The sequence below is a fragment of the Protopterus annectens genome, chromosome 10.part0 (assembly GCF_019279795.1).
Source record: "Protopterus annectens isolate FY-2018-M chromosome 10.part0, PAN1.0, whole genome shotgun sequence".
Lineage (NCBI taxonomy): Eukaryota > Metazoa > Chordata > Ceratodontiformes > Protopteridae > Protopterus > Protopterus annectens.
The window spans coordinates 1,715,974,983-1,716,107,798 of record NC_056744.1 but is presented as its reverse complement, the minus strand read 5'-3'; the positions used below and the strand labels follow the sequence as shown (position 1 = coordinate 1,716,107,798).

Sequence of the window (132,816 nt, the reverse complement as noted above, 5' to 3'; positions counted from 1 at the left end):
GAGGGCACTAAATTGCCAATTTCACATGCTAAAGTACCAGCAATTTCTTATCTCTCAGTTAAAACAAAGAATGAGCACTCTCCCTCAACAGTCTGAATTGAAAGAAATGCAGGATCTGTTGCATGCAACTGAACAGGTGGGCAAACATACTTTACAATGTGGGTTTGATTCTTTGGAGGCTTCCTGCAGAGCAGCTGTCACCGGGTCTGTTATACGTAGGCATGCTTGGTTAAAGGAACAAACTTTGCCTGATCATGTTAAAGCAAAGCTTCTAGATGCTCCCTTACAGCTGGATGTTCTTTTCTGAATTAAAGCAGAAGAAGTCTTAAAGAAAATGGAGGATAAGGCAAAATCTATGCAGACAGTCAAAGATTTCCTGCAGGTACAGCCCCCTCGCTTCAGCAGAAATTGGCCAACAAAAAATTGGTCCTTTCTAGCTACTGACAGACCACAGAAGGGTAAATACATATGCCCAAGAGGCAGAGGACAACCACAAGCCCAGTACAAACCTCATCAAGGGGGCACTGCAACACAGAAGGGAGGAGAAGACAGGTCCCAATCTACCAGAAGGCAAACTCAATGACTTGCACCTCATCTGGCCAAGCAACACTCTCTTGGCAGCCCCCTAGGGAGGAAAACTCACACTTTTTTCATACAACTGGCACATTGTCACAAAGGACAAATGGGTCCTAGACATAATTTTACGAGGATACAGATTCCACTTTCACACCTTGCCAATGAAAAGAGGAATGCCAAACCTGCCACAAAATCAATGGGCAGAGGCACACAAACAAATTACAGCTCTCATGGACATGAGAGCCATTCAACTGTTACCTATTCGAGAGCAAGGCCAAGGATTTTACTCAAGACTCTTTCTAGTGCCCAGAAAGGACAATGCCTGGAGACCAATTCTGGACCTTTCAATTCTAAACACCTTCTTACAAGTACCCAAATTCAAGATGCTAACACTACAGCAGCTTCTTCCCATGTTGGGCAAGGAAGCATTGCTACTAACTTTGGGCCTCAAGGAGGCATACCTGCATGTCCCTATCAGACAAAGTTGCAGAAGATACCTCCGTTTCATTGCAGGTTCAACCCATTACCAATTCTCTGCACTGCCCTTTGGCTTATCTACTGTGCCCAGAGTCTTCACAAAATGCCTGGCACCAGTAATTGCATACTGCAGACAAAGAGGAATTCAAATATACCCATACCTGGACGATTGCCTCATCCAAGCAGAAAGCAAGGATATTCTCTTACAACATCTGGCTTTTGTAAAACATCTCCTAAGTTGCCTGGGGTACACAGTAAACGAAAAGAAGTCAAAACTAGTACCCTCACAAAATATGACATTCCTGGGTGCCAGCTTGAAAACAATTGCCCAGAAGGCTTATCTGACGCCAGACAAACAACTACAACTGACTCAATATTTCAAAACAATGGCAACAAAGACCCAACCAACTGCAAGAAAAATTCTGCAGGCCTTGGGCTTCATGGCATCTTGCATACTACTAATACCATTTGCAAAGCTGCATATGAGGAACTTACAGTGGTACCTAAAAAGCGTATCGTCTCAACACAGCCACAGCTTGGACACAATGATATCGCTCATTCCCTGCCTACAACAGGAGTTTTTATGGTGGTCACAGGCATGTCACTTCAACAAGGGTCAGCCTTTCACCTTGCCCCCAGCCAGGCAAACTATGACAACGGATGCATCAGACTACGCCTGGGGGGCTCACATGGCAGGACAGTGCGTTCAAGGCATATGGACTGCAGATCAAAGGAATCTGAACATCAATCAAAAAGAGATGCTAGCTGTACAGAATGCTCTGACAGCCTTCAAGAGTCTATTACATCCAGGACAACTCACAATAAAGACGGACAACACCACAGTAATGTGGTACATAAACAAACAAGGGGGTACACACTCCTACCCTCTATGCAGGCAAGCAATGACCTTGTGGAACACAGCTCTGGCTTACCAAGTTCAGTTACAAGCTCAATTCCTGCCAGAAAAGAAGAACACACTGGCAGATGACCTCAGCAAAAACATCATGGATCCCCACGAGTGGAAACTGGATCCACAAGTATTTGCAATGATAACTCAAAAATGGGGCCTTCCACACATAGACCTGTTTGCCAGTCCTCAAAACTATCAACTAACAAAATTTTGTACAAGGACATTTCACCAACAAGCTTGGAAAGTGGACGCACTATCATTCAGTTGGAAAAACCTGACAGTATATGCCTTCCCTCCATTGCCTCTGCTCACAAAGGTGCTTCTGAAAGTCAGAAAAGAGAGACCACGACTGATACTCATAGCCCCAGACTGGCCATGCCAGCACTGGTACCCACTATTGAGGAATATGGCCCAGGGCCCACCTTGGATTTTACCACAAGTTACCCATTTGCTCACACAGCAAAACAATCAGATTCTTCACAGCCAGCTCAAAACCTTAAATCTGGCTGCATGGCAAATCACATAAACATCCAGCCAGCTCCTCTTTCCCAAGCAGTTATGGATGTTATTCTGGAAGCTAGGAGGCCAAGCACCAGGAAGGCTTATTCAGACAAATGGAAAAGGTTTTGTGCCTGGAACCAAGCTAAAGGCCAAAACATAATTCAGCCTCACATGCCTCAGATTCTACAGTATTTAACTGAGATGTTGCACAAAGGACTTTCTTTTTCTTCCATTAAAATCCATGCTTCAGCTATTTCAGCCCACTACAACACGGATCCACCCTTGTTTTCACATTCACTGCTAAGGCAGTTCCTCAAAGGGGCAAAAAAACATTAGGGCCCCCCAGGAGAGTTCCTACACCTACATGGGACCTCAATTTTGTTCTGGAAAAACTTATGCTACCTCCCTTTGAACCAGCTTTCTCTGCAGAACTACAGTTCCTATCATGGAAAACTGCCCTGCTGCTAGCAATAACTTCAGCTAGAAGAGTCTCGGAGCTGCAGGCACTAATGGCAGTGGAACCTTTCCTCATCTTCCATCAAGACAGAGTTTTTCTACGAACTAATCCTTCAGTCATGCCTAAGGTGGTTTCCAGTGTGGCTTTAAATCAAACCATCCACTTACCCACCTTCTTCCCTAATCCACAGAACAAAGGAGAGAGACTCCTGCATTCCTTGGACATTCACAGGCAACTTCGTTACTACTTGGATAAAACTAAGGCTTTCAGAAAATCTGACCAGCTCTTTGTATCCTGTGCTACAGCTTCACAAGGGAAGGCTATATCAAAACAAACCATTTCCAAATGGATAGGACATTGTATTCATTTCTGCTATACCCATCATGGAAAACCAGTTCCTGCTACCATTAGGCCCCACTCTACCAGGGCAACAGCTACATCTACAGCCTTACTCAGGGGGGTTCCAACCAAGGAGATTTTGGAAGCTGCAACTTAGAGTTCAGTACACACCTTTACCAAACGCTATCACTTACCACTTTACTCTAAGACTAGGGCGGGCTTTGCCACTGTAGTTCTGCAGGGCCTTCTTGCCTCCACTAACCCTCTATGACTCCTCCACCCATCCTTAACTTTGGGATTCTACCCAAGTGTGATGACTGCAGCAGGGTAACATGATGAACATAGTACAGTTTTGTACCTACCATAAATGTAGATGTTCGAGTGTTCACCCTGCTGCAGTCCAGGTTACCCTCCCTCCATCCCCCCTGCTCTAACTGGATAAATCTCTACAATACCTTCCTGATGTATTTGCTTATAGCTGGAGGGATTTTGTGTTTGTGCAAAATTAATTCAATTTGGTACTAATTTCTGTCCACCTTTTTGGGGGCACCTGACATCTGGGGCAAGAAAAACTGAAGAAAATGGCTTCGGATGCATTATATATACTGCTGGCGCAGTGACGTCAGGGAAGAAGCGACAGCAACCGACGCCGGACCAAGACTTTGGAATTCCGTCTGACTGCGGGACCGCCTGACGGCAGGATAACCCAAGTGTGATGACTGCAGCAGGGTGAACACTCAAACATCTACATTTATGGTAGGTACAAAACTGTACTTTCCTTGGTAATGCCTGCTGTTATGTTGTTCTCCATGTCTAGATGCTTGTGTTTGTGCATCATATGTGACTGATTCAGTGTGTCAGGACTGTTTCCTTACCTTTGTAATTGTGAGATTGTGTAGTTACTATATTTACGTTAGGGAGTGTGGGGGGCAAAACCCACCAAATGTGAGGTGCAGGAGGTCTTGCCCCCCTGAAAAAGGGCTTTTGGAAATATGTTTAATATATGTGACATTTTTAGTGAAATGAGTTTCAAACTGTACCTCAAAACCTCTGTAGTGTTAGAAACCTTGACAAAGCCTAAAGTAATAGAGGAACAAAGGCAGAAAAATAGGGACATGTTTATATATTGCTGTTATAAACTTTAAAGTTTCTAGAATAACATGATTTCTGTTAACATCCATTTTCTGTAGGACATAAAGTCTGAAAATCAAATGAATGTCATTTAGTGACTTCAATCCTCATGGATTTGGCAGAAAACCACAAAGTTTATAAGGAACAGAAAAAAAATATGAGGCAAAAATCTGGACAGTTGAGTTGATAGGTATGGTATCAGTGTTGTATGGTTTCAATTATGTTTTTTAGATCAAAATGCCACTGTTTTTCCCTCTATTAAATGTTTTTTGCATATTAAAACTTGAAAAGAGACCACAACTCTGTCTCTTGTGAGTCAGGCAGAAATTAGAACAGGTCAATTAAAGACTCACACATAAGATAGAAGAGGTCAGTTAAGGTTAATCATCTGTGAACTGAGGTGGTGGAGCTAGGAACTAAACCTTCAATTTAAGGGGTAAAATAAAACATTTCCGAGCTTTACTAGAAAGGCTCACCCAGATTCTGCTACACTTTGCTGTGAGGGAAAGGTTAGTTTGCTTCTTATTTGTTGTATTTTGTATTACTTTATTGCCTTTTTCTATTTTGAATACTGTGATTTGTTTTCTTACCTTGTGTTTTACTTGTATTCTGCTTTTAACTGCATATTAACTTGAAAAGAGACCACAACTCTGTCTCTTGTGAGTCAGGCAGAAATAATTTTTCCTACCCTCCCACCCAGTTACTGCTGTGTTCTTAAACACCACTGTCTTTCTAGTTGCCTGCACTTTATGTTAATTTGACCATACATCTTATTTCCTCTCTGCTTTTACTGGCTTGTGTGAGCAAGCACAAAATTATCATTTTGAAAAATCCCTCCCCTTCAACTATTTAAATTTATTGGCCATCCTACTGTATTCCATAGTACCAGAATACAAAAGTGACCTTTCCCTTTCAATTTATCTTCCTGTTTTACAAATAGTGACTCTCCACTAAAACTTAACTTTTTAGACAGGTAAAACATAAGTTACCTATTTTCACATCTAATTCCTCTAGTGCACACTGCAGTGTTTAGGATAAACCATTTTTTTTCATCTTACCTTTAAGCATCTTTTGCAAGACCGCCAGTTATTGGAGAGCCCACATTCTGCCTCTCAGTAGTCATCTTGGGATTAGTGCTTCTGTTTTCTCCTGGTGAGAGAAGGAGTGCAGTTACATTATTTCCTGGAAACTGCTGATAATCAGAAAGCTTAATAACTGCTTTATAGGTGACAGTTTGGAATATGTGCTTATATTATGATCCTGGTGAGAGTAGGAGCAGAGTGCATTGATTCCTGACTCTTTCTGGTTGGTGTCCCTGTGACTAGCACTTGCTCTAAAGCCTGCTGAAAGGCACTAGGAAGCCTTAAACTGATACACTCAACTCTCCTTGTTAATAAGGAGAAATTAATCGTAGGCACTAAACATCTTATAATTGCAAAGTACCTTGCCAAGGTAAGGGGAAAGAAAGCACCTAACCAGGCATGTCCAAGGGTCACCTTCTGGTGATTTCTCCTGTCCACCTGGTGAATCTGGACATACTCTAGCAATGCAGCAATTTCCTCATGTACACAGACAACCCTCTCCTCCTACCACCCAACACTACAACCTGCGGGAGATCCACTTACATAGCCAAACTGGAAGCAAAGCTCTGTCCAGCCAAGATTGTGCTAGACAATCAAAAAAAGGTTAACACCTGCACTTTACCTCAAGCAACACATAGCCCTTCAAAACCCTCACCAACACCCAAACACAGCAACACTAAACCCACATGCAGAAGCCCTTTTATATTAACCTGCCCAAGCCACAAGGACCGAAGCTGAAACACAAACAAACACCAATCACAACTAAAGTATCACATAGCTCACAACACCAGTGTGCCACCCAACAACAGCCCCTAAGGCAAGACAACGTACCCAACACTTTAGTTATAGGTGACTCTATAGTCAGGCACACTGATGTCCCACCCACCAGGCTGAACAAGGAGAAAATTATAGTCAGCTGCCCGTCAGGTGCCAGGACCCGCTACATAATGCATGCACTCAACTTACTCCACAACAAGTACAAATATGACTCTGTCATTGTCCATGATGGAGTGAATGACTTGAGACATACCTCCCTGGACTACCTAGCCCTGAGTAGCATCCTGCCTTCACCTACAATGATACCACAGTATAAGGACAAAATGATTGACTTCAACAATTGGCTAAGCTTCTGGTGTCATTCAAAGGGGATCCAGTATCTGTCTGCCTGGGATGACATGATCAACAAACCACGATGCTTTGACAGTGATGGTCTGCACCTGGCGGCCCTGGGATTCAGGTTACTGGCTAAGGCTCAAAGGACAAAACCAACACTGTAACAAGTACAAGTATGAAAAATCTGAAGGTAATGCTACTCAATGCTAGAAGTCTAAACCTCAAAATGCACTCTCTTGAGGCACTCCTAAAAATGGAGAACATCGATATCTGTAGAGTAACTGAGACCTGGTTCAAGGCTCCAGAGAGCACCCCTGCAATACCAGGCTACAACTCTTACCACATTTTTCAGCCACTAAACCAGGACTGAAACACTAAAGGTGGAGGAGTGTCCATATTCACCAAGGATATTCACACCTCCAGGCTAGTTGCCCAACACAATGCATCCAAAATTCTCCAGGTGCAACTAACACTAGCTAAGACTGCAATCCAAATTGTAGCTTTCTGCAGTTTCCCCACCAAGCCCCAAGATTCTCACTACACCTTTCTAAACATACTGGAAAATATTAAAATACAACCAAACACCCTAATACTGAGTGATTTCGACTACCCTGCCATTAACTGGGAAAACTACTCATGTGCCAACAACTTTGCCCAACGGTTCTTGGAATTCATAAATTCCAGTGCCCTGGATCAACTAATCCATAGTCCCACTGGGGTCTCCAATATCCTGGACCTGGTCATTACCAACATAGGAAATCGATGCACCACACCAGTGATCACCCCCTCGTTGGTTACGTCTGACCATAAGCTAATCGCCTTTGACATCAACATCCCACCCCCAAACCCCAGTAAGGAAACATACGTAAAAAACTTCTCCAAGGCCAACTTCATGCTACTCAAGTCAGAAGTGACAAACTTCATGACACCCTGCAGACAGGAACTGAAAGTTTGACTGCCAAATCCTACACTAAAGCACTGTATGAGCACATCCACTCGTGCTTGAATCGTGCCATCCCAAATAGAACCAAGATGCTCTCCTCCAATAAAAGGAAGCCAATCTGGTGGTCCCCTGTCATAAACAAACTATACAACAGAAGGAAGAAATTGTTGCAGAAAAGAGGAAAATCCCAGGATGCAAAAAACTCCCTTACCAGCCACTGTAAGAAACTGAGATCTCTCATAAAATCCTCCAAAGCTAGTTACTAAAATAAAATTGCCAAATATTCCAAAGACAACCACAAGGCATTCTACAGCTATGTCAAGAATCTAAATGGCAATGCTCAGATCTGCTCTGAGCTACAACAGAATGCCATTAAATATACTGATCCCAAGGACATTGCCAATATCCTGGCAGATCGATTCAGTGCCAACTTCACCCCCCTCTCACCCCCTAAAGGGCCCATCTCAATACTGAAAAATTGCCAAATCCAGGAAATCACAGCCACACAGGTAAAAACTGCACTCTCCAAAGCTAAGAATACAGCTTCCATGGGACCAGACAACATCCTGGGATGTGTACTACATGAACTACAAAATGAACTGGCACCTCACCTAAGTGTCATGTTTAATCACAGCCTCACCTCAGGCTTTGTGTCCACTGAGTGGTGCACAGCTAAGCTATAGTTATCCCACTCTACAAGGGGGGATCCACCTTGGATCCTGGGAACTACTGTCTCATCAGTCTGACAGGCCTGATCTGCAAGGCCATGGAACGTATTATCATGGAACTTATAAACAAAGACATTGGCAACCTTCAAACACTGGACCCCACCCAGTTTGGATTCGTGAAGGGCCAATCGTGTCTCCTGAACCTGATTGACTTCTTTGAATGAGTCTCCAGTGCCGTGGACAAGGGTAAGGCTGTCCACACAGCCTATCTGGACCTTGCCAAGGCCTTCGACACCATCCCCCACTATGGAATCATAGATAAACTTACTAAGCTGGGCATAAGTCCCTACATCACTTGATGGGTTGCCAACTGGCTTACTGACAGAACCCACACTGTAAAAGTAGCCAACTCCAAATCCAGCTCCAAGCATGTGACAAGTGGAGTACCTCAGAGTTCAGTCCTGGGACCACTCTTGTTTGGCATCTACTTCTCTGAAGCACAGGCCAACACTAAGGGACTCTGGCTAACATAGTTCGCAGATGACTGCAAACTGGGAGCCATTACTGAATCCCCAAATGATGTGGATATTCTACAAAAGGGCCTTACAGAAACAGATGCTTGGTGCCAGAGCCATGGCCTCAAGCTCAATGCCAAGAAGTGTATAGTCATCCCCTTTGGGAAAAACTATATACCCATGAATTACCACATGGGTGGCAGTACATTAAACACTAAAAGTGTGATAAGATACTTAGGAACATAGGTGCACATTGGTCTTACCTTCGATAACCACATCACCACAACAGTCAGGAAATCCTCCTATGTGGCACACCTCATCACTAAGGGCTTTTCATCCAGAAAAAAGAAGGTCATTGTCCCACTGTACTCATCCCTCATTAGTCCCATCATAGAGTACAACACCCCATTTGGTATGTACCTCACAAGACATCTGCAACAACTCGAAAGGCCGCAGAAACACCTCACTAAAAGAATCACAGGCCTAAAGCAGATGCCCTATGCTGACCGACTAAAAAAACTCCAGTTATACTCTGTCGCATATCGTCTACTCAAAGATGATCTCTGCTTAACATACAAGGCCATGTCAAACCCAGAGCTGTTGGACATGCTACACTTAAAGAAATCCCAATCCATCAGAGCCACATGCTCCGGAGACCTAAATCTTGTCATCACAGTGAACAAAACATGCTGGAGGGATAGGTTCCTGACCCAGAGACTCCCCATACTCTGGAATAGACTGCCCATACATGTCAAGCAGAGCGCCTCCTTGGCCCTCTTCAAAAGGAACTTTGACGACTGGATGGGAGATAGGAAATATACTCCAGGGATCATGTCATTCGCCCTGCTAGACATTGGTCCAGGGAAGTAAATATAGTGTGAAGAAATAGCCAGTGAATTGTTATGGCTAGGCTTGTACAGGCCTAGGGCCGATAGCCTAGTACAAACCTATGAACCTATGAACATCAAATTAGAAATAATCATTGTGTGTGTATATATATATATATATATATATATATATATATATATATATATATATATATATATACACATATAAAGAAAAATCCCAATGAGGCAAGCTAATAAAATCTCAACGGCAATCAAAATGAAAAATCCCAACCTGAAAGGTAAACGCTGGCAGCAACTGATGTAAAAAGTCTTTTATTGCAAAATAGAACCAGAAGTAACCGCTTTCACGGTCAAACAAACCGCTTCATCAAACACAGTTACAATAAAAAACAGAGCATCCTTATATACATGCTCCCCAACAGCCAATTAATCAATACAATTCCCTCCAAAAACACAATTAATAATCCAATTAGTAAAAAGCAGGTTAAAGCAACAGCTACTAACATACAACATAAAAATTTCCACAGATATATGGCTATACATTGTTTAACCTTGTCATTTAAGTTTCTTCATCCTTAAAGCTGATTTAATAGGGACTGAATCATTAAGCCCCATATATATATATATATATATGGCCCAAGTCTCAGGATCCACTCTAGTTCAATGTTTTCAGTATTATGACTAATGGGTCCTAGTCTGCCACTGTAATGTATAACAGATAAAACTTGAAATAAAAAAGTGTTCCCTTCCTAACTGTAGAGTGTGCTTTGCAAGTGCACTGAATAATTCACCTCTCCTAGTGCAATAGTCATGGTCCCGAATCCTGTCTCTTAGTCTCCTATTAGTCTTGTCAACATAAAAATTAAAACATTTGACACAATGTGCAACATAAACCAAATTAGCCATGTTGCAGTTAGCCAACGGTCATAACTCCCAAAGTTTTCCAGTGACAGGATGCTTAAAAAATCTTGATGTGTTTAGTGCGACCTTGGAGTTAGTATATATAAGTAAGGGGGGGGGGGGTGCAGGGGGGTCTGCTTATAGGTAGGGTAGATGTGTTTGTATGTTATATTGTGTTTGTGTGTGTTGTTTTGTTTGTTTTAGTGTACTTAGATAGGTGTGTGTGTGTGTGTGTGTGTATGGTCGCGATTGTGGTTTTCGCAGTTGTGAGTTTTCAAGTATGTGGAATTTCGACTATTAAGTCTCGAAATACTGAAATGTGTGTGTGTGTGTGTGTGTGTGTGTGTGTGTGTGTATGTATAAATATATATATATATATATATATATATATATATATATATATATATAAAATGTACGTATATATGTAGTGCATCTCTGTAAAAGTTACTTGTGCCAATAACCCAGGCCAAATCTGTGAAACTGTTTTTTTGTTACCAGCCTATTCAGTAAACAAATGTATGAATAAATAAACAATAGGTAAGGGATAAACACACTGGGAAGGATTGCAGAAAAAAAGAAACCTCTGGAAAAGTCTGGGTTGTATATAAATTTGTTTACCTGTCATTATATACCTGAATTTCCTTAAAATGTTCACTTTAGTTGACCTGTTATTCAAAATGTGCTGAAGAAGCCTTATCTGAGTAAAAGATACAGCGTCTCATCTGAGAGAACGGAGTAAGTTCTTTAGTCACATACTTGTGCACTAGCCCTTTAAAAGGAGGTGGTCACTTCTTCGTGGATTTTACTTCCTGTGTTCTGGTAATTAGATTAGAAAAAAACTATTACTGTTAGCATGGCTTACAGTGCAGTATGTTACCTGGTAATTACACACAAACCTTTGTTTACTGTATTGTCCTGAAACTTCAGTGATTCTGGATTGTGGGCACCAGTTCTACAGACTCTGTATTATCATGATTTCATAGAGAACATTGAACCTTCCCATCAAGAAGTCCAGCCTGAATTGAAAGCTGATAGCTCAGGTTCAGAAATCTTTGGGATCAAAAGTGTAACAGAATACAGGAAACTGACTGCAGGGAGAAGGACGAAATGCATAATCTGTGTGCTAAAAGTAGGAAAACAGAGCAGTGCTGTGGGCAACACAGACGGAAACTGGAGTTGTTCTGTTTAGATGATGAGGTCTTTATGTGTGTCCTGTGTGTTCCCAGACATTCCTGTCACAGTTTTGTGTTCTTGCATGAAGCAGTTGATATGTATAAGGTAAGGGACACTGTCTTATTGAATAACATCAATTAACCGGTTTCCTTATAGGATGTGCCGACACATGAACTTTATTTTCTGCCTAAGAAGCTGTTATTTCTCAGTTAATTGTTGCTACTGAGTAGTGTAGCGAATGCTTGCATGGAATCTAGTATTTTCAGACACCAGCTAGAAGATGAGAGTGCGACATTAACTCCTGTAGGTTAGGAAGTCACTGTGTTGTGAGGGTCATAAGTTGAATCGCTGTCAGTCTGAGTACAGAGCGCACGCCTGCAGATTGCATTGTGGGTAATATTTTTTGTTTTGATTGTGATGCCCTTTCATACTCATTATGACTTTCAAACAATATTTATTGCTGCTTACTCTTAGATAAACAAATAAGGTTATCCACAGGCCCCTTTTGTCATTTAATAGTGTTTACAGTTCCCCACTAGAGATTGCACTTTCACATTTTTGTACTATATATGCATCAGTTTGTGATTGCTCTGCACTGAATTTAAGCTGCAGTGTTTAAAGATCACTTCTCTAACCTTGCAAGCTAACTTTTTATCTTTTCTGCTCGTGTATCAATCAGTTAAGCTACATGAATGCAAACATTTCACCATAGAAGACCCCCATATCTGTTTATATTGAAATGGAGTACCCCTCCCAAGATGCACCATAGCAGACCCTGCCTATTCCTGTACCCCTTTAACAAAGCATACACCCCCACAAACAGTTATTTGATAGCAAACAAAAAACGGTGGTTATATAATTGCAGGAGATGTGAAAGTTACCCTTATACCCTGACTTAATGTAGCCTCTAGTCATTTCAGTATGCCAAGTAAGCAGCCATTGTTGTAATGTATCTAAGGGAGGCAGCAACCCCACCTTTTTATAAAATATTTGTGAAAAATAATATGTTCTACAAGCTTCAAAGTAGTAACATTAAGCATTCAGTTGATATCTGTCTGTTTTGTTTGTAATAATGGCAACAATTAACAGTAATATAAGGGTCAAAACAGTAACTACAAGTCTGAATAATATTTGATTTGTTTGTAATGTTTTCTGCTGCTTATTGATATTATCAATCTTCTTTAAAATCATTGTTGTCCAATACTGTAAAGTGATTTTCTGATACTGACCATAGATTATAAATCTCTGTATGTGTGTTTAATTATTAATTTCAGTAGATCTGTCTCAATTATCACATTAATTGTACTGTTTTTCTCAATCGTTTAGAATGTCCTGTTATTTTTATTGGAGCTTTTCTCCCAGAGCCTGTGTTGACAGGGGGTCTTTCTTGGGTGATATTTCAGTTTAGGATGCACCATCTTATTAACTGGATTACATTATGTCATCCTACCCTTCTGTAACCCTTAGGCCATGATGTCTCTGCCTACTTACTAACTGATAACTACTGTTATTTCTTTAATACTTCAGGAAACCCAAACATTTCTCAAACAAAATGTATTTATTTTAATGTGCACTAAAATCCAATCATATAAACCATCCAGGCATAATTATTTCACACTGCACTATAACTGTTTTACTGAAATCTGTCTATTCCAAATAATTTATTACATTTACATCGTATGGCATTTCTGACTAATCTAATCTACAGACATGTCACATTATAAAGCATATAATTAAATCATAGTGTTGTCTAATTGATCATATTTGGTGTTTTGCCAAAAATGTTACCTTTAAAATGTGTGAATTTAACGTTCAGTCATTTCAACAATTACAGAGTTGACATTTCTTTTCAGGGTTAGCCATCCTTGACAGCATATATCAATGTCACTCAAAATTGCACTCAAATTAAATTGTCCTGCCACTCAGCTGACCCCCCCCCCCCCCCCCAGTGCCTGTGTAGCCAGGGAATGGTGCATCCTAAACTGAAATATTTCCCTTTTTTGGCCCAATCAGAGTATTTCAGTTAACAAATGGAAATAACTAAGAAATAAAATAAATAAATGCTGCTGATGTAATTATTCACGTATTCAGGAAATATTTCCCTTCTCTGCTCTGTTTATTCAAAGGTATGTGTTCAGCTCTTTTTATCTTTCCATATTATTTCCTGCATTACTAATCCATGCCCTTAGAAAGTATTTTTTTATAAAAAAGATGAAGGGCAATGTGTTGGCATCCCCCATTATATGCATTACAACAGTAGTGCGTGGTTAGTTATATCCTGTAATGTTATAAGTGGGTGGATGGTGTTGATCTAAGGCCACCCACTACTGTATGTGACTTGGTGAGGGAGCCCCCAAACCTGCATGAACTGTAGTGGGGGATGGAATAATATACTTCAGTATAACTAAAGTCTTCTGTATAGACCATGAGATTCCCATCTGGAAGGATATGCTCAGTTCTGGAAACCTCATCTTTCAAAGGACACCGACTTACTTTGACTATAACAAAATGGTGAGTGGTCTACACCAGAAGTCATATAAACAGAGAAACGGAAAGCCCTTTGTATCCTTAAATAAACAAGGCAGAGAAGGGATGTGTTTCTTAAATGATCGAGGCAGGGAAAGGGACAATAGTACAAACTTTAAATTCACCTCATAAGCATTAATATAGCCCTTGTATGTAGCATATTAAAAAACAAAGAGAGAGAGAGAGGGAGGTGTAAGAGAATAAGAGGATACCATTTGAAGAGATGTATAATAGCTCAGGAGGTATGAAGAAGTATTATTTCACAGAAAAGATGGTGAATGTTTGGTACAGCCAAAATTTTAAAAAATCTACTGAAAAAAAACAGAAGCAGACTAATGTATAAAATGAATGAAGGTATTTCTTGTGAGGCGTGTGATTAATAATGTAAAAAAGCTGTCCTGTAGGATCTTCAGTTTATGAAGTTGATATGTAAATGGAGAGATCATGGAATAGGCTGTGCTGTTTGAGAATAAACCTGATCTCTTTTTCCTCAGGCTGTAACAGATTTGTGAGATGCACTTATGCCTCACAAAACTTGCAGAAGTAAAACTGTGAAGTATATGATTAACCTGTGTGTTTTTCAGTAACACGAAGACTGAAAACGTGAACTTTTTCTATACAATAGATGATGGTATGTGAAGTTTGTAACCGCATTATGCTGAGAACTGCAACAGTTACACATTGTGATGATGTGAAGTGCTTAGTAAAGATGCTAAAGTGATGGCAAGATATGTGACTATTCCTAGGCAATGAAGCTAAAAATTGTAAACACACAATAGAAAATGCTTAAGGGGATACCTTGCGTAGAGAAGGAAAACTGCAAACCATGCCTGACAGCATCTGTAGTCACTGTATAGGAAGAGCTTAAGATGAATGAACAGTCCGTGGAAAGAGCTACTCGTGATTTTGTGGGCACTAATCTGTGAGTTTATTTTCTACACTAATGTCTTTGCCTATGACATAATCTGGAAATTCTTCTGGTGTAGTTTAGGGCTTGATAATTCTTTTAATTAAGAGGGCTAGGCACCCTAGCCACCTGACAGTGTAAACCTTGGCTCTAGATGTTTGTCACTGTTGAAGTGACACTCCAACCCCATGTGCAAAAATGGGAAAAAAGGCTTATGGATGGATGAATAGTTAGGAGAAGACTAAACTGTACAGAAGTGATTTTAATTTATTTCTTGTAATCTTTTTGCTCTGTGCAAGTCTGTAGTTCTCTGCATATTTAACCTTTAACTGTACTGAACTCATTCTTTCTTGAGTAATTGTTGTCCATAGTGAACGTTCACCCCAAAGGTGGGACTACACAGGTGTGGGCATTCCTTTCCTGATTGACAACAGTGAGGATATGGCTATGTACATGTTCTCATTGTTGTTAAATATGCAAATTCAGCAAAGACATTGCATATATATATATTAGAATTTACCTCATTTGTGGTCTGTTCTTTATAAAAATGAGTGGTTTTCTGGCAAATCACTGAGGACTGAAGTCACTAAATAATGATAGGCATTTGAATTTCACATCCTTCAGAAAATGCATGCTAACACAAATTTTGTTATTCTAGCAACTTTCTAAGTTTATATAAGAGAAATATGTAAAATGTGTCCCTATTTTTGGTCCTTTGTCCCTCATTATTTTAGGCTTTATTGTTTTCATTGCACCTCCTAGCTATCAGAACTGTTATTGAAAATATGTGCAGGTAAGTGTACACATATGTCTGGGACTTGCAAACATTCATACAGTACAGTCTTTAATGGTACCTTTTGTTTCTCCAAATAAATGAACGCTGTACTGTTACATTAACAAATATATTCTTGACATACCTCTCAATCTCTTAGTTCAAGAAATCTGGACAAAGCCATCCCTGAACTAACATATTCAACAATGATGAGACGATGTGGCCACATTCATCACTACAGCTGAGAATTCTATTCCTGAGATGCAAAGAGAGCAAGGCCAAATTGAAAAATGTAAAAGCAACACCAGTTGAAAAGGAAAATGTTGACATTTAACGAAGATACATGAGTATGAGAGACAGGAAAGGAAAACACCAGATATCAAGGTCAGGGCAAAATTACTTCCACAGTATAAAGCAGAAAAAGAGGAGATGGCTTGAATACAGCAATTCAGTTATTTTAAAGGTGTGCAATCTGCATCAATCTGACCATTGGCAGGGAGTAGGGTTTCTAACTCCTATGCATATGGGTAAGGCAAGATATCTAAAAATTAACAGATATAGATTTTGATAAAGTTAAGCAATGTTTATTTGAATGTTTTAAAACTGACTCCTGAATCATAAAGAACAAAATTTGGAAAACATAGAAGAAAGGCAGATGGCATTTGGTGATTATATTGCAGAAATAATCCCATGCTTTCATAGGTGATTGAGTGGATATAATTCATTGCATTTGAAAGATTAGCAGACTTTCTGGTGATGGACCAAACATGAGAACATAAGAAGCTGGCTGGTAGATCAGAAATGCAACCATGCTGAAGAGGTAGTGTTTAAGGGAGTCTTTCATCTAGCTAACAGGTCATAATGGCACAAGAAGATGTTCCCAGAACTACATGTTGTTGTTGTTGTTTGTTTTTCAGCTTTTTCCCTGTAAGGGGTCGCCACAGCGGAATTCCAGTCCGCTAATGATTGGCAGTAGATTTTTACGAAACGCCGAGGTGCCAGCTCGATGCCCAACCTTCAATGAAGGCACGCCCATTTACACATATTGGTGAAAAAAGACCTATGGGGCAGTTTACATTTTCACAGTGGGCTTCACAAACAGTTGGGACACTTCCAGTGCTAGTACATTCACTTGGTTTTGGACTCAGGTGTTTTCAGGGTATTTTTCAGTATCAGTGTCGACTGAGACAAGGTAGGACAAAAGTCATGGGTGATAGCACTATGACAGAGTTGGTTTGACTGGAAATGATCATTGCAATAAACTACCTTAAGGGTCTGTACATTTTGGTGCTGGTGGGGGATGATGCTGCCACCAAGATGGGCATCATATCTTACATAACTATTGTTATGTCTACAGCAATTAAAAAGGGAGTAGTACCTGCCCGAGCCATTCACTCCAGTTAGAGCCTTGAGTGGGGCACCTTTTCAAATACTGTTGGCAAACTTTACATTTGGAAAGGGGAAAGGAAAGAATTAGTTGGCAGTGTTTCTTGATACACCAGCTGATGTTTTAATAAGAAATAATTTTGATAATGCAGTACTTTATGTACATGTGTTTACACTTTACCACATATGAAGGCAAGCAGAGAGGGAAGGTAGTGTGGGTGAGCCAGCTAGTGTTCACAACTCCAACTAAGGCTGTTGATGTGGCTATTTGGGGGAGAGCTGTTTTGTATCAAGAAGCCTAAATATGAGCCACAAATGTTGAAAGGTACTGGTCTTCCTTTTGAAGTGGGCTACTTCAGAGTGAGAGTTAGGTGGTAGTAGCAAGCTTGACTTTGAGGTATCACTGTCAGAAGACACCATACTTCATTGTCATGGGGAGCTAGAGAGAGAGTCACAAAGAAAGAGTTGAGATCAGCTGAGCTCTCCAATCATATTTTACAGAACTTGAGGGGGTAGGCAAGGAGGTTTCTGTTCCTCAGTGCAGTGGGTGTATGTTTGTTATGACAAAGGGTTAGTGTGCAGAGACTGGACTCCTAAATGACAGCTAGAAAGATAGGTGATATAGGAGCTGGAAGTACCAAGGCCTACTAATGGTCAGTTCTAGCCATAGCCCTCAATATTTCCTTTGAAGGGCAAATGGACATAAAGCGTACAAAAAGATTTATATAGAATTGTTGGCCAGATATTGCAAAAAATTTGGCGGGGTACTATAGGACACGTGAGCAATGCCAGAAGGTTGACAAGGCAGGAGTTAAAGCTACAGTTGCTGTAATGCATTTGCCTATAATGGAGAAACCATTTCAGGGAAGAGCTTTGAGATGGTCAGAACTTTTAGTACATGATCAGCACAGGTAAGAGGTATATCGCGGTAGTAAAAGACCACGTTACTGCAGACCCTGAGGTGGTAGCTCTGTCCTCTGTTGAGACAGAGAAGGCAGCAAATGCTGTGTTTGAAATTTTCAGCAGGGTAGGTTTTCCAAGAGAAGTAGTAACTGATAGCAGTGGCAGTTTTATGTCAGACTTGTTGACCTGTTTGTGAAAGCAATGTGGGTAGAGCAAATAAATTCTAACCCTACCATCCACAGACTAATGGTCTAGTGGAGGGGTTTAATTCTAGGGTAAAAACCATGTTGATAGTATTTACTGTACAGCTCAAGTGAGAATGGCAGTGGAACTTGCCCCCAACTCCTCTTTGAATACAGAGAGGTATCTCAGAATTCTACAAGATTTTCATCCTAAAACAAACAAATACAACAGTATATTAGAGATGTATCAGTACTATGAATTTGAAATCCATTCTCTCATGTAACCAAAAAACAGGTATCAAACAGGTTGTCAGCGCACACACTTCACCTCTTGCACATAACAAGCTCACAACACAAACCCACATATGTGGAGGTACTCGCTAGAAGCCTACCTAAAGATCAGAGACCTCCCAAGCAAAAACCTACTGCACACACTGCAGACTCAACAGGATCCACTACACACAATAGTACACACAACCGTGTCTCAGTTAATAGGTCCCTAAGGCAAAACACCTCAAAATCAAATGTCTTGGTCATAGGCTACTCCATAGTGAGACACACAGATGTCCCCCTCACTAGGCTGGACAAGGAGAAAGGCACGGCCAGCTGCCTGTCAGGTGCCAGGATTCATCAGATCACGCTCGCACTCAAGTCTCTCAACAACAAACTTTGTCATAGTCTATGTTGAAGTGAATGACTTGAGACGTACCTCATTGTACTATATGAAGAGAGGCACGACAGCTCTCAGATTACATGTCGCAGACAGGTATGTCACAAGCCTTAAGCAGCATTCCACCTTCACTCAGGATGATGCCTCAATATAAACAAAAAATGAGACTTCAACAATTGACTTGCCTTCTGCTGTCAGTCCAGAGGGATCCAGTATCTGTCAGCCTGGGAAGATATGGTCAACAGACCATGATGCTTTGCCAGAGATGGTCTTCACCTGTCACCTCTTGGCTTTCAGTTACTGGCAAAGGTACTTGCCTTCCCCATAATACCTTTTTTAGGCAATGTCATAGCAACAAAATTCCCGATGTGAAAAAATCCACTAGAGACAAACTGTGGGTTACGCAGCTTAATGCTAGGAGAACAAATCAGAACCTGCACTCACTGGAAGCACTCCTCACCTTGGAAGATGCTGATGTCTGTGAAGTCACAGAGACATGTTTCAAGGCCACAGAGAGCAACCTAAGCATGCAAGGCTACAATCCTGCCACACCTTCAGACCTCAAAATAAGCTTGAAAGAACCAAAGGTGAAGGTGTAGCCATCTTCATTAAAGATAAATACACGTCCTCAAGACTGGTCAAACAGTATGACTCCCTAGAGCTACTCCAAGTCCAACTAACTGCAGGTAAAACCCCCTTCCATATCATTATTAACTATTGGCCCCCCACCAAGAACCACGAGAACCACTGTACTTATCTGGACCTACTTGAGTCACTCACTATACAGCCAAATACTTTGATCAGGGGTGATTTCAACTATCCTTCATCAATTAGGAGTCATATATGAGCACAAACACACTTGCCGTAATGTTCCTGGATTTTGTTAATACAACTGCTCTGGAACAGATAGTCTGCACCCCCACAGGGGGCTTATATGTCCTAGACTTAGTACCCACATACATGGGGGTGTCTGAACCTACCCTCCTATGTGTTGCCCTCTCTGGTAAGGTCTGATCATAAATCAGTCTGGTTCGAAGTAACAATCATAACTGCCCCCCCCCCAGAGCAAAAAGGATGAAAAATTTCTCCAAAGCAAACTATAGCCTCCTAAGCAATGGCATTAATAGATGCAAACCCCCTGCTACCACTGTCAACAATGACTACTATACAGAGGTGTACACAAGTGCCCTTATAAACACCTATACAAATGTATATACTCAGCTGCACCTGAATGGATCAAAACAAGTCCCCCCCCCACACAAAAAAAAGTCACCCTGGTAGACATCAAGCATAAATGGGTTATACAACAAGAGGAAGAATCTAATTTTTAAGAACAACAAGGAACTGACTCAGCAGAGGAAATACACCCTCCCCAACTTGAACAAGCAAATTAGATATCTTGTAAAATCCTCTAAAGCCAATTGTGAAGCTAAACAAGCATACCTAGCTAAGGATAATCAGAAGGCATTCTTTAGCTACATCATAAATCTAAAAGGCAAGGCCCAGCTTTGTGCCAAACTAATACTGGATGGTACCACTTATACTTAACCCTGAAGACATCCCAGGCTGCCTAAATGGCCTAAAACAGGACCTAGCAGAACCACTTGGAACTGTCTCTTCAACCACAGTCTAAGTACTGGCTTTGTCCCAGCAGAGTGGAAACAGCAACAGCAATTCCTTTGCACAAAGGGGGTCCATCAACCAACCCTGGGAACTATAGACCCATAAGCTTAACCAGCCGTATCTACAAGACCATGGGGAGAATCATCATGGGCCTTATCAACAAGGACACAGGTGATGTTCAGACTCTTGACTCAACCCAATTTGGCTTTGTTAAGGTAGGTCATGCTTATTAAACCTGGTGGACTTCTTTGAGAATGTCACCAAAGCCCTGGATGAAGGAGAAACAGTTCGTAGAGACTATCTTAACTTTGCCAAGACTTTTGACACAATCCCCCACTCAGCCAACATTGAGAAAATCACCTAGCTGGGAATTAACCCATATGTCACTAGATGGGTAGCTAACTGGCTCATGCATGCAGCCAAAGTTGGGGATTCCACCTCTACCAGCAGACCAGTTACCAGTGGTGTACCACAAGGGTCTGTGCTAGGCTCCCTACTGTTTGGAATTTATTTTTCAGACGTCCAGGTGAAAATAGATGGCCTGTGGCTTACCAAGTTCACTGATGACTGCAAATTGGGTGCAGTCATTGAGTACCCCAACGATGTTGACATACTACAAAATGGGTTTACACAGACAAATGATTTGTGCCAAAGCCACAGACTTAAACTAAACTGCCATTGTCAATTGGATATTTCAGATTAAACCAGTCCTGGCAAACAGTGTGCACAACATGATGGTTAAGGTGTTTCGATATACTGAAAATGGTGCAGTAAGCCATTCTGGCCAATATGTATTACATAGGAATGGCAGAAGTCTTATCTGGATCATGGAGTGGGTGAATTTTAAATTTGTCCTGAGCCCACCAAGGTAGAGGACATTTAGACATGGCTTGTACTTGATATTAAGAAGCAGGTAAAGGCATTCCTAGAGACAGTTACTATGTGAGGTTTGTGTCCCACTGTAGTATGGTAGTCATTCCCTCAACAGACCTTAACTAGAAAAGATGAACCATTTAAGGTTGTCTAGACTGCAGCCCTTAAGTGGGCATTACAAATTGTAAACTGGTCTTGACTGACATTAGACTTGGCTACACGAGGGATACCCTCAAGAATTTATTATGCAGGTGGATGCTTCAAACTAGGGAGTGATGGCTATACTTAGCCAGGTTTCCTTTAAGGGCAAAACTGCAATCCAAATTGTAGCTTGCTACAGATCCCCCCACCATGCAACAGGATTCCCACTCCTCTTTTCTTGATATACTGGAAAATATTAGGGTTCAACCAAACACCCTAATAATGGGCGATTTCAACTACCCCACCATTAACTGGGAAAACTACACGTACCAACTCCTTCGCTCAACGCTTTCTGGAATTCATAAATTCCAATGCCCTGGATCAACTTATCCACACCCCCACCAGGGGCAACAATATCCTAGACCTAGTCATTACCAACATCAGTGACTGGTGTGGCACACCTGGAAGTCCACTCCTCGTTGGTCAGATCTAACCATAAGCTAATCACCCTAGATATCCACATCCCGTCCCCACCCACCATTAAGGAAACCATGGTAAAAAATTTCTCCAAAGCCAACTTCATGCTTCTTAAGACAGAAGTGGTGAACTTCATGACACCCATGCAGATGGACAATACAGTTATGACTGCTGAATCCTACACAAATGCACTCTATAAAAACTTACATGAGTGCATGGATCGTGCTTTCCCAAACAGAACCAAAACGCTATCCTCCAAAAAAAGGAAGCCAATCTGGTGGTCCCCTGCCATAAACAAACTCTACAACAGAAGGAAGAAACTGTTGCAAAAGAGAGCAAAATCCCATGAGTGGAGGAGCTCTGTGGTCAGCCTCAGTAAGAAGCTGAGATCCCTTATAAGATCCTCCAAAGCTAGCTACGAAAACAAAATTGCCACTGATTCTAAGGGCAACCACAAAGCATTCTATAGCTATGTCAAGAATCTCAATGGCAACACCCAGATCTGCTGTGAGTTACAGCACAACGGCATGAAAATTACAGAACCAACTGATATTGCCAACATCCTAGCAGATAGGTTCAGTGCTAACTTTACCCCCTCTCTCACCACCTAAAGGGCCCATATCTATACAGGAGGAATGCAGAGTCCCTGTAATCACATCTATGCAGGTAAAAGCTGCACGCTCTAAAACCAAAAACACAGCATCCATGGGACTGGACAACATCCCAGGCTGCGTTTTACATGAACTTCAGAACGAACTGGCTCCCCACCTAAGCACCATGTTCAATCATAGTCTTACATCAGGCTTTGTACCCACTGAATGGTGCACAGCAACAGTTATCCCACTCCCAAGGGGGAGCCACCACTGATCCTGGGAACTATAACCCTATTAGACTGACGAGCCTGGTCTGCAAGGCCATGGAACGTATCATCATGGAACTCATAAACAAAGACATTGGTAACTTCCAAACTCTGGACCCCACCCAGTTTAGGTTTTTGAAAGGCAGATCATGCCTTCTGAACCTAATTGACTTATTTGAAGCAGTCACCGAAGCCATAGACAAGGGCAAGGTGGTTCACACAGCCTATCTTAACCTCACCAAGGCTTTCAACACCATCCCCCAATGTGGAATTATAGCTAAACTCACTAAACTAGGTATAAATCCCTACGTCACAAGATGGGTTGCCAACTGGCTCACTGGCAGAACCTACACTGTAAAAGTTGCAGACTCCAAATCTGACTTCAAACCAGTGACAAGTGGAGTACCACAGGGTTCAGTGATGGGACCTCTCCTGTTTGGTATCTACTTCTCTGAAGTATAGGCTAACACAGAAGGCCTCTAGCTAATGAAGTTCACAGATGACTGCAAACTAGGAGCCATAGTTGAGTCCCCAAATGATGTGCACATCCTACATAAGGGTCTCGCTGAGACAGATGCCTGGTGTCGGAGGCATGGCCTCAAGCTGAATGCCAAAATGTGCATTGTCATCCCCTTTGGTAAAAACTCTGTACCCATGAACTACCACATACTTAACACCGAATGTGTGATAAGAGACCTTGGGACCCAAGTGGACAGTAGTCTTTCCTTTGATAATCACATTGCACAGTAGTCAGGAAATCCTTCTATGTGGTACATCTCATCACAAAAGGGTTCTCATCCAGGAAAAAAGAGGTCATTGCTCCCCTCTACTCAGTACTCATTAGACCCATTATAGAGTACAATGCCCCTTTTGGAATATACCTCAAAAGACATCTGCAGCAGTTGGAAAGGCCATAGAATTACCTCACAAAAAGGATTACCGGCCACAAACAGATGCCCTACACTGACTCTCTCAAAAAACTCCAGCTTTACTCTGTAGCATATTGCCTACTCCAAGAAGATCTCTGCCTAACATATAAAGCTATGTTAAACCCAGAGCTGTTGGACATGCTACATCTAATGAAATCCCAATCCCTCCGAGCTACATGCTGTAGGGACCTAAACCTTTTCACCACAATAAACAGAACATGCTGGAGGGATAGATTCCTGTTCCAGAGACTTCCTATACTCTGGAACAAGCTACCCATCTATGTCAAGCAAAGTTCCTCATTAGGACTCTTCAAGAAATATCTTGATGAGTGGGTGGGAAATAGGAAATACACTTCAGGGATCACTTCTGTGGCTCTGCTCGACAGGGGCACAGGAAACTAACTTTCTTTAGTAGCGTAAGCCAGGGAATCTTGTTGGCTAGACTTACTTAGGCCCTTGGGCCAATAGCCTAGTACTTACCTATGAACTTTGCTAGGGTCATACCTGCCTGGGCCACATGATCCTCGGATCATGTGGCCCAGGCAGGTATGACCCTAGCCCTGAGTAGCATCCTGCCTTCGCCCAGAATGATACCACAATATAAGGATAAAATGATTGACTTCAACAATTGGCTAAGCTTATGGTGTCATTCAAAGGGGATCCAGTATCTGTCTGCCTGGGATGACATGATTGACAGACCATGATGCTTTGCCAGAGATGGTCTGCACCTGTCGCCCCTGGGATTCAGGTTACTGGCTAAGGCTCTTGCCACCCCTATAGTGCCTTTTTTAGGCAAACTTCAAAGGACAAAACCACCACTGTAACAGGTACAAGCATGCAAAATCTGAAGGTAATGCTACTCAATGCTAGAAGTCTAAACCTCAAAATGCACTCTCTCGAGGCACTCCTAAAAATGGAGAACATCGATATCTGTGCAGTAACTGAGACCTGGTTCAAGGCTCCAGAGAGCACACCTGCAATACCAGGCTACAACTCTTACCACACTTTTCGGCCACCAAACCAGGACCGAAACACTAAAGGTGGAGGAGTGTCAATATTCACCAAGGATATTCACACCACCAGGCTAGTTGGCCAACACAATGTGTCTGAAATTCTCCAAGTGCAACTAACACTAGGTAAGACTGCAATCCAAATTGTAGCTTGCTACAGATCCCCCACCATACCCCAAGATTCTCACTGCACCTTTTTAAACATACTGGAAAATATTAAGATAGAACCAAACACCCTAATACTGGGTGATTTTAACTACCCTGCCATTAACTGGGAAAACTACTCATGTCCCAACACCTTTGCGCAACGGTTCTTAGAATTCATAAATTCCAACGCCCTGGATCAACTAATCCATAGTCCCACCAGGGCTCCAATATCCTAGACCTGGTAATTACCAACATGGCAAATCAATGCTCCATACCTATGGTCACCCCCTCGTTAGTCAGGTCTGACCATAAGCTGATCACCCTTAACATCCACATCCCACCCCCACCCCCAGTAAAGAAACCACCATAAAAACTTCTCCAAAGCCAACTTCATGCTACTCAAGTCAGAAGTGACAAACTTCATGACACCCATGCAGATGGGAACTGAAAGTTCAACTGCTGAATCCTACACTAAGGCACTGTACGAGCACATCCACTCATGCATGAATCGTGCCATCCCAAATAGAACCAAAATGCTCTCATCCAAAAAAAGGAAGCCAATCTGGTGGTCTCCTGCCATAAACAAACTTTACAACAAAAGGAAGAAACTTTTGCAGAAAAGAGGAAAATCCCATGATGCAAAAAACTCCCTTACTAGCCTCAGTAAGAAACTGAGATGCCTCATAAAATCCTCCAAAGCTAGTTATGAAAATAAAATTGCCAAAGATTCCAAAGACAACCACAAAGCATTCTATAACTATGTCAAGAATCTAAATGGCAATGCTCAGATCTGCTCTGAGCTAAAACAGAATGACAATAAATATACTGATCGAAAGGATATTGCCAATATCCTGGCAGATCGATTCAGTGCCAACTTCACCCCCTCTCACCCCCTAAATGGCCCATCTCAATACCGGAAGATTGCCAAATTCCAGTAATAACGGCCACACAGGTACTAAACGCACTCTCTAAAGCCAAGAATACAGCATCCATGGGACCAGATGACATCCCGGGCTGTGTACTACATGAACTACAATATGAACTGGCACCTCACCTAAGTGTCATGTTTAATCATAGCCTCACCTCAGGTTTCATGCCCACTGAGTGGCGCAGAGCTACAGTTATCCCAATCCACAAGGGGGGATCCACCTTGGATCCCGGAAACTACCGTCCCATCAGTCTTACAAGCCTTATCTGCAAGGCCATGGAGCGTATTATCATGGAACTTATAAACCAAGACATTGGCAACCTTCAAACACTGGACCCCACCCAGTTTGGGTTTGTGAAGGGCCGATCTTGTCTCCTGAACCTGATTGACTTCTTTGAATCAGTCTCCAGAGCCATGGACAAGGGTAAGGTGGTCCACACAGCCTATCTAGACCTTGCCAAGGCCTTTGACACCATCCCCCACTCTGGAATCATAGATAAACTTACTAAGTTGGGTATTAATCCCTATGTCACCCAATGGGTTGCTAAATGGCTTACTGATAGAACCCACACTGTAAAAGTAGCCGACTCCAAATCCATCTCCAGACAAGTGACAAGTGGAGTACCTCAGGGTTCAGTCCTGGGGCGCTCTTGTTTGGCATCTACTTCTCTGAAGTACAGGTCAACACTAAGGGACTCTGGCTAACAAAGTTTGCAGATGACTGCAAACTGGGAGCCATTATTGAATCCCCAAATGATGTGGATACTCTACAAAAGGGCCTTACAGAAACAGATGCTTGGTGCCAGAGCCATGGGCTCAAGCTCAATGCCAAGAAATGTATTGTTATCCCTTTGGGAAAAACATGTATCCATGAATTACCATATAGGTGGCAGTACACTAAACACAGAAAGTGTGATAAGAGACTTAGGGACACAGGTGGACAGTGGTCTCACCTTCGATAACCACATCGCCACAACAGTCAGGAAATCTTTCTATGTGGCACACCTCATCACGAAGGGCTTTTCATTCAGAAAAAAGGAGGTCATTGTCCCACTGTACTCATCCCTCTTTAGACCCATTATAGAATACAACGCCCCATTTGGTATGTACCCCTCAAGACATCTGCAACAACTGGAAAGGCCTCAGAAATACCTCACTAAAAGAATCACAGGCCTAAAGCAGATGCCCTATGCTGACCGCCTTAAAAAACTCCAGCTATACTCTGTCGCATATCGTCTACTCAGAGGCGATCTCTGCTTAACATACAAGGCCATGTCAAACCCAGAGCTGTTGGACATGCTACACTTAAAGAAATCCCAATCCCTCAGAGCTACACGCCCAGGGATCTAAACCTTGTCATCACAATAAACAAAACATGCTGGAGGGATAGGTTTCTGACCCAGAGACTCCCCAGACTCTGGAATAGATTGCCCATACATGTCAAGCAGAGTGCCTCTTTGGACCTCTTCAAGAGGAACCTTGACGATTGGATGGGAGAAAGGAAATTCACCCCAGGGATCACGTCAGTCGCCCTGCTAGACAGGGGTCCAGGAAAGTAAATAATGTGGGAAGAAATAGCCAGGGAATTGTTATGGCTAGGCTTGTATAGGCCCTAGGGCTGATAGCCTAGTACCAACCTATGAACCTATGAGAACACTCCACTTTATGTCTTGTCTGCCGACTTCATCCCAAGGAGGAATTATATGCAACTGTGGAAAAGGAGTTATCTGGTTATAGTTTGAGGTGTATAAAAACTTCAACCCCTACTGTATGGCATAAAGTTTACCATTGTTACAGATGGTCACTGTTTAAAGTAGTTACACAGGTTGAGTGGACATAATGTAAAGCTTTTTAGATTAAGTTTAGCCTTGCAGGCCTATATCATGGCTATCCAGCAGAGACGCGGTACTGCTAAAGCTAATGCACATGGTCTGTCAAGAAAGGGAGCAGAGTTATTTACCAAACTAGAGCATGTTCATCTCAAGCTTCAGTTTTAAAACGAGTCTGAAGAAAACTTGTTCGAGATCTAGCTGAGGGAAGAGGATGTAATGTTTGACAGTAAACCTGAGGCTTTTCTGAGTCAGAATATAAACCTGCAGCAGGTGTATGATTGAGTCTGCAGTGTTTGTTTTTCAGAGACATGAAAAGGTGTGAAAACGGTTTCTGTGCAATGTGAGAAAAAGCATGTGTAACTGCATTCTGCTGCGAAATACACTAATTATACTTAAGGAATGAAATCAGACATCATCATCTCCTTTCGGCTTATCCCAGTTAGGGGTCGCCACAGCAGAACAATGGTCCACAGAATGATTGGCAGTGGAGTTTTGTATGGTGTTGAGTTGCCAGCCCGGTGCCCAACCTTCCACAGAAGGTACACACACGCACACCTAGGGCCAATCTAGAGTGTCCAATCCACCTACAGCATGTCTTTGGGATGTTTGAGGGAACTGGCGCACCCGGAGGAAACCCACACAACCACAGGGAAGGCATGCAAACTCTGCACAGAAGGCACCTCAGCCAAGAATCTACCCAAATCTGTTATTGTTCTATCTGTACAGAATCTATTATTGATCTATTTACAATTACAGGATTTGTGACTATTCCTATGCCAGGAAGCTAAAAGCTGTAGAAGCAAAGTTGAATGTGCTATAAGGAGATGGTTATCTAAGAGCAGGTAGACAAACTCATTAGCAGGTAAACTTAAAAATCTGCTTAATAACTGTATCTGTAATTTGTATATGATAAAGGCACAAGTCAAATAACTGAATGAACATTTGCTGAGAAGACCTGTATCTTTGTCTGTGCTGTCTTCTGGAAAGTAGTCCAGTGCTATTTATGACTCAAGAATTCTAGAGTTTAGTTTCTCAGCTAATAAAATAAGTTCTGCAGACTTTAATCAGCAGATATAGTTTGCAAAATTGCAATGGGCTGGACATCCAAACTTGTAAGGATTTTATGCATGCTAAGCTCGTACCCTCATTAGAGGCATACAATAAGAGTAAATTAAAAATCTTGGATTTTGTCTCCACTACTAGTAATAGCTCACCCAAGAACACTTCATACGTACTGTATCTGTTATTTATAAAATTCTCAAATCATTTTAGCAAAACAGATGTTTCTTTTTGTAATTATTAAAGTGAAGTTCCTATACAAGCATTCTCAGAAAAAGATAAACTTTGTTTAAAGCCGGATTTTAGAGTGGAGAATTAAACAAAACAAAAAAAAAATAACCATGTTCATGGGGGGCTTCGGTACTTGCTCTCTTAACATAACTGCACGGTTTCAACTTGGAGAAAAAGGGTACTGTTTTGTTTTCTACCACTTGTGGGCGCTATAGGTAAACAGTTTCTTCTTCACATATGTGGCATGAATTGTTACAGCATTCAAATCCTACAAGTTGGCTATAGAAGATATTCTGCCATCAGAGTCAAATAACTAGACAGTCCTTTAATAAGTCTTAAGTGGGGAAATGACCTTTTCAGCCCTCAGACCTGCCACCCCAGACCCACTTCCTTAAGATACCTCTTCTACACTCCAAATCTTAATGCTTTAAATGTAAATACATTTTCATTTGAAGGAACACATTTTAATGCAGATGTTTTAGGCATTACTGGAATTTGTATCAAAACATCAACCTATCCAAGGTTTCTCTGTCTCAGTCTCTGAATACTGACACTTTATATCTTTTAAGTCTTAATCTTAAGTAATTTTTGGTTCTACTCATAAACCATTACAAATTTGCTTTCATTTCTGTCACTGTATCCTGTACTGAGCCCTTCTGTTGAATTACTCAATAGACCTCCAGGAATAAATGTAACATTGTAACATATCTCTTTAACTAAGGCCCTTGACACAAATGAGTAGTCCAGCATTGTCATAGTTCACCAGTGTAGTATGCATGTAGACATCTTGTGCAAAAAGTTTAGTGGGGCTCCAAGGGGATAAATATTGTTAACCAGAGTCACGGCCACCATCCTCCCTTTATACGAAACTCAAGTCATTGCATATCTTAGTTGCTGAATTAATGGATACATGATTCCTGAACAGAATCACATGCATGTCTATATGCAATGGGCTGCTGATGGAAATGTACAGTGTATTCTGCATCGGTTCAGTACACAACTTATTTCAGCAGATCACAAAATTCTGCCATTTGTTCAGTGGCACTGTGAATAAGAAGGGCTGGAATCTCTGGGCAGGGTGACAACATGGGAATCTGTGTGCACTGCATATACATCAAACCTTGAACACAGTGGCAGGATTGACGCTATGGCCAGAATGCACATCACAGCAATCTCTGCATTCTACATGTGCAAATATCTCGAGTCCTCAGGCAAAAGGTGATTAGTATGGCAGTGGCACTCTGTATATCCAGCCTACCCTGAAGGTACATCACACTTTAAATGATTGGGCAAAGGGATGTAGTAAGGGTGCACAGAAGCATTGTTTTGTGGACACTGTAAAAGTAAAGGACCAAAACTTAGGAGTCTGGGTTCCATTGCAATATACTAGTGGCGTTAGTGCTAAGGAAATAGGACCCACTAAGCATGGAAACACAGTAGACAGCTTGTATGTCCTGTCTGTAGGACCACACAGTGGGAGAACGTTAACGTTTTGAAAATCCATATGTAGGTAGGAAGGAAATATACAGAACATTTGTTTAGTTAGTTACACACACAAAGGCATTCACCCAGCTGTATATGCATGTGTGTGCAGATGCATACATGATGCATGTGTATTTGTGTTTATGCATGTATGTTTGCATATGTGTGCACATGCATGTGTGATTTTTTTGTTTGCCTGTGTGCATATTCAAAACATTGTGCAATAGTAGTGTTAACATTATGGAAACAGAACACAGTAGGAAAGGAAATGAACTCTGTGCCCATCCTTACTTATGTATTACCCCAGCCCTATCTATAGATGCCCATCCTTACTTGTGTATTACCCCAGCCCTATCTATAGATGCCCATCCTTACTTATGTATTAACCCCAGCCCTATCTGTAGATGCCCATCCTTTCTTGTGTATTAACCCCAGCCCTATCTATAGATGCCCATCCTTACTTGTGTATTAACCCCAGTCCTAGCTATAGATGCCCATCCTTACTTGTGTATTAACCCAGCCCTATCTATAGATGCCCATCCTTACTTGTGTATTAACCCCAGCCCTATCTATAGATGCCCATCCTTACTTGTGTATTAACCCCAGCCCTATCTATAGATGCCCATCCTTACTTATGTATTAACTCCAGCCCTATCTATAGATGCCCATCCTTACTTATGTATTAACCCCAGCCCTATCTATAGATGCCCATCCTTTCTTGTGTATTAACCCCAGTCCTATCTGTAGATGCCCATCCTTACTTGTGTATTAACCCCAGTCCTATCTGTAGATGCCCATCCTTACTTGTGTATTAACCCCAGCCCTATCTATAGATGCCCATCCTTGCTTGTCTATTAACCCCAGCCCTATCTATAGATGCCCATCCTTATTTGTGTATTAACCCCAGCCCTATATATAGATGCCCATCCTTACTTGTGTATTAACCCCAGCCCTATCTGTAGATGCCCTTCCTTACTTGTGTATTAACCCCAGCCCTATCTATAGATGCCCATCCTTACTTGTGTATTATCCCAGCCCTATCTATAGATGCCCATCCTTACTTGTGTATTAACCCCAGCCCTATCTACAGATGCCCATCCTTACTTGTGTATTTACCCCAGTCCTATCTATAGAGTGCAAATGTTTTTTTTTGTTTGTTTGTTTTTATTACTTTTTGTTATATGAGAAAGAACTGAAGAAAAACATTGTGCTAGATCAGGATGGTGCAGTTTGAACCTGTAATGGTGAAAGCTCAGACAAAATATAATGTGTGGGTTACTTTTACATTTGAGTACCTTTGAAAGAAGAAAATAGAGGATTTTAGAATGTATATGTCAACCATAACCATAGGAAATATTTATTATATAATGTAGAATGTCATTCTGCTAGCATCTGTAGATTAACCTGTTGGATGAGGAAGTGGACAAGGCAGTGGTCATGAGGTCCTCAGGCATTGACTAATTTGATTTCTGATTCAGACACAGAAGAACTGTGTCTACAGTTTTGCTTCTCAATGCCCCCCCCCCCCCCCCCCAATTTGGTCTTGTGTAAGAGGGCCCTGTCATTATCAGGCTTTCTACCTGCACTGCATGTTAAACTTCAGATTAAAGGATGAGCTTACTTTCTACTTCATGTAATACAAGAGGCTACTGGAGGAAATATAATATTGGGCTATTAGGGTCTGCAGCCTGTCCAGTAGGTAGTGAAATAGGAAGATCAGTGGTCAAGAAGTCCTCTTCTCTTGCATAATTTTGTTCAGGCCAGAAGACAGAGGAGAAATGTGTCTGTGGTTATGCTTCCCATTGTTTGTCCTCTCTGTCCTTGTATGAGAAAGGTCACTCACATTCTTAAGCTTGGTGTATATGTTTTCTCTGTTTTTGCACATTAGAGGTAAGTCCTGTTCTCAGCACGTATCCCTCTGCTGTCCTTAAAACCTAGGGTTGTTTATCCTGTACCATGTAATATGGTCCATAGAAATACATGCGTTTATGCGGTCCACACATCGCTGTCTGCATGGATGTCCATTTAGCTCTTCTTTCTGAATAAAAGCAGTAACTTTAGAAGACACCTTAGCATTTTGTACTTCATGTATATAGAGCAATTGTAATAGTTTTGCAGATCATATTCGTATTGTTTTTTCTTCTTTTTTATCCATAGGATAAGCTAACATCAAACTTGTCATGCCTACAGTTAAAACTGAAGGATTTTAAAGATTTGCAGAACAGCAGTAATAAGGAAATCCTTGGCATACAGGTAAGTAAACTCAGTTGTTCTGGATGTCAAGAATGGAAGTAGTTAATAAAAAGATGTAAGAGTATTTGATTTGCCTTGCCTTGTATTTCATCCTGTTATTATTTTCAAATTAACTATATGGCATGTACCTTTTACTGGTGGTCAGACAGTAGAGTTTTATGATACCTACTGGCTTTGCTACAGTACGTTTGTATGATTCTTGGGCAATGATAAAAGAAAAAGTGACCCATTTTGCAATTCTAAGGAGTCCTGTAGCTATATTGTCAGACAGCAAGTCGACACACTGATTATGGTTCTTCTTTTAGTCCTTTTCTATACCTGATCGTGTATATGAGTGTTAACATGATTTGAACAAAGCAGTTAATAAAATAATTAAGGCATTTATATTGTTTAAATAGTGTCAACATTTAAGTAGACTGAGTGAGTTCATTACTAAGGTGTGGTAATACATAAAACAGTTGTGTTACACAGTAGTAATTTTACATAAGTCTCCACATCCACGTCTGATATACAGACCGATGAGTGGTACAGTGGCATGGATATTAGTGGTACTATCTCATGGTACTCAGTTCTCTAATTTTATTTCCAGTTGTCTGCCTTCTTCTTAAGAGTTTACATGTCCTCGTTGGTTCTGGCCAGGTTTTTGCCGGGTACTTGAGTTTCCTTCCGTCTTCTAAATATATGTGATTGAGTTACCCTCCAGAATGTCAGTAGATGTGTGTATGGTGTGCATGTGTGTGCATTCTGCAATGGGCTGGCGTCTCATCCAGGAACTGTTCTCTACTTTTATACCTACTGTTTGTAGGTACAGAGTGCTGAATAGGATGAAGTGTATAGCAGAAGATATGGTGATTGAAGCCAGACTGTAGAAAAAGCATAACTGTATCAGTTTTTATTAAGGGTCTATTGTTGCCTCACAGCAAGAGGTTCTCCTGTTTGATTCTTGGCTGGTTTACGGGGAGTGCCTTCTGTGTGGAGTCTGCATGTCCTCCCCATGGGTCGAGTGGCATTCCGAAAGACATGTGTGACTGAGAGTGCCTTCGTTGAATGTTGGGCGTCGAGCTGGCAACTCAGCACCGTAAAATTTTACTGCCAATCATTAGCGGACCGGAGTTCCACTGTGGCAACCCCTAACCCGGAAAAAGCCGAAAGACAAACAAACAAACAAACATCATAAGATCGACATTTGAAAATGTCGGAGCACCTTTTGTCAATATGAAAATGTTGAACTGCAAGTTTGTCGAAAGGCCAAATCCAAGGGAAAGAAATCGGAAGGCCAACAAGCAACGCCACATAAAAACAAACATATTTAAGTGGGGGGCTTCACCCCAACATCCCCCACACCCCCCTAATGAAATATTCTAACTTCAAGACCACACTACAGTCAAGGAAAGGGCAGGTGTAACAGAACAGCCAACCCATTTCTTTCCCTTGGAAAGAAATCAGTGATTTGGCCGTTTGACAAACTTGGAGTTTGACATTTTCATGTCGACAAAAGGTGCTTCGACATTTTCAGATGTCAATCTTATGATATAGACCCTTTATTAAAGGAATATGTAGTCAGTATAATAATTTATAACTTCTGGGTATACCTGTCTTGTCAATTATCCATTCACAAGTGGCTTCTTCAAATAATCCCACACATGTATTTTACCAACACATACCAACAAAACATGTCTCCACAACAAAACACTTCAAATAAAGGTTCAGCTATCTTCCACCTACATAGACTAGGTATCAGTCATAAGTGCACTTGCTCCATTTGTACACTAACCAAGCAAAATATTATTTTTATAGGTATGCATATATGTATGTAAATATAAAATATAAATTATATTTTTATATCTAGCTAATGTGTGTGTGTGTGTGTGTGTGTGTGTGTGTGTGTGTGTGTGTGTGTGTGTGTGTGTGTGTGTATGTATGTATATATATATATATATATATATATATATATATATATATATATGTGTGTGTGTGTGTGTGTGTGTGTAAAAAACAGTGTTTTGTTTTTTTAAAAATAAGATTTTGCATGCACTGAGGCTGTTTCTCTGTGCACATGTACTGACATGCCAGTGTTGTTTTTTTTTTTAATCTTATCAGGCCGATTTTTTTCAGTCAGCATTGTTTGTGCACATATATTTAGTGTGTGTGTGTGTGTGTGTGTGTGTGTGTGTGTGTGTGTGTGTGTGTGTGTGTGTGTGTGTGTGTGTGTGTGTGAGTGTGTGTGTGTGTGTGTGTGTGTGTGTGTGTGTGTGTGTGTGTGTGTGTGTGTGTCTGTGTTAGTATCTGTCTATAGATATATTGGTGTACTTCACTGTGTTGAGTCAAAACTGAAGTGCTTGGGAAATTCATCAAAAGCACTCTACTGAGTACTGGGGAATATTGAAATGAGAAAGATCAAGTACTTGTGGTTAAGGTAAGTGTGGGTTTGGGTTTTAAATGCTGACATTTTTGGAAGTACTGACAGTTTTGGCATTAGGGGTGGGAGTGTTTGCTGGTTAGGTTTACAGTGAGGGCTAAAAAAAGTGATAGATTTAGTGTTTGTATGTGTGGTACGTGTGTGATGCGTGTCTGAGTATCATGTTTAGTGGTAGTGTTATGGATAGGGTTTTTTCCTAAAGCAATGTTTAGGCTGAATTAGAGGCAGGAAGCAGGGTTAGGGATTGCACACACTAGTAAGGTGGTACAAGAGAGAAGAACACACTGTGTAGCACTGCCGTAAGTGCCATCAATTCATACCCTCTACCCCCAGAGAAGCAACAAGGAGATGTTTCTTGCCTCTCTCAGTACTCGGAGAATGACAGTAGTTAAAAGTATTTAGACGGAGGTTGCACATCCTGAATACAAGTTCATCACTGAGATGGCATTCTGGTCCCCTATCATAGTGAAGGGTCAGCTACCTGTACCCCAGGTGACAGTACAAATCACTGTTTGACCAGTAGAAATATGCTAGCATCCTGCCTGATCTAGGGAACAGGTGCATAGTTCACCTGGCTGATGGCCTCTGGTAGCACTGAAGACTAATAGGTCTTCTTCCAGCATCCTTCACCAAGGTTGAATAGTCCTAGGTTGGAAATGTCCTGCATATCTTTCCACACAGTGGGCTGCATTTTAGGGGCTAGTATTCAGGCAGATACTTGACATCTAGTGGAATCCATTTATGTGAGCAGAGGAATGCACTCTTAGAAAGCATGGCCAGCTGCCAAAACTGGACTCAATGTAGGTCTTCATATCCTCTTGTCAGCTTTAGCAAACATATCCTCAGACACTGACTTCCTGTTTTTCAGCTCCTTGTACATCCTTGAGGCACTTTAGATTATTTATATATAAGCACATCTGTTCAGGATTGGAAGGCTCCAACCTGACCTTTCCTGTGATGAATTTGAGAATGTAGAGAGCATAAAAAGACATTGAGTCTACCCTCTTCTGCAGCTCCCCAATAGATAATGTCTTCTCTGAAGAGACCTTAAGGTATATTGGGCCTACTAGGTATTGATGCTGAGTACCATTCCTTAGTCCACAGAAGGACCTTAATGAATATCTCTGAGTGAAATAGAAAGGTAGAACTTTGAGTCCTCCCTTTGTGGAGCTCACAGTTATGAATCTAGTATATGCAGCCCTAAAACTCCCAAGATTCTGCTTCTGTAACTCCAAATAAGGTGGGTAACCTATGTAAGCCTGCGGCTAAATGGAGTAAGATACTGAGCATATCTGTTGCTTGGACTTTGTGATCTGCTTGCCCCAGCAAAGACCCCAGATACCAAAAAATGTTGCTACCTTGTATTCAGACAAAAATCCTCGATCATTGGATATGGTTAGCAAGAAACATTTTTCTTTTGACATACAGTGAGTGCAATCAACCAACTATTTGTATGACCTGTCTTACAATGGAAAAACTCTCCTTCCCAAGACTAAGCTCAAAGGTGAGCAGGTCAGTGAACTGTCTATATAGCATTTTCAGAAATTCTCACATTAATTTTAATTATGCTTGTACTGTGGCTAGTGCAGTAGTTTCAGTAATGTGCAGGGGCAGGAAGACTTAGCTCCCTAAGGCAGAGCTTGGTCTGCTCATCCTAGATCCCAGATTAAACAGATGGGTATTATTTAACCAACTTTCATGACTTGGGTGATGACATAATTAAGAGAAAGAAGACCCTCACCATCATGGAAGACCTTTATGAATCATTCAGCCATGTCCACTTCTTCCAGACAAAGCCAACACTCAGGGCAAGCTCTGTCCCATACTGTTGATGATTCTTCAAGGGTTGGGCCATCTTGTGTCCTCTGACAATGCCAAGCAAGTTAGCAAACTGAATAACTTTGACAGCCCACCAGATACATTTCTTGCATGTAGAGCAGGGAGAAATCATGTTCCAAGTGTAGCTTAGTTTGGAAAAGAGTCACAAAGGACTAGTACATTCTTGATGTAGATGTGGAAGGTCATTTCTTAGAGCTCTTGGATTCTTCTCCAGAAAGTACTCCATTAAGAGACCAGTGTATCTTTTGCAGAACTCTTGGGATATCTTCAAGCCATACTCTTCCATGGAACAGTAAATAACAGCTTTGTCTCCTTGCATACAAAGCTATATGTTCTCCCACTACTCACTAGTTATGAAGGAGATGGAAGGCTTATGGTGGCTTGGACCTTAGTGACATCAACAGTTCTGTCCCATACATCAAACTCTGGATGAGTATGTCAACACAGTCATGCCCTCTACATTTGTAGGGTGCATGAATGTTCTCATCGTACATGATGGACACCTTCTGCTGTATCAACATCTAGATTCTGCACAGAAGACTCCTTCAGTTATCTTCTCTGTAAAGTGCTGCTGCTATTTGGACTTTCCTCTTCACAAAGCTTTGGCTGTGGTAGCTGAGGCCTTGTAGAAGGAACAGTATGTCTTGTATTACCAGATATCATGGAACTGCAGCAGTGTGTACTTCTATAAAACCTGACATGACATTAGCTGGGAGACCATCTCTAGTCCCGACTTAGACTAGTGACTTTAGTTGTATGAAAGTAAATAAATTTGACACTCCCCAATGTTGGCCATTTTTGCCCATGGAGAGAGCCTAATAACTTTTCTGCCAGTATGAAAGTGCGGTAAAGTGTCTAGGCCCGGACCCTCCTGTTCTTTCTTGGCTGCATGTATGACTGGATCTTCACAGTGCAATTTACCTGAGGATATTAATGTTGTAGTGGACACGGAGTGGCTCGTGGCTGCAGATTCATTCTGTACTCACAGATCTTGTCTTGGTGTCATTGTTCTCCTGCCAGGCCCTAGATTGGCGGACAGTCTTGACAAATCTTTTTAAAGGCATACCAATTCTGAGTAGTGTGACAGATGCTTACTTGGCAGGGTGTGGAGTTTATCTTAGGTATGCCACAGAACATGAAAAGTTCTCCAGCATGATATAATCTGAAAAAACAAGGAGATATCTAGTCTTACCCAATTTTCAGAGATGAAACACTAACAAATGTCTCAATATTTGAAATCAGAAGAAAAACTTAAACTAAAAACTCAAAAAAATGCCATTCTTCCTGGAAAATTTTTAATATTAATTGTGTTTGTCTAAAATGCAGTAGACTTCTTCATATAAGACACTTAGATCACATGACATTGTGTGTAAACCAATAAATATCACTTAATAACATTACAGTTACGTAAAAAAAAACTGCAGACAGAAATAGAATGTTATGTGGGTAAGATTAAAAAAAAAAAAAACAAAGACAGAATTTAATTTATTGTATTAAGAAAAGGAATCCCACTAGTGTGTTAGCCAAGCATGCCGATCAATGTGAGAATTGCAACAAATTAATATATTTTCCTTTTATTTTGGAAAAAGTTGAAACATGAGAGAGGGGAGAATTGGGTAAACTTTTTGCTGAATCATGAACTGCATTGGCAGGTATACAGCACCAGGCATTAATGAATGTGTTTCTGTCAGTAGTGTTTTATGTAATGTTAAGTGATGTTTATTGGTTTATGTAATGTCATGTGATCTTAGTGTTTGATATTTATTCAGTTTGTGGTTAGAGTCTTGCTGTTCTGATGAAGTCTATTGCATTTTAGATGAAAGTGCTTAAGGATGTTAAACAATTTTTCAGGAAGAGTGGCAGGGTTGTTTTTTTATTTTTTATTTTTCAGAGATGGGATGATAATCTGTTGACAGATGCAGCAGTTTCTTTGCAGCTCACATCATATGAAAAGTGAATATGATGGTCGAGTCCTTGAGCAAACCATCCAACCTTTTCCTGGAGCTGCTGATCCTGAAGCCAGGTTTGGCTTGAATGTTCCAGTTATGAGAGATGTTAATGATTGATATGTGTTATACCCTAATTTAGTAGGCTGCATGCACTCTGGATGGGAGGATAATGGGAGCTCATGGAGGATGTGTTCTCCATCCTGTTTCATGAGACATTCCTGTACGTATTCCCATCATTCCATCTGATTCTGTGCCACATTTGTAGAATTCAAAGAAAAAAGACCAAACTAAGCCTCTTCGACCTCATGGTTACAGATAAACATGAGGCTTCAAACTCTTGTGTTTCTGGCAGTGCAGTAAACCCTCCTGGTTCTAGCTGTAGTATACCATTCATTGTTACAACTGCAACAACTGTGCCTCAGAGCCTGGCTATTGCTGTAGACCCACTTATCTTCTGGTATTAAATGGCCCGGTGTCACAAGTGACCTAACTGTCAAAAAACCTTGCACCGAACAATCATATTAAACTAAACTGACAATGTTCTTCATTTCTACCTGCCTCCTTTCAGTTATTGAGCTACATAGTAGGATTAAGACCACTTTATTCTTTGGAGCTAGGGTCTTCTTTTTTTCTTTTCTTAGAAACATGGCCTGTTGCCCTTCATATGTGTCTTAGGAGACCTTATTTTCATCAGCTATTTCTTGGGTCCATAAGAGAGATTAGTTTGGCAGAGGACCAGATGTCAGACAGCTCAGGACTTACCCTGCCTTCTTTCATATTTACTTCCTCCTGTCTTCTCTTTACATAACTGAATATACAGGTATGACCCCCTCCTGTATGCTAAGGGGCACTTTTGCCCTGGGTATTTATTTCCACTCTCCTACATAGCTTCATGTCAGTCATACTGCTGGGCTCAGTATTGGTCCCAGGTCACCAGTGCTGTGGACAGATGTCCTACCGCTGTGGTAGTAGACTGACCTACACTTGTCTTTTTATGTAAAGAAGATGCATGGACACATTTGATACTGCCACGGATAGCTGTTCATCTTGATTATTTCTATCTTTCTTGTTTTCCAGAAATGTGCCTGCAGTTTAGAACAATACATTACGCAACAGTTTGTAAAACTGCACCAGTTTCTCCATGAAAAGGAACAAAAACTCCTTCAGCAGCTTAAGAATGAGGAAACAGTTCTGAAAGAGACAAAAGAAAACCTTGAATGCATTAAAATTAATGTTATGAATAGCCAAGTATCTGATGCCAACTTGGAATTCAGGAATGAAAAACTGAACACACTATCAGAAATGGAAGAAAATTCTGAAAACATTAAAAATTATGCTCTAGTAAACGAGAAGCCAGAATCTGATGATGATGATCATCGTATAAAGCTTAGAAAACGGGAAACAATTGGATTTTTAGCAGTAAGCATGCTTTTTCTTTTGTTCTTTTTGCATGACGCTTGTGTTGGAAATGAAAGGTTAGGGATGCAGTTGGCATGGGTCAAACAATGGGATAAAAATGTGGTCTAATTGATGTAAAATAGTATGCTTAATTTTGAATTGCTGTTTTTTTATCCTGTGTTGAAAGTGTAAGTGAACCTATCTCTGTTTAACCTACCACAGTTCTAATGGATGATTGACAATAGTAAATTACAACTATTCCATAGGAATAATATTTTGTTTTCTGTTGTAGAATTGTATTTGTTGAGGATGTGCTACATAATGTTGAACACCAGATAGTACATAACACACTGAGATGCAAATCAAAATTGTGATATGACATAGCAAATTTAAAAACAGATTCATTTTAAGATAAACAATGTAAGTGACAACAAAAAGGCAAAGTCCTATAGGCTCCATTAATGGGAGGCACAGAGCTCTATAGTCACTGAAACTTAATAAAACAGTTATTGGCTTTAGTTCATCAGGTAAAATTCTGTGTGTGCATGCTCAGAGCAGTAAGGCAGAGAGCTTTGATGTTCTGTTGACACTGTTTATACCACATCACGTCACCTGGATGTGCTTTCAAATAGTCCTGATTTTGAGTTTCCAACTTTCCTAAAACTACTTTTATACCATTTAGTTACAGGAGCACAGTGCTTGCGTGTCTTATTATATGTGCAATTACTGCTGACTTATGGGTAAGAAATGGCTTTGTTGCAAATTTAACAACTAAATATTGAAACTTGCTAAAATATGAAATGTGCATTAGGCAGAGTAGATGCTAGTTCTCTTCTTTCAGATGTTCTGTGTCTTTTTGGCTTGGATTACTTTTTTGATGGTGTTGATAATAGAAACATATCCTTGTGTGATTGAATATCCATGGTTCCCTTGAGCATGATACAGGTACAATGCATTAAAGAGCAGGGGATGCTTAAATAAAAAGCTTACAAGTATTAGCACATACTTTAACCGGTTTTCACAAATCTATGTGGGCATAAAACTGCATTTAAGGCTTATAAATAATTCACCTTTTTTCATCCTCGCATAAATCCTTGCCAGGAGTTTATTTCTACTTGGTCTCAAAAGATTTGCTAAATGGTATTCAAGAAATTACAATTGAACCACTTTTTTTCTCAAATCATTATGATATGTACTTACTGTTTGAATTTAAGAAAAGTTTTCAGAAAAATAGGTTTGGCGGGAATTGTCTGGAACTCAGCACTGCTGTTCATAGGTTCATAGGAGATTACTAGACTACTGGCTTAGGAACCCTTGAAAGCCTAGCCAATATAACCCACTTTTACCCAGTGTATGGCCCCTAGGGGCAGGAGAATGGCATGGATGTGTGCCTGTGCATTGAGTGTCTTACAGATTGCCCCTGTCCATAAGGGACACAGGCACTATCCCAGGTGTGAATTTGTGATTCCCCATCCACTTATCCAAATTACATTTGAAGGGGGCCAGGGAAGGGCTCCACTTAATGTGAATAGGAAGACTATTCCAAAGAAGGGATAATCTGTGAGACACATGTCTGTTTCTCCAATGTGTTTTGGTTGAGTTGCTGACTAAATTTAAATCCCTGGAATGGGTGACTGTCATGCTGTTTGACTTGTGAATGTGTAGCAGTTCCATCAGGGCTGGATTTGTGAGTGCCATGTAGGACAGGCATAGGTAACCTCTTAATACTCGGTTGGGGACAGAGTAAAAGGTTAGGGCTTTTAGTCTATCCACATAGTTCATGTTGTTTACACCCTGTATTTACTTTTTGAGAAACCTCTGAGGTTGCTGTATTTAGTTTTTGAGAAACCTCTGAAGTCGCTCCAGCTGCTGTAAGTGCCTAGTCAAGTACATGCCAAATGACACTCTGTATTCGGTTATTGGTCTGAGTACAACAGGGCAATAATTTCCTTGGATCTGGATGGCATACCTTTCGTTCTAAGTTGTGCCACATAAAATTATTTTCTCACAACTGTGGACACATGGTGGTCAAAGTTTAGGCTATCTATCTGTGTACCTAAATATCTCACCTCTGAGTCTACTCTAGAGGGTGTGCTACTGACATAAATTGAAGGATTATTTGGCTTTCCAAAGGGTATGATAATGCATTTTTTGCATTTAGTTTTAGGCCATGGTTCTGGCACCAGTCATTTGTCTGATCTAAATCCTCCTGAAGGATAAATTCATAGCTGGGGTTTTCAATGATTGCCCCCATTTTGCAGTCATCAGCAAATTTTGTCATCCCCGAGTCCTTCCACATTAGCCTTGACTTCAGCGAAGTATATTCCAAACAGGAGTGGTCTCAGTCCTGAGTCCTGTGGCCCACCATTAGTGGCTGGATCTGGATTCCCCCACTTTAACCACGTGTCATGTCCATGAGGTAATTGGCTATCCATCTGGGCACATATGGATCTATGCCTAGTTTTATAAGTTTATTTATAATACCTTAGTGTGGAATTATGTCAAATGCCTTTACCAGGTCGTGGTAGGCGGTATGTACTGTTTTATCCTCATCCATGGTCTTAGTGACTTTCTCAAAGAAATCCAACAGATTCAGTAAGTATGACCTGCCCTTGACAAAGCTGAATTGGGTCGGGTCCAGTGTTTGGAAGTCTTCTATGTCATTATTTATCGGGTCAATGAATATTCTTTCCATGGTCTTACATATAAGACTAGTCAAACTTATCGGTCTCTAATTTCCTGGGTCAGTGGATGGTCCCCCTTTATGCAGAGGGATGACTGTTGTTGTCTTCTATTCTATCAGGACAAAGCCAATCAGAAGGCTGTGAGTAAATACAGATCATAATGGGCCTGATTAAGCACTGATTTAAGCTGCTTAAGAGAAAACCTGGTATATTGTCAGGCCCCATTGAAGTTTTGTTTTTATCTTTAGCGAGTGCAGTGACAACCTGTTCTTTGGTGATAATTGGCAGTGGAGTGGTGGAGGGTATTTCTTGGGGGAGAACTGGAGGTGATGGGGAGGTGAAATTTGACATAAAATTGTCAACCAGATTTGCTATGTCTTCTTGCTGAATATAGCTGATGCCATCTACAAGTAATTCTGCACATTACTGGGTGTTGCCCTTAAGATTGCAGACAACAGAAGAATGCCTTATGGTTATCCTTAGCATTGGAAGCTAACTTTAGCTCAAAGTCTGCTTTCAGAGACTTGACTAGTTCCCTGATTTGCTTGTTTAGACTAATGAGGGACTTGTTACTCTGTTGTGCACATTCCCTCTTTTCGAGAGGATTTTCTTTCTTTTGTTGTATAGCCTATTAATAACAGGTCCACCAGGGTGTCATATTTTTGGGGTTTGACCCGGGTTTATTTTGGTGTGGTACTGCCATGTCTATGCAATTGTTTATATGGTAATACAGTGCTTTTGTGGATGCCTCTGCATAGGTTTCTGTGTTTTCTGGATTTAGGGGAGCTTAGAAACTAGCTATCTCATCCCTTACTAGGGGTTAATTTATCTTAGAAAAGTTCTTAAAGTTTTTGGGGGATTAGTTTTATATTTATTTAAAGGGAGACTACTTTGTGATCTGATCTTACCAGTGAAGAAGTAACAGTACAGCACTCTCCCATATTTGAGAGTATCAGATCTAGGATATTTGTTCCACTAGTGGGAGTGCAGACTAGCTGCTCAAGGGAATTTGAATTTACAAAGTCAAGAAGTCTTTGGGCCTGCATGTTAATGGTTGTGTATGCCTTCCAATTAATGGAGGGTAGTTAAAATCACCCATGAGTATGGCACTGGGCTGGATAGTAGGTGATCCTAGTAACTTTAGGTATGATGTATGGGTTTCCTGGTTCATACTGGGGCACCTGTAGCTAGTACGAATATGATAATGCATTCCCATGGTTAGTGGACATGGAGTAGCACCAGCATGTCATACTATTTGACCAGCCTTGAGGTGTGTTTATCCTTTATGTATGTAGATACACTTTCTGCCCTTTGCTCTTTCATGTCCAGTGGGTGGTCAGAAAATATGAAATGCATTATAGCCATGCACTGCTGGAGTGCATTCCATGGCTTTGAACCATGTTTCAGTAAGTATGCTTCCAGGGAGTGGAGTTTCCTGTTGATGCTGCTAGTATTGAGCAGTAAAAACCTTAGCATGTCCCAAGTAGTTTTGTTACGTTTGAAGGTTGTCTGTTTGGCAATGCCTAAAAGGCACTATAAGGGTAGATAATGTTTTGTAAAAGAACTATTTTACCGTTTGTTGGTGTTCTGGCCTTTATCTGACTACCTGACTTCATTTGTTTGGATAATGGTTTGGCCAATATCCAAAAGCCTAGAGGCGACAGGTGAAGGTTATTCCTGGCAAAGCAGCATGGCTTATCAACCATATTCCTCCCAGGCTGACAAGTATTAGACCCCTTTGCAATGACAGCAATATCTAAGCCAATTGTTAAAGTCGATAATTTTCTACAGGTATTGTGGTATTCTCCTTGAAGATGGTCGAATGCTGCTCAGTGCTAGGCTCATACCTACCTGTGACACATATTCTGAGATGTCAATCATGTCTGTCTTCATATAGTCCCAGGAGGTACGTCTCAGGTCAGTCATGCACACATGCCATAGTGGTACTTAGGGGTAAGTGACCTGAGTGTTTGCATGAGTTGTCAAATCCTGATTGACAGGCAACTAACTGTAACCTTCCCCTTTATCCAGTCTGATAAGATGGACATCAGTGTGTCTCACAATGAAGTCTCCTATGACCAAAGTCTTGGGTCTTGGAGTGTTTTACCTTATGGACTTGGTAGCTGAGGCACAATGAGATGTGGTTTTATGTGTTCTGATGGGAATTGTATTGTTTATGTATATGCAGAGTTTATGAGGACTGCACCTGAGAGCCTTTGAGGTTTGTGTAAGTTACATGTGAACACCTCCGCATGTGTGGATCTATTTGCATGGTCCTTTGTGGGTGTGGTGAGTGATGTGGGCCATTAACAACCTGTTGTTGCTTTTTGTGTCTATATGTGAGAGTCTAACCTCTAGTGTTAATGTGTAACTACATCTCTCACATACTGTATTTGTCTATTTGAGAATTAAGTGGTTCTCAGGGTGAATAAGGCAATTGTTACATTATCTCAGGTTACCCATGTCACCAAGCTGGATACAGAGATAGCAGGAAAGTGTCCATCCATGGTTGCAGGTCCTAATGTATACTTGAAAGGATAGGAGTGGAGGGTTTTTTTAACCAGACGAGGGAAGGGTGCTTAGATGGTGTAATCTGCAGCTAACCTAACCAGCATTACTGAATGTGATGATGTGGAGTGTTGCCATATGTGCCAGGGAGAGTAGGGCAGTATGTGTGGGGCATGTGCCAGCATGGTTGGCTGGAGTTTTGTGGATGATTTTGTGTCTTTTGACTATCACACTGACTTGTACAAATGCTGATGTTAAACATGTACCAACAGTGTTGTTATAACTGATTAAATGTTTATGTTTAAACAAAGAATTCTGGAAGGGAAGAGTAGAAGTTTCTGAAATTATTCTATAATTTTCAAATACTGGAACAGATCTTAGAAAAACTCTTATTGTGTACTGCACTAGAGTCAGGTGATCAAATGTGATGTTATTCTATAACCAACACTGAAAGGATGGAACTCACACTGTGACATGTTTTGTTTACTTTGGAACCTGATATAAAAATCTGTGACAGTTATCACAGTCAGTAGTTAGTTGAGTTTGGTTCAGTAGTTGGAAACTCATTACCATACCTAGTGAAAGTAAGCATCTTACCTTGCCTTGCTGAATTAAGTTATCTACAGAACAGTTATCACTTAGACAGTCAGGAAATACAGTGAAATTAGTTAAGTAGTGTTTTTCTGCATCTGTTTGAATCTGTCCAACTGTGTTATTTTTATGTCTCCTTTTTTTTTCAAATCATTTTTTATTTATTTAAATACAAATATGAAAACATGAACAGTATTCGAAAACATTATATCACACACAAAAATGTACAATATATACAATAAAATAAAATGAATCAAAACTAAGCAAACATAAACTTATCTAAATTGCAGATGAAGAAAACCTGAAGTAAAGTTAAGGCAAAGAATCAAATTAACTTGAAAATATTATCAAATCCAATTAACTAAATATAAAGGAAAGAAAGAGCTGCCAGCTAGAATGTATATAACACTTGCAACAAGGAGAGATGAGGGTTGTACGTATACTAGCTTATCACACCAAAAGGCTAAGGGTGCATATCCCCATTTTGTATAGATAACAAAGGAGATAGCCTAAATATTATTGTATACAATAGATTAAGTCAAAAAGGCATTTCCAGATTTTCCCATAAAGAGCTTTTTTCCATTGATTTTTTGTGATAATTTTTTGTGCTGCAATATATGCAGTGGCCATCTCCTTGAATTCGTTCCAGTTAAGTTTTGTGCGATCTAACCAGTTTTTAGTGATACATAACTTGATCAGGGAGCACAAAATGATTATGACATGTTTTTCTAGTCTCGAGAGTTTGATAGTAGGTATATGAAGAATTGCTAGTTCCCAGGAGAGTGTGGACTTGTGGTAGCCCATTTTTTCTAGACGAACGTTTAATGATGTCCAGAGTCTATGGGAATATTTGCAGGACCAAAGTACATGTAGAAGATCAGCTCTTGGATAAGAGCAGCAGGTACAGGAGGAGGAATTTTTAGAATCAAAACTGTTCAACCTTGTGGGTGTATAATAGGTATTGTTGAATACCATTAATTGTGTGTATATAAGTTTTTTAAGTGGAGAGAAATCTAAAGTGTTTTTAATCGCAGATAGTTTTTGTTCCTCTGTAAATGAAGTTCCACAATTATTCCAGTAGTTGGAGAAAAGGCATCCTGAATTGTGTATAATAGGGTCTATTAGTTTATAGGCCTTGGAGAGCATTTTAACTGGGCTTAACAAAACTTGTATAATTTCATACGTTTTGCCAATAGCCTGTTCATTGACCGAGATATGGGTAAAGTTTGATGTAACTAATTCCCTTAGTTGGCGTAAAATGATCGTATATTTCTTATTAGTTTTGAGGATTGATCTTAGATCCAAAAGTTTTATATCCTTATGCTGTAGTAAGTCCCATACCGTAATATCTTTGATTATTGGGAAGTCTGCAAGAGTGATCATTCTATTATTGATCTTGATGTTGGGATTTAAATGTAGAGGTTGAATTAAAGGGAGAATTTTGTCAAGCTTAAGGAGTTTTATTAAAGACTGGAAAACCTTAATGTTATGTTTTAATGTAGTGCAAAATTTATAGTTCCTGAGAACTTCTGGAGTTAGAAAGGGAAGAGCATTAGGATTAAATTTATATGTTAAAACATACTGGAACCATAATTTCATCCAAGAGGGAGAGGAAATGTAATTATTCTGAGTTAGTTTTGAGATTAACAGAGTTCTGTTTGCACAGATGGTCATATAGTAAAGCTGAAAATTAGGTAATCCCAAACCACCTCTGTCTTTAGAATAAACTAGCCTTTGATAGGAAATCCTGACTGATTAAGGAAACCAAATAAATTTGGCTAATTCCTTATCAAACTTAGAGAAGAGAGCTTTTGAAATCATAGGATTTGCAGCTCTGAACTGGTAAAGTAGTCTGGGAAGTATGTTCATCTTCTTGGAAAGAAACAATAAGTTCATTAGTTCCCATCTACGGAGGTCTTGTATTATAATAGACCATGTTTTGAGAAGATTTTTTTTGTGTCATGGAAGTTTGGTTATGATCAAAATGAATACCAAGATAATAAATGTTAAAGGATGTCCAAAAAGGAGAATCCGGAAAGTAGTATGGTTTATGTCCCACCGTATTAATAGGAAAGATTTGTGATTTTTTTATGATTTACTTTATACCCTGAGGCCTTCGAAAAATTATCTATAGTAGTGATTATTTTACTTAGGTCTGTATTAGGATATTGAAAGTATAGGTTAAGGTCGTCAGAGAATGCTGAAAACACCAACTTAGTATTCAAAACTTTTGGAATCGAGTGATGGGTATTTTGTATTAAGTAGAGAAAAAAAGGTTCAATGAACAAATTGAAGAGGAAGGGGGATAGCGGGCATCCTTGTCTTGTGCCATTTATAATTTTAATAGGATCCGACAAAATTTTGTTAATATAAAGATAGGCAGAGGAATTTCTGTAAAGAATTTTAATCATATCAGAGAAACTACTAGGGATATTGAAACGGTCCAAGGTTAGAAATAAAAAGTCCCAGTTAACTCTATCAAATGCTTTTGAAGCATCCAAAGTTAAGGCATATATTGGGTTTTTATCTTTCTTCATCAACTGAATCATGGAATCAAGGGTTAGTGTATTGTCCCAGGTGTGTCTTTGCGATGTGAATCCAGCTTGTTCAGGAGAGATTAAAAAGGGCATGATTTTTTTAAGCCTGTTAGCCAAAATCGTTGAAAAAATCTTTATATCAACATTAATTAAAGAAATAGGTCTGTAATTATTAGGGTCTGTTTTATCATGTTTGTTTTTCAGAATTAGAATGGTTTTTGAGGTGTTCCAGTATAGGTCAGTAATACCAAATTTTATGATGTGATTAAAAATTTTTAGCAGAAGAGGGGAGATCATTATATTAAAGGCTCTATAAAAGTCTGGAGTGAAGCCGTCCAGGCCAGGGGACTTTCCTAATTTAAGATTTGCGATAACTTCTTGGATTTTTTGAAGAGTTAAAGGGGCAGAGAGCGCGGCATATTGATTATCATCCAGTGTAGGGAACTTTAAAGAGTTCAGAAAGTTCTCCATATATGAGTCCTGAGGTGAGATCACTTTCCTGCCATAGATATCTGAGAATAAGGAAGAGAATTGTTTTATTATTTCTGAGTTGGATTTATATAATTTATTTTGGTATTGGATGATGGAAATCCTTGGATTAGTTTGGTTAGATTTTATGATTCTGGACAGAGTTTTGGAGGGAATTTGTGCCCATTCTGCATAAGTTGCAATACATTTTTGTTCATGCACAGATAAATTTTGCTGGTGAAGTACCAATAAGTCTTTTTGAGTGTTACTTATCATTTTATCTAATATTGCACCCGGGCACATTATTTGTTTCTTCCCTAAATCAAGAAGTTTCAAGGACAAACTTAGTTCCATAGATTTATATAGTTTCTTGTAGTAAGAAGCTTTGCTAATCAGTCTACCTCTCAAGTTGGCTTTGCATGCAGCCCATTGAATGTCCAATTTTATTTGCGAAAGTTTTAGGTTATTGCTGAACTCTGTTAGAATCTCGTTTATCTCTAGGATTATATCTTTGTTGTTAAGTAAGTTGTTATTTAAGGTCCAGTTAGCATGATTATATATTAAAGATTTTTTTGATATGTAGGACAGTTTAACAGAGATTCTTGCATGGTCTGATAAAAACCTAGGTTCCATAGAGAAATTAATTATATGTGAGGCTAAGGAATCAGAAATTAGGAAAAAGTCCAAGCGCGACCATGAGTTGTAACATTTTGAAAAGTACGTGTATAACATGTCTTTGGAGGAAACGTCAATAAATGAAATAGGATCTATAAGATTAAAATCCATTATGAGTTCCTCTAGTGCCTGGGAGGCATGAAAGTTATACGAGGAGGATCTACTAGTGCGATCGCTGTTAGGATCTATAACAGTGTTCCAGTCACCACCTACGATAATATGATGATCATTAAAGGTGGAAAGTATGCTGTGGATTTTTAAAATGAAGAGATGCTGTTGTGCACAAGGGCCATACAAGTTAAGAAAAATAATAGGTTTATTAACATTAGGTATTTGAGAGATAAAATAGCACCATCTGCCATTATTATCAGACTTAACCTCTGTTATTACCCCTTGAAATCCCCTTTTTATTATTATAGCAACTCCCTTTGAATTCGAGCTATCTCCTGCAGCAATTATAGACCTTACCCACTTTCTTTTACTTTCTTTTGACCAATCTTCCTTGAGCATGTGTGTTTCCTGTAAAAAAGAAATACTCGCCTGTGACTTGAATATTAAGTGCATTAAAAGGGATTTTTTTTATTTATTTTGTAAGCCTCTTATAGTCCACGAGTCAATAGACCACGCCATATGTGTTTATCTTATTCACATAGAAATGTAAGGTAAGTACCCTCTTACTCCTGTAATATTCCTTAGCCACTGTGATAAAGTTATCATGTAGACTTAGGGGAACAAGTATCTTGGAGACACGCACCACTCTTGTATTTGTTAGAATTAGACTTTTGACTACTAAGGCAGCATAATAGTTCTTCCATAAGTTAAACCCGGTGCCTAGCCACCCCAACTCCCAAAGAGAAGAAGTACTAAAATGCGAATAAAAGTAAGAAATAAAATAAAAGCAGTTACGACTTTTAGCATTCCTTAGGAATAAATCAGCAACAATTAGCCAACATAATAAACAATAAATAAATTGCAAATTAAAGAGCAACTTTTTACATATATACAAATCTATTTCTTTCCAAGCCAGTAGCATACTAACACACTAACAATCCGCATCTGGAGCCTCCGTATGAGTAGTAGAAGGCTCTATATAGGGGAAGATATGCTTATAATAATATTAGTATATGAGAAAAGCATAAACAATAATATAGTTTACACAAGATAACATTAACCCAAACTAAAAATGTGACCCTTAATACCCAGAGGATTGCCATAGCAAAGGTTACATCCTCATAACAATTTACATTGCCTTTGTATGAAAGACCCCTTTATTATAATATATCATAATATAAAGGAATAGCAACCTAAGTGTAATATCAACAGGTATATCAATATAATAATAGTTGAATAAACTTGTTTGTGAATGTCTATCTATAGCATTTGGTGTACTTATATGCATCAGAGAAAAATAGCTACTTAACAATGCAAGTAAACATTTTAAAACGGGGTGCCAATGTAGCAAATCTATTTGTGTGAACTATAATTTTGATTAAGATCAAACCCTCCTTGACTACCTGTATCTGAACTAATGAGTGCGTATAGTTTTAATACACATCTCCGTGGTTGAATACCATCTGTCAGCCAATATAAAGTAATAGTGTATTTTCATTGAGTTCCAATAATGTACATTCCATCATACCATTCCATAAATCGTATTATGTTGTATCTAAACATCAATTGTAAACAAACTATAAACAATAAGATAGAATACTACACCCGCTCAGCGCTTACCATAAGCTCATAACGCATCTACTTAAAATACGAACATTTACTAGTAACCTCTAATCCTAGGGATAAAATCCTAATAAAACAACATCAAGGTAGACCAGTAACCACGTTTACAGAAACATTAAGGCAATGAGATACTAATGTGGATGGTTAGTTAAAACCCCTAATCTATAACTTTTAAACAGACATCTGAAATGGTACACAAAACTAGGAGATGATGCATTGTTGTGTATTTCGTGTTACCATAAAGCTGCACTTCAAGAAATTATGCTGAGATATCTGTTAAACTGTCATTTACAATCAGCTGTTATGTGTCCGCTTCCTTTTGTAACTTAGTATGCATAATTGCTAACTAGTATTTAATGACTGTATGAATCTTAATTAAGCAAGAGATGGTCTGTCCAAGCAGGCATGTGTTATGGCAAATGAGCGACAATCACTATCCACCTGTAGAATCGGTGCTGTTTATCTCGGCGAAACATCTCAAACATAACTGAAGAATCCTTGAGTATTTCATTAAGACAGACCATATTTGAGACCTGAGGAATAATGAGAAATGGTACTACAACGATATATTGGAAGGAGGTTGAGATTATATAAGAACCAAACGGAAGTCTCTTGAACCTAATAGTTCTATGGAAACAAATAACCACAAGCCAAAGGTTCCGACCTGCCTAGAAGCAACCATCTACTAATAACAGTCATAGAGAAAAGAGATTTACTCTGCATACAAACTTTCTAGTAGTTACAAAAGGACTTCTCCATTTAACCAGATGTACTATTTTTCTTCCGGTGAATTAAAGAAAAGGGAGAAGATCCATTTTTTATAATAATCATTGATTTGACTTAGGATCTATACTGTAGCATCTTACAAATCAAATGTAGCCTTAAACGCTTTCAAGAAAGCCTCTCTCGCTTCTTTTGTGTTTGTAGCTGAGTACTTTATGTCATTATAGGTAAAAGATAGTGTGTTTGGATATCGCATTTGAAACTTGATGTTTTTTTTATGAGTTCCGCACAAAATGGCACTAGACGTTGTCTGGATGTTTTAACAGTTATGGGCAAACCCTGTGAAAAAAACAGCCTGTGATTGTTCCAAGTAAAGGATTTTTGTTTTTTTGCTGCCAATAGGATTTTTTGAGTGTCCTGATAGTTCAATAGCTTTGTGTAAATTTGCCGTGGAGCCAGGGAATCTTGCCTCTTATGCAAGGCTCTATGCAGTCTTTCAACAATTATATCGGCCGATGCGCCTTCTGAGCGCGCAAGAGCCTCAAATATTTGTTTAGCTATGGATAACAGTGTATGGTTTTCATAGGATTCAGGAAGCCCTCTAATTAAAACATTATTGCGACGACTTCTTGCCTCTAAGTCTGTCAGTTTGTCTTTAAGTTCTTTTAGAGTTGTATCTTTAGATTGTAGATCCTCGGAGACGGATAGTATGGCAAGTTCGTTGGCTTGCGTCTTGTTCTCCAATGAGTCAACAAGCTGTACTATGTGGTTTATAGTGTTGCCAAACTTAGTTAGTTGATCGGAGAAATCTTGAATTGCCAGCTGTATGGGTTGGAGGGCTAGCTTAAGATCATCCAAATGAAAGTTCTGATCAGTTTTACTTTTCACGGTTGTTTTACTGAGCTCCGGTGTAGCTTTACCAGTTTTCTGCCTCTTAGAAGCTGTTTCTTTTTCTGGAGAAAAGATTATGGAGCTTTTCGCTTTAGTAGATTGTGCATCCATGGCTTCTGAGTTATTCGCCATACTTGGAGTTTTAGATAAAGCAGACCGACAAGCTGGATATTCCAGAAATGCCTTAGGGCCCCTTTGGATACATGAGGCCTTTGTAATTTATCCACCGGAGGAATAAATGAGCTGTTTTATCCTCAAAGATATGTATTTAAGGACTCTAATCTGAGCTGAGCAGTTAAGGTAGATTTATACTTTCCAATAAGATTGAATATTATTATTTAATGGCTGGGAAACACAGATCTATTATAATTTAGTTGAGGAGCTCCGTGCAGAGAGTGCGCTCTAGGCAGCCACCATCTTGAAATGGAATCTATTGTATGTGTTATTTTTATGTCTCCTGTGTTTGAAACTCTGATGTTTATTGTACTTAGCTATTTAATATTCTCATATTTTATACCTTTCATTGTGGCTGGTCTTTTAGAGATTACTTTTAACATCTTGAGAGTAATTCTGCTTATTTTAGTGATGCCATGGCCACTCCAAAAAGTCTTGCTGCTTGGGTTAAACTCTACCATTTATATTAGCATTGATTTTACTCAGTAAAATTGGATTCCCTTGTAAGAGCCTGATAGTGACGTGGCTGGTTGCAACACAGTGACCTTATTGTCTAGACAGAAAGGGAGATGGCTAGTAAATCTGTGCCAGCTTTTCCCAGGAGTGTGTGTGTGTGTGTGTGTGTGTGTGTGTGTGTGTGTGTGTGTGTGTGTGTGTGTGTGTGTGTGTGTGTGTGTGTGTGTGTGTGTGTGTGTGTGTGTGTGTGTGTGTGTGTGTGTGTGTGTGTGTAAATCAAATACCCAGGTGTGGGTGTGTTAGTTACTTGGAAGTGGGACACAATGCACCAAAGTGAGTCTTGTGTGGGATCTGGAGAGACAGGCAGTCCATTTCCAGGTCTGGAGAGTATTCCCAGTGTGCTTTTGTGGGAAATTGTACTTGATGCAGAGAGCTGCAATTGAAAATACTGTGTAAATCCATTCCTGTTTTAGTGATAGTCTTTCACCAGTGTCAGTGGTGAGGATTGAGGCTCCTTGATTACTGGCCCTGGGGTAAAGAGAGGCCATCACACTGCCCAGCGCAAAATCAGATGCTCTCTGAGCAGCAGTAGTCCTGGGTGCTTTAATAAGGTAACTATCACAGTGATGAAATAAGCAATGTATCTAAATGTTTGCATCTGTATAGGGCAGTGGCACAGTTGCAAATGTGCCAAATGTATACCAGCCCTGTAAATACAGAAAACTGAATGTGCTATCTGGCCAATACAATGACTATACTTAGAGCCCTGTTGTGTGCTTTCCAAATCTGACAGACCAGTTAAATCTCTACTGCCACTATATGAATAATCTCAGTTCTCCTAATGTAAAAGCACAGTAAAGTCCTGTCTGGAGTGAAATGCTACTACAAACAAACTTAAAGATAGAGATACAGCAATGTAGTTTAAACATCTTATAAATGTGTCATGATTCAGTAAAAGTACTTAGGTTTATAGGAATGAGGCAAGAGCCACTTAATTGTACAAAATTAGTAAAGGCACTAAAAACAAGATAAGCTGACTAATAAGCCTGCCATCCAAAAAAAAAAAACTACATACAGGAATCTGTAGAGTGTTTCCCAACCTATACAGACCAGGATACCTCCCAGTGCCACTAGATGGAAAATCCACTGATCTCTTGATGTAAAAACACAGAAAAGTGATTGTTAGAGTGTAAAAATACTTTACTTTATCCAACAGCTAGCTAGATAATGAATTCAAAGCAAGTAAATCAGTCGAACAGACACAGGGAGGCAGAATGCACTTTTTTTTTCAAAATAAGCACAAGGAAATTAAATAAATAATTCAAGATATAAACAGCAGTGTAGAAAGGAAGGAGCTTATAAAGCTCAGTTTATAGTAAGGATGGGCAGCTTAAAAATCACCAAGTTTAAAAAGCAGATCAAGGAATAGGAGCATGACTGGGGAAAATAATTAGGAGGGAGTCACCAACAGTGACTGTAGTTTACGCAGGCTTGAGTATTAGCAGAACAGACAAAGACCCAGAAATTTCATGTGTATTTAAGTATCAAAGTAAAAAAAAAACAGAGCCAGTGCAATTTGGTGTGGAAAAAAATATATTGTATTATAAATAATACACGGTGTATTAAAAAAATACACCTGCCCAACAATAACATCAGACTGGTTTCAGCATTACTGCCTTCCTCAGTGAGCAAAAAACAAATGACAGAAATTCCCTCCAACAAAGCTATGTATACACATAGCATTCAATTATCAATTACACAATTATTAAATAAACAGGGTTTTTTTCAAAAAACTGTTTTTTTTTTAAAGTCCGACAGACTAGCAGAGGAGATATTAAAAACATTGCAAAAAGTTACACCTGAGCCATGACCCTCATCATTCCTGATAAATCGGGTGGAACCCTTATGCTTCCTCCGCCCTCATCTGGACTTAGACATAAAGGGTGGGCCAAACTGTCTTCTGAATTATTCCTTTTGGACCTCGGTGACCTATCCATGTGGGCCTCCTCCCCCTCAGTATTGGAAGAGGTATCCTCAGCTGAGGTAATGTTTTCCCTGTTCCTTTTCTTTAGAATAGATTTGGATCTCTTAGGTCTGAAATTTCCTGATTTAATATTGGGGGTAGCAAATTTAACATTCTTGCGTATTTCAAAGGGTCTCCCCCTATCAAAATCATCAACATCTCTTTGGAATTTCTTCATTTTTTTTCTCTCTTAAAACATTTTCCAACTCTAACAAATCTTTACTTAGTTGATTCAAACTAGCATCATAACATTAAATAGTCTGAAATTCTTGTACCCCTTTACTTAACTCATCCAAACACGAGACCTGTTGTTGTATAGTTCTCTCGTAATAGGAGACTAAAGCATTAACAAAGCCCATTGAGGCTTATTGTTGTATTGCAAGCCAATCATCTAGTAATAACTGATCAACTTGAGGAACAAGTGGCTGAATTTTAAGATATCTGTTTCTGTTGATATGCCTTGAAAAAGTGCAAATTCCACACATTGCTTCTCAGACTCCTCATTTCCTTATTAAGTTTGGAAAATGCCAACTTATGTCGATTGGCCAAATCATCAGTCCCCCCACCAAGTTGACCACCCGTATTTGTTGAACCCAGACCGAAACCCCCCAAATCGTCAGTATCGGAGGACAATCCCTTTATAATGGATGCTAGGTCCATGGCATATCAATCCGACCTGAGCAAAAGATGGGGACCCAACCAAAAATAAATTTAAAAAAAATTTGAATTCCAAAAAACGTAAACCACCATGAAATGTGCAGCCTAGATAATTTAAGTGTCTATCTCCCACATAGAACAAAAACACCAGGACAAGCAGATTTCTTAAAACATAAAACAAAATGGAGCAAGTAAAACAGAAAGAAGCTCTTTCAGTTTAAGCAACTCACAGATAAAACAATATCCATGTACTTTCCTCATCCAACAGGGAGTCACTAACAATCCTTGTAGTTTATGCAGGCTTTGATTCTTTTTCAGAATAGTCAAATAATGAGAAATTCCCTGTGTATTTAAGTGTCACTCAAGAAACAAATTAACAAATTAACCAATGGAAAAATGTGAAATGTGCAGCTTAGATCATTTATTGCATTGATTAATGCACTCAATTCTTCCCAACACAAATTATATGTTTGGTGGGCTCCAGTTAAGGCTGAGATGATAGGGCTCCTCATTAACTGGGTGTTGTTACCTTAAGATAGAAATAAATACTAAAGGAAACTTAAGAATTGATTTAAAACGCAAGATCAACAATTAGTAATTAAATCTGATAATCATACCAACATTCAAATTGTTGAATTATAGATAGAATTAAATGCATAGCTCTCCTCCTTTCATTTTTGTTCTGAAGATGAAATAATACCCACCAGTTCAATGAGGTCAGAAAGTTTCCAAACTGTTCAATATTATTCCATGTTAGATCCTCTCAAAAAACGCTGTCCAAGATTGCAATGGGTAATGTTCCAGAATCATAGCTCTAGTTTATTAAAAGAATTAGAACTTGATCAGAAGAGTATGATGATCGGTATAGAAATCTATTTTTTTGTTTGTTTGTTTTTATAAAAGATGCAATGACGGCGGCATTATTGAGAAATCAAGATCTAAGTTATAACACTTTTCTAGACAGGCTGTTGTTGTACCAGGAAAATATAGTACCAAATCAGAATGAGTGTTCCACTGGGTTTATCACTACTGTTTTCTTAGTGGCAGATAGGGTACATGGACATTTTTTTAATAGGTTCTCCACATTTCTCAAATTCTGAATGAAATTTCTATTAAAGCGCCTATTTTAAGAGGAGTATAATACGTGTAATTCATTAGTTTTAAGATGAGGTTATCAAATAAGAAATTAGAGCCAGCCTCCACTGATATCCACATAGTTTTCTACAAGGTAACACACTGATGTATGGATTTTAGTAAATTATTCTCTATGAGTTGTAGGTTTATTATGTGGAGAATGATGTTCTATAATAGACAAAGCCATACCTCACAACTGTCCAGACTTTTGCAGAATATCCTTGTTCTAAGTCATGTTTTTGTCATGTAGTTCCCCCCCCCCCGTTATTTTTCAGCTTTAATGGTTAGCCTGTTTTTTACATACCAAGTTCCAAACAGAATTAAAATCAGTTCGTGGATACAAGTTAGACTGATTAGGTTTCAGTAGCACTGAGACATCAGAGAACAATATGCAATCTGTGTTGGCTAGCTGTGATGGAAAGTCAATAATAAAAAGTGAGAGCAGCAGTGATCTGAGTACAGATCCCTGTGGTACACCTTGTAGACATTGATCTACAAAAGGTATTCTGCTTCATAGACTTCCTCCCCAACACAAAGTTCCAGTGCAGTCATTCATTCCACTCATGCACCATAAACCATTTTGCACATGTATACTCCAGAACCCCAGTGACATGTATTAGACATTTTGTATTACAGATGCATGTATCCCAGGCCTATACATCCAGGTAAACTGCTGTGTAGCACCAGTCTGTTCCCAGACTGTTCAGATTCGGGAATCATTCTGTGTCATAGACCAGTTTGTCCCACAGACTGTGCAGATCTAGGTGCCATTCTGTACCACAGACATGTTTGACAACAGCATTAACCCAAATAATCCATTCTGTAGGTAATTATTTTCTTCAACCATGCAGGTTCATAACAGCTGTTCTGTTGTAGAAATATTTAATTCATCCCTAATAATTTATAGAAACTATTCAGAATCATAGATCCATTCCCACCCATAAAGGACCACTTGATCCATTCTCTGGCATAGATGTATTGCTCCTGCTACAGGCCCACACTTGTCATTTTACATCACATATCTACACTCTTATTTCAGACATAAACCTAAAACTGGCGTACACCCAAATTTGCATTTGCTAGCGCCCTTCTGTTAGAAGTGTTTAAAAGGTGTGGTTAATTGAGTGACAGCCAAGCCAATTCATTACTTTTACATGGCGTTTTTCTCATTGTAGAGGTGAGAGTTGCATTCAGTGGTTATTCAGTTATCTTCTTTGAAAATATATTGTGTACACTAGCAGAGTCTGACTGGTAAGGCTTTCCCGTGCTGCTGTAACTCAGGTGTAGGCCAAAACCACTATGACTTCTTAAAGCTTCCCTTCAGATAATGATCTTTGCAGTTGGACTCGGCTCACTTTGTGGCTTGCACGTAATGACCTTCTACTCTAAGAAGTATGGCCTGGAGCATGTGATAATTGTGTCCTGAGAGACCATATTTTCATCAGGGGTATGTAGGTATCATAAAAGAGGTTGGTTTGGAAGAGGATTAGATTCATGGGTCAGTCAAGCAGTTGCCTGTTTTGTTTCAGACTTCCTTCCTCCTAGCCTTAGCATTACATAACCAAATGTACAACAGTCACATATAATGACTATTGTTGCATGCTATTGTATACCTTTCCTGGGCAAGTGCCTCCACTCTCTGCTGATTATTGTCTCCTAGGTGGCTGTCTGTCTTGTTCCTGTCAGTTGTACTGTTGGACTCAGTCTTAGTTTCAGGTCACAGGTATTATAGACAGAAGTCCTGCCTCTGTAATGACAGTCTGGCCTTTTCTCTCTTTTTTTGTAAAGAAGATGCGAGCACGTAACTGATATTGTAATGTACTAATGTTCATCTTGACTGTTTCTATGTTTCATACTCACCAGGAACATACCAACAGTTTGAAACAATACATCACACTACAGTCTGCAAAACTACACCAGTTTCTTCGTGACAAAGAAGAAAAATTCAGTCAGGAGCTTAAGAATGAAGAGGCAAAAGTTCCGAAAGACCTGGGAGAAAATTGTGAATTCATTAAAATTAATGAGCTTGACACCCACATGGCAGTGTCTGAAGCCATCTTGGAGCCCAAGAATGAAGAAGTGGGGACTCGGACAGAGATGCAAGAAAACTCTGAAGATAGTTATGCTGTGGTAACTCGGGACACAGAAACTAATGATAATATGGAGTTTAGGAAACAGGAAACCACCGGCTTGTTAACAGTAAGCATGCTTTTATTTTCCTTTCTTTTTACATTTACAAAACTGAATACTGAAGCTGCAGTTGGCATGAAAAAACCAGTGAGAGACAAACACTTAAGCAGCAGTCTAATTATGCGAATGCTTGATTTTGAATAGTCGTTCTTTTTATCCTGTGTTAAAAACATTGCTTGTATAAGTTAATCTGCTTGTGTTTTACATACATGAATTCTAATGGATGGTTGAAAATGGTACATTAGCACAGTGTCACAGTGATAGTATTTTTGTTTTGTGTTGCAGAAGTGTATTTGTTGAGGTTTTTGTTTTACATCATTTTTAACACTACTTACAGGTCCATATTAGTTCATAGGTTAGGTTCATAGGTTCATACTAGGCTATCTGCCCTGGGGCAATTATAAGCCTAGCCCGATTCTGTATGGCTTATGCCACCCCTTGATTTGAGTATACTGTGCCCTTTTTAAGGTTTAGTTTACTGTGCCTCTGTCTAATAGTGACATGGGAGTAATCCCTGGGACAAACCTACGATCCCCCATCCACTTATCGAGATTCTTCTTGAAGAGATTCAGTGAGGTGCTCTGCCTCACATGAACTGGAATTCTATTCCAGAGCAAAGGGAGCCTCTGGGTTATGAACCTGTCCCTCCAGCAAGTTCTATTTATTTCTGTGCTGAGGTTCAAGTCCCTTGAGCGTGTGGCTCTAAGGGATTTAGATTTACTGAGGTGGAGCATGTCCATTAATTCTGGATTTGACATAGCTTTGTATGTCAGGCATAGATCGCCTCAAGCAGGCGGTATGCAACTGAGTAGAACTGGAGTTTTTTTAACTGAGCAGTATATGGCATCTGTTTGAGACCCTTGATCCTCTTAGTGAGATACTTTTGGGGTCTTTCTAATTGCTGCAGGTGTCGGGTAAGGTACATCCCAATAGGGGCATTGTATTCTATGATGGGCCTGATGAGGGATGAATAAAGGGGCACGATTACCTCTCTTGATCTAGATGTGAAACCCTTCGTGATGAGGTGGGCTGTGTAGAAGGTCTTTCTAACCACTTTGGCAATGTGGTTTTCAAAGGAGAGATTGCTATCAACTTGGGTCCCCAGGTCCCTAATAACTTTCTCTGTACTTAATGGGTTTCCGCCTATGTGGTAATTTGTGGGCACATTGTTTTTGCCAAAGGGTGTGACTGTACATTGTTTGGCATTTAGCTTTAAACCATGGTGCTGGCACCAGTTATCTGTCTCTGTGAGACCTTTTTGAAGGATGTTTGTGTCAGCTGGAGAGTTGATTATGGTGCCCAGTTTGCAGTCGTCTGCGAACTTGGTGAGCCATAGTCCTCCCACGTTTGCCTGTACCTCGGAAAAGTATATACCGAACAAGAGTGGTCCCAGGACAGAACCCTGTGGGATGCCACTTGTGACTGGTTTCGAGTCTGACATGGCTCCAGCAACTCTCACTCTGTGGGTTCTGTCTTTGAGCCAGTTTGCAACCCATCTTGTGACATAGGGGTTTATATTTAAGCTGGATAGCTTATCTATGATGCCCGAGTGGGGTATTGTGTCAAATGCCTTTGCAAGGTCCAGATAGGCTGTGTGGACTACCTTCCCTTCATCTATGGCTTTGGTGACTGTTTCAAAGAAGTCAACCAGTTTCAAAAGGCAGGATCTGCCCTTGACAAAGCCGAACTGGGTAGGATCTAGTGTCTGTAGGTCCCCAATGTCTTTGTTTATGAGCTCCATGATGATCCTCTCCATAGCCTTGCAGACTAAGCTAGTCAGGCTTATGGGGCAATAGTTTCCAGGGTCCGTAGAGGCTCCACCTTTGTGGAGTGGGACCACTGTTGCTGTACGCCATTCTTTGGGCACATATCCTGTAGTGAGGCTGAGATTGTACAGCAGTTTTATTTGAGGGATTAGTTCCTCTTGTAGTTCATGTAGGACACAACCAGGGACACCATCTGGTCCCATGGAAGCAGTGTTTTTTGCTTTGGAAAGGGCAGCCTTCACCTGAGCATCTGAGATGTTTGGGAGGCAGCACTCTGCCGGGATAGATACTTGCTCTTTTGGGGGGGAGGGGTGATGAAGTTTGCACTGAACCTGTCTGCCAGGATATTGGCGATGTCTGTGGGTTCAGTGTATTTTTTGTCGTTTAGAATCAACTCAGAACAAGTCTGGGAGTTGCATCCCAGGTTTCTAGCATAACTGAAAAAAGCCTTATGATTGTCTTTGGTGTCCTGTGCAATTTTTCTCTCGAAGCTGGCCTTGGAGGATTTTATGAGGGATCGTAATTTTTTGCTAGTACTGATCAGAGATGCCTTCCCTATTAGGGATTTTGCTCTATCATGTAGTAGCTTCCTCCTTCTGTTGTACAGTTTATTTATGGCAGGGGTCCACCAGACTGGACGCCTGCCTTTGGATGATTGGGTCTTGGTTTTGTTTGGGATAGCATGATCCATGCATTCCTGGAGATGTCCGTAGAATGCATTTATATAGGATTCTGCAGTTGGGCTGTAGTTTCCACTGGCCCTGGGGCCTTGAAGGATTCCACTTCGGTTTTGAGAAGTGAGAAGTTCGCTTTGAGAAGTTTTTCACTATGGTTTTCTGGGCTGGGGGTGGGGTCGGGATGTGGACATCCAGTGAAATTAATTTATGGTCTGATCTTACCAATGAGGGATATACTTCTGGTGTGGAGCATAGAGTCCCCATGTTGGTAATGATCAGGTCTAGTATGTTGTCCCCTCTTGTGGGAGTGGTGACTAGTTGTTCCATAGCATTTGAGTTTATAATTTCCAGGAATCTTTGGGCTAAGGTGCTGGGGCTTGAGTAGTGCTCCCAGTCAATGTTTGGGTAGTTGAAGTCGCCCAATATAATGGTGTTTGGAGAGATCTTCATGTTCTCCAATGTTTTCAGGAAGGCCGAATGGGATTCCTGACTCTGAGAGGGTGGTCTGTAGGATGCTATAAACTGAAAAGCAGTCTTGTCCACTGTTAGTTGTACATGGATGGTCTCCGATACTTTGTGCAATGCCACTAACCTGGAGGTGTGGATATCTTTGATAAATATGGAAACTCCCCCTCCTTTTGTGGTTCGGTCCGGGTTTTGGGGCCGAAAAGCATGATATGAGGTATAGCCTGGTAGTGCTGGGGTGCTCTCTGGAGCCTTGAACCAGGTTTCTGTCACTGCACAGATATCAATGTTCTCCATACTGAAGAGAGCTTCGAGTGCGTGCATCTTGAGGTTAAGACTTCTGGCGTTTATCAGCATTACCCTTAGTTTCTTATTCCTTGTGCTGTCTATGGGGGTGGGTTTGACTTTTGTGCCTTGCCTAAAAAAGGCACTATGGGGGTGGCAAGAGCCTTTGCCAATATCCGAAAGCCCAGTGGTGACAGGTGCAAGCCGTCCTAGCGAAACGTGGCTTGTCGAGCATGTCATCCCAGGCTGACAGACACTGGATCCCCTTTGAATGACACCAAAATTTTAGCCAATTGTTAAAATCGATCATTTTGTCTTTGCACTGTGGCATCATTCTAGGTGAGGGTAAGATGCTGCTCAAAGTCAGGGTCATACCAGCCTGGGCTACATGATCAGAGAGCTCCTCTATGTCTCTTTTCATGTAGTCCAGGGAGGAACGTCTCAGGTCATTCACATCAGCATGTACAATGACTGGGTCATATTTGTATTTGCTTTGGAGTGACCTGAGTGCTTGCATTATGTGTTGGATCCTAGCTCCCGACAGGCAGCTCACTGTGACCTTCTCTTTATTCAGCCTGGTGAGCGGGACGTCAGTGTGTCTGACAATAGAGTCACCTATAACAAGAGTATCAGGTGTGTTATTCAGCCTTAAGGACTGTGGCTGCTTGGCACACTGACTTTGTGGGTTATGTGTTGTGTGTGTTTTGTTTTGCGGTAGCGTTTGCTTGGATGTCTGCTTTGGAGGTCTCTGTTGCTTAGGTAGATTTTTATTTAGAGCCTCCGGGTATGTTTTTGTGTATTTATGTGTTTGGTTCGCTGATGTGGTGGGACTATGTGATATTGGAATTGTGTTGTGTGAGGTTACCTTCTCCTCCTGACTGGTTACACCAGTTTTGAGATGAGAGAGCTCAGCCTCCAGTTTGGCTAAATAGTTGCATCTCTCACATATATTTGAACCTGTTTGGAGGAGGAGGGGGTTGTCAGTGTACATGAGACAGTTGTAACATTGCCTCAAAATTCCCAGATTCACCAGCTGGACTGGAGAGGAAACCATTGACTGACCTTTGGACATGCTAGAGTAATAGGGAAACTGAATTTAAGATGGACCAATAGAGGACAGGGTAATCATAGAGAGTATAAGAGTAAGTAGTGCTTATGGTTTAATAGTGCTAACTTGTAGGATTACTTAATTGGACCAGTGAAGGGCCTTAGAATGAGAATATGGTGTTTAAATTGAGAGATAGAGCAGTTCTAAGGGAAAAGGTGAAGAGCAGACTTTGTGGAGCCAGGAATAGTTTAAACCCAATTAGGTGGCGCTGCCCGCTGTTGCGCTATGCTCAAAACTGCGCAAAACCGTGCAAAAGAGGGTTTTAAGAGAGGAAGATGAAGGAGTTTTGGAATTGACCCAAAATGGCCAATAAAACTACAGTTTCAAGTCAGTAACCACTCCCACAGGGGAAGGCAGGCTGCTCAATGTTTTTCACTGCCACTGATCAACAGAGAGACTTTCCTTTAGCCCAAGCAAAAAATGGCATCACAGAAACTTACAAACAGTTCAAGAACAGCAAGCCTGTAACTGAACTTTTTTAAATCTCAGAAAAGAGGGGGAAAAAGCAAGATTTTTTTTTTTTTGTTTTTTCAGAGATAGCAGAGGTTAACAAGTATCAACAAGTTATAACAGTGCAGTAAATGACCCCACACAAGCGTGCTAGGCCAAAGACAGATAAAATGCAAGTTTTGAGAAAATAACTATTTTAAAAATAAGTGCAAACAGGAAATTCAGTAAACAGCTCTAGGTTGTGCTCTAAATACAGTTACTAATGCAGAAATCAAATTTAACAAGCCAGAAAATGCTCAAAATAGGCGGCTATGCAGAAAAACTTAGCAAATAAACAGAGGAAAAATACTTAAAGTCTCAAAAGTGGCTCCTTTCTTCTCTCAGCGTTTTCTCCTCTTGGTGGGTGCTTCACCAACAGCCAACAAGCCTGAAAAGACGCCAAAACCATCAAAGAGTTCATTCTATGACTAGCTATTCACCGACAATATACCATTGAACGTCCATTTCAGCAAACATGTACATCAGCGAATGTAAAACCATCGAATAGCTATGGTTGGCCAACATCACAAACATGGAATTATTCTTCTTCTTTCGGCTTTTCCTGGTTAGGGGGTCACCACAGTGGATCACCTGTCCACTCATGATTGGCAGTGGAGTTTTACAGTGTCAAGTTGCCAGCCCGGCGCCCAACCTTCCACAGAAGGCAAACAAACACATACACCTAGGGCCAATTTAGAATATCCAATCCACCTACAGCATGTCTTTTAGATGTGGGAGGAAACCCACATGACCACAGGGAGGACATGCAGACTCCACACAGAAGGCCCCCCAGCTGAGGATTGAACCAGAGAACCTCTTGCTGTGAGGTGGCAACGCTAACTGCTGCACCACTGTGGCCACCACATCGCAAACATGGAATAATCCTGTGAAATATAACTGAAAAGAACACCCTACGTGAATACCATTCATCCTCTACACAATACATATATAAATGTATACAGAATGCCTCTTAACATAAAGAGCTAATGACATTATATTGACAACATATTATTCCATGTTTGCAGTGTTGGCCACCTATGACTATTTGATGGTTTTACATTCACTGATATGAATGTCTACCAAAATAAACATTCAGTGTTATGTTGTCGATGAATAGCTATTCACAGAATGAACTCTTCGATGAATTAATATAGACCCAAGTAATACACACCACACTGAGACACAACTCAGAACTGTAATATGACAAAACACGTGAAAACTTACTAATTTCAAGATAGACAAAATAGAAGTGCTAACAAGCTTCATTCATGGGAGGCAGTTATCCGTGTCTTCCCTTTATTTGAATTTAATAAAAGATGTTTTTACTTTAGTTCCACAGTGAATGTTATATATATTTGCATACAGAGACTAGTACGGCATATAGCTTTGATGTACTGTTCTCATGGTGTATACCACATGACTTTCCCCAGAAGTGCTTTTGAAATATGCTACATTTGAGCTTTTAACTTTGATAAAATTTCTTTTGTACCATTTTATTTCAGGAGAGCACAATGCTACAACTGTTTTTATTATATCTTAACTACAGTCAAAATAAGGGTTAAGAAGTGATTTGGTTCTGAAGATAACAACTACACACTAAAACTTGTCAAACTATAAAGCCTGCATTTGGCAGGGAACATGCTAGTTACCTTCTTTCAGACATACTGGACATTTTGGGCTTATATTCTTTTTCTGACTATGTTAATAATGAAAACGTAATCTTGGATGAGAGTCCATGGTATCCCTAATCCTCTGGCCATGATACAGGTACAGTGCAATAAATAGCAAGAATTGCTTAAACAAAAGGTTTACACAATAATTGGTGCATCATTTACCAATTTTCAATAATTTATGTGGAAAAAAAACAAAGTTTAATGCTTGTACATGCATTAGAGCTTGATAATTAATTGGTCATTTATTTTTCAGTATTATTTATCTGCGTGGTAGTCATAGGAATCCTAGGAAAATACAAGATAGCAAAGTCTTGTGACCATTATACATTGCCAGTACCCAACCAGGGACGGCACTGCCTCCCAGTCATGCCTGGGATAAAATTTGTGAATGACCATCAAATCATCCAGGTCCAATTTGATGGAAGGTAGTGTAAAACTCTTTTCAGTGAGGTCTGATCCAGGGGGGGGGGGTGCTGCATAGAGACCAGTCAGACTCTTTGCAATTTATAGCTGGCAGGGTCTTGTCTGCACTTTCTAAAAATTATTTTTTTACTGCATTGGGCTTACAAACTCGCTGATCAAGCTTTTTCTTTAATTTGTGTGTGTGTGTGTGTGTAGATATTATATATATATATATATATATATATATATATATATATATATACATACACACACTTGTGTGTGTGTGTGTGTGTGTGTGTGTGTGTGTGTGTGTGTGTGTGTGTGTATCTCTCTCTCTCTCTCCGTCCCTCGCTCATATATGGATCTTTTATAACAAATCCAACAAGTGCAACGTCAACATCCAGAATATCACCATAAAAATGTTGAAACATAGAACATCAAGAAGTAGTGCAAGTACTCTGATAATTAACTATTAGTAGGCTAAACCAACAAGTGTTTTTGCAGAGGGGCAAGTCCCCCTGCACCTCCCACATCCCCCTGCTGATTTTATATATATATATATATATATATATATATATATATATATATATATATATATATATATATATATATATAAATTTCAAAAACAAAAACAGCACTGAGAAGTGTTGAAAAACAATATTATGCGGTAGTGGTTCTGTGTAGAGAGGGGTGTGTCATCTACATATATATGTAGTCCTTTTGTTTAGAGGCAGAGTTAAATGGAGAGCACACACATCTTGCTCTACTGTAATTCAGCTTATGTTTAACATATAAGATTTTGTTCCACAATGACATCTCTGTTATAATTATCTTTGGACTATTCAACCTAACACCCCAAGAAGAGGTCCAAAAGATCAGCTTCTTTATTTCGAAGCACCATACAAGTCCCTCCAGCGTATATTCTTGCTTCCAACAAAACTGATTCACACACAAACTAAAGGTATCTGCTCCCATAATCCTTACACTAAGCCTAACACTTACAACCCCACTTACTTAAACACATGCATTGCTGTCAGAATGACACACTTGTTGATGCAAAATTCAGCAGTGTAGACATTCGTCTTGAAATGCACCCACTGCACTGTGTCGGCAATGTAATCCTTCTACAAAGTGTGCGGAAACTATATGCATGGACAGACAGACAGACATTCATACACGCACAGGCACACCACACACACACACACACACACACACACACACACACACACACACACACACACACACACACACACACACAGGCACACTTTATTATATTTGTAATTGTTGAAAATACTTACAGTGAAATCTTTGCATCACCACAAGCACATCAGTAACCTAAAAGGCTGATCTGACATTGCCCACATTACTAAATTTAACCAAACGGAGTCATTCTGCAGTTACTGTCACAAAGAATAAGGAAATTAAAAAGAAAGAGACAGACTGTGTGCTGAGAGCGATACCTTTAAGAAAAGCTTGTTTTGTACTGTAATGTGTACGGTTGGAGTTAGGGGGCAGGGATAGAGTCAGGACTGAGTTAGCACACAGGATTAAGTGTAGCCTTCTGTTCTCATGTCAGTCACTTCTCTTCCACTTTCCAGTGCTTTGTACAGATTCAGTCACCTGTAGCTTAACCCTGTTTTCCTTACCCCGCTTGTCTCCCAATCCCGACTGTACTGCAGGGGCTCAGTATTCAGATCAAATGGCTTCTCTACAAGTCGGACACCCTTGTCTCACACTCTCCAGTATATTACACCTATATTACACAGACTCATTGACCTGTAGCTAGCCCTCTTATCTCATCCCACCGACTTCTCGCTCGCTCTTTCACTTCCTGTATCTTAGCTGCCTGATCTTGTCACACTTGTGTCCAACTCTGCAGTGCATCACATGGGCTCACTGACCTGTACCACACTCCTCTAATTTTATCCATCTCTTGTCTCTCTCACTCCTTCGTGCATCACATGGATTCAGTCATATGTACCTTTACAGTCTAACCTCACCCCCCACACTTCCATTCTAGCCTTGATTCACTGCATAGCACAGTGAATTGTACATTAACTCACTTACCAAACCTCACTCATGTCCTACTATGTTCATATAGGTTCATAGATTATAGGTTCATAGGTTCATAGATTAGTATTAGTAGTGGCCATCACATGGAGAAAGCCAGGGTACCTTTTTGGCAAGGCTTATATAGGCCGTAAGGTCAAAAGCCTACATTGACTTGTAGCCTAATTCACTGATGTACTCTCCTTTACTTCTCTCCCACTCTGTTTACATCACATATGCTCTTTGACCCTTACCCCCTGATATTTCCTCATCACTACTCTTCCTCTTCTGCTGCATTACATGAACTCAGTGACTTGTAACGTAACCTTCTGATCTCACTTTTGTCATTTCCTTCCCACTCTGGCAGCATCCCATTAATTGAATGACTTGTAGACTAGCCCTCTGATGTACTGTAGTCCTTTCTCCCCTACTCCCGTTGCACTACACCGGCTTATTGAATTGTACTTTAGCTCTATGATCTTTCCCAGCTCACTTCTCTCCAACTCCCATTGCATTGTATTAATTGCTGAATTATCGTTTACCCTTTTTAATTCATCCCTCTCATTCTTGCTACACCCGTGGTCTGAGTGAATTGTAGCTCAGCCATCTGGTCTCATCCTGTTCATGTCTCCTCTGCTGCTGGTGCATCATATGGAGCCACAGTCTGTAGTTTTCCCAGTGCAGAGCAAACTTACAAGCAAAAAAAAATTGTATCTCTTGCATAGATACTCTGCTGTTCTGTACTCATTACACCCCCCTTACTTTCAGTGGTGACAGTTTACTCTTTTAGTTAGACATTTTTTTATGTTTGACTCCCCCTCAAGTAGCAAGGCAATATTATACTGCAATTCTTCATTTCCTTCTGAATTTATTTTACGAGGGATTTGAGAGATTTCCTTGTACGTACCCTCCCAGAACTGATGGAATCATGTCAGATGAATTAGGGTGAAAAAGAGGGGGCTAGTTTTATGTCTGCAGCATTTTAATTACATTGACAGATAGTATAACAACCCATCATACACTGAATTCATGACACTTGATTCACAAACACCATTATAATTGTAATATTATGTTTCTTATGTAAGAGATGATATTTTGGGGCTGCCATTAATTTCTCAGTCATGCATGTTACCTTTCTCGGTGTGGAGCTACCTTTGAGTGAAGTTGAAAAACACTTTTGAATTTTGTCCCTATTCCATTTGGAAATTGTGTCATTGCTGTCTGGTATTGGGGAGCCAGGTAGACACGCATTCACAGTGCCATTGACAAATATTAGTGGTTTTGGTTGATAAACTACATATGCCTCACTGCATGCAGTAAAAGAAAGACTGATGTTCCTTGTATATTCTTTTCAGGTGCCAGAAACATTTGAGGATGTTGCAGTCATATTTTCTGAAGAAGAGTGGAAGATGTTAAGAAAACAGGACAAGGAGCTTCACAGGGAAGTGATGGTACAAAATTATGACAGCCTACTTTCATTGGGTAAGTATAGTCCTAGCTTAAAAAGTGAGACCTTTTTTCCTGAGTTATGACTGTCATGTTAAAGTAATGTACAAAGACGTTTTAAGTATTTGTGTTTTTGTTTGATAGTCCACAGTGAACCCTTTCCATCTATGATCCAGGCCACAAAGACAATATTAAATGAAAAACATATTTACAATCTAAATTACCCACTTCATCCTGTTTGTTTTTGAGATGCAGAAACAAACTGGGATAGGGAAATGTCATAGGGAGACAATGTACTACACTCCTCATTGTGATGGCAGATCAAGACTAAACCCTGGATGTTGGAGCTTTGAGGCTGAAAAATTAGGTACACTTCATAAATATGTGCTTTGTACTTGGAAAAAATGTGTCCCCCCTTTCTTATTTTCATTTGGCTATAGCACAAATAATAGCTCACCATAATGTGCCCATATCATCTAAGTAACCTACTCTGACTCCTTTATGACTGATTATAACCATTTGCCACTTGTGTAAAAGCTGTTTTTGTTTGTTTGTTTGTTTGTTTGCATATGCTTACCACTTTTTAAATGATGGTCTATTTTCATGTTTTTAAAGTCCTATTTTACTTGCTAGTTTTTGCCATCTATTCTTCTTTCATGGCAGACCTTGGTATCAGCAACACCTTGGCCTATATTTCCTCTATAATTTAATATGTAATACCCTTTCCTACATTAGTCTGAATTTGTCTTTCTCTGACAGTACAGAGGACTAAATCTCCAACTTGTTAATGAGTTGCTTCCTTTGGCAAGGGTGCAAAGTCTGAATCTCTCCACCTTCATTTACTTTGTGGAATTGAGTGAGTCAGTGCTTTGGAAGAAATGGGAACTGGAAAGTAGGGCTAGCCCTCTTAATGGCTGTCTACAGGACTGCGTGCTTAGTGACTGAATTTGTTGCTTGCCTTGGGGACAGAAACTGTTCTATAAGCTTTACTTCTTAGTCCGCTGTTTCAAGGGCTATCCTTCCCAGCTTAGATAATCCACAACTAATTGTATCCTCACTGCTATGTTAACATTCTGCATTATCAATTTCCCTGCTATCTACTTAAAAGTCTCATATATCATAGCAGAGTTTACAGACACTGCCCAAACTTGCATACAAACTTACAACATCTAAGATTTTATCCTAAGTTCTTCCCAGAATACCAAATCTTATGTTATATATTGTCTCCTTATAACCTGACACTTCTGCGGTGTCTGTGTTTTAGGTTGCTGTATAGATAAAAACTACTCTAATCAAGTATTACATTCAGTCTACATAATTGCCCATTGGACAGCCTTCACCAAAGCATTAATTTAAAAGGCTGTAGTATTATTTCTGACATCTTGCAAAGGTTAGCAAAAGCCACTTGAAGTTGGTGTGACTGGTATTGCATTAAATATGTAAATAACCAGTCACAGTGTAAAGCAACTCCGTGCTCTTTGCATATAATCTAATAATACCAGCCAAACCAGGTTACTCATCCTATCATACATTCAGACCCGAAACCGTGGACAGCAAAGCAAAAGGAGGTGGACTTGCAATATATGTAAAAGACATACACACCTCTAGGCTGGTCAAACAGTATGACGCACAGGAGAGACTCCAAGTGCAGTTAACAATTGAAAAGACCCCTATTCAAATCATAGCTAGCTATAGGCCTCCAACTTTGATTCAGAATGCCCAGTCCACCTATCTGGACCTCTTCGAATCTGTCAAGATTCAACCATTTACCTTGATCCTGGGTGACTTTAACTGTCCAACCACAGAGTGGAGAAATACTCACGCCAAAAACACAAATGTCCAGAGATTCCTTGATTTCGTAAATGCAAATGCCTTGGACCATTTGGTCAACAGCACCACAAGAGGTGAAAATATCTTGGACTTCGTATTAACCAACATGAGTAACCACTGCAGCATTCCCTACAGTGTCATCATCCCTGGTAAGATCTGACCACAAAGCGGTCACTTTCAAAGTCACTATCTCCTCTGACCCCCCCCCCCTCCCCATGAGGGTCATGCAAAAAAAATCTCCAAAGCTGATTACAACCTCCTGAGGGAAGGTATAAACAGCTTCACAGCTCCCTCCCCCTCCACAGGAACTGGCACATATGTCCAAGCCTACACCAAAGTGCTATACGAGCATTTATATAGCTGCATGGAATCAGGGATACCTAGCAGGACAAAATCCTCCACTTCCAGGAACAGTAAACCTGTTTGTGGACATCTGCAGTAAATAAACTCTATAATAAAAGGAACAAATTGCTATCCAAGACCAAGAAGGAGCAGTTGCCTAATTGGAGGCAATCTCTCCTTAGCCTGAGCAAGCAAATAAGAGCACTAGTGAAATCCTCCAAAGCAAACTGTGAGTCCAAACTGGCCACATCTACTAAAGACAGTCAGACAATCATAAGGACTTCTTCACATATGCCCGCAATCTTAAGGGAAGCACCCAAATCTGCTTAGAACTGATGGTCAAGGACACCACATACACAAATGCTGTCAATATAGCCAACCTGCTGGCAGACAGGTTCAGTGAAAACTTCACCCCTCTGTCCCCTGCATCAGTAAAACAGGACATCCCTAGTACCTGCCCCGTCCCCTTATTTCTAAAAGAAAATACAGCCTCCATAGGACCCGATAACATCCCAGACTGCATCCTACATGAACTCGGGCAGGAACTTGCAGCACCATTAGGCACCCTATTCAACCAAAGCCTGAGTACCGGCTTCATCCCAGCCAAGTGGAGGACAGCCACTGTCATCCCTTTGCACAAAGGTGGAGCATCCTCCGATCCAGGAAATTATAAACCCATTAGCCTAACTGGCCTGATTTGCAAGACCATGGCAGATTATCATGGACCTTACTAACAAGGACATTGGCAACCTCCAGACACTCGATCCCGCACAGTTTGGTTTCATCAAGGGGAGGTCATGCCTGTTAAATCTGGTCGACTTCTTTAGACAGTCACCAAGGGCATGGACGAGGGGAAGATGGCGCACACCTCCTACCTTGATCTGGCCAAAACCTTCAATACTATTCCCCACTCAGTTATAATAGATAAATGTTCCCAACTAGGCATCAATCCATATGTTATCAGTTGGGTAGCAAACTGGCTCACTGAGAGAACCCATCTAGTCAAAACAGGGGAAACCTCCTCAAGCAGTAGACCCTTAATGAGCAGTGTACCCCAGGGATCAGTCTTGGGGCCTCTGCTGTTTGGGATATACCTTTGAGGTGCAGGCTAAAACCAGTGGGCCATGGCTGACCAAGTTTACAGATGACTGCAAGCTAGGTGCTGTCATCCATTCCACTAGTGATGTGGACATCGTCCAGGGGGGGGTTTCAACTAAACAAATGACTGGTTCCAGAAACTTTGCCTCAAACTAAATGCTAAAAAATGCATCATCACCCCCTTTCGGGAGAGTGACGTCTCCACAAATTATCACATTGATAATAAGATCCTAAGCACACAATCAATCGTAAGGGACATGGGCAACCATGTTGATAGTAAACTGACTTTTGACTATCATAATGCCTCCATTGTATGGAAGGCTTTCTATACGGCCCACCTCATTAGTAATGGTATCTCATCCAGGGATAATGAGGTCATAACATCCTTGTATTCTTCCTTTATAAGACTGATTATTGAGTACAATGCCCCTTTCGGCATGTACCTCACAAAGCATATGCAGCAGCTTGAGAGACCACAGATAGGGCCTCAAACACCTATTCTACACAGATAGGCTAAAGGCCCTGTTCTTCTACTCAGTCTCCTACAGACTCCTCAGAGGTCACCTCTGTCCGGCATACAAAGCAATCTCAGACCCCGCCTTGATGGGACTGCTGCATATCCGCTAGTCTAGCTCCACTCGATTAATCAACACGCGTGACCTCAACCTGATCTGTGACATTAGTAGGACTTGTTGGCGGGACAGATTTCTGTCTCAGAGACTCCCCCTTTTGTGGAACAGACTCCCTCTCCACATCAAGCAGAGGACCTCATTAACCCTTTTTAAGCACAACCGGGATAACTGGATGGGGAACAGAAAAGACACCCCAGGGATTGTCCCTGCTGGACAGTGGCATAGGGTGCTGACTTGTTGGAACATGGGCTAAATTCTTGGCTAGGCTTGTAAGGGCCTCCAGACCAGTAGCCTAGTAACTTCCTATGATCCTATAATAACATTTTTCTGTCAAAAAAACAACTTTGTTTTTTTGAATACTGTTGTTGTTTGGCTTGAAAATACTATCATGTACAGTACTGTTTAGTCTGACACCATAGATCAGTCAGGTGGCCTTCATCCCTTAGACAAGAACATAGTAATAACTGATGCCAGAGTCATGGAATAAAACTTCATGTCAAGAAGTGCATCCTAGTATCTTTTGGTTAAAAAGGTCACCCCTGCGAACTATAACATTGATAAAACACCCTGAGGGTAAACCTTGCAGGTGGAGACTTGACAATGTATGTACACTAAGATCTGGCATTTGACCACCATGTATTTACAGTAATGAGGACGTTATTCCATGTTGCACAACTTATAAGTAAGGCTATGGCATCTAGGTCCAAACAAGTCATTGTCATTGTCATTGTCATAAGACCAGTTATTGAGTGCAGTGCCTCCTTCCATATGTACCTGACCAGGTATATGCAACAATTGGAACATCCATACAAATTTCTCACAAAAAGAATACATGGGGTAGAAAAGTCCTATGCAGACTGCTCAGACCATTGTCCCTATACTTGGTCTCCTCCAGGCTGCTAAGAAGTGACCTATGCCTACCCTAAAAAGCATCCTTAGACCCAGCCCTAATGGACCTGTTGTATATCCATTATAAAATTAGCATTAGAAACACACAATCTATGGACCTAAACCTTGCCATCAACATAAATAGGACATTCTGGAGGTACAGGTATGTGTCTCAGAGAATTCTCTTTCTTTGGAACAGGCTTTCTATTCATGTGAAGCAGAGTTCTTCCTTACAATTATTCAAGCAGAGCCTGGACCAGTGCATGGCAAACTGCAAATATACCCTATTCTGCCACTTGTGTCTCAACCAGAGAGGAGCTTGTAAATGTTCGACTACCTATGCCCAAGTATATACACCCTGCACACAAAAACAATTTGGGAACCATTACCTGTCCAATTTTATTGAGAAGCTTGACTTGTCTTAAAAAGGTCTTTTGGATTATTCTGCTATTTTACTATGATACTGTGATACTATGAGAAGGATGTTTCACTAGCAAGTTATCTGAAAAGACACAGTTGGTGTCTTAATAGCTTTAGTTTTAGACCTCTTAATTTTGTACTCTGACAATTTACCAGAATTCACTAATTCATTCAAATTCATATCTGGATCAGTAAAATAAGTAATATGGTTATCTTCATACATGGATAAAATAAACAATTGATTTTGTACTCTATAACCTGCTATGAGGGGACATCTATGTCATTCTACAAACAACTCATTATGAAGTGAAAAAAATGGGAGGGACAATGTGCAGGTGTTCTAAAACTAGGAAAGGACTGGGAAATTCTGAACCCTAAAAAACAGGAAAGGACTGGGAGATTCTGAACCCTAAAACACAGGAAAGGAGTATGAGATTCTGAACCCTAAAAAACAAGACAGGAGTGTGAGATTCTGAACCCTAAAAACATGACATGAGTATGAGATTCTGAACCCTAAAAAACAGGGAAGGACTAGGAGATTCTGAACCCTAAAAAACAGGAAAGGAGTATGAGATTCTGAACCCTAAAAAACAAGACAGGAGTGTAAGATTCTGAACCCTAAAAAACAGGGAAGGACTGGGAGATTCTGAACCCTAAAAAACAGGAAAGGAGTATGAGATTCTGAACCCTAAAAAACAAGACAGGAGTGTGAGATTCTGAACCCTAAATACATGACATGAGTATGAGATTCTGAACCTTAAAAGAACAGGACAGTAGTGTGAGATTCTGAACCCTAACAAACAGGACAGGAGTATGAGATTCTGAACCCTAAAAAACAAGACAGGAGTGTAAGATTCTGAACCCTAAAAACATGACATGAGTATGAGATTCTGAACCTTAAAAAAACAGGACAGTAGTGTGAGATTCTGAACACTAAAAAACAGGACAGGAGTATGAGATTCTGAACCCTACAAAACAGGGAAGGACTAGGAGATTCTGAACCCTAACAAACAGGAAGGGAGTGTAAGATTCTGAACCCTAAAAAACAGGAAAGGAGTGTGAGATTCTGAAAAATTGCAATACAAAACAAACTACGATCAATGTATGTTTATAATGCATCTTTTTATACTGTCGTACTGTATCAACAGTATGCTGGATTGTTGTTTGTTATTTATTTATACATATGGGTTACTGTGAAGAACAAACACTACTGTAGTTTGTTTTGCCTTCCAATTTTTTTAATTATTTCTTAATCAAGTTTCACATATATTTCAATGTTTAGTTTTAAAACATAGTGTTGCAATGCAACCTGAATCCTGTAGAGGCAATACAGCTTGAGAAACAACGTTGCAATACAATTTGAATCCTGTAGAGGAAATTAATTGTGGTCATGTGGTGGTGCTTGGCTTTTAAAAGGAATTGATGTCAATGTTTTATGTAATCTGATGAAGTCAAGTGTATCTACTGACGAAAGCGCTCATTAAAAGAGTATTTTTCTTCATATTTGTGGTTCTTATTTTCATTCAAGTTTAGTTCGTTTCTTGGTTATATTATTATTTTTTTTTCATGCTTGAGAATTGATACTGGTCTTGACTCTTCTGCCATTGTATTATCCATGCCCAGTTTTGGCACAGCTGCTATTACTGCCTGCTTCCAAAATGTCATTTATCATTTTTCTAAAGTTGAATAGCATAAGTTTGGTTTTTGGATGAAGGAGGAGGATAGGTTTAGTTTAGATGGTGTCAAAGGCCTTAGAGAGGTCAAGGAAAAGAGTAGATATTAGGTGTCCGGAGTCGCGGGCTTTGTTGATTTGTTTCAAGGAAGGACAGAAGGGCAGTGGAGGTACTATGACCTGGTCTAAAGCCATGTTGTGCGGGGGTTAAAAGCTGGTTATAAATGAGATAGGGTAAGAGTTGTTGTTGGACACACTTCTCAAGTCGTTTAGAAATAGAGGATAGAATGGTGATAGGGCGTTAGGGATGTCATTGTTATTTCCGCCTTTGTGGAGAGGGATAATAAAGACCTTCTTCCAGAGTTGGGGGAACTAGCATTCTGGGATGGAGTGATTTATTAGTATGGAGTCAGGGAGGGCAGTTACTTCAGCAGCAACTTTTAGGAAATAGGAGGGGATATCGTCAGGGGCATTGGAGCCAGGTTTTAATTTTTGGAGGAGTTTTTTTTATAGTGGGTATGGAAATGGGATTGATGGAGAAAGGTGGGGGTTGGGGGCATGGGATGTTGGAGGAGGGGGTGGAGGCAGGCTGAGGAGATGCTGCAGAGTTGTTAGTGAAGGATAGTGTTAGTTTGTTGATGGAGTCAATAAAGAAGGAGTTAAACTGGGTTGCTAATTCCATGTCAGTTGTATCTGGGTCGGGGTAGGGTTTTTTTTTTTTTCCCGGGTTGAAGAGAAATGTTATTCCTTTCCAAAATTGCTTGGGGTTGGTATTATGGTTGGTTTGAAGGGGGAAAAAAAAGTTTTCCTGTCAGAGACAATGAGTTTTTTTTACTTTGTTGCATAGAGTTTTATATTCAGTAAGGGTGGAGGGGGTTTTATTTTTATTTTGTGCATCGTGCCCATGCTTTGACACGAATATGCAAGGTTACAAAAGTGTTTTTAGATAGCCAAGGTACAGGGTTACTTTTTATGCATTTAGTTTTTGGAGAGGCAAGGGAGTTGAGTAGGTTCATAAAGATGGTGTTGAACTAGGAGACAGCATTATCTAGGGGAAGGGTTTTTAATGGGTTCCAGTTGGTGTACTTTAGTGTGTTTATGAAAATTTCTGGGTTGAAATTTTTTAAGCAGCGAGAAGAAATATAGGTATGAGTATGCTGGAAAGTAGATGGGAGATGGTGGGCAAAGGTGGGGAAATAGCCAGCAAGTGGGCCGGGGAGAGTGTCACTGTCAGAGATATAGTGGGGGTGGGATACTAGGATCCAGTCTAGTATACTACCATTAGTGGAGTTTTTTGAAGGTCTAGTAGTGGTATTGATTAATTGTGTGAAGTTATATAAGTTGATATGGGTCTCCTTTAGATTACCGAACCGACACTTCACCGACACGCAGAAGACCGAGACGAAACGACCGACATGTAAGTTGACCGAAACGGTGATTTGCCGACAGCTGAAAGACCGACAAGGGTAACGTGTGAGCGTGACTCGGTAAGTGTGCGATAGTGACGGATTTAGGAGCGGTCAGGTAAGTGTGCGATATTGTGGGATTTTGGGTTAGGGTGTGGGAAAGGTGAGTGTGTGGCAGTGTCGGAGTTAGGGTTCGGGTAAGGTAAGGTAAGTGTGTGATAGTGACGGACTGTAGTTTAGGGACGGGTTAAGTGAGTTAGGTTTAGAGTGCGGGTAGGGTGAGTGTGCGATAGTGACGGGCTTTATGTTTTAGGGTGGGTTAAGTGAGTTAGGGTTAGGGTGCAGGTAGGTTAAGTGTGCGATAGTGACAGTCTTTAGGTGTAGGGGTGGGTTAAGTGAGTTAGGGTTAGGGTGCGGGTAGGGTAACTGTGCGGTAGTGTCGGACCTTAGGGTTAGGGTTTGGGTTAAGGTTAGTGGATATGTCATTGTGTGTCGTGTAGTTTACGTTGTTTGTGTCGGTGTAATGGTGTTCGGTTTTGTGAGTTGTCGGTGTTGTGTGTTTTCGGTTATTTGGGGTTGGTGTTTTGTGTGTCGGTGAATTGTCGGTTCGGTAATGTAAAGTAGACCCGTTGATATTGAGTGAATTAGTGTGGGATAGAATTGTAGCCCAGTTTATGTTAACGTTACCTGGGATTATTGTTTCATGAGAGATACTGGAGGACACCTAGGAGAGAATATCATCAAGGTAAGAGACATTGTCACCAGGGGTGTATAGAGGGACACCAGGGGGTATAGAGGGGGAGAAGGAAAATGAGTGTGTGCTGTGGAGTAAGGCTGGAATCATCTCTGCCTTACCAAATTCAGGGAAAGGTTTGGTATAGGGGGTGACTAGCAGTGATGAAGACTATAACAGTGCTACCCCTCCACCTTTTTTTTGTGTTCTCTCTTTTCTTAAAATGTGATAGGTGGTATGAGTTCAGAATCTTTTACATGGGGTTTGAGCTAGGATTCTGAGATGGAGAGAATATCTGGCTGGTTATGAAGAAGCCAGGCATGAAAGTTTGGAAGTTTGTTACATAAGCTCTGAGCATTTAGAGCTGAGAAATGGAGGATTTTGCATGTTATATAAGGTGGATGTGGATGGGGTTTGGGTTGTGTATGGGAGAGGGGCCAGGGTTTGGGTGGATGTCTCCAGAGAGAAGTATGGAGATAAGATGGTGAAAGAAGTATTTAGTTTGTTTGGACTGTAGTTTATGGCTATTGAGATTTGTAGATATGTGAATAGTATTAAAGGAGGTAATTTTTTTAGAGTTGTGTAAGAGCTTGTAGGTAAAGAGCAAGCTAATGTTCAAAGGGTAGAGAGAGGGTGATATATAGGTTGAGATATTTGTATCCTTTGTTGAGGATGGGATAGTTGTGTGAAATGGTTGGGGCTGATTAGCATTGGCAGGTTGGGTGAGATAGGTTAGGGAAGTTAAGGTGATCAGCAGCAGTATGTGGGTTAATGATAATAGAGGCTTAAAGGTTATGATAGTGTTTAGGAGTTGTACTAATGGGTGAGCTTGGCTGGGTAGGTATTTATGCTAGTTATGTAGTTTTGAGTTTGGGATTCTACTACATAACTAACATAAATACCTACCCAATCAAGCCCAATCAGGCTAGAAAAGGAATGTCTCTAAATGCTATTCAGAGATATTTAAAGTTAAATTATTATGATTTTATTATTTTAAAGTAAGCATTGTGTCCTGCAGCAAAATTGAATATGGATGCAATTATTTCAGCAAAACTTGTCTGAGCATAACGTGTACAGGAATGGTTACGTGTTGGCCTGGTTACAGATTTAGAACAGATATTTTAACCCTATCAAATAAGATTATGTGCATGTCATCCTTGCTCACATTACAGCAAGAACAGATATTTATATTTTATTTGCAGGTTACAGAATCTCACCAAGGAATTTATTACTACTCCTTAAAGAAGGTGGTGATGTTGAACTGCCACATGATGATTTGGAAGGGAAAAATATCACAGAACATGAAGCTAATACCGAAGACAAGTTCAGTAGTAAGTGACCGGCTCATTAATGATGCGATTATGAGTTTATTTTATACAGTCTTTGATAGTATGTTAGCAAAACTTGAGAAAATATATAAACATAACATTAAAGTCATTTCAAGGTAATGCAACTCTGTGTTTTGTAAACAGTTTCTCACTGTAACATTGGCTATGATCTTGGTAACATTATCAAAATATTTAGAGAAAGAGCTACATGTTATGCTCCATTATAGTAAAAGCTTTCTTAAAGATATAAATTAATTTTTAACATAATTGCATACCTGGTCAAAAGAAAACTGTGTTACGAGAGTGGTTTTAATTACTCTAGATATAAAGTTGCTGTTTACTGTTATACCTAATGATACAGGAATACAGTTTCTTAAAGATTTCATCAGTAACCATAGTAGTCTGTATGTGACAAAAATTAACATGTTAGGCTATATGTTAGATACAGTGCTTGCCAATAATGTATTTATGTTCAGAGAAAACTACTTTCACCAGCTGCTAGGGATAGCTATGGGCACTCCAGTAGCGAACACTTATGCTAACATAGTATTAGTTGGGAAGAGCAGGTCATCTACAAATCTAATAATTTTCATAATTCAAACCTGATTTTTTATAAAAGATTCGTGGATGACATCTTTTTATTATGGAAAGGGATGATAGAAGAATTAGAAGTCTTTGTGGAGAATTTGCAAAATACAACTACTTTTTTATTGTTCAATATGTCTTGTTCAGATGAGATCATTGTTTTTTTAGATGTTAATATTAAATATAACTACCCACTTTTTATCTATTTATAAGAAGAATGCACAGGCGACAAGGTATGTACATGCTCAAAGCATGTATCCTGGGTATATTCATAAAAATGTTGTAAAAGTCAGTTTCTGAGGGCCAGTAGGTTAAATACCACTGATAATGGTTTTGAAAAAGAGCTAGAAGTGATAGCCTCAGATTTTTAGGGTAAGAGGTTATGATGCAAAACTAATAGAGAATAATAAATCTACAGTTAGGAAAGAAAGAAATTCATCCCAAACAAAACATCTTGGACCTGCTATGACTAAAAGAGATAGAGAAGTGTCTATTAGGTATATAATGAAATACAACAAGAATACATCTCAGATTAAAACCTGTAATACAGAAGTATTGGACTATACTTAAATCTGACATTGAGTTAAGTAAAGTTATAGGAGAAAGACCGCAGTTTACCTATAGAAAAGAAAGGAACTTAAAGCAGTTTCTATGTTATAAAGATTTAAGTGAGGGTAAACCTAAAAAAAGTAGCAAAGGACAGCCTAAAATCTACAGTCCGTGCTATAGTTGTAATTTTTGTAGATATATATAAATACATCTAATGAATTCATACATCTGCGCACTTATAGAAAATTTTCTTTTACAGAATATGCAACATGTAATACCCAGGATGTGGTTTATTTAGCGAACTGTATAGCCTGCGAGGCATTCTATATTGGAAAGACCAACCAAAAGTTAAAAGAGATAATTTCCTTACATCTCTCTGATATCAGAAGAAGTGTTCCAACCAGTGCCTTGGAAAAGCACATAATGATGAATAGTGTGCAGCATAGCTTTAAATTTTGTGTTTTATCATGAGTTATACTAGGGAATAGAGGTGGTGACCTTGTTAATAAAACAGAGATAGAGGAATATACATTGGGCTGATCACCCACTAAGACTAAATGTCACTAATAGTTTAAAACCACTATTAAAAGAGAAGCATTCTTATGTGACTTAGCTCCATTTGATGTTTTGTGTAATAGTTTTATGAATTAATTTAGTTGAATATGTAGAGGTTGGTTTTAAAATTGTGTTTTTACATCATGTGATGAATTGTGTCATTGTTATTGGCTGTCATGTGATATATATATATATATATATATATATATATATATATATATATATATATATATATATATTGTTGCATTACAGCTTGTCTGTTTTAACACTATACTGAAGAAGGGTTTGTTAACTCGAAAGCTTTGTTTGTTGTTTTATAATAAACTGACAGTTTTGGACCACTGTTTTTCTTGTTTTTACCATACAACATGGAAAGCATAAAAGGTGGAAGACAAATACCTAAAAAAATAAATAATCCACCTGGTCATGAACAAGCCAACCACTCAACAAATGTTTTTACTATGTTTGACTTCTTTGGTCCAATTTTGGCTGCTTAGGCGATTTTTATTTGTATTTTACAACGGGCTAGTGCAATGTTATGTTTAAGGCAGTTTTTATGTATTTTTTTATTTTGTTGATCTCTTGAGCATGTAAGCCCACTAAACAATAGATTGTCTTTTCAGAGATGACAATGGATCACTGTCTCATTGAACAGTTTGCTGAAAATCATATAGTTAACAAGAGGAAACTGGGGTGGATCAAATCCAAGAATGCTGGGTGAAGCTTATTTATAGCTCATAGGTTTCAGTTGCTGTACTAACATGGCAGCTATATGAATATGGGGAATTGTCAAAGGAAAGCTGTGTGTATGACTACATTAAAGATGCAGTCAGAGACTCAAGAAAATGTGAGTCCAAAAAAAGGAGCTAAAAAAATTAATCTCCAGATAAGAAAGGTGGCAATGAATACTAACTACATGGAGCCTATGTTCATATCTGTGAGCCTAGGAGATTAAATGTTAACCCCCTCTCATCTGCTGGGGGCCCTCTGTCATCCTTTTGGTGTTAGATGTAATCACCCCTACCCACGAACCTTGTCTACTAATCAACCGGCCCAGGAAGAATACCAAGGCACGTTTTCCATACAAGAGAGAGAGCCATACGCCCTAGGTACCAGTGACAAAGTCCAACAGTGAGCTAATCACATATCAGGGAATGGAAACACCCAGAAAAGAAAGAAAAAATTAAAATAATAAACGTATCCATTGTCCCCCAAATGAAGATCATAGAAAGGTGTTGGAGAGAGGGTTCACTTTCATACTGGGCCAAAGAGGTATGTACCCTGGACTGAAAATGTTTGCAATGAGTCTTAAATTACAAGTATAGTTTTGTTTAGAAGGGCAAGACAGTCCCAGAAAATAAGTAAAACCTAGTGTTTTTCATCCATTATTAATCCCCAGATTAGCCTCCTCTGAGAAGAACTATGAAGGGGAAATGAGGAAAGGTTTGGCTGCACCTTCCATGAATGAATTTTATGACCTCTCAGCCAAAGAAAAAGGAGTACTTAAAAGCAACCACCCACCCTAAAATTGAAGATATGTTTTCTTTTTTTGCTTCCTAATGAAGCTGCAAATGTTTTGTGATTGACCCTCATAACTGCAATCTCAAAATTGGCAAACAGCCATGAAAAATTAATACTATTACAAATTAGCAAAAACAGCAGTTTTGCAAAAGGGCAGGACACCCTCCCAAGCACCCCTTCACCTTTGCTAATTATATGCACCACGTTCAATGTAAACTCAGGGAAAGCAGAAATCCCATGCAAGAGTTCATTCTTTATTTTGATTTTTTGCGATACCTCACTGTTGATCTCTAAATCTAAATCCCAGTATTCAAACATTAATGATCATTCATTACAGTGCCAATCACTACTGTGTGATTTATAAGTCTAGCACCAATTTTTCATCATATTTTGACTTTTCAGCATTACTGATGTCCTTGCATCTCCTTAAAAGGTTATTAATATTTTCTAAATTGTTATATTCCCAGATAGCCTGATGGAGTTCTGCCACGCTTAGTGATTTTTGTTTTTTCACTCAAGGCTTCCTCTTTCTTGATGTAAATTAAGAGCAACATTTTAAGCAACACTTTAATGTTAGGCTTGACACAGTAGATGATGATTTTTCTTTTTTTCAAATTAAGAAATGTAAATGTTCTTTGTGTAATTCACTGTTGTAGTAATGACTCTTGAGGAACTTCTCCCTTAGAAGGTAAGACATCTGGTCTGACATCCAAAGAAATCTTTTCTCAATTTTCCATCTGTATCAGCTAGACAGTCTCCCACCTGGATGTCAGGATATCGGTGATATAAGAAGGATGTTAACCCATCTTTAGCACTTTCTAGCAGCAGTTTTCTCAAACTGAAATGCATTGTTGTTGCTTTCTTGGTCCTTTTGTGTGGCCTGGCTTTCGCAGAACAGATAAGTACCTGCTGGGAAAATTTTATTTATTTATTTATTTATTTATTTCATAATTGCATCCTATCATGTTGTAGTTTTCAGACATCAGGACTCAATGTCAGATTCTGACTTAATAATTAACAATTGTTTAGGGTGTGGGAAGCAAATCTACATAAAGATTTCCATTATAAGTGTGTATTCTGTCTCAGATCTAAGCATACCATGTCTAATTGTTCCAGGTGTGCCACATTAGCCTTGGGTCAATCAGGCAGAAAGAAAAATATTTCTGGGACTGTGTAGCTTAGACGTCATCTCATGTCTGGTCTCAGACCACAATGGTAGTGGTCAGACCCACAGCTTGCATCCAAATGAAAAAGTAGTAGTACTTGAAGCTTCCTGTAGAGAAGAAACATCAGGAGGCTGTGATACTGTGTCAGAGTCCAAAGGCCCACTTTAGGTCAATGACACTGAATTTGGTGAGGCATCTTTGCAGCACATGATTCTGTTGCTTGGTTCTCACAGGCCTCTGTTACAACCCCTCCAGAGGTACCCATGCTCTTAGATGCATGTTTCTATGAGCCAAACCTACACTATTGTCGTTCAGTCACAAGACTCTGGTTCCAATGCCCAGATTATAATTAGCAAGGGTGGAATCCCTCATTGTTAAAAATGTGAAGATATCAGTTGTACTCAGATCAAGGTCTACAGCTGCATCATTCCTCTGTGGTGGCCCTACCATCCTAACCTGGGGAAATTCATTCTAAACCAAAATAGACATCTGTCATCTTGCCACTCCCTGAGATGGATGGAATATCTTTTCCTTCTCTATCCAAGGCTTCATCACATGATTTCTTTTTTCAAACTGGCCTAGGGCTTTATATAATTTATGAGAACCAGGCAGCCAGCACCTAAAGCAGAGCAAAAGGGAATCTTTACTCCCTGAAGATTTTGATATCTCTGATTTACATATTCCGATAATATTTTTAATTCTGGACTTTTCTTCATACTTTTTTTGAAGGTGCTTTCTGGTTTATTGGCTAAAAATAAGTGGAAACATGTTGTAGAGTTCTCCACTGTAGACCTGGGTTTGTGGTAAGAAAGAAGATGGCTACCAATGGCATTTTAAGGACTGTGATGGAAAGGGAATCTGTATTTGAAAGAAAGGTCCAGTTAGCCTGCATTACTTTTCTTATATGTGTGAAAGACATTTGATACACAAGTAACTAGCAGTCTGATTGTTCAGAGTTCTTTGCCCATTTTATAAGCACATACAGGACATGTTATTATACCAAACCCATTTACATTATTGAAGAATCCATTGAATCTTAACTCACCTAACCAAAGTAAAATAATCAAATACCCCACCTTCCACAACTCTGACTCTCCCAACATACATAACAGTGTCACAACCCAATCCAAATAAAATGCAAAATCCTTTCATAACTTCATCTCTAATTCTGAGACCCCCCCCCCACTCCCTAAATCTAAATTCCTCAATTAATCTCTAACCCTAACCCTCATACTCCCTAAATATAAACTCCTCAATGATTCCCTAACCCTCACACTCCCTAAATCTACACTCCTCAGTCACTCCCTAACCCTAAGACTGTCTTCCTGCACCATAAACATGAAATCCCAGATCACTCCATAACCCTACTTTTTCCACCCTGCTTCCTTAACCAAAATTCCCTAATCACTCCTTAACCCTAGGAATCCTCTCCTGCTCCCTAAATATAAAAAAAACTAAAATTTTATGTGGAACAGACCAAAAAAGGAGGCAGAAATCAGGATATTCTACAAAATTCTGGACAGTTGAGAGGTATGCTGCCTAAACCTAAGACTCTTCTGCTCCCTAAAACTGAATTCCCTAATCACTCCCTAATGTAATTCTCCCAACTTGCTCTCTAAACCAAAACTCTATGATTGTGCCCTAAACCCAAGACTGCTCTTCTCCTTCTACACCTACACTCCATGATTGCTTCCCAGTCCTATGACCCCCCCCAGCCAATCCTAATTCCTTCATACCGCTCCCTAACTCTGTCACCCCTTCCCCTAAGCCTCCCTTCCATTCCTTGACCTCAGTTGGAAGCCTCCAGTAAGCAGTATAAGAGAATGGCAAATTATCCTGTTAACTGCTAACAGGTGCACCTTTAGGGCATACGGTTTGACCACCAGTGAAGCAGCATTCAAGCTAACAAGGGAGCAATTAGCATAGTGGTTAAGATCTGTACCTCACAGATGCAAGGTACATGTTTTGATTCTGACCACTGCTTATGTTCTAGGCTTGTAATAATCTGCAGACTGATAGCCTATTATTTACATATAAACCTATGAACAAAATGCTGCAACAGTTGTATGGAATCCATCTTGAAGTTAATGACACCCTGTGTACACACACACACACACACACACACACACACACACACACACACACACACACACACACATAACATTCTGAGTTGCGTTCTTTTCCCAGGCTTCTGTCATTTACTTTTCTGTCCCACAGTACAGTCTGTTGTTATTCCCCAGCAATCCAGCCACTGGTTCTGTTTCAGTTTTCATATTTAAACATTCAAACATTAGAGTCATATACTCACCCAAACATTTTAATTTATCATATCTATTTCATATTTTAGCTTGTTTTCTGTGCCTGATCATGTAGGTGTATCCCCTGTGTCTCCCATCAGCATCCTAACATGGCACCCTATACTTTATTTGCATCAAAATTTACCAAATGACCTCTGTGATCTGCAGTGAGTGATATGCACTGCACACCCCCCCCCACAAAATGGTAATCTATACCCTTTTCACTGCTGGGGTAACTGTTCAGTTTTCCCATCACATTAGCATTTTTCAAAGCGGACAAGTAATCCATTTGCTCTACGGTTATCAGTTGTAAGTCACATTCCCATCTGGTCCCTTTATTCCTTTATATACTCATTCACTGTCCATTTGTCCTTTAATATTGCACCCCTCAATGTCCCACAGTCTTACCTTTATTGTTATCCAGATTTTAAGTCATTGTATTTTGTAATGTTACACTGGCATTAGCTATTCAATAACTTCTGTACTGATGGAAAGCAGTGTAATGATGACTAATGCATCCAGGTGCATTTGCTGTGTAGCACCCATCACTCATTTTCTGATAATCTGTTTTATTATTTACAAGGTTGCAGGGAAACTGGAACCCATTCTGAGAGGCAGTGGGCAGCAGGCATTGAAACTTATTCTGGCTAAGGCACTAGCCCATTACAGAATGCACAGTTTCACTCATTCATACAGTACGCGTACATTCATGAGCAATTTAAGGAATGCCAGTTAGGCGTGTCTTTTGAAAGGTAGGAAGAAACCAATTTAACTAGAAGAAACCCACACAGATACAGGGAGCATATGCAGGCCCTGCAGAGAAGTCACACGAGCCAAGAACCAGACTGGAGAATCTCTCACTCTGAGGTGGCAACACTACTTTACAAAGCCCCCAGTTATTTAAGATAATATATTTATAATCAGAATACCCCCTCAAAACATTTAACTTTCAGTCTATTACATTCTATTAAAAACTGTAATAGTTTATAAAACATTAAGGCTCATATTATTTAGTTTTCTGTAGTTTAAATAATCATGACAGACCACCTCTCCCAGTCATGGAACAATTCTTCCACAGAACAGATGCCAAATGTATTCGGCAAGTAAGGCACTTTTTGATTCATTTCTCTAAATTGCCCTTTCTTCCAATATTCTCGTCTGTATGTTCTAATGCACTTGGCTGTATCACCATATGGTGATATAATTCTTATTGCTGGCAAATAAACTGTGCCATAAAGCATCTTCTTGTAACAAAACAATAGTGTTCACATGGTTCAGATTTACCATATATTCATATAACTTTTATTCAAATTAGGCTGAAAAAGTTACTAAGCATTATCTGTAGGGAGTGCTTAAGATGCTTCCTACATTTTTTTTCGATTCTCAGCTAAAGCGTCTTCTGTGTGGAGACATGCGTGAATGGGCGTACCTTCGTTGAAGGTTGTGCGTCTGGGCCGGCAACTCGGGACGTAAAAATCTTAGCGGAGAGGAGTTCTGCTGTGGTAACCCCTAACCGGGAAAAGCTGAAGGACAACAACAAATTAAAATAAATTTTATAATCGTGTATATGGTGAAACCCACTCATGAAAAATCTTACCTTACACAAACTCTACGAGAAAGTCGTCTGACAAAAACTGAAATTAACTGAAACATTATATGTTAAGTTGTCAATCTCGCCTTCATTCTTGCTGGATGGGTTCGGAGCCGATCCTCGGCTCTGACTCGGCACTAGCTTTAGCTCGAGAACTCCTTTTACCAGCTCGAGGCAACCCTATATCCCATGATGCAAGGTGGAACTACCTCAGATCTCGTTTGCCGCTTAGCGAAAGAGGTCTCCTTTGCCAGCTGAGGTAAGTTTTTTCTTGTTAAAGAAGAAAAAGTTTAGTTAGGGGTTTAATTTCCCTTCAGTGTTAGGTTAGCCTGTATTTTGTACAGCCCACCCGATTCCCTTCCTTTTTAAACTTTTAAAATAGTTTTTTCAGTTAAATCTTTAGTCAGGCCTAGTTCCCCAAGTTATTCCCTTCCTGTGTGTCTGTGTAGGGATTAAGTTGTGTGTTTGTGGGGACTGTTTGTGTATATCCTTTTAGGATGTCTAGGGAAGGCAAGGTCTCAGGTTTCAAGAAGTGTGACCAGTGCTGTCAGAAAATGTCCCTGACAGACGGTCACACTTCTTGTGTGTATTGCCTGGGGCCTTTGCACCTGCAGGACTCCTGTGCGTTGTGTCATGCTTTTAGCCAGAGAGTCCTGCAGGAAAGGAGGAACAAGTTGATCCTCCGAGGTTTGTTAAAACCTGAAGGTTCTCCTCCTAAGCAAGGGGCAGGAAAACCTCTTAAGTCACCGAAGGCTCAGGCTACAGTGTCCAAGCCTCCTCCGGTGGCTCCGGCTCCGTCGGAGCCGATATCGGCTCCGGCTGGAGCCAATACTTCTTCTGCTAAAGTAGTGGGTTCGGTGCCGGCCGGCTCCGATACCCTGACTACTGTTGCCTTGTCGGCTCCGGCTGGAGCCGACACTTTATCAACATCGGGCGAGATCCTCGGCTCCATCTGGAGTTCAAGGGACTTCGGCTCTGATGGCTCCGGCCCGCAAGAGATCCCGGTCCCCTTCGATACTAAGTATTCACTCGGCTCCGGGGTCTCCTCTTTTGTCGGAGCGGAGCCATCGGAGCCGATCTTCGAGATCTTCCAGGCTGTCTGACCACGATTTGGAGAGGGTGGTAAGCAGGCTGTTGAAGTCTCAGGCACTGGCCCAAATGCTCCATAGCCCGTCTCAACAGACTTGGCTACAGCCCCAATTCTTGAGATTCCTCCTCCGACTCCACACCAGAGTTCGGGCCGGAGCTTCTTGGGACAGCGACTGTTTCGATGCGGAGCCGATACATCCTTTGGCTCCGTCATCCTCGGCTCGATCTCCTCCTTGAGACTTTCCTTGGAGGGATCCAGTCGTCGGGTTTCCACTGTCGGCTCCGAGGGCTAGTGGCATCAGACCCTTGTCCGACCCGCTCTCCCTCTCGGAGCTTGGCTTTGGTAAGCTCGGCGCCAACATCGACCTCGAGCCTTCTCTCTCCTTGGAGCTGACCATTCCTGTTTCTTGAGGGTGTGTTCAGGTCTCCCGGGAGAGGAGCCTTTGAGGTGATGAGGAGTGTCCTGGCCTCTGAGCCTGGTCAGCGGTCTATCCCTCTAGCTCCTCCCTCATCAGTGCCTGCAGATGCCTCTTGCCAGCCTCTTGCTCTCAGGCCCAGGGATCCATCGCCCCAGGTTTCCCCACTGGGAATTTCCTCCTCTTCCGAGGTTTCTCCTGACCCTGCAGGGGAACCCCCTCGGAAGAGGACATGTAAGAGGAAACACACAGACTCCCTGAGTCTACTACATCTGATACCGACTTAGATGAGTCGGAGGGTTCCCCTCGGTCCCCTCTGAGGATGTCTCATTTTCAGACATCCTTGAGCTCCTCAAACAGAGGGGGAATTGGCCTTCCATTGACCCTTCCGAGGATGAGTCGGTATACCTGGAGGCTTTTGGATCCCGACCCTCCACCTCCTGGGTGTCTCCGCCTTTCGACCCACTCATGCAAGTAGTGGCTCGGAAGGCGTGGTAACTCCAGATTCTGTGGAACCTGTCCCCAGGAGACCATCCAAGTTCATCACGGCCCCTTCGGACAAACAGTTCCTGTCCAAAGGTGTCTCTGTGGATGCTATGGTGGTGGCGGCCACTAAGAAGGAACTGGCGGATCCTTCAGTACCTGTCCATCCTCCTAATAAGGATTCTAGGACCATGGACAGGTATGGAAAGCGGATGTTTTCTTCAGCGACCTTTGCTATGCGTTCGCTGAATTACCTTTGTCACTTCACCAGGCTTCAACGAGATATTCTCAAGGAACTGGGAGAAGTAGTCCAGGATCCTTCAGCTGCTGGGGCTCAAGAAAAGATTGCCTCTCAGCTAGCTATCCTGAATTCGATATCTAACTCCTCCATGCGGCTCATATCTTATGCAGCCGATGGGGCGAGCAGGGCCGCAGGCACAGGTGTTGCTCTTAGGCGCCAAGCCTGGATGCGGCTGTGTAATTTTGGACCCCTTTAAGGCGTCCTTCACCAACACCCCTTTTGACGGTTCGGCTTTGTTCGGACCTCAGGTGAAGGATACTTTGACCAGATGTGAACAGGACGGTAAAACTCTTTCTGCCGTTGGAGTCCAGTTTTCCACTCCTTCTAGACCATATCCCAAGTGTCAGAAGGGGAAGATGTGGTTCCGTAAAGCCCAAGGAGCTACACGGACACCGTGGTCAGTTTACCCCCAGAGGCAGAGGGGTAACAATAATACGCCGCCCTAGAGGCAGGGTGGGTCCACAGAACGAGGGCAACAGGGAGCCTCCTCCTGAGAAGCCCTTGCAGAAACCCTGAGGTGTTGCCCGACTGTCCACCCTTGGAGGCAGTCGGGAAGAATTTCGCTGTCCCCAGTAGCCTGGCAATCCCTATCACAAGACAAGTGGGTACAGTCGATTAAATCCGAGGGTTACAAAATCCCCTTGAAGGTTTCCGTACCTCTACAATCCCTTCCAGACATCTCACCCGGTCAAAGGGATTTGGCAAAACAGGAAGTTTCAAAACTCCTGGCAAAAGAGCCATCCAAACAGTGCCGGCAGACCAAGTAGGATCCGGCTTCTACTCAAGATTCTTTTGGTCCCCAAAAGGACGGGAGATTGGAGACCAATACTAGACCTAAGCAGACTAAACAAGTCTGTCAGAAGGCAAGATTCGGATGGTCACGCTGCAATCCATTCTGCCCTTTCTGGGCAAGGACAACTGGATGTGCTCGATAGACCTTCAGGATGCGTACTATCATATAAAGATTCACAGTCGCTCCTGAAGGTTTCTCCGCTTTCGGCTGGGAGCCAGTCATTACCAATTCAGAGCACTGCCCTTTGGCCTCACTTCAGCCCCCAGAGTGTTCACCAAATACATGGCAGTGGTCACAGCTCACCTGAGACGTCGAGGATTCCAAGTGTTTCCTTATTTGGACGACTGGCTCCTCTCCGCCACCTCCAAGGATCAGCTTCTTCGGTCCAGAGACTACACCTTACACCTTTGCAAGAGTCTAGGAATTTCGGTGAATTTCGAAAAATCCTCTCTGCTGCCTTGCCAATCTATCACCTTTATAGGCGCAGAGTTAGATACCGTCAGAATGTTAGCCAGGCTAACAAATCAAAGGATTCTGGACATCCAAAAATTTGTTCAGCTTCTGTTACAAAGCAACAGGGTCAAAGCAGGTTTGTCTTGAAAGTTCTAGGCCTAATGGCTGCAGCCATTGTTCTTCTTCCACTGGCTCGCTTTCACATGCGTCTCCTGCAGTGGATGTTATTCACGCAGTGGTCGTACCACGATCTGCCCATGAGACACGAGATCTTAGTGACACAGTCTTGTAGGGCTCATCTACGATGGTGGATATCTTCCCCTCTTCTTCATCAGGGCCGACCCTTTGTTCCTCCTCCTCCAGTTGCCACAGTCACCACGGATGCCTCTCTGATCGGGTGGGGGGGGCATTATCAGGGCAGGATGGTCCACGGGACGTGGCAACCCATAGAATACCACCTGCACATAAATGTCCTAGAGATGAGAGCAGTGCTTTTAACATTGCAAGCCCTCGACGACTTTCTTCCCACAGGGACTATTGCAGTACAGACGGACAACATGTCCGTGGTCTGGTACATCAACAAACAGGGCGGAACCAGGTCCTATCCCTTATGTCGAGAAGCTCTCAGACTTTGGCAATGGGTGATCTCTTCTCAGCGGTTTCTGATAGCAACGCACATCCCCGGCAGATCCAACCTATTGGTGGACAGGCTAAGCAGATCTATTCTGATGCCTCACGAATGGTCTCTCAATCAGTCTGTAGTGGATCAGATTTTTCTGAAGTGGGGCACCCCTTGTTGCGATCTTTTCGCTACCCCTCAAAACAGCAAGTGCCCAGATTACTTCACACTTTTTCCTCTTCCAGGCCAACCCTTGAGAGACTCTCTAACCCAGGATTGGCCTCGGGGACTTCTTTATGCTTTTCCTCCCTTTCCATTGATTCCACAAGTCATTCAGAAAGCCACCGTTTTGAGAGCCAAATTGATCCTCATTGCTCCATATTGGCCTCGACAAATTTGGTTTCCGTCTCTACATCATCACCTTCTGGTGCAGCCCTGGCATCTGGACCCAGTTCCGGATCTTTTGATCCACCAGTCGGGTCAGCAGCACCGGGCCATTCATTCTCTCAACCTCACTGCTTGGTTGCTCCACTTCCTTCCTAGCCAGGCTACCAATGATTTCTGACTCAGTCAGGGACATTTTAGTGTCTTCTTTAAAGTCGTCCACTAGAACTGTTTATGCTAGCAAGTGGCGACATTTTTCTATTTGGGCAAACGCCAGAAATATTGATCCTTTCACCGCTCCTATACATTCTGTTTTGGATTTCCTGGCGGAGGTTTTTCATTCGGGATCGTCATCATCTACAGTCAAAGTACAACTGGCTGCTATTTCCAAATTTCATGTTGGCTTGCAGGACAATAACATCATGTCTCATAGGTTATGCAAAGCCTTTTTGAGAGGAGTTTTTCTCCTAAAACCGCCTGTGAAACATCCTCCTCCGCAATGGGATCTGAACTTAATGTTGGCATCCCTTATTCTACCTCCTTCGAACCGTCTGCTACGTGTTCTTTAAAGTTGTTGACATGGAAAACTATATTTTTGCTGGCTGTTACTTCTGCAAGAAGAGTTTCTGAGATTCAGGCCCTCTGTATTCGTTCACCTTATCTGGTGTTTCATAAGGATAGGGTTTCGCTCAGAACTAACCCTTCCTTTCTTCCCAAGGTTGTATCTCAAGCCAATATTAACCAATCTATTGATCTACCAGTTTTCTTTCCTAACTATTCTGACAGAGCTGAACAGAAGCTGCATTTTTTGGATGTTCATCGTCAGCTCAGGTACTACTTGCATAGGACTAAACAGAAAATCAGACCAATTGTTTGTCTCCTATGCAGAAAACAGGATGGGTTTTCCAGTATCTAAAGTGACCTTATCTAGATGGTTGACTTCCACCATTTCCTATGTGTACTCTCTCAGGGGCAAACAACTATCTTCTAAGCCAAAAGCACATTCGACCAGGAGTCTATCCACTTCTGTAGTCTTTTAGGATAGACTTCCCATTGACACTATTTGTGCAGCAGCTACTTGGGCCACGCCTCATACCTTTGTGTCTCATTACAAGTTGGATTTGGCCTCCAGAGATAGGGCCAGTTTTGGTTCCACTGTTCTCAAGAGTCTGTTCCATTGAGCCACCCGGGATACAGGTGCTAGGGACGCGGTCCCATCCAGCAAGAATGAAGGCGAGATTGACAACTTAACATTTAGAAGTTATGTACCTACCATAACGTTCCATGTTAGTTGTCTTCTCTCGCCTTCTTTCTTGCGTCCCTCCCTCCTTCCCCTGGCCTGGACAGATCTTGGAGAGTTCCTATTAGATTGCTTCCTCTGGAGCATTGTTATGAGGACTTCTTTTAGGAACCATGGTTCCTAATTATATTAGGATAACTCTTTAGCAGGGTTAGTTAGCTGCCAAACGAGATCTGAGGTAGTTCCGCCTTGCATCATGGGATATAGGGTTGCCTCGAGCTGGTAAAAGGAGTTCTCGAGCTAAAGCTAGTGCCGAGTCGGAGCCGAGGATCGGCTCCGAACCCATCCAGCAAGAAAGAAGGCGAGAGAAGACAACTAACATGGAACGTTATGGTAGGTACATAACTTCTAATTAGTAGAGTAATACTGAGATAAAAACAGAGTTGTATTTAAAATTTACATGCGTCTGTTATCCTGACTGTCTCCTTAATGTCGAAATTCATGATAAACTAACAGTCCAATAAGGCAGAAAATAATTTGGTCCATTCTTCCGTCTGTCCCTCTTGCTTTTTTCTGAATATCTGCCTTTCTTTTCTTTTATAATCAGATCCACACCTTATGTTCATTAGGTAAATATTTAAAATCCTCAATGTAAATAAACCCTGTTTCTTTCACATAAACAGCAGACATCCTCGTGATTTTCCATAACTTGGTTCATATCATCCCCACACTGTCATTTGCCTTGCTGACGTTCAATCTTTTCTCCTTTTAAACTTCTTTTTGTGACGAGCATTGAGAATCATAGCAGCTCAGTTCTGACATTTGAACTGATTCTTCCTTTAAGTACTCAATCTCGTTTACTTTTTTATCTCCGAAATGTGTAAAGGCACCTTTATTTCTCAGTCAACACAAAACCACCTCATACGTGCGTAAATGGGCGTACCTTCGTTGAAGGTTGGGCGTCGAGCTGGCACCTCGGCATTTCATAAAAAATCTACTGCCAATCATTAGCGGACCGGACTTCCGCTGTGGCGACCCCTTACCGGGAAAAAGCCAAAAGACAAACCACAACAACAACACAAAACCACCTCAAATGATTTTTTTAATCTTTTATTGCTGGATGTTTAATAGTTATCAAATGGTGCATTCAGGGAGAGAGTCCACTTTCAAGAAACACTGCATATGTCCAAAGTGTGTGGTTTTAAATATGCTAATGACTAGCTTATAGTTGGAAGTTTGTCAGCACACAAGCTCATGGAGTGTAGAACTTTGCTTATCTACAGAGTCTTGACTATTTGTGAAAATTCTGGCAAGTATTTGTATGTTAAGTGATATCAGAGTGAAGAGGAAAAATAGATTCTATTAATTTGATCAAAAACTTAGCATAGAAAATGTGTTGCTGGCTCAAATATACAACTGCTCTGCCTTTTCCCCACTTCTGTGAGATGCTGGAGTAGAATAAAAGTTGCATGGGATGTGAGGGGGGGCTTATCCCGTACATAAAATAGATTTTATTTTTTTGGGGGGGTCTCCATACTGTGGGTTATGATATTGTGTTTACGATAAGCCAAATGGTGGCGGAGCACTTTTGTTAATTGCAAGATTTCTTCAGATCAAGTAGTAGTAATGGGGTGATTATATGCTGTAGCAGGGACGGGCATGGGAGTAGGCAGTTGGTTTGATTGGACTCAAAGCGAGGGTGTGTCCGTGTATACATGTACGGTTGGTGGAAAAATCCACATAATTTAAATGGGGAAATGTGTGTGTGTGTGTGTGTGTGTGTGTGTGTGTGTGTGTGTGTGTGTGTGTGTGTGTGTGTGTGTGTGTGTGTGTGTGTCTGTGTGTGTGGTGGAACAAATCTACATAATTTGCATGTAGAGTCCTAGACTGTCCACTGTCCTTAGTTCAGATAGTAGTGTGTTCCCTCAGATATTCCCTTCTTGGAATACTGGTACAAGTTTTTTTCTCTGGCTGTCCACCACTATATTTGCTTCAGCTCTTGGGATTCTATACTGAATTTCCTGATTTTATTTACTAGTTTATTTACTAGTTTGATTCTTCTTTCTGCTTTAGCTGCTTCTGCTACTCCATTAGCTTACACACAAAAAGATCCGAGGAAGCTCACTAGCAGTGAGTGAAACTGCTGTTTCTGTTAATATTTAATCTCACAGAAAACACCTCTCTCCCCTACAAATTCCTGTTATTTTGACTACAATAGCCCCATAAAACTGGGCACTATGCTCAATGCTCATGGCACAAATATTACTGGAACATTTTGATATGAAATGCCCCATACAAACAGGCACCAAGCAGGCTATTTAATACTCATTCCATGTTGCTCTATAAAATAATTGGCTCCTTGCTTACTTCCCATAATAAGCGCACATGTGTGTGCGTGTGTGTGTGTGTGTGTGTGTGTGTGTGTGTGTGTGTGTATATATATATATATATATATATATATATATATATATATATGTATAAGTGTATGTAGATGTATACACATACACACACAAATGCATATATATATCTATATATATATATATCTATATATATATATTTCTACTGGAAAACACAAAAAATTCACTTGTTTGAAAACAAACAGTGGAGTTTCAGTTTTGTGAAAGTGCACTTAAGCGAAACTGCACTTCCAAGAAGAACGGTTCAACGAACCGTTAAGGAATACAGGTGGCGAAGCACACTACAGAGGGGAAAGGGAGTTTACGTGTTTCCTCACTGTAGTGCAATCTCGAAGTTGGTATATTTAAGTGGGGGGGTGTGGGGGGGCACAGCCCCCCACATAGCGGGTGCAGGAGGGCTTGCCCCCACCCTGCAAAAACAATGTTTTATTGTTTTTTTTATCGGTTCATTGAACCAATGTTAGCGGAAGTGCACTTTCACTTAAGTGCACATTCACGGAGGTGTGGGTCTACTGTCTAATTTCAAAGATGTGAGTTTTCAAAGTTATACAGTAGACCCATATATATAAATATAAATATATATATATATATATATATATATAGTTGGAGTGTGCTGTGTTTTTACATCATACCTTGGTGTAATCACTAGCAGAATTTGGAGAATACAGTTGTGTCAGTGAGTGTGGGATTAGATTTGGGTTGAGGTAAGTTGTTTAATACTATGAGTGGGAGTATATATGCAAGTGTTTGAGTGGTTAGGGGTAGAGTAAGGGCTAGACTGGGGTTAGCTTTGGTGGTACGAGTGTAGTTATTGTATGTAATCTGTGTCAAAGTGTATTGTGCAATGATACTGTTAAGGAGATGTTTTTTTTTAAGGTAATGTTTAGGATTTAGGGGCAGAAGTAAGGTAAGGACTATGGTTAGCACATGTGCAAATACACACATAATGTGAGCAGGGAGTAACATTGTCAAACAATCTCTCATTTGTGTTCTAAATACAGAGGTGGCATTAAACCAGGCCATCAAATGTCCTGTCTTTTTTTTTTTTTTTTTTTTTTTTTTGCCAAACTGTAAAACAGAGGTGACAGAATTCTGCATTACTTAGATGTGCACAGGCTGTTAAGAAAACTTAGAAAAAATGCATACAGGAGAACTGGCCAGCTCTTCATAGCCTTTAGGAAAACAAAAAACGATTTCCTATTTCAAAGCAGACCACATCCAAATGGCTCTCCTGTTGTATCATTTCCTGCCACAAATACTGTGGGAAACAATTAACGGATTTAAGATCTCACCCTACCCTGGGATACAGCCACCACTGTAGCCTTCCTTAAGAGTTTTGATAATTTCTTCCTACATGGTCCTTGTTCCCCACCTTAGATAACGGGTCTATATTAGATAACTGAAAGAGCAAGTCAGCGAACTCTCACATGAGCGGAAATTGCGGAATCAAACTCCTTATTGTGGGGGGCTGCGTCCCCCCACACCCCTTGCTAACTATATATTCCAACTCCGAGGATGCACTATAGTGAGGAAAGGGCAAATATCCCACTCCTCACTGTACCCCGACCCCACAAATACCCTTTTGATTCCTGGCGTTTTCGCTCATGTGAGCATTCGCTGACTTGCTCTTTCGGTTATCTAATATAGACCCCGGTTAACACTATAGATTAGACTCCATATCTAGGGTATGGTAACAATTTGCTTCAACAGTCTTTTAAGGCCATTTTGCCCTCCTGTTCATCAAGTGTACCACCTACCCAAGGATTAGGGGCTATAAGATCTTGGACTCTTTCCTGAGGTTATGGCTGCAGCAGTGACTGACATGAGGAATATGGTAAAGTCATGTGATCAGCTTATGGTAATTGGAGAGTATTGCTGGAAAGGGTCAGTTAATCAGATCACCCGTCTGGGCCTCAAAAGAAAAAAAGGAAGGAAGAAATGGAAAAAGGAAGACAAAAATGACAAAAAGAAAGAAACGAAAAGAAGAATATAGTCACTGCTGTAGTCTTACCACCCGCAGTCTGTCCATGTTTGATACCCTGGACTCCCTCACTGTGTGGGGTACTTCTTCCACACTCAGTCTATCCATGCTTGATGCCCTGGATTCCCTCACTGTGTGGGGTACTTCTTCCACACTCAGTCTATCCATGCTTGATACCCTGGATTCCCTCACTGTGTGGGGTACTTCTTCCACCCTCAGTCTATCCATGCTTGATACCCTGGATTCCCTCACTGTGTGGGGTACTTCTTCCACACTCAGCCTATCCATGCTTGATACCCTGGATTCCCTCACTGTGTGGGGTACTTCTTCCACACTCAGTCTATCCATGCTTGATACCCTGGATTCCCTCACTGTGTGGGGTACTTCTTCCACACTCAGTCTATCCATGCTTGATACCCTGGATTCCCTCACTGTGTGGGGTACTTCTTCCACACTCAGCCTATCCCTTATCCTTATGGAGGCATGTTTACCAAAACACGCCGATGTATTTCCATAGTCAACCTGAGTTACCTTAGGTAAGGACATAGCTCCGCTCTTTGTGAATTATAGCTACAAACTTACAAAGGTCGGGATTATGAATACTGGCCCAAATTGGAAATGTTTTCTCTTTTTATTTTAAAACAGCAGAACAAATATTGCTTTGTAAGTAGAAAATAAGTCTGCAATATTTAAAATGACTAAATAATGGGATGCTTTGCTCTGTGCAAAATATGACATAGTTGTTTTATCATTGTAATAAAATTCTCTAAATCTGTTTTTAGGGAGGAAAACTCAGCTATATCACCAATCGCAGACTCTGCAACAGTGTTCTCAGCCTGTAAAAGGCGGTAACAAGCTTCATCTCCTTCCGGTACAGCCGCTTTCATCGGCTCCTAACTGCAGCAATAACTCTGAATGTGACAATGGTACCCCTCAGTTACAGCATTCAAAAGAAAACATACAACAGTGTGCTCAGTCTATGAAGAGCTCCAACAAGCTTCATTTCACTGCTATAGTCCAGGTTCAGTCTGGACTTAATTGCACCCACAGCTGTAAAGATGAGACTGAAACCCTGCAGGTACATCACCTGACAGAGAACCTGCAGCAGTGTGATCAGAGCGTGAAGAGCTCTGACAGGCTTCTTATTCCTGCACCACAACCTCATCCAGGATTTAACTGCTGCAAGAGTTATGAGTGTCACAGTGGATCCCCTGAGTTGTTCCACCTGTCAGAGCACACTGCTGCAGGTTCTCCATCTTTGAATGGTTACAACAAGTGTCATAGTCCTGCACTGCAGCTACACTTAGGACATACCTGCAACCAGAGCTCTGAATATGACAATGGAATACCTCCAGTGCATCACCTGGCAGACAATGTACAGCAACATGGTCAGCAGTTTAAGGATTATGTCAACTGCCACCAGTCAGAAAATAACTGCCACAAGAGCTCTGACTATAGCCAAAGTTTGAGTGTACAGAAAAGCCCAGTGACGTACTCAAGGATTCATAAAGAGATGAAATCATATAACATTCCGACAGGAGAGAAGCCTTATAAATGTGTTGAATGCAGCAAGTGTTTTTCAAAGAAACATATTATGATACGTCACCAGGCTGTTCACACAGAAGCGAGACCATATAAGTGTCCTGACTGCAGTAAGAGTTATAAAGGAAAGAGTTCACTCCTGTATCATCAAAAGACTCATCGTGGGGAGAAACCATATAAATGTGATGGATGCAGTAAGTGTTTTAAACAGAGGAGTGATCTTGTACGCCATCAAGCTATTCACAGAAGGGAGATGCCATATAAATGTCCTGACTGCAGTAAATGTTATAAACAGAAGGATGCTCTTCTGTACCATCAAAAGACCCACATGGAGAACAGACCACATAAATGTCCTGAATGTGGTAAGAGTTATAGAGGAAAGAGTGCTCTTTTGTATCACCAAATGACACATACAGAGGAGAAACCGTATAAATGTTCTGAATGCAATAACAGTTACAGGGCAAAGAGCTCTCTCCAATATCATAAAAGGGCACACTCAGGGAAAAAATTGAGGGATGAAAAGTCAGCAAGCAATGGACGGATGAAAAGTCAGCAAGCAAAAGAGAGTAGTAGTGCTGAAGTTGAATTCATCTTCAAGTCTTGGTGAGTACCTTTGCGAGGTGGACCCTGTTTTTCACAAAGTCTCACCAAGGCAACACTGATATATAGACTGTATTTGTATAGCATATATCATGTACAGAAGTAAGTCAAAAACAAAAGAAGACAGCTGGGTGCACAAGTCCCAGGATAAAAAAGTGCCCAATCCTGGTAGGCACACTGGTGCCAGGATGGAAAAAAAATGACAGTGTAGAATCCTCAAAATCCAGAAACATTCCAACAATGGGGCCAGGTCAGGCCCAAGATGAGGATGGTCCCCCTGTTGTAGAAAGAAGTAGCAGTCCACAAAAAATCATAAAAACTGATAGGCCAAAGAAGAGCCATAAAGATGACAGAGCGGACTATTGAGGATAAGAAAGAAATTATGTATTGTTACTATTATGCAAAAAGCCCAGACTTACCAGATAGAGGATATACAAAGAGAGTAAGAGAGAAATTAGAGGAAAGAAAAATACTTTCACAGGAAAAACTGTCAGAAGCTTCAAATACAAATTTGCATTCATTAATACAACAAATTTTTGAAAAACAGTGTATAGATGACAAAACTTTGATCTGTATGGAAATAGAAGCAGCTGAGAAAGTGCAAAAATGTAAACAACAAAACCTAGACATTTTTGAAAAGTATAAAAAAGAAATACGGACATGGGAAAAAAAAAGAAATTTGACATGGTTCAATATTTATGCTAAGGAGAAAGCCAAGTTAATTAATATAGAGGAAGCAGTCACAAAGATATTCAAAGAGAAATACTGGCAAAGGCACCCAGATATGGAAAATTTCACAATAAAAAAATTAATATCACAAAGACGTAATGTGGAAAAGAAGATTAGTAAGAAAAATGTCTGTGGAGTGAAAGATTTAATGTAGAAAGTTTTAACACAGACTACACCATAGCATGATGAAGTGAGTCCCCAAAGTAAGGAGAAGCAGGAAGATTAGGAGACATCTGAATAAAAAATATGGACATGGGAAAGAAAAAGAGATTTAATACAGTGAAATATTTATGCAAAGGAGAAAGCAAAACTAACCAATACAAAAAGAGCAGCACCAAAGATATTTGAAGAGAAATACAGGCAAACAAATCCAGATATGCAAAAAATAAGAAGGCAAAGAGGAAAAGCAGAAAATGAGATCGTAATGGAGAAGTTAAAGAAATAGAAATTGAGTTATGGAGTACCTGTGAAGTGAAGGATTCAGTGCAGAAAATCTCATGCAGAAAGAACCAAAACAGGATAGAGTAATGGATATCCAAATTAAGGGGAAACCAGTGGAACAGGAAGCAATTGGTCAGGTGCCATATCAAGCTACTTTGAAGTTTTCCACAAGAAATCAGTATAAATGTCTACTTAAAGCTAAACAGCAAGGAAGGAGCAGACGACTGCGGAAACTCTGATGCAGTCAATGTTGAGGCGTGATAGGCTCGGTGAGATCTCGTATGACAGACCAACAGATGGCACAGGATGAAACTGAAGAGAATGTGCCACAGGAAGATGCTATAGAACTTTCTATAGCATGGCCACAGGAAACGGAAAACAAGAGATGTGCCCTTCATCTGGAAGAAATCAACTAAGAGAAGAGTTGCCTGATTTAATGGACATAGATATATTAAAATCAATGAAAAAACCCCAAAAGTCAGAAGTCTGATAAAACACATGAACACAGTAATTAGGACTGTTTATAGAGATCCATGTGGTATAACAGAAGTAAACAGGACATGTTACTGTGCAGCTAAATTAATAAATGATAAAGTTCTACCACAAGAACACAGGGTAGTGAGGCAAAGGAAGGGGAGAAATTAAATACCATCATGGAATTAACTTGTAGAGAAAAATATAAAGCAATTAAGACAGGAAGTGTCACTGTTAAAAGAATATAGAAGAGGGAATAGATCAACAAATATACTAAAAGATAGATGTGATAAAAGCAGTGCACAGTATTAGAACAGACTAGGATCTATCATGTAGTATTGCAAAAAATAAATTAAAAATGTCAGTACAGGCAGAAAATCTTAGACAGCACACAGATAAATATAAACAAAAAATACAAAATAGGCAATTTAGTGATGACCTGAAAATTTTTTATAGAGAATTGGGAAACGGGGTAAAAGGAATTGAAAAACTGCCAAAAAAAGATGAAATAGATACATTTTGGAGAAGTAGCTATGAAGATCCTGTGGAACATAATAAAGATGCTAAATGGGTAGAAGATGTAAAAGAAAGAATAAGAAGTTTAAAGGTACAAGATATGAAATGGGATGAAATGACAGCCAGAGAGATTGAAACAAATTTGAGAAAATCCTCTAATTGGAAAACCCCAGGCCCAGATGCAATACCTAACTTTTGGCTTAAAGTATTAACTTCTTTACATGAGGATCTAGCCATGAGTAAGAACTATTTATATGGACACCCAGAACAGAGACTGCACTGGTTAACAATAGGAAAAACAATGCTCTTACTTAAGAGTGACCCTGCAAGCTACCCTAAAAATTATAGACTAATAACTTGTCTTCTGACGACGTATAAATTATACACAGGGATTAACACCGACAGAGTTTATAGTAATTTAGAAGAAAACTCAATTATGGCAGTAGAACAAGAGGACAATAAAAGAAAGTCATATGGAACAAAGGATCATGTGTTGTTAAATAAAGTTATAATGGAAAACTGTAAGAAAGGGAAGAATCTAAGTATGGCATGGATTGACTATAAAAAAGTATTTGATAGTATCCCACATTCATAGATAAAAAAGTGCTTAAAAATGTATAAGGTACATCCTACACTGATTGATTACATTACAGTAACCATGAAACAGTGGCAGACCACATTACAATTAAGCCATGATAAAGGACAGATTATTATCCCAGGGATAAAAATCAAAAGGGGGATATTCCAGGGTGACTCCCTGTCACCGTTGCTATTTTGCCTTGCCATTAATCCATTAAGCTGTTTACTTAACAACTTAGGTCATGGCTATAATTTGGCTTCTAGAAAACAACAAAGTCTAATGACTTCTCATCTTCTCTTTGTCGATGATTTAAACTTGTATAGCTCATCAGATGAGGAACTGAAAGCACAGCTGCATGTTGTCAAAACTTTTATCATTTGGTCTTGATAAATTTGCAAAAGCAACCTTTAAAAAAGGAAAATTGCAGCACCAGAAAAACATCAGTTTGGGACAAGACTGTGATATAAAAGAACTTGAGCAAGAAAGGGTGTGTAAATACTTAGGAATTGATAAAGGATAAGCAATAAAACATGAACAAATGCAAATAAAGCTTAGTAAGGAGTACTTTAGAAAACTTAAATTAATCCTGAAAACAGTACTGACACCTAGGAATAAGATCCAAGCTGTAAATCAATTTGCTCTTCCTGTCCTAACTTATAGTTTTGGAGTGATTGATTGGCCCCACAAAGTGTTGGATATATTGGATATTAAAACAAGAAAGATGCTTCATGCTCACCAAATGATTTATAAAAATCAGTGTATACCAAGATTATATATTCCCCGTTCTGAAGGAGGGATGGACCTCCTTGAAATTGATTACATGCATAGATCTGCAATTGTGCGACTCCACACATATCTATTGACCTCACAATATCCAAATGTGGTGAAAGTTTTGAAACAAGAGGAGAATAAATCTAAGATGACATCTCTGCTTAATTTAGCAGAAGCATATCGATGTCAAGCAGGAATGGAAATCAAACCAGAAATGGATAAAAACCAGGCAGCAACTGAATGTGCTAAAAAAGAAAAGAAAGAATATAAGGTGGAGGACAAGGTGAGAAGGCAAGAAATGTGGAAAAAAACATAAATATAGTTGCAAGTATCGAAAACTTCTGGAAGAGCCTCATGTTGATCAAGAACGAATGCAGGAATGGTTAAGGAGAGGTGAATTCACATCAAGAAATGAAAGGTTAATATTGGCAGCCCAAGATAGTGGGCTACGTACATGCTGGTTTACTAAGTCCACTGAACATGTGGGAGAAGCAGACAAATGTAGGTTTTGTGGAACCAAATTGGAAACAGTCACACACCTTATTGCTGGTTACAACTCTATACTGGCAGAGGGACTGTATACTGAAAGGCACAATAATGTGGTGAGATTGTTACACTGGAGATTGTGCAAATATTATGGTATTTAAGTGGCTGAAAACACTGGAAACATGAACCACAAAGCATCATAGAAAAGGATGAAGTCTACATCACATGGGATCACTCATTACCAACAGTTCAAAAGACAGATGTGAGTGGTCCATGAAAAGAAGACAAAAGTAGCACTGATCATTGAAATCACTACACCCAATGACTACAGTGTCTTGTATACAGAGAGACACAAAGTCATAAAATATCAAGATTTGCAGGCAGAAATGAGAGCAGTGTAGAAGAAAAATACACAGACAGTTCCAATAATAGTAGGCGCAACGGGTCTTATCTAAATACGATTATAGATTCTTTTTTATATGTTACCAATACATGTAACTCCATACGAACTGCAGAAGGGGGGATTACTGGGCACATTGTGGGTGCTGTGAAGAGCACTTTTGGCTGATATCAAAGATTGAAACAGTACTAATTCATGAACTTTGTAATCATACTTTTTAGGAATGGGGTCCATTTCCATCATGGTATTATTAACACAAACGATTTGGAGAAATTAAGAAAGGGAAAAACACAAAATATCAAACCATATCAAGATTAATCTTACATCATCTTTAGTAACGACAGAGCTATATGCAGTACAATAAAGTGAAAATGTCAGTGCAAGGCAAAAAAAAAATCAGAAGGTGCATAAAAAATGTAAAGGTATAAAACAAGGAATATGCTGATAACACTAAAGGTTTAATATCTGTGCATTAACTGTTTATGATGATCTTGTTGAACACAAAGATGTTAAATGCATAGAAGAGGTTAAAGAAAAAAAAAACAGAAAGAAGTGCTAACACAAAAGATGTGATAAGGAATGAAGTAATAGGCAGAGAGATTGACAAATTTAGAATGATTGCTTACTGGAAAACCCCAGTAGTTGTTTGGGTCTATATTATAACATCGAAGTCTTAAAACTTCGAATGTTATAATATCGAACCCATTCGATCGAAACACCAGAAAATCGAACAGTAAGAATAGGGAATTTATTTCCCAGGGAAAAAAAATCGCTGTTCTAACAAACATACACACAACGCAAGCACACCAAAATAAATAATCCACACACACACTTCACAAAACCCTACACTAAACCATACATACACTACTAGCTATCCACCTACCTTAACCCAATCCTAGCCCTAAGGTCCATAACTACCGCACACTCACCTTACCTGCTCCCTAACCCTAAAGTCCTTATCGCACACTCACCTTACCTGCTCCCTAACCCTAAAGTCCCTATCGCACACTCACCTTACCCACTCCCTAACCCTAAGGTCCCTATCGCACACTCATAGGTTCATAGGTAGGTACTAGGTTACCAGCCCTGGGGCTTTACAAGCCCAGCCAAAAAGGTACCCTGGCTTTTGCCACCCAAGAAAATTATTTTCCTGTGCCACTGTCGGGCAGAGCCACAGAGGTGATCCCCAGGGTGAATTTCCCATCCAGTCATCAAGATTTTTCTTGAAGAGTGCTAATGAGGAGCTTTGTTTGATATAGATAGGTAGTTTATTCCAGGGTATGGGAAGTCTCTGGGACAGGAATCTATCCCTCCGGCATGTTCTGTTTTATGTGGTGACAAGGTTTAGGTCCCTAGAGCATGTAGCTCGGAGGGATTGGGATTTCTTTAAGTGGAGCAAGTCCAACAGCTCTGGGTTTGACATAGCTTTGTATGTTAGGCAGAGATCACCTCTGAGTAGGCGATATGTGACGGAGTAAAGCTGGAGTTTTTTTAGACGATCTGCATAGGGCATCTGTTTGAGACCAGTAATCCTTTTTGTGAGGTATTTCTGCGGCCTTTCCAGTTGTTGTAGATGTCTTGGGAGGTACCTACCAAAAGGGGCGTTGTACTCTATAATGGGGCTAATGAGTGATGAGTAGAGGGGAACAATGACCTCTTTTTTTCTGGATGCAAAACCTTTTGTGATGAGGTGTGCCACGTAGAAGGATTTCCTGACTACTGTGGCGATGTGATTATCAAAGGAGAGACTACTGTCCACCTATGTCCCAAGGTCTCTTATCACACTTTCAGTGTTAAGTATACTACCGCCTATGTTGTAGTTCATGGGTACAGAGTTTTTACCAAAGAGGATGCACTTTTTGGCATTGAGCTTGAGGCCATGGCTTTGACACCAGGCATCTGTCTCAGTGAGGCCCTTTTGTAGGATGTCCACACCGTTAGGAGTTTCGATTATGGCTCCTAGTTTGCAGTCATCTGCAAACTTCATTAGCCAAAGACCTTCTGTGTTAGTCTGTACTTCAGAGAAGTAGATACCAAACAGGAGAGGACCCAGGACTGAACCCTGTGGTACTCCACTTTTCACTGGTCTGAAGTCGGATTTGGAGTCTGCTACTTTCACAGTGTGGGTTCTGTCAGTGAGCCAGCTAGCAACCCATCTTGTGACATAGGGATTTATACCTAGTTTAGTGAGTTTATAATTCCAGAGTGGGGGATGGTGTCAAAAGCCTTGGCAAGATCTAGATAGGCTGTGTGAACCACCTTACCCTTGTCTATGGCTTTGGTGACTGCTTCAAAGAAGTCTATCAGGTTTAGGAGAGTGATCTGCCTTTTATAAACCCGAACTGGGTGGGGTCCAGAGTTTGGAGATTACCAATGTCTTTGTTTATAAGTTCCATGATGATATGCTCCATGGTCTTGCAGACCAGGCTCATCAGGCTAATGGGGCGGTAGTTCCCGGGGTCCGTGGTGGCTCCCCCCTTGTGGAGTGGGATAACAGTTGCTGTGTGCCATTCAGCAGGCACAAAGCCTGAGGTGAGGCTATGATTGAACATGGTACATAGGTGGGGTGCCAGTTCTTTCTGTAGTTCGTGTAGAACACAGCCTGGGATGTTGTCTGGTCCCATGGATGCTGTGTTCTTGGCTTTGGAGAGTGTAGTTTTTACCTGTGCAACTGTGATTACAGGAACTTTGCATTCTTCCGGTATAGAGATGGACTCTTTAGGGAGTGAGGGGGGGGGGTAAAGCTAGCACTGAACCTATCTGCCAGGATGTTGGCAATATCAGTTGGGTCTGTATATTTAGTGCCATTGTGCTGTAACTCAGAGCACATCTGAGTGTTGCCATTGAGATTCTTGACATAGCTATAGAATGCTTTGTGGTTGTCTTTAGAATCAGTGGCGATTTTGTTTTCGTAACTAGCTTTGGAGGATTTTATCAGGATTTTATCAGGGACCTTCGTTCACACACTTACCTTAACCCGGTCCGTAACCTTCGCTCCACAGTCGAGGAAATGGCGAAGCTGCAGAAACGGCCCACCGAATACTTTCCCTAGGAAAGTATTCGATATTCTGCAGCTTCGCTATTTTCAGCATTCGGTGCATAGGGTTCGATATTATAACATTCGAAGTTTTAAGACTTTGGTGTTATAATATAGACCCTCATTGTTCTGTACCTACCTTATGGCTAAAAGTATCAACATCTCTGCACAATAATTTAGCCTTCAGTAAAAACATCTGAATAACGCCTGGAACAAGTGTACTCATCCTTAAAAGCAAACCTGGCAATCATCATATGACGTATAGACCAAATAATTTGCTTTACAACAACATATCCATTTCATACCAGAACTCGTGCAGAGTTTACAAAAAAAATTCAAGGAAACGGAAGAAAACTGTATGGAACAAAAGATCCTCTATTAATAAACAAAAAAAAAAACACAGAAAAAATGTATTTTGCTTTCATGGATTGGGGAATGCTTACTTACCATACATCAGTAAATTACATAGTTACTATGAAACAGTGATGAACCACTTTACAACTGAATCATGATAAAGGGCAATTTACTATCCCAGGGATAAAAATCCAGACTGATTCTTTGTCACTGCTGCTTTAGCCTTGGCCTTAGCTCATGAATGTAGTTATGTAACAGTAACAGACTAGGCTATAGTTAGTTTCACTCCCAGAAAACCTTGCCAACTGACATTTTACCTACGTTTTTTATGGATTATTTAAAACTGTATGACTCATTGAAGAAGCAACTGAAAATGTAATTACAAGTAGTTGAGAAAAACTTTTTAAGATGATCTAAGAATATTATTTTGCCTTGATGATTATGAGAAAACATTTATAGCAGGAAAACCGAAACACCAAAAAATATCAGCGTAGGGAAGAAATGTGTCATAAAAGAAAGAGTATGTAAGTGTCTAGCAGTATTTAAAAAAATCAAAAGTACAGCATGAACAATGAAAACAAAAATTAGTAAGGAATATTTTTGAGGACTAAATCAATACTGAAAATTGCCTTCACATCTACAAGTAAGGTTCAAGCTATAAATCAGTTTGTGCTATCCCTGTAAATGTACCGCTTTGGCATGGTTGACTGGCCCAAATATTGTTGAATCATTTAGACAGGAAACCACTTCATGTTTACGTTTATTTATACATACATACTTACATACACATATATTTATATAATATGGCAATGTACATATATATAATATGGCAAGCACACATTCACTTGAACTTTTGTAATGTCAAACATTTTTTACGCCAACAGAAGTAATTCATGCAAGACTGTGAACAGTGAGGATCTGAGAATTTGCTCCTTCCCCACTGTAGAGCAATCCCAGAGTTGGTGTATATAATTAGCAGGGAGTTTGGGGGGCACAGGGTAGCTTACCCCCTGCAAAGAAGTGAATTTTTTTTTTAATTATTATTATTGGATTTCAGTTAATCTGGATTAATGTTTAGTCATTAGATTTTTTGTGTACTTTGATATATCAATATATATGATATATAGATAGGTGTGTGTGTTTGTGTGTGCATATTAAATACACTAAATGTTGACTATGTTAATGTCAAAATGTTGAAAACGCCAACAACATGCCAGTATGCATGCACCTAGAAATAGCCTGCACATGCAAAACTGGAAAAAAAAACATTTTTTTCCGTTTTTTGCAGGAGAACAAGCTCCCCTGCTAATTGCATATGATAACTCTGAAATTGCACAAACACAGGGGCAGGGCAAATTCTCCTACCCCAGATAAACAGACCAACTAAGAAATGAAGGATTCGGTATTGAGACTCCAACACAGATGATATCCTAACATGATTAGTTAATAAACCACCAATAGTACACCAGACAAAGCAGAATACTTTAGTAAAGATGTAGCACAAATTAAAATTTTAGAAATTTCATCTGGAGACCTGGGTGAAAGTCCAGTTAGGATTACACATCAGTTAAAAAGATGGGAAACAGGGAGCAAAGAGGGTTCTCTCAGCCAAGCAGACAAGAGAAGATCTAATGTACAGTCATATTAGTAAGAGACTACAGAAAGTACTAGAAGACTGGTGCAACAAAAGAACACAGTAACTGGTGTAACAAATAAATGCAGTAATACTACAGAGCAGCAAAACTAATGACAGAGAAGTGTGACCACAAAAGTACAGAGTAACAAGGAAAGGAAACAAGTAAATTGTCATCATGAAAGCATCAGTAACAGAGAACGTAAAGCAACAAATGCAAGACGTATCACTACCCGAAGAAAAACAACAAGGGAAAACATTGTTAAAACTCTTAAAAATATATGATAAAAGCAACACATGATCTCAAGACAGATTAGGATTTGTTATACCATCTCCAATAATAAAGTAATAATTATCAGCACTAGCAGAAGTACTCTGTGTATATTTAAATATAAAGGAAAAGTACAAAGTTCACAATTTATTAATAATTAAAAGATGTTTATGTCAAAATAGAAAAGAAAACAATAGTAACACCGTGTAAAAATGTAAAAAATGTAAAAATAATAAATAACTACACTTTGGAAAAGTATTTTGTACAGATACTGTTGAACGTAGCAAAAACACTGAATGGATAGAACAGGTAAAAGTCAGAAGTGTTAACATAGACAGTTTTGTTTCAGTTTTATTGGCTACTGCTTCATTCTGTTTCATACCCCTAAGACTTAGGGTCCTAACTGAAAAAACAAATCCAGATGCTGTACCCACTATCTTGGTAAAGGTATTAACAAGTTTGTCGAGTGTTCTAGGCATTAGTAAAAATTACTTATGCACATCCCATGCTGACACGAATCTGGTTAACAACAGGGAAGACGATACTCCTCAGATGTGACCCTACATAACATGCTAAGACCTATGAATCAATAACTTGCCTTCCAACATTATAAATTATGTACTAAAATTGATTCTGACAGTATTTATTCATTTACATAAAATTTGGTCACAACAGTAGAGCAAGTAATAAATGAAAATTCCAGGTAACAAAGGATTATGTATTGCTAAATGAAGTCATAATGAGCTGTAAAATGAGGCAGAAATAAAGTATGACATGGCTAGATCACTGACAAGCATTTGACAGAATTCCATATTCATGCATTATTAAATGATTATAGAGTTACAAAATTCATCACGCAGAGGTAAATTGCATAATGGTCACTATGAAACAGTGGCAAACTACTTTACAACTGAGTTGTTTATTTATTTATTTATTTATTTCCAGTTTGATGACTGGGGAAGTCCACTGGTCCCAGAAGGCCCATTTTCAGTGGAGGCCCGGGGAGAAAAGCTCTACAATACAAAATACAAGTACAGCTACAAACTGGAGAATACTAATAGAAACAAGAATATTTACAATAGTAACAAAGAATATCAAACAGAAGCGTCATGAAGTAAATAGTAATAATTTTGAAAACATGTTCAAAAATAACATGGTGGAACACACCAAACATTTCTAGGGAAAGAAAATGGATGCAATTTGGAATTGGTATCTGTTGGTAGACAGTATAGTTAAGTAATAATAGTGTAAGATAAGTGGAATATAGCTTGGAAATAGAAGGAGATTGTTGGGCTAGAAGGGAGTTATAAGAGAGCTGGGGATGGGCTAGGTAGGAAGGATGCAGGTACATTTCCATTTAGAGTAAAGGTAAGAAAGGAGATGTGCTTTAAAGTTTTATAGGTTCTGCATTGTCCTGGGAATAGGTGTAAGATAATTCCATTTTTTGGCTAGTGAAAAAGAGAGGAGTAGTTGTTCGGGTCAGCGGTTGGGTTTATGAACAGTAAATAGGTTTTGATTTTCAGATCTGAGAGTTTAATTTGGTAGGTAGGGGGCAAGGATGTTAGAGAGAGAGCAGGGCATTTAGTAGGGTTGAATAGAAGTCTATGAGCTGTGATCAGTTGGAGATAATCCAGATAGTTTGGAAGTTCTAGCCAATTTAGAAACTGGAGGGCTGCACAGTGATGGGATGAATATTTGGAGTTTGTGGCAAAATTTGAAATTTTATTGTAACAGTTTTCTAACTTGGAAGTGATAGAGACTGACAGGTTAGTTAGCAAGGGAGCACTGTACATTACAGAAGGAAGGAGGTAAGTGGAGCTGAGAGTATGTCTAGTATAGGGTGAGAAACAATTGTTCCTGTACAGCATACCAAGCTTTTGGTGGGTTTTCTTTATGTTTTAGAAGTATGTGGTTGTCAAATTTTAGATACTCATCTATAGTAGCACCTACTAATTTAGCGTAAGGAACAACTTCAATAGGAGTGTTGTTATGGCTTAGAACTTGGAAAGATGTTTTGTCAACAGGGAAGGATTTTGAGGGTACAAATTCTAATATTTTGGATTTATTGGCATTTAGAGAAAGGTGGTTTTGGAGAATCCAGGCCTCGGTGGTTGAGAAGGTGACCTGGGACTTAGTCAGAAGTTCTGGGAGGTTAGTGGCAGAGCAGACTAAAGTTGAATCATCTGCATATTGCATTACTGTGGAATTGAGAATGACAGAGTGAAAAGTATTGATTAGGATATTGAACAGCATAGGGCCAAGTATGTATCCCTGGGGTACCCCTGTGGGGGTATGAAGAAAAGAAGAGATGCCTTTTTTCCATTTCACAGCCTGAGATCTATTAGACAGGTAGTATGAGAACCAGGATAGGGTGTTTTGAGTGAGATTAAGTTTAGAAAGATGGCTGAGAAGATGGGTGTGGGAAACAGTATTGAATGCCTTGGAGAGATCCAAAAGCACTGTGGATACTACTTTCCCAGAGTCTCAGGCACACCTGACTGTATTCAAGGAATGAGAGAAGAGCTGTAGTAGTACTGTGCCCTGGTCAGAATCCATGTTGGGTAGGGGTAAGAAGATGGTTTTGAATTAGGAAGGGCATAAGTTGGAGATGAATGCATTTTTCCAGGATCTTAGAGATAGGGGAGAGGATAGCTATGGGGCGGAAGTTTGAGATATTGGTGTTTTTGCCACCTTTGTGGAGGGGTAGAATGTATGCCATGTGCCAGAGTTTGGGGATGTGGGCTTCCTGTATGGATCTGTTGATTAAGATGTTAATAGGATATGCAAACCCATCAGCAGCAATTGTGAGAAAATTTGAAGGCATGTTGTCAGGGGTGTTACAGCAGGGTTTTAATTTGGAGAGAAGTCTTTTTATATAGTCTGTAGAGATGGGTTTAAGGTTGAATAAGGGGGGATTCAGGGTCAGTAGGCAAGGGAGGGGTGGTGGTGGAGGAACTAGGCAATGGGAGGTGATTATTGTTGGGAGAGGTTTTGGTTAGTTTAAAAATGGAGTTAATAAAGAAAGAGTTGAATGATGAGGCTAGTTCATGATCAGATTTGTTGGGGTCTAGGCAGGGATTGTTTCTGGTGCCTGGGTTGAGAAGTGCCATGATGGAGTTCCACAACTGTTTAGGATTTTTTGCATGGTAGCACTGGAGTTTGATGTAGTAAGATTTTTTGTCTCTAATGATTTGTTTTTTTATGAGATTACGGAGCTCAGTGTAATGAAGTAGGGAGTTTGTTCTTTTGGTATAGTTTCCAGGATTTGTCCCTTTGGCGCATATGTTGTTTGGTGTCTTTGGTTATCCATGGGGCAGTATTGTTTTTTATTATTTTTGTTCTTGTTGCCTGTCATGAGAAAGGGCAAATTATTATCCCTGGCATACAAATCCAGAAAAGGATATTCTAAAGTAATTCATTTTCTCCACGTTTGTTTAACCTTTCCGTTAATCCTCTAAGCTAATTACTTAAACTAGGCTAGGACTACAGCTAGACTTTCAGAAACTAATCCTGGTAAATTATATCTCACCTAATGTTTGTGGATGATTTAAAACTGAACAACTTGTCTGACAAGCAACTGAAAGCACATTTGCAAATGGCTACCTATTTTTCATATAAGAATTAAATTTGGTTGCGCAGGGAAACGAGCAATGTGAGAGACGGATGTGTTATAAAAGAACTTGAACAAGATGGAATGCATAAGCATCTGGGGAATAGATGAAGGGTTATGCATAAGCATCTAGGGGATAGACAAAGGGTTATCAACACATCATGAACAAAGGAGAACAAAGGTGACTAAGGGATATTTAAGATGATTAAATCTAATATGTAAACAGCCTTCATATATAGGAATAAAGTTCAAGCTACAAATCAGCATGGTGTTCCTGTTCTATGTAGCATTAACATGATCGATTGGCACCCAATGTGTTAAATAATCTGTTAGGAAAACAAGAACTGTACTTTACACTTAACAAATGATATTAAAATATTGTAGGGTAAGATATATAGATCTTGGTCTGAAGGACAAATCCTTGATATGCACTATTGACATTGCTGTAGTTGTGAGTTTTGCATACCTGTTTATTGAGATCAGATCCAAATGTAGTGAAAGTTCTATAACATGAAGAAAACAAGTCTAAGAAGTTATCTTTGCTCATACTAGCAAAAGCATTTTGGAAAGGAGCAGATACGAAAAAATCTGAAGTGGGCAGAAAAGAAGTGACAACACTGTATCGAAAACAAAAGCTTGAAAATAGAGATCGTGACTAGAAAAATAGGTAAAAATGGAAAAACGGAAAGCCCACAAATATAGGGGGAAGGATGGAGAACTGCTGGAACATCTGTATTTCGATCATGAGTTGATGCCTGAATGGCTACTAAGGAAAGTAGGAGATGTAGATCAGAGCTCTTAACGATACCTCCAGAGTCCGACATAAATCCAGATGTAATTAGAGACAGTTTTGGATATTTTTTAAATATTAGTACTAATAACTTGAGAAGTTGAAAGAGTAAGAGAATAAATGATCATACTGTTTCTGAAAGAAAAAAAGTCTATAACTCCAATTGTTGTCATTACTTAAGTGTAAACCACCACACTTTCTCCCCAAATTGCTAGTTTTTTGAATGGATTAGAAGAGATAGAGGAAGATTTTGTGACCAAATAAGGGACGTCCCTAAAATCAAGGAGATTTGACAAGTTACAAAGACAAATGTTGATTCTGAAGTGCAGAACTAAAAACAGTTGCACATCTTTTTGGTGGCTGTGGTATACATATGGCCTAGTGACTCTCTCACCACTCAAAGGCAGAATAACGTGTTAAGACTGTTACAGTGGCAGTCAGGTCAACAATACAACATGCAGTTAGTGGAGATGTCCTGGAAATATGAACCACAAAGAGTTAGTAAAAATAAAGTACTGATCACATAATATGATCCATCAACAACAGTCAAACTAGAAGCGCCAACCCCCCCCCCCCCCGATATTGGTGTAAAAAGGAAGAAAGTAGCATTAATCCTGCAGATAGCTAAACTAAGTAATTATGTGTACTGAGAGACATACAGGTAAAGAATTAACAGGATATGCAAGCAGAAACAAAAGCAATGTGGAATAAAGGTACCAGAATTATTTCAATAGTGGCAGGTACAATAGCGTTGATAAAAAAAAAATCAAACATGCTCCCAATACAAGTAACTCCCTATGAACTACAGAAGGAGGCTGATAACTCTGTGTACCATTTGAACGTTGAGAAGAGAACTCTTAGCAAACATTAGACTGAAGAAGTACTAATTTCAAGTCAATGTAAGTGTACTCTGACTTAGACGTGGAGTCCATTCTTGTCAAGATATTACAAACTGCAAACATTTGGAGAAATTACAAAAGGGAGACACCCCGTAAATGTACTGAATGTAGCACTGTTTTTCACTTAGCAGTAATCTGACATGAAGTCAAGCCATTCACAAAAGGGAACAGGAAAAACTATACTCATCCTTAAAAGTGAACCTGCAAGCCATCCTTAGAATTCTTGACCAATAACGTGCCTTCCAAGAATACATATGTTATATACCATAATGAAGTGAGAGTTTAGTCATTTAGATAAAACAATGAAAGTAAAACAGACTGTATTAAAATAAATTGTTACAAAAAATGCATTATTTGTTATTAATTGCAGCCGTAGTAGAGGACTTTAAAATGTGACAAAACTTAAGTATAACAAAGGTAGATTGCAGCAAAACAGCTGACAATGGTTTGTATTCTTGGATCGCAGAATGCATGCAGTTGTGAAAATAGACTGTGCCTTGATAAATTAATTGCATTTACAATGAAACAGTAGAAAATCACCTTTCATGACAATTGAGTCATAAAAAGGCAAATATTTATACCAGATAGAAAAATTCCAATTCGGCCTTGACAAATGTGCAAAAGCAACATTTGCAGCAATTAAACTGAAACATCCTGAAAGAAACCTGGGAGAGGAACATGAGGACTGGCTCAAGAGGGTGTGGGGCATGTATCTGGGAGTAGAAAAAGGGTTACTAATACAATCTTAATAAATCAGAACAAAGCTTAGTAAGAAATATTTAAAAAAGACAAACTAATACTGAAAGATGACATGATATCTAAGAATAAGTTCAAAGTTATAAATCCGCTTACTCTCCCTATTGTAGCTCACAGCTTTGGTGGGAATGACTGCTTCACAATCCACATTAAGATGTAATTGCTTTTTAATACTGCCCATTTGTCTGTTGGTAGACTCATTCTTCTGAAAGGTTAACACAGACTGCATCGGGGTTGCGCTGTTGTGCAGTAGCATTTTCACAAGCTAATTCATTTTGGGCAAATTAAAGATGACAATTCACACACACACACACACACACACACACACACACACACACACACACACACACACACATGCATGGAGACTGCCCTTGTTCTTTTACACAAGTGGTTTAGGGGGGACTTATAGCTGTACTCCTTGTATGCAGGTAATTTATGTGTAGCTTTAACTGTCCTTTATAAACAGCTTGGGATGGCTCGTAGCTGATTTTACTCATATGATTTAGTAGTGACTTACTTGGCACAATCGCATGATCTGCACAGCACTGACTACGGTTCATCATCTTTTTGTGCATTTGTAGTGATCAAAAAATGTAGTGCCTTTCATTCTTTTTTGTAGTTTTTTGAGTATGAGGTTAGTATATAAAAGTAAGGAAGACATGGAGTACTTGCTCCCAAATTTGAGGTGCTTGGGGAGGCTTGCCTCCTGCAAAACAAAACATTGTTTTTGTATCTGGTTGATACTTCATCTGTTTTACCCTGTCAAACCTTTATCCCATTGCTACTCAATGAGACATAATCAAACACAGGGTGCTCCGGTTTCCTCCCACATCCCAAAGACATGCTGTAGGTGGATTGGACACTCTAAATTGGCCCTAGGCATGAGTGTGTGCGTGTGTGTACCTTGAAGGTTAGGCGCCGGGCTGGCAACTCGACACTGTAAAACTCTACTGCCAATCATGAGCGGACAGGTGATCCACTGTGGTGACCCCTAACCGAGAAAAAACGAAAGAAGAAAAAGTGACACCAAAGGTATACTGTATCACTTAAAGTATCACTTAAGCAAGTTTATTTAAACCCGAACTTCATTTTTAGATACTAATGCCAATTTCAGAATTAATTTTTATTCTTAAATATTCCTTACATACCACTGTTCTCATTTGTTCATGCCCTAGTGTCAATCTAATTCTTTTATATTATAATAACCTTTCAGGATAATCTGTTGACAATGTCTCCAAGCCTTATTCTTTCTGCATGTTTATCTTTTAGTGACATTGCAGGAACATAACTCATTGTTTTAATTAGTGAGTATTTTGGCATCATAAATTTAGTTTGGCTTCCCTATGATACCTACTACACCTGGTCAGATACCATTCTCAGCACTTGCAATGTACCCTGAACTGTCATCAGAATTTACTTGTTACTATGAATATCTAAGGACTCTTTTAAGTTATCCACTCATGTACCACTTTAATTATCTGGGTGTCTATTCTACGTTTTGTTTCATTTTGTCTTATTTATCTTGATATTCTGTATTAGATATGGTAAAGCCCAATTATGAATGGATGCACTCATCTGCTTAATGTTTTCATTTTTAAGAAAGAAATATCAGTTGTGATTACTTTGACGTCTCCGCTGAACTTGTTTACAGTTTTTGGTTAATTTTTCCTGATATTAAGGAGTCTCTGCCAACAATATTGTTTCTCTTGAAGTACCAGCACACGTATATACTTTGCAGCATGAGATGTTAAGTAATAAGTGTGGTGTTTTCTTGTAAAAATTCTGTTTTGGGTTAAACACGCACTGAAATATTGTTTTTTGTTATGTACTCTTGAATGGGTGTTCATACTTAAAAAAAAATACTTCTTGAGCATGGGTGTCTTAAATAAGAGTATGCAACAGTAGAGACAAAGCTATGGTGATAAAAAGATTAAAAAAGGGGGCTATATCCAGAAAGATGGACGTGATAGCTTCTTATGGAAGGCAAGAAACCTTTCTCAGGAGTCAGGTCTGTCAGTAAGTGCCAACTGATGTATTTACTGTATGACAGAAGATAAAGGGTAATAAAAGAGTACAAAAAGACCCAGGTAAAGAAATGCTTAATTTATAAAACACTGTTAATAGAACCTGAATGAACAAGTAAAGTTACCGTCTGTTCTGCATATGCATCAATGTAAAGAATTACAATGAAATTATGGAATCAGTTTTTGGTGTCTTTTACCCACCATACTAATTTTGTCTGGCGGAAAAAAAATTGTTCATCTGACTAAATTGTAACATTTTGTCCTGTTTCACAGATGTTACTACACACCTACATTTGAAAAGTGTTTCCCACCTGAGAGAGACTGAGATTTGTTTCCCCAACTAAACCTGGCTGTGTACAGTAATGAGCACAGCTGTAAGTTACCCCTAAACGTTCTGCATACAATAATGAATAGAGCTGTTAGGCACTCCTAAACTGTGTGTAGTTGTAAGTTACCCCTAAACTTTCACCCCTAAACTTTGTGTCATAATGAACACCATTGTAAGTTAATCCTGAACCTTCTACATACAATAATGAGTAAAGCTTTAAGGGACCCCTAAACTGTTTATAGTAATGAACACAGTTGTAAGTAACCCCTAAACTTTCTGCATACAAGTAGAGCTGTAAGACACCCTTAAACTGTGTGCAGTAATGAACACATTTGTAAGTTACCCCTAAACATTCTTCATACAGTAATGAGTAGAGCTGTAAGGCACCCCTAAACTGTGTATAGTAATGAACACAGTTGTAAGTACTTATTGTTACATTGTTTTCATCTCAGATGCCTAAGTTAACTTGTAAGCAGTTATTGTTATGTTGTTTTCATCTCAAATGCGTACGTTAACTTGTAAGCAGTTATTGTTACATTGTTTTCATCTCAGATGCCTAAGTTAACTTGTAAGTAGTTATTGTTACATTGTTTTCATCTCAGATGCCTAAGTTAACTTGTAAGCAGTTATTGTTACATTGTTTTCATCTCTGATGCCTACGTTAACTTGTAAGCAGTTATTGTTACATTGCTTTCATCTCAGATGCCTACGTTAACTTGTAAGCAGTTATTGTTACATTGTTTTCATCTCAGATGCCAACGTTAACTTGTAAGTAGTTATTGTTGCATTGTTTTCATCTCAGATGCCTACGTTAACTTGTAAGCAGTTATTGTTACATTGTTTTCATCTCAGATGCCTAAGTTAACTTGTAAGCAGTTACTGTTACATTGTTTTCATCTCAGATGCCTACGTTAACTTGTAAGTAGTTATTGTTGCATTGTTTTCATCTCAGATGCCTACGTTAACTTGTAAGCAGTTATTGTTACATTGTTTTCATCTCAGATGCCTAAGTTAACTTGTAAGCAGTTATTGTTACATTGTTTTCATCTCAGATGCCTAAGTTAACTTGTAAGTAGTTATTGTTGCATTGTTTTCATCTCAGATGCCTAAGTTGCTACAAAAGAATCACATTAATCCTGCAGAGCAGAATAATCAGCAAACGGCAGCAGACAGTTCTTGGGGTTGCAAAGCCTCTGTGATTCATTGTGTAGAGTTTTTTGGGTGTGACTGAGCAGAAAGCCTAGAAACTAAGCAGCATACAGTACTTTCTTTACAGAATATTTCTCCCACTGGAGCACTTTTACTAAGTGAGGAAAAAACAAGTTGGAATAGTGCCCTTAGCACAGTGGCACTCTTGGTGGTTGCATAGGTCGCCTGTGCCCAAGGCTGGCCATTCTCAGGGTATTGTATTTACTCGTGTAAAATCTGAAATAATTTTATAAACAGCTTTTTCCCAGAAAACAATATGCTTGCCTGTTATAATATTATTAGAATTAATAACTGTTGGTAACAATGTTATATTGTTGGTGGACTTTTAAATAAAAGTTTTATATTTTTTAAATATCTGAAATGCACATTATAACATCATTGAGCCTAACACTGATTGTGTATCCGTTTTTTGCTATCAAACTGATCTGACAGCCCCTTAACCTTAGTCTGATCTTTCTTTTAATTAATCTTTGCCACCAACCATCTAATTAGCACATGTTTTATTCCATTTTCAGCAGTTTATAATTTAGCAGTACATGGTGGACAGAATCAAAGGGGGTGCATATTGAATCTCCAATGCTAGCAATTGTTATATTTGAAAACTGCACATTGGAGGAAATAAAACTGAGTCTGGAATTACAGTACTCCTTGGTGTGAGCTACAGTAATGTTGGAGTTTATATAAAACTGAGTCTGGAATTACAGTACTCCTTGGTGTGAGCTACAGTAATGTTGGAGTTTATATAAAACTGAGTCTGGAATTACAGTACTCCCTGGTGTGAGCTACAGTAATGTTGGAGTTTATATAAAACTGAGTCTGGAATTACAGTACTCCTTGGTGTGAGCTACAGTAATGTTGGAGTTTATATAAAACTGAGTCTGGAATTACAGTACTCCTTGGTGTGAGCTACAGTAATGTTGGAGTTTATATAAAACTGGGGCATGTGCACTTAAGTCTGTCTATTCAAGTGGTGTCACTTTATTTAATCAAAAGTGATCTAAAAAAGTGATTTAGTTTATGTAATAATAGTCTCCAGTATATTTTACCATTTATAACTCAGATAATAAGATAATTATAATAGTAATGTCTTATTTAGTGACTTACACCACCTTAGTAATGGGTGCTAACCCTTACCTTCATAAAAACCTATTCATAACACTGCCACTATTCAAATAAATTTGAGACTAGTGTTTTTCACGGGTTTAGTATTAATATCAGGAGAGGAAATAGTTTCCTTTCTTGATATTATTTCATGCAATATTTTTTTGTTTTCGATATTGTACATGTTCAAACTTTTTTTGTCTGTGTTTTCAATTCTACATCAATTTAGTTCAATGATACACAATAGAACAGCATATTTATTTATTTATTTTAATTTTGTTGACCGGGCTAGTCTAGCTGGATACATATCCATTTTCAGTAGAGGCCCGGGGAGAAAAGCTCTAACTATGAGAAGATTACTACATACAATAGTTAAAAAAAAAAAAACAATCTTAAGATACATTATAAGCTTAAAATGTTTGTAAAGAGACTACAAGTTATTAGTGGGATCAATGTCTTGGTATAGGTTAGAGCAACAACAAGCCATGAATTATCTGGTAGTTAGTATATAATGTATATATGTATGTATGCATACATGTAGCAGAGGTGTTATCAGTGTTTACTAGGCTGTAACATGGCTGATGTTTGTTATGCATCCATTGTAATAATACTATTTAAATTAAAACAGTAAGAGCCCTACAAACCTTTTTGTGACAGGCCTTAAGGATGCGATGCAACTGACTTGGGTGTTTGCAGTGAGACAGATTGTGTGGAAGACGCAGTAAGCAAATGACAAGATGTCAAGAAAGCTGATTTTGGTAGTCCTGTGATGGTTCAGAGACCCCAAAACTTCAATTACATTAATGCAGACTTTGTACAAGGATCTGGTGATGCAAGTATGATCAGTCTTATGCCTCACAGAGAGATCACCATTGCATGAGGGTGTGTATCACAGAGAAATCACCAGCGGATGTGGGTGTGTATCAAGGTTCAGCCTTGAACCCACTGTTGTTCATACTGCAGGTAGACTACATTTGGCAAACAAGTTAGAGGGGACAGATCAACAAAGCTCCTGTATGCCGACAATAGTTAAAAAAAAAAAAAAAAAAAACAAGCTTAAGATACATTATAAGCAAAAAATGTTTGTAAAGAGACTACAAGTTATTAGTGGGATCAATGTAACAAAGTCTTGGTATAGGTTAAAGCAACAACAAGCCATGAATTATCCGGTAGTTAGTATATAAGGCTGTGAAAGGAACTAAGCAAAATGGTAGAGGAGTGGAATGCAGTACTCATCATACATGTAGTAAAACTGAGTACAAACAAGACAGTTGTCATTGGCAGCAAACAGGGACAATTAGAAAACAATGAACATTAAGATTTTATTTATTTATTTATTTTGCATTTGTTGACTGGGAATAGTTTGACTGAGCTGAAAATAGCCCTTTTTCAGTGGAAGCCCGGGGAGAAAAGCTCCAAAACATTATACAGTACTATGAGAAATAAAAATCACAGAAGCAAAAATTCAAAAAAGTTTGCAGAAGCAAATATTCAAAAAGATAACGTCAAGTGACTGGAACGGGCTGACAGGTTCAAGTATCTGGGAGGGGTGGTTGAGAAGAAAGGAAGCCTAAATGTGGAGAACAAAGTTAGAATCAGAGGGGCTGCAGCCAGCTGGCACAGAGTGCCAAGGGTGGTATGTGGTAGAAGAACGTCAAAGAAGCTGAACATAAGGTATACAAAACAGTAGTGTAGCCAGTATTTCTGTATGGCACAGAAATCTGGCCAATGATGAAGTGCCATCAGAGCAGAAGCCCAAGTAACTCCAGATGTCCTTCTATTCTCATGTTGCAGTATTCTTAGTGTGGGATTCTCCACCTCAAGCGACCCAGTCATCGGCTCCTATACAAAAGCTTAAGTCTGGTTGCTGCTAGTGTGCGGGATGTCACACGTAGGGCCATAAACCAGGGGCCTTAAATGTGACGTCTGCATGCACAGACCTCAGAACTTTTCTGCCAGAGTCAAATGTCAGATCAATGACTTCACTCCTCTCCTTAAAGACACATAAAGGTAAGTACCCCATTGGGAATTCTTACAAATATTTTTGCTTGAGTTTGGTTCATTAGTCTGTTCTTAGCTGATGTCCACTAAGAAAGGTAAATGCAAATGCGGACATCAAATCCTACATAAAGACTCTCAAGTTGCATATTTTGTTTAGGCCAGGAATACGATTATACCTCCTGTGCCATCTGTCAGTCTTTTGGCCCCAAAATGCTCAGAAGCCATCTGGCCACCCTCAATTTGTATTTGGAGAATCAGAGATTTAAAAAGTTAGCATTAAATTTGGATCCAGAGTCGGCCACCCAGGTGGAACCACCAAGAAAAAAGGCCAAAGTTTCAAGGCCTACCACCTCTACCCCTCTGTCATCAGACAGCCTGCCAAACACTGATTTAAGGGTTGAGGGACATCCGCTACAGCCATCTACTTTGGTGTCCACCCTTGAGGAAGCCGATTCCGAAGTACCACCTAGCATGCTCATGGAGGTTATTCTAACATTGGTTATTACAGAAGTTGAGGGGGAACCGGGCTCCACCGGTTGACTGCCTGTGAATCAGAACTCCAATCCTTCCACCTTAGGGCAGACCCCTGAAGCTAGGCCCACAGCTTCTCTTAAAGCAGCTCCCTTAAAAAAAAGACAAAGGACAAAACATTTGTCTGCTTCTTCAGAGGGACAACCAGACTAAAAGTCCTTCACACAGTCCTTGATGCAGGCCTTCATGGCCCTCAGGTCCTGTGCCTCATCTGCTCCCACTGTACCTGTACTTAGCTTCAGCCACTTCTGTCCTTCCTTCCTTCCTTCCTTTACTCAGGAAGAAGAAGTCTTATCCTCTTCCTCTGATGAGTCAGTCACATGCTGATCCCAAATAGCCCCCCCCCCCCCTTGGAATACTACTCCCCTCATGAGGATTCAATAGAGGCAGACTCCCTTCTAGAGGACATTCCATTTGGAGAGACTATAACAAAAATTACAGAGTATTTTAAATGGGATACTACCCAAATGACAGAAATAATAACAACAATGCGTGACTGCCTCGATCACCCCCACCTCTCATCCCACCTCTCTCTCACTGTCTGCCCTTCTGGAAACAAATCAGTTCAGATAATTGAAAACCTTTTGTACCAAGGATCCCTTCACACTAGCTTGGAGAGTGGACACTTTCACCATCTCATGGAAGGGACTGTTTCTGCATGCCTTCCCTCCTTTCCTCTCATTCAGAAAATCCTCTTGAAAATCAGGAGGGACATGCCAAAAATCTTGCTGGTGACTCCCTATTGGCTAAGGCAGCATTGGTTCCCCCTTCTTCTATCTCTTGCCAAGGGCAATCACCACAAGTTGTCCCACAAGGTGGACCTGCTCACACAACTGAAGAGAATTATCATTCATCCACACCTAGAGATGCTTTGCTTAACTCTCTGGGTGATAAACATTTAGTCCCCTTCAGACACTGCTACACTGAGGATGTACTATCTGTACTGCTGAAGGCCAGGAAACCCAACACAAGGAGATCCTACATTTCCAAATGGGAAAGGTTCTCCAAATCATGTCTCCAAAGACATAGGGACCCCTTTCAAGTGGATGTTCCTCTAGTCTTAACCTATATGTGTTGTTGTTGTTTGTCTTTCAGCTTTTTCCTGGTAAGGGGTTGCCACAGCGGAGCTCCAGTCCACTAATGATTGGCAGATTTTTACGAAACACCGAGGTGCCAGCTCGACGCCCAACCTTCAATGAAGGCACGCCCAGTTCCGCATGCATGTCTTTCGAACGCTACCCAACCATGGGGAGGACATGCAGACTCCACACAGAAGGCACTCCCAAGCCACGCTGAGAATCGAATGGGAGAACCTCTTGCTGTGAGGTAACAACTCTACCGCCGTACCACTGCAGCTCTATATGTGTGATTTCATAAAATCAGACCTTTCGTACTCCAGTGAAAGTTCACCTATCTTTCATCTCTGCCTGCTTAACCTTGGACCCTCCTCTATTCTCCAGGTTGGATGTTAAACTGTTTTTAAAAGGGCTCTTACACATTAGGCCACCAAAGAAGCTTATCCTACCTTCTTGGGACCTAATCTATATCCTAGAAAAAGTTACACTTGGCCCTTTTGAGCCAGACAGCTCTGCATCTCTGTAGATTTACACATGGAAAACAGTCCTACTGGTAGCCCTCACCTCAGTCAGAAGAATCTCAGAGTTACAGGTGCTCATGACATCCCCTCCCTACACTATCTTCCACAAAGATAGGGTGATCCTGTGCACCAACCCCCTCCTTCATGGCTAAAGTGGTCAATGAACTGTCACTAAATCAGTCTATTCACTTACCCACCTTCTTTCCATCTCCTAAAAATGACCGTGAGAGAATACTGCACTCCCTTGATGTCCACAGACAGCTAAGGTTCTAGATGGACAAAACTAAGACCATTAGAAAGTCTAATCAACTCTGTGTGTCCTTCCATCCCAGGGCCCTGGGCAAAGCAGTATCCAAACAAACTATCTCCTGCTGGATTAGGAAAACTGCTTCTGGTATTCCTACCATGGAAACACTTGCATCAGGGGGTCAGGGTACACTCTATTAAAGCAGTATCCTCTTCTAAGACTTGGACACAACTACCATCTTTGAGGCAGCCACCTGGTCCTCAGTACATACCTTTAGCAAACCTTAAAAACTGGACAATATCTCCAGAGCCAGAGCAGGATTTGCAAGGGTAATATTTCTGGAATCTGCTACCTCTTCCTCCACCCTTCCTCCTTCTTAAGCTGTGGTACTCCCACAGTAAGAATAGTGTAACATGAGAATAGATGGACATAGATTAGTTGTGTAAAATCTTACCATAACCATAGATGTCCTTCTCTTCCATGTTGCAGTATTCTTTCCCTCCAACCTATCTCCTTGCATTACCTTTCTTCTGTATATGGGGCATCATAGGGCACTACCTAGACTATGGTCGCACTGGGCAGTAAATTGCATTTCATCTGTCTAGAGAGGGAATTATTTGGCACTACCTAGACTGCTGTCCACCTGGGCAGTTAGTTCTGAGGTCTGTGCATGCAGACATCACATTTAAGGCCCCTGTTTATGGTCCTACATGTGGCGTCCCATGCACTAGCAGCAACCAGGCTTAAGCTTTTGTATAGGAGCCAATGTTCAGGTCCCCTGAGGTGGAGGATCCCACAGTAAGAATACTGCAGCATGGAAGAGAAGGACATCTATGGTTATGGTAAAATTTTACACAACTATTCTTTAAACAAAGGTCAGTGAGAACATATTACCATGGTTCTTGCGTATGTGTAAAAAAGCAGAAGACAATTCAGTGAAGAGGAAGAGTTGGGAGAGACGAGAATAAGTCAGTAGGAAATAAGGATGTTCAGCTAAGAGATGGATGGATTGGATGAGAGACGGCCTGTCACAATCAGGCATTGCTGTAGAAGAAGGTAGGAGAGTGACATTGAATTAAGTGAGGTGGCAACACTTGATGTGACACCCTGATCTCATGTAATAAAATGAGAAAAAGGAGGTTAATAATGATGCTTGCAGTTCTTGTGGCCCCCATATTTACTGCAGTTTTAAATTCCACAGATTTTAGATCTACCACAAGTTCAAGTTATCACAGCATTTACAAGCTTATACATAACTTTTCTGTAATGGAATTTGCACCAAGTATTTTTTGTGAAGGAGTTTGTGGTACTAAAATTTGCTTTAGGTTCCAAACCTCCCGAATTGTAGGAGATGCCTCAAATGAAGAGATCATCCATATACTGGAACTCTGCAAGATTTTAAAAACTAGGAATTCCTCAATGAGAGTGGGATGTGTGTAAACACCTCCCAATAACTTTAGTTGAGTTTATGACAGGAATGCTCTTCAATTGATGCTGAACTGTCCTTTGCTTCTTCACCACCATCCAATAGTCACCCATTATTTCTCAGACTGACTACAGCAAAGTTGCTGCACCTGTTAGGTTCTTGCACCCCACTTTTTAAGTTTTGGGGAACTCAGGAGCTCTGGTAATCTACTGAAAGTTTTGCTGCCTTTAAAGTACATTTTAACTAGACCGCTATATTAAACGGCTTTCCTGATATCCTTCATATCAATTTTCTTATCCTGACAAGGCAGTTAATTCTTGAGGGCAAATGACTTGTAAACTAGCCACAGTTATGCCTGACTCAGTAATGCAGGGACTAAGCGTTACTGCCATTGGTCATAACCAACCAAGCTGTAGAGCACAGCTGTTCCAGTCTGGAATTGGTCAGTAATAGTGTCCAGTGGTAGTCACATTAGTCCTCCTTAAGCCTCACCACTGAGGCTTCAATTGATTGTGTGTAACCTATCTAAAGATAAAATAATGTCAGAATGTCCATTCAGGAGTCCATTTTAAGACTGGCAAAGTGTCTTAAAAAGACAACATGCCTACAGGAAGAGAAGGATCATCCAGCAGAGGTTTCTGATGATCAGGGGTTGGGGGTTGGTATAATGATTGAAATGTTTACTTCACAGACACAAAGTACAGGATTTGATTCTCACCTTTGGGAAAACTGGCTCGGCTTAAAACAATGTCCAAAGTAGGTGGAAATAGATGTTTATTAAACCACAAATAAAATAAAAAAATATAAAAACAGGTAAGGGCTTTCACAGTGTCTTCTGCTTCTTCAGATCATAGATACTAGGGAAATAAAATAACAATATTTAAATAAATCATCAGCCAATCAAATCATATAGTCCAAAGCCAATGGAACCGATGAAATAAAGGTCTGCTCTTAAGAGCTGGTTTTAAAGAGATACACTCATTTAAGCCATCATTATACACACTTAAGACATCATTTTTATTCTTTCTTTGGAACTGTTTTGTGTCCTTGGTCCACTATTCAACTTTTTTGGATTGCTGCTTAGGCTTAAACTGGCCTGAAAGTGAAGTTAGCCTAGTATTAAACAATGAACCTATGAAAAGTGTAGCAAGTCACTTCAAGCATCTCAGAATGATGCAACATTTTGCTCCAAATGATATAGCAAAGTGATGCTTGGAAAATCAAACCTATCTTCTCCCCACAACACATAACAAGATGCCTTTATTACTAACTCAGCATTTTACCTAGATGATGCTACCTTTGCTGGGCATCCTGAAAAAAGCCATTAATGTTGCTTAGTCAAAACTGGATGTGGTGTACCCAGTACCTAAGAAGGCAGGTTCTATTTTCTGCCACTTAAGGAGTATACCATCTAGGTTGAGACCCCAAAACCTGACTGCAGTTTCATCAGCTTCTTAAAGGCACAACTCTACACCACTGGCCAGAGAGGTCCACTCCCCATATGAAGAGGGAAGAATGATGGAGTGATTTGGGTAATATGTAATCACATCTTCATCCCTTAATATGAAGACTCTGAGCTCTCTCATTCCCATATTGCATTTCAAGTGTGTGTGCTCTTTTGTACAAATTACATTATCTGGCCAGTGGATTTCTTGAAGGATCCTTGAGAGAACAAATGAGGCCAGAGACATCTATATCAACCATACTAAATATCCTTATGGTCCAGGTAGTATTGACTGACAGAGAAGCATAGCCGGCCTTAGGCATAGGCCAACTAGGTGACCACCTAGGGTGCCGCTCTAGCAGTGGCGCTTTTCCAGTAAACTGAATGGTGTAAATAGTCCAGGATAGGGGCACCAAAGGGAGAAAACTCCGGTAGCAGCAGGGACTGAGTTTTGCCCACCATAACAAAGCATACTACAGTTAATAAATGAATCCGCATCAGTACTGTTCTTGTGTAGCTTGCAGCCATGGGAGAAGTAGGAAGCAGGGGCCCTCTCCAAACACATTATTAATAAAGTTAGCTCAGAAGGAAAGCTGGATGGTGATGCTCTTTAGGGTGTGATATCGAACAAAATTGAGTTTTGATCCACAGAGGATGTATTGACATGTAATACTCCAAAATCAGAAGACTCTTGAGGAAGAATTCCCCTCCACTCACCTCACTGGTTGGCTTTCAACAGTAGATAATGGCAATTGCATAACAGTGTTGTGTTAGACTTCAGTCTTGCCCCACACTGATGAATAATCCTTGTCAGAGTGCCCCATAACTCAACCAGCCACAACATCTCAGCTATTACATCGTCTTACCCCACCTACCTACTAACATCCTCCTAGCTAATATCACCACCAGCTATATATATGGATCTAGGAGTTTTGATTGAAAGATCAAATGTCAGAATCCATAATTACTGAACACACTTTAATGAAAGCGCTTTCACTGAAAAAGTGCTTTCCTAAAAGTATGTTTAAAAAAAAAATTAAACCTACTGCTATGCGGGGGGGGGAGCCCCCCTGCACCACCCAGGTGGGTGGCTGTGCCCCCCCACCCCCTACTTTAATATTTTCACTCCGAGGTCACACTACAGTGGTGAAAGTAGAAGAGAGTGTGTGTGTGTGTGTGTGTGTGTGTGTGTGTGTGTGTGTGTGTGTGTGTGTATGACAGAGAGACACATGCACAAAGAGGCTAACGATGATCAGTCTACCTACTGAACACAAATAAGTTAGCTCACAAATATATTGTACATTAAAAGTACACTTTCATTAAATTGCGGCTTTCCTGACAGAGTGTTGTATTGAATATGAAATCATACCTCTTAACTGTATGGGTTTTCAAAGAATGTCTGGATTTTTGCCTCATCTTCTAATTTGTGACTTTTGCTTAGGAAATAAAAATAGTCATCCAAGGTAATGCAGTTCCAGGGAGTAAGAATGAGACAGCAGTCTATGGTTAATGGGTCAGTAGTGGATTGACTTTGTGGGACTGTAGCATATAAAGTTGTATTGTTTTTTTCTGACTAACAAAAAAGCACCCAGTACTGTTTTGTCATTGGTGGGTTCTAAGTAGTGGCAGATTGGACAACAATAAGCATAGCTTTGGTGGATCATTAATACTGGCAAATCTGGTGGGCAAAATGTCATTTTTTTAAATGTTGAGGGTTTTAGTGTGTATGTGTGTGTTCATGTGTTGGGAGGGCTGCAACAGTAGATGATTATTAAAGACAGAGACTTACAGACTGTGGAGAATGTTTCTTTGTTTCAAAACCTGATACTTGGGTATCAGGCATGCCAAAAGTAGTTTTTTTTAAGACATAGCTTCTTGCCATTTGCAGTGGGTAGATATTTGTATTTAATGGACAATGCTAGCAGTATGAGTGTGGTCCTGTAGGGATCTGGAGGATGCCGAGTCTACCACTGCCAATGTCTTATAAAGTGAACTGGAAATGGGTATCGGGATGTCACTGAAAACATACAGTAAGTGGGCTTAGAAATATAGTTAAATTAAACAAAGTGCACTTGCAATTTGCAGGCCAAAATTTAATTTATTTCAGGTAGTCCAGATCCTGGTAGATTGTATACCATCAGATTTAATTAGGGAGAGCTGTCATTCTAGGGAAATAAGCAGCCCTATTCTCAGTGAAAGTTCTGTGGTTGTTTGCGGGTAGGAAGTTGCAGGATGTGGATGCAATGTGTTTTATTTATTATTTTTAATGCAGTTGTCATTTCAAAGCATGGTTTTCTTTGTTGCAAAAGAAGGCAGGATTGAATGAGCCATATAATGCTTAACTGACAATGATGGGATAGAAACATTATAAGTGATGTATAATGCAGCCACAGTTGTTTCAGTGGTGTCTGTGATGCATAACTATTTTTGGGCCTGTGTCCCACTTTTTAATATATCTGCTTATTTCCAGTATAAACTGCCATGTAACCTTGCAAATAACTTTCTTATTAAGCTACTTTAATTCTTTTGGAATTGTCAGGTATGCTTCACTGGTTCAGACATAAGCATAGAGTCCGAATATGACTGATTTCTTGCAGCAGTCTGTGGTTTACTTATCATAATAACTTTTCTGTGTTTCTGGGTGTGTTTATTTAACAGTTTTAAAGATGTTTTCCAAAAATAAATACATAGTAAATAAAAAAATAATCCTCTCTGCACTTTGAGCTATTGACAAAGTCTGGGAATTTGTTTTTTTCAAAAGCGAAGGTCAGCATTACAGCTCAGTAAACTGTCAGTCTGAATAACTTCTGCACAAATTAAAATGTCTGAATGTCAAATGGCTTTAGATTGGAGGGAAGTTTTATGTTTACTCCAGTATGTAGTAGGATCTGAGAGTTTATGGATTTCTTATTGATTTACTTTTTGCTGAGCAGTTGTTGATTTATTGATGGTCCTTTTGGTGGTGGGAAATTGCATGGACGAATCCATCTCTATTATGATTTTTTTCTATTTTGACTTCCAGACAATTTCATTCTGTGAGTGTGTGTCATGTGATTACTGAGATTGCCTATTTTACAAGTAGGGGCTCCTTTTGTGTGTGTGTGTGTGTGTGTGTGTGTGTGTGTGTGTGTGTGTGTGTGTGTGTGTGTGTGTAAGAGAGAGACATTTAATATGTATACTGAATATATTTTTGCAAATGGAATTCTTAGTTAAATAGGCCCCTCTTCTTGGGCAAGTAGACTTGAGTAACCAATATTAGATCCATCCAGCTAGGAAAGGTTAGTATGTGGATTTTCCATCCGGTTTGATGAAGCCTATGCAACTTACTCAAGGAGTACATTTATGGCTGCCCATCCAGTTGTCGTGTTGCTGAACTACAATGTTTGATAATGAGAGGAGCTGTTTACAGAAGTTGAAGTTTTTGTGTCAAGAACCTGTTCATACAAAGTGGCTTGTTTATGTTATACTGAAGGCTGTGGTATTTGTAGTGAGAGTTTTAAGTATAACCAGTATTTCTGAGGTGGAAGAAGTCTCTTAAGGCAGGATTTTTCTTAGCCTGGAAAGCAAGCCTGTGATGAAATTTATAGGGGCCAGTGAGAGACGATGGAAATCAGGCAGCTTTTTAGTCTATTTGGATAACTAAGTGAACTTAGTCCTTTGACCTTTTTTGTCAGAAATAGTTGTAGTCTTCCTTTTGGCAGGGTGTTTTGCTGAGGCATATGGCAAAAGGGAAGTGGCACTCAATAATGGCTCTTATAAAGGAACAATACAGGGATGTTATGACCTCCTTGTCCCTGGATGAGATACCTTTACTAATGACATGGGCCATGTAAAAAGCTTTCCATACAACGGAGACAACATGGTGGTCAAAAAGTCAGTTTTTTATCAACCTGGGTGCCCAAGCACCTCAAGACTGATTGCATGCTTACATCATTGTTATTAATGTGCTAATTTGTGGGGACATCACTCTCCCCAATGTGGATGATGATACATTTTT

At 40.0% G+C, this 132,816-nt stretch overlaps 1 protein-coding gene across 1 annotated transcript; it reads left to right on the top strand.

Annotated features, from left to right (window-relative positions):
• The first annotated feature begins 11,313 nt into the window (after positions 1-11,313).
• LOC122814464 (zinc finger protein 182-like) lies at positions 11,314-120,494 on the top strand. The gene is made up of 8 exons (XM_044087043.1): positions 11,314-11,738; positions 32,728-32,823; positions 40,108-40,449; positions 59,547-59,882; positions 70,143-70,269; positions 80,457-80,585; positions 99,805-101,120; positions 120,366-120,494. Exons 1-8 carry the CDS (start codon positions 11,568-11,570, stop codon positions 120,492-120,494), a joined length of 2,646 nt encoding a protein of 881 aa, XP_043942978.1. The 5' UTR covers positions 11,314-11,567.
• Positions 120,495-132,816: the final 12,322 nt, after the last annotated feature.

Excerpts from the sequence above, each read along its gene's own strand:
- LOC122814464 (XM_044087043.1), top strand. The coding sequence starts at position 11,568 with ATGCATAATCTGTGTGCTAAAAGTAGGAAAACAGAGCAGTGCTGTGGG. Across the intron at positions 70,270-80,456 it reads TGACAGCCTACTTTCATTGG|GTTACAGAATCTCACCAAGG; the intron begins GTAAGTATAGTC and ends TTTTATTTGCAG. Across the intron at positions 101,121-120,365 it reads GACGGATGAAAAGTCAGCAA|ATGCCTAAGTTGCTACAAAA; the intron begins GCAAAAGAGAGT and ends TTTTCATCTCAG.